At 43.1% G+C, this 144,179-nt stretch overlaps 2 protein-coding genes across 2 annotated transcripts; one reads left to right on the top strand and one right to left on the bottom strand.

The window, feature by feature from the left end:
* Positions 1 to 61,634: 61,634 nt before the first annotated feature.
* LOC147427703 (coatomer subunit zeta-2-like) lies at positions 61,635 to 101,849 on the top strand. The gene is made up of 6 exons (XM_086497162.1): positions 61,635 to 61,793; positions 61,868 to 62,027; positions 62,491 to 62,638; positions 62,759 to 62,836; positions 100,964 to 101,048; positions 101,394 to 101,849. Exons 1-6 carry the CDS (start codon positions 61,788 to 61,790, stop codon positions 101,451 to 101,453), a joined length of 537 nt encoding a protein of 178 aa, XP_086353288.1. The 5' UTR covers positions 61,635 to 61,787; the 3' UTR covers positions 101,454 to 101,849.
* Positions 101,850 to 109,885: 8,036 nt separating this feature from the next.
* RPL15 (ribosomal protein L15) lies at positions 109,886 to 143,607 on the bottom strand. The gene is made up of 5 exons (XM_086497273.1): positions 143,451 to 143,607; positions 143,198 to 143,336; positions 110,747 to 110,959; positions 110,444 to 110,595; positions 109,886 to 110,308 (listed from the first exon to the last, which is right to left on the bottom strand). Exons 1-5 carry the CDS (start codon positions 143,499 to 143,501, stop codon positions 110,096 to 110,098), a joined length of 768 nt encoding a protein of 255 aa, XP_086353399.1. The 5' UTR covers positions 143,502 to 143,607; the 3' UTR covers positions 109,886 to 110,095.
* Between the last annotated feature and the right edge of the window lie 572 nt (positions 143,608 to 144,179).

Genomic DNA, 144,179 nt, shown 5'->3' with positions numbered 1-144,179 from the left:
GGTCATCAATAATTTTACCATTACATCTATACTTTCATATAACATCCTCAAGTAGGAATTTATATATTGCACTTGTAGATGTGGTACTCAAAGCCCTTCCTTCAACCTGATTACTCAATTTTTCCCTTGCATGCACAACATACCACATATGCCATAGTCCTATAGGTATTGTAACCAAATTTACAACTCATTTAAAATGCATAGCCAAAAGATAGTAGGGTCCAAACCATCATAATGTCTTATACTCAAAAAAATTCTAACATGTAGCACAAGTTTCCATGAATTGAAGCACATCTTTATACCTACCCTTCCACCAATAATGATCCTTTATAGTTGCAAAAGTATCCCAAAATCCTCTATATCCAACCCACAAGGTTTCATAAAACTCTTGACTATATGTGGTTGAGTTGTCTTGTAATAGACTACTCACTAAGGAATCCCTCCATTCCATTTTGGAAGCTTTCATAAATTTCCATCCTTTAGAAAATAACCATAAGCCTTCTTTGTATCTTCCTAGTCGCTCCATCCTTCTTTGTATCTTCCTGGTCCTCCATCCTTCTTGCTTGGTTAATGCGTTCAAATATCAGTCAGTCAAAAGCAAATCTCCATCATTGTTAGCGGGTACATCGCGACGGACGATGGAGCACAGTGAGAACACAGACCAACAAACTGTCAATCCAAGGACGTAGCTGACCCGACTAGGGCATGGAGGCAATCTCTGGGTTGTCAACCCTGAGCTAGACACTAACAACACTCTACAGTCACTAATCCTACCACAACACTACCATAAAGCAAAGAAACAGACAACGCATCCTACGAAACACTACAAGCTCGAAACAGTCTCAAATCATATCAGAATGACTCGAAATCAGAGGGCAAGACTCACAAGGACATATCCTATATGGCCAAACACCTAAACCCTGGAAACCATAACTATAAGACCTCTAATCGCTATCGCGATAGACTCAAAACATTAATTTTCAAAGTGTCCGAAACTGATCTACAAAGACATCAACACGAAGAGCTTCTCTCCCTGATTCTAACGACTACTTGATCATTCAGAACGGATGTCGTTTGAGCTACTTACGACCAAATATAGCTCATAGCAGGCGGGCTCGCGATGTGGTCCTCGGCTTGCATTGCTTGCGTCGACGCGGAGAGCTCCTCGATGCTAACATGCTCCTACTCTCATATCTACAATGTGATTAGTGTGCGCGACGGTGTGTGTGCGTGAAGGTCACTACCTTGAGCTGCAGAACCCACGACTGTATATTATTTTAGATAACGTAATGTGTTCTTTACAAAGCCTTAGGTTTCAGCTTATATACCAAGCCTTCAAACCTAATGTCCGGCCAAATGATCTGAATTGTCCCTAGGCTTCTACATAGCTTAATTACAAGAAACTGAGTTGGCTTTACTCATTATACAAGCATCTGCGGCCAAAATACAAGTGCCGATTTAAAATATGAGGTTCCCGTAAACATTACAAAAGTGGCCGTAATGGCTCAAAATAATAATGACGGGATATTCGATGACGTCCATGAACTCGTATCTTCATGTTGTAGCATCCATCTTCATCTTCATTACTTCATCACCATCTTCATGTGGAATCTTTATAAAATCTTTGAGGAATCTTTAATGGAATCTTTATGGAAACGTTGTTGAAAGGGCCTCCTTTCAACACTCTCCCCCTCTGAATTCTTGTCGTCCCCGACAAGACCCTATGTCTTTGCTGGCCTTAAAGAGTTCTTGATGTCTTGGTGTTGGTTGAAGTTGTTGTGGCAGCCTCTTCTACAGTTGGTTGCTTTGCGTGATGTTAAAGCTGCCTTGAAGTTGTAGCTGTAGTATATCTGAAGCCTGGAACTCTCCCCCTCCTATTGGTTGTTGTTCTTGAATTGCATGAGGTTGTATCGACTTTCTGGTGCAGCAGGTCGTTGTCATTGTAGCTCTAGTATGCTTTTCCTGTGGTTGTTATCTGGAAGTCGTACCTGTAAGTTGACTTGAAGCTTTGTCAAGCTGTTTTTTGGCCTCTCCCTTTTGAATTGTCAGTAGATTTGCAATTAGTAGTGTGGGGATATCGTGGTTCTTCTTGTTTTTGTTGTTATAAAAAATAAAAGAGTAAAAGTAAAATATAGCGTATATACAAAATGAAGGTCTTGGATACCTGGATAAGACTAAAGGAAAAAACCCAGTGGGAAAAAATGTCTTTAGTCATAATTAAATGTGAGGCTATATATACTTAGGTTCTGATGTTATGGAGTTATGCTAAGTTAAAGTACATATGGCCTTATGGCTACTAGTATGGGCTTGATATACATGGATAAGTGTTAGTAGCTTGAAGTCAGAGTTGTTGTTGTTGAGCAAAGTCTCATAAAACCTGTTTCCGCTTGGTCATCGTCATTTGGTTGTGTAAATGCATGGGTGGAATAAAAAAGAGTGCCTAATGCATATGTCCAATGATGGGACATCTATATGCTTGCACAGAGTTATGCAAGTTAAACAAGATACGGTGCGAGAGAAGAGTATTGATGGGTTCTTCATGGAGTTAGTGTAGCGAGCAAAGCTTTCACTACTCACAAGAAGGGTTTTTGCTGTCGAGGTTTCTCCACTCTTCCTCACTGTGTCAAGTGCGTGAGTGTTTTTTTTTTTTTTTTTTTGGACTACTCCGCCTTCTCCACCTTATATATTATATGGACTTTGACTCTTATGCTCACCTCTTCCAGCATGAGCGACATGACTTTATGTATGCTCAACTCTCCAGCTTGAGCTTACACCTATTAGCTAGACTCATAGACCACAAAAAAATATTAACTTGAAGCTTGGGTCTGACACTTTGCTCATTTAGTGGCTTAGCTGCCCGACTCTAGACTCTTATGCCATGTAAGTTGAATGGCGACTTGGACTTACCTGATCGCGGCCTGAAATCCAATTCCATATGCTTTTGATGTTTAGGCCTTTCCCGTTAGTTTCTGTTTGAGATGCCATGTTGTCCAATACATTGGCATATATCTGCTCTTCATTCCTTGGTAGCAAATTGTGGTTGCTTGATGAGACAAGTATTGATGTTGAAGCAATGGTTGATGAAGTCTTCTTCTTCCAGATAGTGTTCTTCAAAACTGTAACCTCCGCATTTACCGTTGCTTTCTTTTTGTTGTTAAGAGGCTGTAAAGGAGTTGTGTATCTTTCTTGTTGTTGAGACTCAATCGCGGATTTTGGAACCCACATTGTTCTTGGGCCTGGTGTGATGTCCTTTGCCACTTGCCTTGTTTCTTCTTTGACTTGATGGTACCTTGTCTTTAATTTCCAAATATGGCTGTTACTTTTGTAAAGGCCTTGCCCTTGTAGTAATTCACGAGGGATCCATCTATAGGTTGTAGTATTCTTGGGTGTAGCGGGTGGCTGCTCTTCATTTTTTGATGTTTCTTGCTTTTCCTGGGTGATTCCTTGATAAGCTACTACCTTAGGTAACCATATTTAAAAGTTACCCTCATAGAATCCTTGTGCTTTGAGTAACTCGATTGGAATGAATTTTTGGACTTGCTTGGAGGTGATCTTCACTTGACTTTGTTGGGTAGTCTGGTAGAATTTTGATTTCATTACCCATACTTGTCGTATGGTTTGTCCAGTGGAAGACCTTCTCTTTTGCTTTTTGTACCTGTCCTTTCTCTTGGTTGAGTTATGTGATTGACGTTGACGGCTTTGTTGATTCCTGACTGAGTGGTTGTCATGGGATGGATATCGCCATGCTGTTATCTTGGGCTTGTTGACCCAAACATCTGAATTTCCTTTCTTGTAGCCTTGTGCAATAATGGACTCGCTTGATGTGATCCATCCTGTTACCTTTGCTTGTTGAGGTTGTTCCTGTGATTGTATCCAAATTGGATCATTAACTTTAATTTGTGCCTTGGATACTAGCACTTGGTTGACCTGTTTTTGACTTCCTTTGGAGACTTTCAGGCGATGGAAACTTCGGTTGATAGACTTTTTTCTTTGGTTTCCATTGTTTTGTTGATGGTTTGGCTTTTGATTAGAGGCTTTGTCTTGCACTTGCATTGGCTGGGCTAGAGACTGTGGGCTTACTTTAGCTTTGCCTTTTTCAATAGCCAGGAATCTTTGAACTGTTGTAGGCTTGACCTTTGTTGCCACTTGATAGCTTGTCGTGATGACCATTGTTGAAGATTCAAGCTCGTTTTCAAAGACTTGTGCCCATGGCTTGGACAAAATCAAGTGTGTTCCCATTTGTCGAGAATCTACCACCAAGAATTTTTCTTTGACATTCTGTGAGTGTAGTTGGAGAGTAGCTTCTGCAATCCCCATACTTATAACATCCACTTCAGGTGAGAAATTTACCTTTATCTAAATATCATAAAGCTTTGGCTTACCTAGAAGTAACCACATGCCATATGACATGACATTAGTCGTGGAATTTGTATCAGTTTCTTCCATAAAATTCATCTTAATTCCGTCTTGTGCACTTATCAAAAAGTTGATCTTCTTTGGTACTAGATTGCATGTGTTCTCTTGAGTGACTTGAGCAATCTTTGGCCTGGACTCCTTGTCGTCTTCTTCTTCATTGTTCACACTTGTGAGTTCATCTGTGTGTTCTAGCTCCTGGTTGACCACCATTTTCTTTGATGTGTCTTTTGGAGAGACAAAATCAGCATTTGGTTCTTGTAGAGTCATAGGCTCTTCTTCCTCGACTTCAGCTGTTGAAATGTCACCAATAGTGTCTTAACTTCCTGTCACTTGCTGCACCTCTTCTTTGATTGATTCCAAGTCTTCATATTGCTCGTTTGTAGGCGATGGACCTGAAGCATCTTCTTTGGATCTTAGCCCTTCTTCCTGCAACTTTGCTTCGTTGACTTGCGGCTCCTCCTTTGTACTATGCATTCGAGTTGGACAGTTTGTAATCAAGTGTGTTATCGCACACTGATCGTAAAGAGCACCTATTTCTATATGACCACTATTCGGGCTAGGTATCTGGTTTTGTGCTATACCCATAGCTAATAACCCTATTTCGAACTCATACTCAGATTCTTCATCTGTCTCACACATAACCCTTAGCATGTAGTAGGGGACTATGTCATACCCCTTCTCATCGCAAAATTTTGTTGGTGTGGTCTCATTAACACAGACATCCAAAGTAGCCAATATCTAAGTCCACTCTAGCGGTTCTAACGCCTCTTCCGGAAAAGGTTCTCTTATGTAAGCATCATCTTCTAAGACCCTCTCTAAGGAATTCTCATTTCTCCCAAAGTCACTCCGATGCTCCGCACATCTAGATTTCTTTCTTTTTGCCCATCCACGGATGGTCTGTTGATCTACTTTGTGTTGCAGAATCAAAATCTTCCACGGGCGTTCTAGTTACATCTTGGTAACTATGATTTCTCATATTTACACGTGTTGTGGTTTTAGCATGTCTCAAGTATAGATAATCATAACCCCAATCTTGTACCATCTTGAGTTGCCTCATGAATGGTCTTCCAAGGATGATTTCATAGTTATTTTTCTTGCCAAAGTCAACTATGGCAAAAGTATGCGCATACTCTATACCACAAGAAGACACCACTATCGCTTCTAGCAATCCCATGGGTCTTTCCATATGCCCATCAGCTAACTGTAATTTTATTCTGGTTGTTCTGAAGGTGGGCCTACCCCATTTCTCCCATATTTGTTTTGTTGCTATGGCAATTCCTACTCCGCTGTCAAGTATAGCTTTTGTTTCAATCCCATTGTACTCGACAGGCAAAGTGGCATTACCATCTTCTCCTTCACAGTACTCTCCTACTTTGTTCAGAGGTACCGGTCTTACATTTGATCTAGGCTTCTCGATCTCATCTAGCTCTTTTGCCAGGAACCTTAACGGGATTTTGATCCCAATTTTTTCCAAGCATTTACCTATATTCGTCCACATACTTGGCCTGATTTTCAAAAGTTATGCCAACGTAATTGTGCACTTCACTGGCGTGGATAGCAAGTCAGTCAAAATTTTTGTGTCCAATTCTTTTGTCCCCTCTAGCCTTCGTGATGGAACTCTCACAATCTCAGACTTTGCCTCAAAATCTCCCATGTACTGTGGCAAAGTTCTTAACGATGCAGGTCTACTGTCTTCGGAGGCTACCGATCCTACGTCACCATAATATGACCTCGTATCAACACTCATTTGTGGTCTATCTAATGTGATTTCAGGAAATGGTGCTGGTCCAGCATCCTCTTCTCTTTTTTGGGCATCTCGGACAACCTTCCATAACTCCTCTGGCCACTGCTCCTCAACTATAGGAACATAGGGTGGGAAATCCCTCATTGATTCATCTGTTGTATTTTGGACTACCCTCGAGTCTTGCGACCTTGGCAGTGGTTCTTCCCTATGATCCACCTCTTCTCTAGGCAATTCGTCTACTTTAATGCTCTCGTCTTTGTGCACTGGGGTGACTATCCTATCCTTCACTTCTGGTGGAGGTGGTTCTACTAATGCTTGAGCAGTTTCAATGAGCTGCTTACACATTTCTAGCCTCTGCTTCTCTAGTTCAGGATAAGGATGGGTCATCCATCTTTGTTCTAAGTTCTGTCTATTTGCCAATGTAGCCTCATAATCCTGTAAAATCGCGTCTAAAGGCTCATTCACTTTGTCCACTAGCACAGATCCTCCTGAACTAGCACTCTTGGGTGCTTCAGTTGGTTTAAGGGTTTCAACTTCCCTTTGCTGTGTCTGTTGCTCTTGAGTTGTTTCCAATTGAGCTGTAACAGCCTTTTCTTCTCCTTTCTCCCTTTCTAGTCTCGCTTTCATTCTAGTCCTTCTTGCTCGTCTAGAGTTTCTACGGCTTTTGGAACTCTTACTAGTCTCTCCATCTGTAGGCTTCTGCTCTTGCACTTTTGCTTGTGCTCTTGTGACAATGTTTATTGGAGCAACTTGCTTAATTTCATCTTCTTGTTGTTTAAGCACCTAATCTTTTGCAATTGTTTCTTGCTCTGTTGTTGTTGTCGTCTCTTCTTTTGTTGCGGCTCGTTCTTTCTCTGATTTGCTGGTAGAAGGAAAGGTAACATGTGGTTGCATTTTACCTTTCTTTCTTGGATTCTTAGGACAATCTAAAATCATATGTGTGATTGCACACTCATTACAATATACATTTATCATGATATCATGGTGTGGACAATCCTTAATCAAGTGATCACTACTACCACATCTGTCACATCGACGTATTGGTTGTTGTTGCAATACTTGATATTGACCTTGAAGTGGCCTCTAATCTACCACATTTCTTTCTATTTGAAGCTCATGACTCACATATGCATTTCTAGCAGCTATGGGTCTTTCACTTAAGAACACTTGTTCCGCTACAGGATGATATCTAGGCGGTTGAGACATAACATGCTCAAACCCTGGTGGAGTCTTAGGTCTATAGTTAGGACAATGTTGCGTCGGATGGTCCCCTCCACATGTCATGCACCTGTGTCGTTGAGGAATTGTATAGGCTGGTACTCTGTCAGAGTGGTTGATACGTTGCATCACATTCTCTATGATTTGCTCCTCAACATTTACTTGGTTTTGTCCTAGATTCCCTCTTTGATCCTCAAGATCAGCGGTTTTCTTTTTCTCACTCGCATCATTCATCTTCTTCTGACCATCTTCATACAATTTGCAGTTGTCAACTAGGTCAACCGCCACTTTGGTCACCTCTTCCAAGGTTTGGTATCTTTTCATGTATAGGTCCTTTTGAAGATTCTCATTCCTAAGCCCTCTGATGAAGCATAGGATCTGACGTTCTGGCGTGGGTAACTCTTGGGTAGGACATCTAGCAACATATTGCTTGAAACGCAGTATTGCATGTCGCAATGTTTCTGTTTCGCCTTGTTTAAATTCTTGAATCTTAGGAAGGGTGTTATGCTTTATGCCCCTCTTGGTGAATTCTTGAACAAATTCATCCAACATTTTCTCCATGGTTGTGAACTCTCTCCGGTTCAATAGTTCAAACCATGCTTGTGCATTGTCCTCCAATGTAAGTCCAAAACCCTCATACTGCGTGTGGAAGTCCTCTACTCGTTTTGCTCGTAGGACTTGCTTGAAAGCCGAGACATGGGCGTATGGGTCTCCTATGCCATTGTACTTTCTACTTACCCATTTTCTTAGCTGAGATGGTCTTATACTTTGGGGTGCAAAGTATGGAACCATACTCCTCTCTGGTATCGTTTCATCTCTCGTTATCGCTCTAGGAGGAAATCCAGGTGGTGGTCCCCTCTTTGGAATTCTCTTAGAGGTTCCGGTGTTTGGTGGATGTATCTGAGGTCCTTCATTGACCAAATATCCACTCATCTCTAATTTGGTTCGCGGATTTGTGCTTTCTACAGCTCTATATTCTCGTCCATACTTGTCAACAAATAAGGATGTCCATTGTCGGTCGACCTCGTATGTATAGACATATAAGAGCTTGTATTCTGTCAGCTCATCTGGGTAAGGCTCTAAGCAACTGTAAAGGTTGAATTGATTTCCATTAATATACCTATATATTCCTTCACTTTCATGGTTATACGTCCAAACTCTCTCCACAAAATTGGTCTTTATGTATTGTAGGTTTGGAAGATTTATTCTGGGTGGGTGCTCATCTATCCCTGCAATCCATGTGCTTGTATAAGCTGAGTCTAAGTCTGATGTAGACATGACTTCTAGGCTTAACAGCTCTAGCTTGCTGTAGTAATACCTCTCTCAGTGTGTTCAAGTGTTTTAGTCAAGGAAAATCCAAAACTATGTCCAAAACCGTGAGCGTTTTCTCACAATTCTCTCAAATTGTCGGTTTTAGACACCACTGACTTCCGGATGCATTTTGAGGTTTTTTTCAAAACTGACCAAAATGTATGCCTATGGAAACCATTTTGGTCAATTTACTCTAAGATCTGTAGTGCCGCTCTCAAGCTACGTTTTGATAAAAAAAACTTTTGGAATTTGAGTCTGTATGTGAAATTTATGACCAAAACGGTGAGATGTAATTTGGAAAGTTTCTCTATCTGATGTTTTTGCAAGTGGTCAGTTTGAGCCCAAAATTGGTGTGTGCACTCCTTAGGCAATGATAAACCCAGTGGTATACTTGGTTTCAAAATATTTTCTCAAAAAAATTTCCTGACTTGTCTATCGCGATAGGCTCACCAAGTACCCCTTGCAGATGTCCAAATGCACTCAAACTTTGTGTACAGGGTATAATGGGCCTTCTAAACCCAAATATGAAGTCAGATTTGATTTTTGATTTTTCTACAATGAATTTCTGAGTCTATCGTGATAGACTCACCAGAGTGTTACTGGGATACAGTTTTTCAACTGTTTTTACAGATTTGAGTTCCGCCTTCTCTTGAGATACTACTCACCAAGTTTCAACCAATTTGGAATACTTTTCCTTTGTAACTTGCATCAAACAACAGTCTCTTTTCTGATCTTATGAAGTAATCCTCTTAGATGCACTTACAATACTCCAAATTTACTCAAATTTTAACCATAGGCTCACAACAATATGTAGAACAAGACCCTAAGATCAGTTTTCAAAAATTTCAATTTCTGGAAAAAAAGCCTAAGTCTATCGCGATAGACTCAGCAGATTCTTCAGTTTTGAAAATTTTCCAGATTTCTCTTCACCACTGTGTTCCCTATGCTCTGTACACCTTGCTCACCAATTTTCACTTGTTTTGGACTTTTTCTTAGGTCTCTAACTCCAACTCTAGAATTCCGAGTCTATCTGATCACTAGAAAATAGACTTAGGATGACTTCCCAATTGTCCAAAATCCACCAAATTTTGTGTGTAACCTCCTGAGAGGCTAAACAAGCTATGCTCCAGAGGGTTTTGAAAATTTCAATTTCTTTGGCCCTGCTTTGAGTCTATCGCGATAGACTCAGCAAGTACCCCTTTTATAGGTCAACTTGAACTTTGACTATACCACTGTGTTCCAACACCTCTCCTTAGTCCTCCTACCAATTTTCAAGTGGTTTGGACTTTTACTTTGTCAGTTAAACCAGATCTGGTGTTTTCTACAAGCTGAATCCTCTCAAATGGTCTTAGACCCACTTTTTGATGTCCAAATGACTTCAAAATTTTTATGTGTCCTTGATAACACCTTTCCAATCTATGCCACACAGGTTTTTGAAAAATCCAGTTTCTATCACTGGATTCTTAGTCTATCGCGATAGACTCACCAAGTATGTCAAAATGACACTTTTTTTCAAATTTTCTCTTCACAGATGTGTTCCCTACCCTCTGTAGATCATGTATACCAAGTTTCACAAGGTTTGGAAATTTGGTCAAGTCCCTTTACCCAATTCGTCTCTGAACTTAGACTCTAAACACCAGACTTGAGGGTTAGTGGTCAAGCAGGTATCCAAGTACACTCAATTTTTGGGAGCAGCCTTGCATTGATGTGTTTTACCTGTGGTATGAGGGGTTTTGCCTGATTGTGAGTCTATCTCCAATTCACTAGTCTATCGCGATAGACTGAGCCTATCGCGATAGGCTGAGCAGAGTGCCACTGGGAAGTTTTTTTTTTTTTTTTTGGACAGTTTGGTTCCCAATGCCCTTAGAAGCCTATCCCCAAAGTCTCATTCAATTTGGACTTCTTTTCCTTTGGATTCAAGCATTTCACAATTCACTTCCTTACACTCAGAAAAAGAAAATTCCCACTTAGATGCACAAGCACTGATGCTTTGAAATTTCACAAGCTCTAGAGCATATGCAAAACAAGGTCTTGAGGTCAAACTTTTTTGAAAATTGCAGATTTGGTTTCAGATTTTTGTTTTTTGGGTTTCTTAGAGTTTTTTTTTTTTTTTTGGATTGGATCAAATCTGTGTTTTCCCCCTACCTTAAGGTCTCCAATGCAAAAACAAGCACTCAAATCGGCTTTCAAACGACCATTTTAGAGCACTTTTACCATAATCAGCACAATTCTGCCTTTTGTGTTTTCAAGCACATTTTCATGTCAAAATTGCTCTAGATCAACATCAGATGTCCTACACTACCTAAAGTCCTACTTTGGATGGTTGAATGGTTGTTTTTGCTTGCTTTCTGGCAAGCAAATAGCCTCCTGCTTACCTTTTGCGTTTTTTTTTTCTTTCGAGTTCTTCACAACCATAAGTCACAACCAAACACACAAACCATAAAACCTAATCTAAACACACAACAAAATAATATAACCATACCTCAACCTCATGGTGGACCACCTCGGCGAGACGCAGGCTCCCTGGCTATCCCTCAGTCAAGAGATCCGCTCTCTGACTTCCCACTAAGAAGGAAAATGGTGACAACACTCTAGAAAACTCTAGAGAAACGCTATACTATCAAACATGAGTGATGCGGTCTACGCTAGTTTAGGTGCTTTGTCCCCGGCAACGGCGTCAATGTTAGCGGGTACGCCGCGACGGACGATGGAGCACAGCGAGAACACAGACCAACTAACTGTCAATCTGAGGACGTAGCTGACCCGACTAGGGCATGGAGGTAATCTCTGGGTTGTCAACCCTGAGCTAGACACTAACAACACTCTACACTCACTAATCCTACCACAAAACTACCATAAAGCAAAGAAATAGACAACGCATCCTACGAAACACTACAAGCTCGAAACAGTCTCAAATCATATCGGAATGACTCGAAATCGGAGGGCAAGACTCACAAGGACATATCCTATATGGCCAAACACCTAAACCCTGAAAACCATAACTGTAAGACCACAAAGATATCAACACGAAGAGCTTCTCGCCCTGATTCTAACGACTACTTGATCATTCAGAACGGATGTCGTTTGAGGTACTTACGACCAAATATAGCTCATAGCAGGCGGGCTCGCGATGTGGTCCTCGGCTTACATTGCTTGCGTCGACGCGGAGAGCTCCTCGATGCTAACACGCTCCTACTCTCATATCTGCAATGTGATTAGTGTACGCGACGGTGTGTGTGCGTGAAGCTCACTACCTTGAGCTACAGAACCCACGACTGTATATTATTTGAGATAATGTAATGGGTTCTTTACAAAGCCTTAGGTTTCAGCTTATATACCAAGCCTTCAAACCTAATGTCCGGCCAAATGATCTGAATTGTCCCTAGGCTTCTACAGAGCTTAATTACAAGAAACTGAGTTGGCTTTACTCATTATACAAGCATCTGCGGCCAAAATACAAGTGCTGATTTAAAATATGAGGTTCCCATAAACATTACAAAAGTGGCCGTAATGGCTCAAAATAATAATAACGGGATATTCGATGACGTCCATGAACTCGTATCTTCATGTTGCAGCATCCATCTTCATCTTCATTACTTCATCACCATCTTCATGTGGAATCTTTACAGAACTTTGAGGAATCTTTAATGGAATATTTATGGAAACGTTGTTGAAAGGGCGTCCTTTCAACAATCATATACTTCTTCAAAGAAATTCAAAAGGGCATAAACCATTTTTTTCGTGCAATCTACATGCAATTGTGAGGAAGTGAAAAGCCTCAAACCTACATCTTTGTCCTCTATAATCATATCCTCTTCATTTTAAAACCTGGCCTTGGACCAAGCAACTAGATTATCCTTTCCTATAATGTGGTGAAAATTAGGATTAAGATACTTAATGCAAGAAATCCAATATAACTTTGAAAAATCTATTGTTGAACGACATGTTATCATTCCAATTAGAGGTAAACCATCCATCTCTACCACCACCATAAAACATATAAAAATACTATGTCACACCTAAAAGAAATTGCAACATCCTAAAGTTCTCTCTTTATCTGTGGATATGCTCTTTGTTGAGAACCTAACACTTTGGGAACAAATTTTATTGCATACCTTTTACCATTCTCCTTGTCCTATCAAATGTCCAGCCAATAGTGGTGGGACTAGTATCAGTAGTTACAATAATTGGCCTTCTACACTTGTAATCAATTTTCCTCAACAAAGGAGCACTTTGTAACATCTTCCTCAGATTCCTCAATATAGGAACACTTTGTAACATTTTTGTAACAATGTAGGAGCATGGAAAGGGTTGGGGAAAAAAAGACTTCCTACAATTGCATGAGAAGCAAGAAAAAAAGTTCAAAAGATGCATAAAAGCAAGATCTTGAGCACGGGATGGATGCAAGACATGAAGTGGTGGTTTTAGAGATGGGATGCATTACACTTGCTAAATGATGCCTCAATCAACTCCCAAGTGAAGGAAGCTTTTGTACAATGTCAATGTATTACAACTTGGGAGGAATCCGGTAGGTCACACTTCATATATTACACCATATTGCCCCCAACTACAAAACCATGTTCTTCTCCTTGGGCCTATCCCCTTGTCAGTGATACATACTATTGCTGCCATTCAACTTAGCTCCTACTTCCTTCAATGTGGGACAAGCCGTTGGGGCAATGGAGAAGAGTCAAATCAATTGTGCACATTAAACTTATTGCAAGTTCGAGAGTCTGAGTACCATATACTACTAGATTGCTCAGCTTTTGGTCACATCCAAACTTGCTTCCCTCACATTTCTAGGCATGACTTATACCTACACACTTTCCTTTCCTAGCCACAATGAGGCTCTCATCACCAAAATTTTGAAACATTGAGAATTACTCATCAGCCGCATACATACTACATCACATGTAACTTTGGTCCCATAGGTCATATTTGACCTCCAAGGAAGATAATAAAGTCTCTCTCTCTCTCTCTCTCTCTCTCTCTCTCTCTCTCTCTCTCTCTCTCTCTCTCTCTCTCTCTCTCTCTCTCTCTCTCTCTCTCTCTCTCTCTCTCTCTCTCTCTCTCTCTCAAACCAAAGGGCACTGCCCCTAGGAAAAGCTGGCTAAATATGCATGTTGAGAGGCTCCTAAAGATGGGCTATGGGCCTATAAGAGGAGATGGTTGGGTGGAAAAGAGCACGCCTCAATGCCCCATCATTTTAGTGGTATCAGAGAAACAAAAGGTTCTAGGAGGAGGTTCATGGACCTACACAATCTTGCATGTGCATGGGGATGCAAAGCTCCCATGAAAGGTTGAGGAAGCTAGGTGAGCCACATGGGAAAGACCACTTGCACACTGAACGAGGCCACCCTGGACCCACATGAAATGGGGAGCTCGTGATCCTAATGAGGTCTCCTTACAAAGGCCAACAAAGAACACTTTTATAGCATTGTTTGAGAAAGCATGTAAAGGGTGCTAGTATTTCTTCACTCTCTCACTCACTCAATTCCTCTAGATTGCCCGCTTGCATGGAAAACCTCTTATTTTCACACTTTATGTGACATGGGCGCCCTATTTTGGGCACCCTCCAAATCCCCTTGCTCCACAGCCCCTAGGCAAGGGACATGCAGTTGGCATGCATATATGAGCTTGTGGCAAAGTTCCATGGGAAGATTTCATCAAAGCTTTGCTTGCATATTTTTTAAATTGCAAACAAGTCTTGCGTGCAAGCTCATGCATGCCATCAAGGTGATTTGGCTTGCAAGGTTTTGATTTCAAGGAGCAAGGCTTTGGATGATGTTGATGATGAGATTGCAAAGATATCTTGATGGTTTCATTGTGATGGTAAAGCAAGAGGAAGTAAGCTTTGATGCAAAGGCATCCACCTGTTTGGGCATTCTTTGACGCTTTAGCTATGTCATTATGTCTTGATGTTTTTGATGATGGTAAAGCAAGAATAAGTAAGCTTTGATGCAAAGGCATCCACACGTGCAGGCATTCTTTGATGATTTAGTTACATCATTTATATACAAGATTTATTTACAAGATGGTCTAATTGATCGCATGTAGGTAACATGTTAGCCGAGATGTTTAGCGACATGTAATACTCGAGCTTCTTGTATACTTGAGCTTCTTGCACACAAGGTGTACTAAGTTTAAATTTTATGCCATAACATAAGATGTTATGGCAAGGAAATCTAGGCAATTTCTCAATGAGCAAGGCTCAATCTCTACAAGCTCAAGGAGTGTTGTATATACAAGTTCTTTAAGACGAGAAATCATATCCCCGTCTAAGCACAATCTAATGCATACATTCCAAACAATCCCTGTCAACTTTGAATGTCAATACCAAAACTCAATCCAAGTAACAAACATAGAGTCTTTTCCCCATTTCCACCTATGCCCTCAACATGGCACGAAATTCACCCCCTCTAAACATGAACATCTGTCAGCATGTGGTTAACACTCATCCAAATCAACAATACCATTGGATGCATCATCTTTGTCAACCACCTTTTTATCATCATACAATCCCAATCTTAATGTTTGTTTGAATTTTGCTTCTTAAACATTTTAACCCTCTTTCTTAAATAGGTATCTTCATTTCTATGTCATCCAGCTCACATAACAAATAAGTTGCATTTTTATAAGCATGTTTGACCACATAAGGACCAAACCACTGCTAACCGATTATTAATATTGTTGTTAACCCAAACCAAATTTCCTTCTTCAATTGTACTTGACCTCAATTTGTGTCGATTATCAAATGCACCTTTGTTCTTCACCTAAGCATCTTTTAGCTTTACATTTGTAGCTTATGTCTTCATCCCTTGTTTTCGGTTGTTGTATCCTAAAAGCAAGCATACCTTTTCTACTCAAACTTGTATCCCAAGGTAAATTGCTCCAAGCTAACACTACTTCTTTAGGAGGCATGATAGGATTTTTATCCATACATCAATTTTGCTAGCATATAACTTTTCACAATACTATGTGTAGTATGATCTACCCACAAAGCATAAGGTAACAACCTTGGCCATCCCAAATGCATCCTTTACATGCCTTTGCCAATGCTTTAATGATAGGAGAAATCTCTCTTTCACTTTACCATTTCCCTTAGGGTTATGAGAAACAGTAAGATGTCAACAATAATTTTACCATTACATCTATACCTTCATATAATATCCTCAAGTAGGAATTTATATATTGCACTTGTAGTTGTGGTACTCAAAGCCCTTCCTTCAACCTGATTAATCAAATTTTCCCTTGCATGCACAACATACCATGTATTCCATAGTCCTATAGGCATTGTAACCAAATCCACAACCCATTTAACTCTCCTCCATTTTGAACGCTTTCATAAATTCCCATTCTTTAGAAAATAACCATAAGCCTTCTTTTGGATCTATTCCTAGTCGCTCCATCCTTCTTGCTTGGTTAATGTGTTCAAATATGTGTCACTCAAAAGCAAATCTCCATCATATACTTCTTCAAAGAAATTCAAAAGGGCGTAAACCATTTACCTGCATTCTACATGCAATTGTAAGGAAGTGAAAAGCCCCAAACCGACATCTTTGCCCTCTATAATCATATCCTCTTCATTTAAAACCTGGCCTTGGACCAAGCAATTGGATTATCCTTTCCTATAATGTGGCAAAAAGTAGGATTAAGAGACTGAATGCAAGCAATCCATCATAACTTGGAAAAATTTGTTCTTGAACAACATGCTATCATTCCAATTAGAGGTAAGCAATCCATCTCTACCACCACCATAAAACATATAAAAATAATATTTGTCACACCTAAAAGGAATTGCAACATCCTAAAGTTCTCTCTTTATCCGTGGATATGCTCTTTATTGAGAATTTAACACTTTGGCACCAAATTGTATTGCATACCTTTTACCATTCTCCTAGTCCTATCAAATGTCCAGCCAGTACTGGTGGGACTAGTATCAGAAGTTACAATAATTGGCCTTCTACACTTGTAATCAGCTTTCCTCAATGTAGGAGCACTTTGTTACATCTTCCTCAAATTCCCCATAACTTTCACTTCTTTTCACATAAAGTTTTTTCCTTTACATACCAATCGATATAGTAGTTTTGCAACGTGCACAAAATGAGGTAACTAAATCAAGTAGAAAACACATATCTTCAAACTTCCACAATCAAAATAGCTTCAACTATGACTGGAGACTTGGTCTCCTTCTAGATGATCCACACAAGTAGCCCACAATAATATTTTCTTTAACTCCAAACATAGACCTACTGTGAAAGCATAAGATTTGACTTCTTCAACCAGTCAAATCTTGCCAAAGTCAACAATATGGTTAGATATAAATTTTCCTTTGCCAAACCCTTTTCACCCTCTTCAAACCCTTTGATTGGCATGCCATCAATAAAACAGATGGTGATTTGAGGAATGCAATTCCTTATCATCTTTTTCATTCCATTCATCATGTGTGAGACCGCGTTGGTTTCCCCTTTTTGGGAGTACACATTCTTACCAAACCCAAACAAGTAGACATAGCAATGAAATCCTTGCTTTCCATGGCAAAGTAGAACTAATCAGTGAATATAGATCTCCCATAGAGTACATGGACTTCCTTTCAAATGTCTCTACAAACTCATCAAAAATTGAACCTGTGCTCTCATTTTTTATTGTTACCTTATCGGTTGCATATCTTGGATAAACCTCAGTGCCATACTCTTTTTAGGAACTGTAAACCACTTGTTATAGCATGTGGAGCACAAGATGGTTCCAAAATCCCCTCCTTAATCTTTTCATTAAGAAAATCAATCAACTTAGGAATATGAGTCTTTGGAAGAACTGGTATAGACCACAACTTCCAAGGCAAATGCAGAACAATAAAAATAACCATTGAAGCCACAATATTTGGATCAAGACAACCAATCTCACCTAGTTGGAGAGCAAAAGCTTTCCATGTCTTTGCAACAACAAAAACACGTTACTCCTCTTGTGATAGAAAATTCTCATCTCCAATCTTCAATTCTTGAGGCATCTCTTTGGTAAATTTGTGCATTGTCTTCCTAGGATCTTTAAGCGTAGGCTATTGAGAAGCCTTCCCCACTTTCTCATCAATTACCATTGGTAGAGGTGTTACTACAACCTAACCTTTTTTACTATTTTGTATTTTATTTTGTATTAACGTGTACTTCATCTGCTTTAGAATCCTCTTCAAATTGCTTGAGAATTACACACATATTTACAAAATTAACCTTCACATGGTCAATATCAGCATGAGCACTTGATTGAGCAACATGTTCCAATTCTTCCATTGTATCCATAAAAGAGAATTCATAAAAATTCTTGAAATAACTTCATTTAGCTCACGCACTTCATTTCTGTGAAAATCTGTTGAACATTACACACATAGTATTTCTCCCATTTACATCAATCATCAAATTTTGTGTAAGATATCGAACCTTTAGAAGTTAACCTTAAAATTTGTGAAGAAAAATTCTCTTTACCATCAAAAATTGGTGAGAGCTTTTCCTTTTGAGTAACATTATAGTCCTGCTTTGTAATGGCACTCGAAAAACTCATGTATATCTTTGTGCTCTTTAGACTCCTCCCTCAACCTTGGTAAAGGATGCTCCCAAAGGATCTTCCTATTCCTTGCATGGTCTACTCATATAGCCAAAAAATGAATAGCTTTCTTACCATCACTACTTCAAATTTTAGCATAAGCAAATCCGTCATCCAAAACCTTTGTCTCCATGTGTACCGTTGTAGTTAAAGGTTGACAAAAATTGAGAGGATAATTAGAATGTTCTAGTACAAAGATGTTATGTTTGTCACTCGCACCTCCAATTGTAACTTTAACATTCAAGCATGCTCCATAAATATCCCTTGGTAGATCATTAACAGCTTATAAATGCTATCCATGATCCATATTTATTGTCCATTTATCTTTCACATTCAAACTCTTTGACATTAAGGTTGATTCTCAAACCATGATCAACTAAAGCAACAAAAGGCTCATCAAAATATCCCACCATGACCATAATCTCGATAGTAGCTCTAGCCCAATGAAATCTTGTAAAATGATGTTATAAAATGGTACCTCTTTTTCATGAAGTCGCACATGATTTACTTGCCTAAGGAAATTGGTTATTGTACACAATCCTTCTCAATTTCCTATCCCCATACTCCTCCTAATCAATACTATTTAAAATGGCTTTAATTTGTTGTTGGATGCTTTGTACTCTCTGAGTCATCATTGGTTCATTATCACGTCCATATGGTATCTGTCACTTCCTCTTTATAATGTGTATAACCTCATCATAAAATTCCCGCTTAACAATGCCTAGTATTTCACCTAATGTAAACTCCACTTTGTTGTTCAGTATCCTCTCATGTCTCTTTTTTGATATCAATAGCTAATTAACAATGCCTAGTATTTCACCTAATGTAAACTCCACCTTATTGTTAAAAATCCTCTCATATCTCTTTTAATATCTATAGTTAATTAATGTTAAGAACGGACATATAAAGAGGGATTGCTATGCAGCAAAGAGGGACAATAAAAAAAAAGCCCAACGATGACAAGAAATCTAACACTTCAGACCCTAAAGGCAAAGCTAAGATTGTGGAAATCAATGTGGCTAAGTCACACATGGTTGGTTTCATCCCGGTGCATGTTTTCATGTTACATCACATAGTTATTTATTCTCTACTTATGCAAAACACTATTAGGGTATTGTTGAGTTGAGCAGCTCTTATACACTTGATATAGTTGGCATTGATTACATTCAAATGGTTCTCTTGAATGGTATAAAATTTGTACTACGTACATGTTCTTGAGTTATCAAAGAGCTTAGTTTTGACGGCACAACTTGATGACTTGGGTTACACGACTATATTTGAGAATTAGTCCTGGACTATCAAGAAGGAAAATTTGGTTATTCTCAAGGGTCAGAAGTATGGTTCACTATATTCCATGCACATTTCATGTGTAAAAGAATATGTTATTAGCCAAGGTGTTGTCTACTGAGTTTTGGTTACTTTCATGTCTTGATTTTGGTGACTTTCCTATTTGTGAACATTGTGTCTATGACAAGCAAAGTAGGAGTGTTCATTTGTCCATGATTAGAAATCAATTAGTGCCTCTCAAACTTGTTCATAGTGATGTATGTGGCTCTATTTCAAGTAAATCCGGGGGAGGGGGGGGGGGGGGTGTTACCTTTGTAACATTCATGACTCAACAAGAAAGGTGTGGGTTTATCCTTTGAAAAGTAAGGATGGAGTTTTCTCTATTTTTAGAAGTTCCTTGGACTAGTTGAGAACCCGTAGGGGAAAAATCTTAAAATGGTCAAGGATTATTAATAATGGTGGAGAATATCTCCTCAAGAGAGATAGTTGACTTATGTGGCAGAGAGAAAAATTAAGCGACAATTTACTATGCCATACACACTAGCCTAAAATGGAGTTACAAAAAGGTTGAACCGTACTATATAAGAATGTATTCTTGCTATGTTTTCTATGGAAAACCTTACACAAGGCTTTGGGCTGAGTTGTTTTCATATTATCAATAGGTCACCTGGCATGCCATTGGATTACAATATTTTTTTAGGGTTTTTTTTATAGTAAGGATTTGGAGCAAGCTTTTTCCTTCTTTTTGCTTAGGTTTCATATTCAACAAAAAAAGCTTGATCCAAACCCTTTTGGAGCGAGCATCTAGAGCCGGCTTTTTTTCTCTCTTCCTCTCCCCTCTATCTATCTCTCCTTCTGTCTCCCTCTATCTCTCCTTAGAGAGAGAGAGAGAGAGAGAGAGAGAGAGAGAGAGAGAGAGAAATTGTTTTTGTTTTTGTTTTTTTATCTTTCTCTCCCTCTCTCTCTCTCTCTCTTTCTCTCTTTCTCTACATATATATATATATATATATATATATATATGTATATGTATATACATATATATATGTAGAGAAAGAGAGAAAGAGAGAGAGAGAGAGAGATAGATAGATATAGACACCCCAAGCAGATTTGGTGGATATCTCAAGATCGTCACACATTGTGGGGAGAGAGTAGTGCACAACCTTAGTTTTTGAGTAGTGAACAAAAGAAAATTTGAACACAAAGCTATTTTATAGTAGAGCTTAAATTAATATTTAATTGAATAGATGACTGATTTAACACCTCAATAGTCTCATTCCCTATGGCACTATGCAAAAGAATGATTACTAAACTATGCTCTATCATTAATGGGATTCCAATATGGCAAATGTGCTGAGGTGGGAAAAGATAGGCCATTGTAGGGAAAAGCGGATCAAAAACCAATTACATATCTATGGTAGGATAGGTGTGCTTTCTACCGAGTGCATTGAGGACTTGGACCTCACCAATAATTGGTTGGTGGATACATATTTTCATTTTGACTTAATCCCAACACGTGCAAAAATATAAAGTAAATGTGGTTACATGCAAGATACGAATGCTTGCATGCAAGACGGTCTTGAAAATCTGAACATGTACAAGTTGGATGTTTGCAAATTTGAACCTCGTACATATTCACATGATTTTCTTTTCCACGTGATTCTGCCTTGAAAACTTCATTCACTCCTTTGACCTGACAAATCTCCTCTATCATCCTTGCCTCAAAAGCTCAAGCCAAAGCAATTTTGTGAGTTGTCTCCAAGGAAATTGTTGTGCGGTACTTTATTCGTAACCCATTTTGAGTGTTGGAATGATCACTCCGCATGGGACTATGTGATGACCACGTCACATTCTCATTTGCAAATGGAGTTCCCAAAATATTTGGAGCAAACTCCTCTACAACTTATTACACTCAATACCCAACTTCATATCAGTTTTGCACTTGCTCTAGAGAAAGGTTTGTGCCAATTTGCACTGTCAAAATGGTCGTAGGTTGTGTGTCAATATTGCTATCCAAAATATGACAATGTAAAATGTGCTCGAGACATAACCAAAATAATTAGCAAACCAATTTCCTTGGAAGTTTGTGATATCCTTCAAAAGAGGGATCCAAAACTCCCACACTAGAGCCTAAAATGAACCTGCCACATCTTCTCCCCTTGTCGATATGTGTTCCACTACAAGTCACTTTGTTGCCTGTGTAGGTGTGCCAAATAGTCCACACTATTCATTGATCTTGATCTCCTATACCATAGACCCTCCCCCTTTATTCCTCCTAACAGGTGTGTTTCACCTATTAAATTTATCTTCCTTGGTTGTCCACCTGGCTGTCGACCCTTTAGGATAGAATTGTACATCGGTTGATGAGTTGACTCATCCTCAATATTGACCGCCTAAATACAATAAGAAAACAATGCATGATGTTAAAATTAAAGTGGTATCCAACAGTTGATTATGTTTTTCATGTGACACAATCGTGACACACTCAAGCGTTGACGTAATGGAAATTGGGGATGTTGGAGTGGTTTCCCTACATCTTGCAGTCCTTGCAGCTCTAGACCATGTACAGAGGGTGTTTCTAGACGCAAAAAGCAGCCTTGAGTGAGTTTATGATGCTTTAATATCTATTTTCTATACTAAATTCATTGGACACTCATTACATCTTGTTATGCATCATAGGACCCTCTGAGTGATTCGTCGTTCTGTAGGCTCCCTCTCTCACACCGATCAAACAGACCTTGATTGGAAACTCAGAGAGGTGCAACGGTGTGGACAAACTTATTGACACATTGCAAACTGAACGCTAGCATTTGCGGCGTTCCCATTGGAATATATTCTTTGTTGAGCTCATGGCTAGTGTATTCACCTTAGCTACAATTTTTTTGTTGTTGGACGGTGTAGTTGTGGGTGTGTGTCGAGTGCACCACTTGTCAATTGATAGGAGGCTTGCCAGTGCCATTTTTGCAATCTTCGTACCATTTTCCTTTGGATGTTCTAACACACATATGTTGTTATCAATGATTTCACAAATTCAATAAGCCCTAAACCATTCCTCTATGTGTCTGATGATAGTTATATTTTTGTTTCTATTGTAGCCCTAAACCATGTTGCAGGTTGAGACTTTGGTGATAGCCATGTTTATACATAGATTGAAAGGGCTCACAGTTGTTCAATTGTACGATCATCACGCTAGAGATGTTGCAGCCGATGGTGATGGTTTTGATGTTAATAGTGATATGATTGGAGAACCATTATGAGAGGCGCCATGGACTCTTGACCATAGCAGAGCACTCTTTTAGCGTGGTGTGAAGAAGAGCAAGTTCTTGGCTCGATAAATCGTGAATTGATTCAAGTTACAAACTATAGTTGTCAGTGTTCGATAATGTATGCGTGCATCTTTAGATGGCTTTTGGGTGCATTCATGAGGGTTGGCGATGCAGTTCTAGAGTGCCTTGCTAGATGCAATGGCTTTGCGAGATGCAGTGTGATCATCCACAACAACATTGCATCATTGAGCGAGATCACAGTGTGTTTATGGAATGTGTGTTGCCACAAAAGAGGCTTTTGAGTGGGCTAGGGTAAACTTTGCATTTTGGCAATGTTTCACGGTCCGTGGAGCCACATCCACCCACATCGCCCCATCGCATCCCCATGACCCCATGGTACCATGTAATCGACCCTCGGAAGGCTTCCATCCATAGCGCCTGGATAGTCATAACATGGCCCACTACTCCATAGGCCACTTTTTTCCCCGCTATCCATCGGGCCTCCACAAACATCGGTTCAAATAGCACAACCAGCAACTAAACCATGATACAAAATTTATATTATGTACTTCTTATAAAATCATTTTTTATGCCATGTGGAATTAAACTTTGTAATTGTTGTTGTCATTGTATTTAAATTTTGCAAAGAATTGTTGCCTAATTTATGATAAGTGAAATTAGTACATGTGTGTTGTGTAATTGTCCACAATTTATATTTAATTTAATGAATGGTGTTTAATCTTGAAAGTGACATCTTGTTTAATGTGATACTTTATTCAAAACCAATCAAAAGTGATGGTGTGAATGGCCTTCAAAAGAAAAGTGACTTTGGTTTTTTCTAAAAGGTAAAACTGATACACATTTCATTCGCTTGCAATTTCTCTTTGCACTTATTTACAAGCTCATCTTTCATTGTTTTTGCTTCTACACATTCACCATGTTGAGGGGGTACTATGGACAATGCGTTGAGTGTGGGTAGGCCGTTGAATGTGGGCATGCTTCTTGTCATGGTCCATCTATCCTTTGTGTTGGCCCTATCAACAATCTCCACACTAATTTTATTATGGATACCATGTAATAAGTAACAACACATAAGATTTTCATGTAACCAATGAAACCACAAGCTCCCTATTCAACACTATGTATGATCTAAATGTTGTTGCAGGCTAAACTAGAAAGGATGTCATGAGCAATGTGCCGCTATTGTCCACAATGTAGCTATGAGTTGGGGAGATCTTGGATATCATAGTGCAAGCAAGTGTGCAGCCTTTGAGAGGCATGTGGAGCCTTGGGTACAAGTGTGGAGGGCATACTTTGCTTCACAAGGACAGTTTGGTGGAGCCAACAATGGAAACGAGGAGACCAATGATAACGACAATGACACTATTAACAAAAACCACAACTAGGTTTTGCCACTATAAGCTAGTGTTAGATTAGTAAGCTCGTGAACTCTATAACCATGTGACATTATTGTATTGTTTTTGTTACACTCAATACTTATCCTTCTTCCATTGTTGTTTCTATAAAGATGTTTACTTTAAATCCTTTTGATATCACCACATATGCATTCTGCCATATATTCAAGGTTATGAAAGTTTTTTAACAATATGTGTCATAACTAAAAATTCCTATATGTGTTGCGAAGTGGTTAGTATCCCACTTGGATAAAAAGAATCTTTGGAATTTTCACACTAGATCTCAGAAAACTGCTCGCAAGAGAATACTCACCAAAAAATCACGTCCTTCTTGACAAGATGTGATTTGGCAAGTAGCTCACTTACGTTTCTTTAGTTGCAAGCCATATGCTCATGTGCCCAAAGCGCCTAGATGAAAGCTTGATCCAAAGTCACATAAATGCATCTTTGTTGGTTATGGCGCTAACGGTGAGATGGGTCGTCATCAATGGCACTCAGAATCTTGTGAGATTATGAGAAGTTTTGATGTGATCTTTAATGATCAAAGATGTATATACAACCTCTTAAGGAATTGAGTACAGAAGGGTCACATTTGAGAACGTCACCTCTGAAATAGTACGAACTCAGAAGTCTAGTGATGTGCTTTTCACTAGCAATGCTCATGAATGAATGGAAAGCAGTAGTCAAACATTGAAATGCTCTATGACAGCCTCACATCTACTTTAGTGATTTCAACCATGTTTTGCTACCAAGAAACCATGAAATTGGACGACAAGTTGAAGTAGGAGCAAGTTATGCAATTTGAGTATGACTCTATTGTGAACAATGAGACTTGGGATATGGTGAATTTTTTATTTACCTTGCAAATGGGTTTACAATATAAAGAGTACATTTGGAGATGCTATGCCTAAGTACAAGGCTAGATCCTGAAAAGATGTGGTTTGGCAAGAAGCTACATTAGGATCCCTTACGTTTCTTTGTTTGCAAGCCATATGCTCATGTGCCCAAAGTGCTTAGGTGAAAGCTATATCCAAAGTCACATAAATGCATCTTTGTTGCTTATGGTGCTAATGGTGAGATGGGTCATCATCTATGGCACTCAAACTATTGTAAGATTATCAAAAGTTTTAATGTGATCTTTAATGATTCAAAGATGTATAGACAACCTCTCAAGGAAATTGAGTACAAAAGGGTCACATTTGAGAACATTCCCTCTGAAATAGTACGAATTCAAAATTTTAGTGATGTGCTTTCCACTAGCAATGCTTATTAATATATATAATGCAATAGTCAGACATTGAAATGTTCTATGAGAGCCTCACATCCACTTCAACGATTTCAACAAGGTTTTGCTATCAAGAAACCATAAAAATGGATGACTAGTTGAAGTAGGAGCAAGTTATGCAATTTGAGTACGACTTTATTATGAACAATGAGACATGGAATTTGGTGAATTTTCCCGCGTGAAAGAAATATTTACATTGCAAATGGGTTTACAAGATAAAGAGTACACTTGGAAATGCTATGCCTAAGTAGAAGGCTAAATTAGTTTGCTAAGGATTTGCATAGCACAAAGGGCTAGGAAGTCCACTCACAAGTTTGCCAAAAGGGTAGATGTTGAGCCAAAATGTTGCTATGAAGGATTTGGGAGAAGCTAATTACTTTCTTTGTATGCACAATTAACGGGAGAAGCTAGAACTTTGCTATGAAGGATTTGGGAGAAGCCAATCACTTTCTTGGTAGGACTAAAAAGATTCTTACGTTCTCTACATTGAGAAGTTTTTACATCGGTTAAATATGCAAGGGAGGGAGGGAGGGAGGGAGGGGGGGCATTGAGCACCCCATTGCTAGCATATGTGAAACTTGGCAAAGAATATTCTCCTAAGTCGGATGCTAAGAAGCAACATATGGTGAAGGTGCCATCTTCCTCAGCGGTGCAGTGTGATTGTATGCGATGGTGGCAACAAGGCCGGATATTGCATTTGCAATGGGAATGGTGAGATGATATATTGCAAATCCTGGTAGGAAAATTGGAGTATATTCTTAGATACTTGAAAGGTCCAACAAGAAAGTGCTTATGCTTCAAGAACAATGATGCATCTATTGTATGCTTCACAATTGTGCTTTTCACACTTATGGCCACATTGGCCTTTAAGCGGGAGGTTACTGGGATAAAGGTCACTATGCCAAGTGGCCTGCCATCATTGGCCACCTATTCCCTTATAAACACCCATCACTAACTCATTAGAATATACTCTGCTCATTGAACTATTGCTATGGTACGCTCATAAGCCTTCATCAAGAAAGGGATTGTCTTCTCCTCCAATGATGTATCAATGGCTTCTAGAAAATGGATTCTTTTTAAGTAATTAACATTTAATGGATTAGAGGCCGTCTCTGGAAATTGGTCTAATAGTCCAACTCCATAGGAACAAAATCAAGAATAGTCCAATTAAGAACTACCTCAATTATATCCTTTACATTTTTTGAGTACTCTGTTTGCACCTTGTTGAAATCTAACAACACAAATCCCTTTTTGTAATTCTCATTAATGTATCTCAAAAAATATGGTTGCAATTTATATAAAATAGAATATCATAAGCAACAAAAGTATGTGCCCACTTCAAGTGTCTCTCCATTAAGGCTTTCTTGTTGAATGCAAAGAGAAAGATTTGAGCCCTTGATTCAAAGGCACCTGAGGCAAAGGTAAATGTAGGATTGTACCCAACCTACCATACATGATGTCGAAAAGTTCCCTTGTTGCATAGCAAAGAATCTTCTCTTTCAGCTAGTGCCATCTTGAGTATGAGTAGCAAACTCCAACAAAAAGGACACAAAGTATGCGTTTTCCATCCACCACAAAAAGGAAAATTTAAGATGATATCTAAGTGCAACAATAGATATGAACTCCTTTGTGAGAGAGTGAGAACCATAAAGAGGAGATAGAGCTTATGATGTATGTAGGTGCAAAGAGAGAAGCCACCTACCACCATGGGAAGATCGGGTAGGTGAGTTGATAAAGACAAACCTAGAGGTTGGATTCTTGAAGTTGTGCATTCATGGAGGGTCAATCGGCTCTTCATTTGTGGGGCATAAAGGTTAATTGAGGTGACCATTGATATAAACTAAGTGATGTGAAGGATGGAATGCAGAGTGTGCAAGAGATGGAAGTAGAGAAGTGAAGGGGATGGAGAGCAGACCATGTGTTTGGTGGAGCATAGTGAGAGAATTAGTCTACTCTTTTTATTTCCTTTATGAACAAAGAATGATTTAAGAGAACGAGCGCCCGACCACGGGCCACAAACCGAACAATCTCCCACTTGAAGGCCAATGTGGCCCAAGTTGCTAGAAAATGTAGGGGCTACTATATACAAATGTACAAAACGTGAAGCATGACCCTAGCTTCACCCTACACCCATCATCTCTATGCAATGTGAAAATCGCTCTGAGGCTAAGCTCTTTGTTAGAGCATCCGATGGGTTTTCATCCGTGTGAACTTTGACTAACTCAATGTGTTTGCTAGCCAAAATATCCCATACCACATGATACCTGACCTCTATGTGTTTCAACTTGGAGTGAAACACGGGGTTCTTTGCTAACGCAATCGCACTCTGACTGTCACAATGTAGCACTTGAGTATGGTGTATACCAAAGTCTCCCACTAAACGAGATAACCACACATCTTCCTTACTAGAACTAGAAACTGCAACATAATGTACCTCAGTGGTGGAAGATGAAGTGCAATTTTGGATACATGATCTCCAAGAAACTACCGCTCTAGCGAGCAAGAAAACGTAGCCAGATGTGGATCGCCTAGTGTCCACACAACCCGCATAATCTAAATCAGTGTATCCAACTATGGGTGCATCACTGTTCCCAAAGCGTAAGCACTTGCTAGCTGAGCCCTTGATGTATTTCAAGATGTGCTTCACTGCTTCCCAATGCTTTCTGCCTGGATTCTCCATAAACCTGCTAACCACTCCCACTGCATATGCAATGTATGGCCGTGTGCTAACCATGGCAAACATGAGACTGCCAACTACCAAAAACAATACACCTTTGCCATCTCTCCCTTTTCAGCATCCGATTTGGGACAATTATGCTTGCTAAGTTTTTTGTATGCTGCCATTGGGGTACTCAATGGTTTCCCCCCTTGCATATTTAAACATTGCAAGATCTTGTGAATATACTCTTTGTGAAAGTTCAAGTATACCACGTTTGTGATCTCTCTTGATATGCATACCAAGAAAGGGATGTGCATTGCCCAAATCTTTCATAGCAAACTGCTTGCTTAAGGCGTCCTTGAGAAGTGCAATCTCATCTTTTGACTTCCCGACTATGAGCATATCATCCACGTACAAAATCAGACTTGTTAACCCTCACGGACACCCTATCACCTTCGACGGATGCCTTATTGTTTATTTGATCGAGTCATGGACCGGGCCTATCGGTTTAGTAGGTGTGTAGGTGATCGCCGATGAGAGGCGCACCACTTATCTTATTTTTACCGTAGTTCTGCAATGATCAACCACTGTGGACGCCCATGTGTGAATGGGTCAAACTCTTATAAAAAGATCCATTTGACCTAAAAATCCTCATTCTTGGAGGTGCAAGCTAAGAAGTGCTCTTGCTCCTTCTCTATCTTCTTCTCCTTCGTTTACTCACGTGTGTATGTGTATGTGTGTATGATTGAGAGAGAGAGAGAGAGAGAGAGAGAGAGAGAGTGAGTGATCGAGCATTGCGGCAGCATCGACGGCGAGGCAGTTGAGCGCGGCGAGGCGGCGGCTCCTTCTTCTTTGCAGCATAGAATCCTTCACGACGGAATCATTGAGCGGTGAGTGACACACCATTATTTCTTTGAGCTTGCTAGGACTATCTAGTTGTGTGTGTAGCCTTTCGAGGCTCGCACATAGTGCACAGGCAAGTTCCCAGCCTCCGACACGTGCGGCAAAGCGCACATTTTTGGCGTCGCTGCCGGGGACTGCCTTGCACTAAGCTTGAGGAGCACTCAATGCTACCTCAAGAAGCCTTCAATTCTACCATTTCTAGCTTTTTGTTGAGTTGTGTGAGAATTGTTAAGTGGCTGTAATGTGCAGTTTTAGTAGGTTTTTGTAAGCTCTGTTAAGTGTTGCAATGTACTTGTTTTTGTTAGATTTGCTAGATCTATAATGTGCGGGTGTTAATGTAGACAACGTGCAGTGGACAGTGAGTAGATTGAGTACTCTGTGAGTGAGCAGTTTTGCTGTGTTAGGAAGTGTAGACAGTGTGCAGTAGTTAGTGTAGACAATGTGCAGTTCTGTGTTAGACAGTGTGTGAGTAGAGGTAATTAGTGTTAATTAGCTATGTTAGCTGTAAGGAGGTTAGACAGAGTTGTTAGGAGCTTATGTGTGTGCGTGTGAGCTCAGCGTCCACGCACAGCATTATCCACATTTTTTTAAAAAAAAATCCAAAAAAATATTTAAAATTTTAAAATAAAATAAAACGCTCGAAAATATTGAGACCAAAAAGAAAATTCGAAAACAAAAGAAGATTAAAAACTCTTATCTTAAAAGGAAGGATCGGGATCAGGGTCATTCCCCCAAGCCCCAAGCCTGAGCCCGACCAGGCCTTAGTCCTCAGTCGTATGATATAGTATACACACTACTTTATATATAAAGATTAGGACCTCAAGTGAAGGGAGGGCATGTGTGACAAGTTCATCAAGTCTTCCACCATTCCCTTCACACTCACCCTTTGGACTTAATAATTCTAGCTTTCTCCCCAACTAGGAAAAGACTATTTTTAGGATTCAGAGGGCTTTATGTAACCAAATCGGGGGCTGTAAAGCACGTCACATCCTCTAGCCAAGATGCTCGTTTTGAGCTATCACACACCATATTCCGTGGCTTGGTTAGAAAAGGGGACCAAAAATAACAAAAAAATTAGGTTGTAAACACCTAAAGAACTAGGTGAGCGACCTTCACGGGCACTCACCAACACTTCTAGAGTGTTGAGGTCACATGCACCTACGCTCTGGTTGTGTGCTAGAGGATGATCACATAGAGAGTGTCTCCGTTTATGTCATGGGCACTCATTATTCCTCCACCTTAGGCTCTAGGCCCTCAACGGGAACCCAAGGTAGTACCACTCAGGACCCACATATTGCGTCTAGTGACTCCTCCTCTGACTACGATGTCATGGAAGGTTACCTGATGCCTAATCCCAATAGTTCAAGCCAAGACATGCATGCCATGGGTCCATGGTCTAGGCTGAGTGTGCTTAGCCGCTTTAAGGAGACTTTTAGTAGAGCCACTAGCTTCAAACATGGAGCTAACGATGTGAATGAAGGGGGTGGGGAAGTAAATTCACCATTCATGACCAACGTAGATCCCATGCTCTTAGAGAGTGTGCATGTGAATACTCCATTCACTGCACCCCCTGACTCTTTAAAGCTATTCCCCTCTGAGGTTATATCACTTGATGGTAGAAGCCTTGCCGAAGCGCAAGAGGTTGAGCGATATATCATCACGGCTAGGGAAAAGGAAATTGAGAGCCTACGCAAGACAGAGCAATGGAGAGACCTAAAAGCGAAGGCCCCTATGTCAACATCCATGCTAGGCGAACAATCAAGTGCCCCTGAATTAGCAACCACTAAGGGTCAACCCATAGAGTGCCACATTGCATCTAGTTCAAAGAACACCCCTAGCACCTCAGTCCTAGATTGAGCGTTTCTAAATGAGAACTGGGAGTATGAACTCCAAACGGAGACTCTAACCGACCTATACACAGGTCACACCTATCACGTGGGTTGGTTAGATGTCCTACAATCCACAATGAGTGCTACTAGCATAGAGGATCAACAACAAAGAGTTTGTGATGTTATCCATAGGGTTATTGAGCTCGAGAGGCAGAACAAAGGGATCCACATGCCTTCAACGGGTCTCATGAGATTCTTGGATACAAGGAAGGCTAGGCAACCAGCTTTATCGCAAATGGAGACTCCCTTGGTAAGCCCGATGGATCCTCCATATGCTGTTTCACCAGGGGTCTCATTACAATTTGAGCCCACAAGTGATAGCTTTACCTTTCCAAGTTTAGCACATCTTTCTTTTGATAACACCACAGCTACCATGCCTACCCCAGTGATGGGCATGACAACAAACACGCCATGGACCTCATTTGTTAGTAAATCACCGCTACATGGTATCTCAATGCCCGCGACAGTACCTACAAGTGTGTATCAATCATATGCACCTATGGGTCCTCATGCTCATGTAGCTCCTACCCCTCCCATTGTTTCAACAACTTATGCTCCACGACCGCAACACCCAAGCTCTTATTTCAATGGGACCATACTTGCTAGCATTAGCATGTCACATCATCCGACGTCTACTATGACTAGGGCCACACATATGAACTTTGGTCCACCACATTGCACAACATCGTACCCAACTTGGAACCCAAGATCTACGTATACGCCAAACACAATGCCAACCCCAATTCCACATGCAGTCCCGAGAGCGCCTGTCCCCACTATACTTGCTCACTTAGATGACTTGGAACCATTTGCTCAAGCTATTGGTCGATCCATTGCAAAAAATATGTGTAACACACCTGATAGAGATCCTAGAAGTAAGGCAGTACAAATAGCCAAGCTCACACAAAAAATTAGTGGAGATGGGGATGTAAGGAAGCATATAGAAGTGTTTGAACAAATATGTGATTCCCTAGGAGAACACAATGACCTACATAAGAGTAATGCTTTAAGCCTGACCTTAAGTGGAAAGGTTGGGGATTGGTATAGAACCCTAAGGGTGTAAGAAAAAACGATTTACCCTACTCTTAGGAGACTGTTCTTGAAAGAGCACATACGAGAAGGAGTACTTTGGGGTGTAGCATCTCAGCTCCAAAAAGCCCAATGAGAGGAAGGAGAGTCCGTGAGAGACTTTATTAGTTGCTTGAAGCATTTGAATTCTCGTTGTAATCCAAATGAGCGCTTCAATAATAACCAATTTCTCAATAGATTCATTAGGAGACTACGACATGAGGATATCAACAATGGCCTAGTCATTAGAGGTATCACCACTCGGAAAGCAGTCACCACCAATGCAATCCAATTGGAGGATAATTTAATGAAGAGTGTATGTTGAGCCTAAATTGACTAGCTCGCAAGCATCGGGGCATGAGCCAATGACCCTAAAGCCTATTGCTAAAGAGCCAAAGATATTTGAGATGACTTTAGCAGATCTCACCAAGGCCATTCAAGAGAGTCTTAGAGACAATCGTGCTCCACAAAAAAATCATATGTATCCAAGAAGGGAGCAACAATGGTGCTCAGTTTGCTATGGTCCGCATAGTACCAGTGCCCTATGTTTAGAGAAAAATTTAATGGGAATTGCAATGCCTATGTACGTACGGTCATCAAGCCAAGGATTGCATAGTATTTAAATGCGCGATGGCCAATAGACCAACCTTCGCATGGACGGACACATGCAAAAGTTATGCAAAAAACACTGTTTTGGAGCCCGAAAAATGACCTACTGAAATGAAAATCTGCATTCTTCTTGCAAGTATGGCCGCAAAAAAACATACACACTTGCAATACACCCTTCTCTCAAGCTTAGGAATGTCCCTCAAGCTTCCGTGAGCACAGATTTGGTGGTTGCTCACCGATCTCAAGCTTCCACTGAAAGTGAGCTCACCATAGCCGAAAGCTCACTTCTCTGCAGCACTCCATCTGTCGCGAAGCCAAAGCTTTGATACCAGTTGAAGTGCACGAGCAAGAGTGTGTGTGAGTGTGTGCAACAATGGAGAAGAGAGGAGAAGAGGAGACCTTGTGTTTGCAGGGGCTAAAACTCACTCTCTACATGTGAGCCCCCTTATTCTATAATGTACATAATGAATAAGTATAGTGGGCGGGCACCTGGCCTAACCGGCCACATGGGGCTTTACCCCAACACAAAATGCATGGATTTTGATGAAATGTTTTCTTCAGTGGTCAAGATGACTACATTGCATCTTGTGCTTAGTCTAGTAGCCATTGAGGGCTTGGAATTGGTCCAAATGGATGTAACATAGCATTTCTTCATGGGGATCTTGAAGAGGATGTTTACATGAAACAGCCAGAGAGTTTTGCGATAAAGCATAAGAAGCCAACACGGGCAGAACTGGTGTGTAGACTCAAGAAAGTTTTGTATGGATTAAAGCAAGGCTCAAGGCAATGGTACATCAAGTTCGATAAGTACATTCAGTCTCAGGGTTACATACGGATCTAAGAGGATCACTGCTTGTACACAAAGAGGTTGAACGATGGTTCCCTCATCATTCTTGTGCGCTTTGCTGTACATGTCGGAGGCTGGGAACTTGCCTGTGCACTATGTGCGAGCCTCAAAAGGCTACAAGCACACAACTAGACAATCCTAGCAAGCTCAAAGAAACAATAGTGTGTCACTCACCGCTCAATGCTTCCGTCGTGAAGAATCCCGTGCTGCGAAAAAGAAGGAGCCACCGTCAATGTTGCGCTCAACCGCCTCGCCACCGTCGATGCCGCCGCAATGCTCGATTACACACACACACACACATACACACACACACACACTCTCTCTCTCTCTCTCTCTCTCAAGCACGCGCGCGCACACACACACACACGCGCGAGTACATGAAGGAGAAGAAGATAGAGAAGGAGCAAGAGCACTTCTTAGCTTGCACCTCCAATAATGAGAATGTTTAGGTCAAATGGACCTTTTATAAGAGTTTGAACCATTCACACATGGACGCCCACAGTGGCCGGTCGTTACAAAACTACTGTAAAAATAAGGTAAGTGGTGCACCTCTCATTGGCAATCACCTACACACGTATTGGACCGACAAGCACAGTCCATGACTCAATCCAATAAATAATAAGGCGTCCGTCGAAGGTGATAGGGTGTCCATGAGGGTTAACATGCCCCCCTTCCTGATGTAGATTCCGTCCTCGGAAACTATTAAGATGAAGACCGTTCCTCGAGGTGGAAGAGCATCCAAGATTGAATGTCCTTAGCCTTCTTCAGTCACTGCAAAATCAATCGAGATTGGCACCCAGTTTATGCAGAGAGACGAGGCATGTCTCCTTTGCGGATAGGTTGCATGCTGCTCCAGTTTGTGAGCATGCTGAGCCAATTGTGCAGACAGTTGTGTAGCAGGGCATGTCATTCATGGATATGATGACGGATATGGATGGCTTGAGTGTTGAGGATCAGCCATGATTCAGTCATTCATGGATATGCTTAAGCCAGAGGCTGATGTGTGTGAGTAAGAGCTAGGCATTGCTCTTGCCACACATGGTTCAAGACAGACAGATGCTCTTGGTGCGCATGTGACATGTGATAAACACGAGGATGGATTCTAGGGATTGGAGTTCGGGTGTCAAGGTGATTGCCATGAGTGGAGTTCTGAGCCAGATTTGACTGAGATGGTCAAATTGGCTGAGATTGTGAGGGTTGCATCAGCATTCATGAGTCTTATGTATGAGACACTCATCTCGAGACACGAGATTGCATTTGTGGTAGGTGCATTTGCAGTGGGAGCAGTTAGTCGTGCAGTGACTGACATTGGCCTTGAGCATAGGAGCACTTTGCAGTGTATGGTGAGATACCTGCAAGATGTGTGCGGCTTTGGTGAGGAGTATGGTGTCAATCGCTCTATACTTTCTCTACGATTAGAGATGGATGCACACAGATTCAGTGAGCCAGTGGGCGTTGGCTGAGGTCATACTTGTGATGGCCTTGTACAGGTTTTGTACGGTTTTCTTCTCTCTCTCTCACGGCCACATTGGCCTTTACGTGGGAGGTTGTTGGGGTAAACCCCCATGTGGCCGGTTAGGCCAAGTGCCCACCCACTATACTTATTCATTATGTACATAAAAGAATAAGGGGGCTCACATGTAGAGAGTGAGGTTTAGCCCTTGCAAACACAAGGTCTCCTCTTCTCCTCTCTTCTCCATTGCTGCACACATTCACACACGCTCTCGCTCGCGCACTTCATTTTTTTTGCTTGAACCCTTTAGCAACTAATCTAGCCTTATACTTAGGCTCGGGATCATCTGTGATATACTTCTTCTTGTACACCCATTTGCATGGCAATATCTATTTACCCGCTGCAAGTAACTCTGTCAAATCCAAATTTTCATTTGCTAAGATTGAGTTATACTCATATTGCATAGCCTCTTCCCACTTCACGCTATCATCCATGTGAATGGCCTCTTTGTAGCAAGTGGGTTCCACCAATCAGTGACTAGCAAGTAGTCCAAACCTGGCTCAAAATTCTCAGGTGCACGAGATGTACGAGTAGAGCTCCGAAGTCTCACTGCTGGATTCCGCTCTCTTTGGAGAAACATGTGTGTGTGTGTGTGTGTACTAGTGGAAGGTTCATCACTAGCACGCCCAACATTCTGTGTAACTGGCAATGAGGAAACATCCTTAAACCGTACTCTACGATACTCAATGTCTGTCTTTTTATGCATCTTAGACTCGTTGAATATCACATGTGAGCTACGTATGACCTTCTTAGATTTCGGGTGCCAGAGACGATATCCCATCTCTCCGTCTACACCATATCCAATGAAGATGCACTTGTGTGATTTGGGGTCCAGCTTTTGTCTAAGCGCTTTTGGCACATGTGAGAATGCCTCACACCCAAATACACGTAATCTGTCATAATTGGGCTCTTTGCCCTTCCACATCTCTTGCAAAACCTTGTACTTTAGTGGTATACTAGGTGACTGATTGATCAAGTAAGCAACCATCGTAATAGCTTCTCCCCAAAATTATTGAGGTAAGCTGGCCGTAGACAACATAGAAGTGACCCGTCCCTTAATGGTTCTATTCATCCTCTCAGACACACCATTTGGGTGGGTATGTAAGGCGTGGTAAATTGTCCTCTAATGCCTCTTTTACTACAAAAGTCCTTGAACTCGGAGGAGATGTACTCGCCTCCATTGTCACTGCAAAAAGCTTTAAGCTTTCTACCTGATTTATTCTTGATCAATGCTAAGAACTTTTGAAAGACACTAAAGACATCACTCTTCTGCTTCAAGACATAAACCCACACCTTTCTAGTAGATTCGTCTATGAATGTTAGGAAGTATAATGCTCCCCCTCGAGACTTGACTGGCATAGGTCCGCACAAGTCGCTATGAAACAAGATCTAGAGGACTCCCTAACTCCTTGTCCAAAGGTGTTGATGTCAACCTAATATGTTTGCCATAGATACAATGCTCACATAAAGAGAAGTTAGAGTAATCTAACACATGGATATAACCAGAACGATGAAAGACTTTCATTCCCTTTTGACTCATATGTCCTAGTCGGCTATGCCACAACTTTGTAGACGGTAGCTCGGCTACACAAATAGAATTCTCTTTCACAGAAGAGACATAAAGTGAGTACAATGAGCCAGATTTCTGGCCTTTAAGCATGACCAGGTTTCCCTTCTTGATAATCCAAGAACCATGAGCAAATATGGGAGTGTAACTCAAATCATCCAGCTGTCCAACTGACATCAAACTCTTTGTCAATTTGGGGACATGTCTGACATTGTGCAGCATAAACTCAGTGCCATTATCCATAGAAAACTTAATGCTGCCCACACCGCATATATCAAGCTCATAACTCCACCGTGCCATGCGTGGCAGTGTATGTAGAAAACCACTCCTTGTGAGGAGGCACATGAAAGCTAGCACATGAATCCACAATCCAATTCTGCACATAACACTCATGATGAGCTAACAATGCATCAAGACTCAAATCCGATGTGAAAATCAACACATCATTTGGCACATCAAAAATTGTCTCAATGGCTGGATACTCAACCACATTGAGCTCTTCAATTTTCACGTTGCTTTTAGGTTTGTCAGACTTCGCTTTCTCTTTGCCCTTATCACGCTACATTGTGCAAAAATCTTTCTTCAAGTGTCACGCTACATTATGGTAGTAGTAACACTCTATATTTTGCATGTCTTTGCCGCGACTCTTGCTACGCCTTTACCTGCAATCCTGTGAACGATCGCGGCTACGACCACGTTGCTTTTGCCTGTCATGATTGCCACTAGCCACATATGCATCACCATACCCACTCGCATCAAGAGATTGACGTCAAATCTCCTCAGTGAGCAACACACCAGTAACACTACTGAAATTTAGCTTGCCATTGGGTGCAGAATTGCTTATGGCTGTGTTGAAGGTATCCCATGATGATGGTAGCAAACATAGCAAGAAAATGCCCTTCATTTCATCATCGAAATTGAGACCTTTTGAAGTAAGCTGTGAAAACACGTTGTTGAACTCATTCAAGTGAGAACTAACATTATTCCTTCTTTCATGTTCATGCGCATCAATTTCTGCATCAAGAAAACCTTGTTCGAGGCGTTATTGCCATCCCAAGCCCGACATAGAGCATCCCACAAATATTTGGCATTTGCCTTATCCATTATGGTAAAGTAAATGGATTCACCAAGGTGCAAACGAATGGTTGCCATAGCACACTCATTCAAGTCATCCCACTCATCATTAATGTACGCGTTCTCTCTTCTTGCATGCAAGATTGCTATCAAGCCTTTGTTCATCAAAACATCTTGCATACGCTGCTGCCAAATGACAAAGTTTGAGCCATCAAACTTTTTGATGTAGTACTCTTCTTTGTCGGAAGCACTACTCGCAGCCATGATTAAGAGAATGTAGCCAAAAACTTTATGGCGAATTGCCTGGGACAATTCTGGCAGAGTTTTCCCTAGAACAGGAGCAAAAACTCAAACCAAAATGTAGTACAATCACTGTGTAAAAACAACTAGAAGTGCCAAGAACACATAAAACGGACTGGCGAGAAAAATCCGACAGAGTGTCCTTTGTATGAGGAGTCAAAACTCAACTCAAAAATGCATAAACTGCTCAAAAGAACTACTGGGCATATACTGCGCAAAACCACTTTTATGTGACCACCAACTCGACGTCAAAAGCACAAAAAACCGTCCAGATACATGTCATATGGCGAGGGTACCGTAAATGGAAACTCCAGCTACCTGTATCACCGAAGGTATCTCAACATTCGAGAATACCCCAGCTCAAAGAAAACCTCACGCTACCGACCTCCAAAAGCTAATGCAAACACAATAGGACTAGCCACAATCTTAGACAGGGCTCTTCCGATTCGAGTTTCAGAAACGGCCGAGAAAACTGTCAAAATAGCCAAAAATAAAAAGGCTCCACATGAGTGCAATGGGCAGTGTCCGCAACTCAACGTACATGAGTGACCATGCTCAAACATGCACCAAGAACTGTTGCATGCAGTGAAAGTGATCCTTGCGGGGATATCTGCTCTTAAAAGAACTTAGTAGCACTAGGTTTGCTCACACAAAAAATGCATCTGTCAATGCATCTGTCTACAGAGAAACTGCTATCGAAATGATTGTTAAAACGCATATGAAAGCGTAGACCATATAAGTGTCTGGAAACCTAGAACGTGTGAGTGGGCTCAAAAACCCCATGTAACATGTAACCTGCATGTCAGTGCATATATGTGCCGATTTTCACCGCCGGATGGAAATGCACTAGTCGAATAGCCACCAAAGGTGCTCGGAGTCGAAAGGATGCCATAGATCGCGATCAGTGCGCTTGGTGCCGATGCGGGTGTCACTCCTCTGTGGTAAAGGCACCTCACCCGTGCGTGTGGCAAGCATGACCGTCCACAAGAAAGCGCTCATCCGCGAGAACGCTCAGTGTCGGGTCGGATGTCAAAAATCCACTCGTATAAAGAGTGTCACCGAAATCAGTGTCGACCCGAGTCGAATCGGCGCAAAACTTTGAAGTCGGTATCAAAACGGCAAAAGCGGTGTCAATGTTGAGTCATAGAGGAAAGGGCTCATCGGAGCGGGAAGCCTAAAGCTAATCTCAAAGACCGCAAACTGGAGAGATGTCGAATCTCTCTCTCTCTCTCTCTCTCTCTCTCTCTCTCTCTCTCTCTCTCTCTCTCTCTCTCTCTCTCTCTCTCTCTCTCTCTCTCTAGCCAAGGCCGAGGATCACTAGATGCCGTCGATGAGATGTCGATCTCAAAGACGACGAACAGGAGAATCAACGCTGAGAAATTTGGTGTCGATGGTTGAAAACCTATTCGCTCTCTCTCTCGATCTTACAGCTTGCTGTCTCTCTCAGCTGTTGGCTCAAGCTCGGATGGATGTGAACGGGATCGAAGAGTCGGGGGGCGTCGGGGGTGTCAAGGGCTCCCGTGGGAGCGGGCACTTGCACACACCAAAGCATTGAGTTTTTAAGAAGGGAAAATTATCAAAATACCCCTCTAATTTGTGGAAATTCCCAAAATACCCCTCAAATTTCATAAATTCCCAAAGTACCCCCGTAATTTGTAATAAATTCCCAAAATGCCCTTCAAATTTTTCAAAATTCCCAAAATACCCCTGGTTGTGAGAGTAAATTTCTCCAAAAACAAAAAAAATTGTAGCTTTTCATAAGAAGAGTGATTGTCTACCATACATGATGCTAAAACTAAGATTTGAGTTGGTTATGTAGGCTTTGGAGATGAATTCCTTCATTATTTTTAGGCATTATTGCCTTTTTTTGGGAGGTAATTTGCAAAAAATTACATGCTTAGCACTTAAAAACCGATCTCAATTGTCAAACAAGAATAAAGATTAGAAAATCTTGAAGATCCAACGAAAATAGATATAGGGCTATTTTGGGAATTTTTGAAATTTGAGGGGTATATTGGGAATTTCCATAAATTAGAGGGGTATTTTGGTAATTTTCCCTTTTAAAAATTTTGATTCACTGCTTCACCAACGGACTCTTCAAGCTCTGACGAAGCGAGGCCGAAGGGGGAGACTGTGTGTGAGCACTCGCCTTGCTCTGCTGCTGCTCGACAAGTTGCCCGACGTGCTCACGACTGCTCAATGCCTTCAATTGAAGGTCGCGTGTGTGATGCCCAACACTGCTCCCGCTTGTTCTCAAGGCCTATTTTGGTTGGCCTGCATTTGAGCCTGGCTGCCCCCAAATGCCCGATTGCACCTGCTTACTGCTCGCCCTGCAAGCCTCAATCTCGATTCTGCTCACCTACTGCCGAGGTTGAAGCACAATTGACGCCCTGCTCGGCCCTGGCTGCCTTGGCCTTCCTTGCCTTGGATTTCCATTGCTTTCAAGATCCCAAAGCTCCGATGGCCTGGCTCACTGCCTGCACCTCGATTTCTGGCAGCACGACTACCGTCCGAGAGCATTTGCTGCTCTGCACTCGATTTCTGAAGATGCCTCCCAAGCTTGAATTCTTCAAGCCTTCGCTTGCAATTTCTCGACTTGCTGCCTGCTCCTTACTGTATCCGATTCGTATCCTTACTGTATCCGATTCGTTGCTGCCCATGAAAGCTTTACAACTCCAAACAGATCCACACGCGGGTTTGAGCCCCGGTGCCCTGTGCTCTGATACCACTTGAAGGATGGAATGCGGAGTGTGCAAGAGAGGGAAGTAGAGAAGGGAAGGGGATGGAGAGCAGACCCCATGTTTGGTGGAGCATAGTGAGAGAATTAGTCTCACTCTCCTTACTTCCTTTATGAACAAAGAATGATCTAAGAGGGCGGGCACCCGGCCATGGGCCTGCAACCCAACATGATGAGCAACTGCGAGAGGGGGGGAGGCTGGTTTGCTCGATGGCTGAGAGAGGGGAAGATAGAGCACCCAAAAGGGGAGGGATTGAATGCCACCTCCTGATTATTCTACTTTCAAATCCCTTCCTTCTTTACTATAGCATATTTGTAATGTTCACTTAGCAAGGGGTTTGCACAATTCTATGCAATCAACAACCAACTTGCACACGTTCATGCAAGGGGTGGCATAATTGAAAAGATTGACAATTTTGAATTTAAAAATGCTTCCTGAACCTTGCAGCTAAGAATCTTTTTGGCGTCATTTGGGGCTTCATCCCCTCATCCATCGCTCCTCATATGAGAGCTTGGGGACTAGCACATGCAAATAGCCACCGAACCATGCCCTATATAGGCCCTTGGCCCTACTATCTATAGGACCCCCGTTATCGCATGTTTATCTTGGCCCTTGGCCTCCCCGGTCTTACCTTAGGCCTGACATTACTCCCAATAAGTGTCATTACTATAAATTCCTATATGTGTTGCAAAGTGGATAGTATCCCACTTAAATAAAAACAATCTTTGAAATATCTCATTGGATTTCAAAAAAGTGCTCGCCATGAAATACTCCCCAAAAAATCACGTCCTTCCTTACAAGATGTGGTTTGGCAAGAAGTTGCATTAGGATCACTTACGTTTCTTTGTTTGCAAGTGATATGCTCATGCGCCCAAAGCGCTTAGGTAAAATCTTGATCCAAAGTCACATAAATGCGTCTTTGTTGGTTATGGTGCTAATGGTGAGATGGATTATCATCTATGGCACTCAAAATCTTGTGAGATTATGAGAATTTTTTATGTGATCTTTAATGATCAAAGATGTATAGACAACCTCTTAAGGAAATTGAGTACAAAAGGGTCACATTTGAGAACGTTACCTCTAAAATAGTATGGACTCAGAAGTCTAGTGATGTGCTTTTCACTAGCAATGCTCATGAATGAACAAAAAGCAGTAGTCAGACATTGAAATGTTCTATGAGAGCCTCACATCTACTTCAACGATTTCAACCAAGTTTTGCTACCAAGAAACCATGCAAATGGACAACAAGTTGAAGTAGGATCAAGTTATGCAATTTGAGTATGACTCTATTGTGAACAATGAGACTTGGGATTTGGTGAATTTTCCTCTTGAAAAAGAGTACATTTGGAGATGATATGCCTAATTACAAGGCTAGATTAGTTGCTAAAGGATTTGCATAGCACAAAGGGCTAAGAAGTCCACTCACAAGATTGCCAACTTGAACTAGATGTTGAGTCACAACTTTGCTGTGAAGGATTTAGGAGAAGCTAATCACTTTCTTGGTATGCACATTAAACGGGATAGGACTAAAAACATTCTTGAGTTGTCTACATTGATGAGAATTTTTGTGTTATTTAAATATGCAAGGGAGGGAGGGAGGGAGTGAGGGGGAGGCATTGAGTACCCCATTGATAGCATATGTGAAACTTGACACAAAGAAGATTCTCCTAAGTCAGATGTTGAGAAGGAAGAGATGGTAAAGGTGCCATATTCCTGACCGACTGGCAGTCTAATTGTATGCAATGGTGGCAACAAGGCCGGATATTGCATTTGCAATGGGAATGGTGAGATGCTATATTTCAAATCCTAGTAGGAAACATTGGAAAGCATTAAATCATATCCTTAGATACTTGAACGGTAGAACAAGCAAGTGCTTACGCTTCCAGAACAATGATGCATTTATTGTAAGCTTCACAATTGTGCAAGTTTTGTATATATTACTTGTTTTTTGGACACTTATAGCCACATTGGCCTTTAAATGGGAGGTGATTGGAATAAAGGCCTGGTGGCTGGCCATCATTGGCCACCCATCCCCTTACTAACACCCATTCAAACTCATTAAACTATACTCTACTCATTAAATTATTGTCATGGCACGCTCATAAAGCTTCATCAAGAAAGGGGTTGTCTTCTCCTCAAATGATTGATCAGTGGCTTCTAGAAAATGGATTCTCTTTTAAAAATTAACATTGAGTGGATTAGAGGCCTTTTCTGGCAATTGGTCCAATAGTCCAAATCCATAGGAACAAAGTCAAGAATAGTCCACTTAAGAGCTACCTCAATTATATCCTTTGCTTTTTTTGAGTACTCTGTTTGCACCTTGTTAAAATCCAACAACATAGATCCCTTTTTGTAATTTTTATTAATGTATCTTAGAAAATAGGGTTGCAAATTATGTAAAATATAATCCCATAAGAAAAAAAGCATGTGCCCACTTCAAGTGGTGCTCCATTAAGGCTTGCTTGTCAAATGCAAAGAGAAAGATTTGAGCGCTTGATTCGAAGGAACCTGAGGTAGAGGTAAATGTAGCTCCAATAGGGGAGACAAAGGATTGTTCCCCACCTACCATACATGATGTCGAGCAGTGCCCTTGTTTTATAGGAGAGGATCTTCTCTTTCAACTAGTGCCATCTTTCATACGAGTTGCAAATTCCAACAAAGAGGATGCACGAAGTATGCGATTGCATTCTACCACAGAAAAGGCAAATTTAAGATGATCTCTAAGTGCAATAATAGATCTGAACTCCTCTCTGAGAGATCGAAAGCCATAGAGAGGAGATAGAGCTTATGACGTATGTAGGGGCAAAGAAAGAGAAGCCACCTGACACCATAGGAAGATGGGCTAGGTGACTTGATAAAGACAAACCTAGAGGTTGGATTCTTGAAGTTGTGGATTCATGGAGGGTCAATTGGCTCTTCATTGGCACAACAGAAAGATTAAACGGGGTGACCATTAACATGAACTAAGTGGTGAGCAGCTGAGAGAGGGGGGGGAGTGGTTTGCTTGATTGTTGTCCTCGAAAACAAAAGTGGTGATGTAACATTTAATGGCCTAAAATCTTATTTGGAGCGGAAATTAGCATGAACATAGTGGGCATTTCATTAGAATAGATTCCTAATGAGAATTACAAGAGTGCTTGGGTGGAGAGAGCAACAAAAAGCATAACACCTAGTTAGATAGCATCGACAATACTTTCAAAAGAGAGAGAGCAATTAAGCTATTGACAACTGTTGAGGACCGGATTTGCATGGAGCCGGTCCCCCCTCCAAAAGGCTTTGTATTATGGTTTCTCCCATCAAGAGAGACATTGTACAATACAATTCTTTGTGTTCCTTCAAGACTAGCTAGTGCAATGAAGATGGAAGCTTCATACACCAAGCAAAAACACTTAATCAAACACAACTTGAATTATCCCCGTTCTCAGACCCAAGACCTCACACACCTTCGAAGATGGTGAGAGCTAGCAGGGTATGAGAGTAGATTGAGAGGAAAAAGAAGTATCTTACGAGAAAGAAGTACATCTCCTCACATAATCACTCATATTAGCATAGCTTAGCTTAGTAATTAGCTTGGTAGAGAAGATGAGCATGCATTGAAGCTTGGCTCTTGGTTGGATTTGCATCCACATGCCAAGAGGGTGTTGATGTAGGCTTCTATCTCACAAGCTTGGAGTAGGTGATGAGCTCTCCATTAAAGCTTGGGAGGAGATAGAGTGTTTTCCCTTCACACATGGTCAAGTGTGAGAGTGTGTGAGTGAATGCCAAGCAAAAATCAGCCCCCTCTCTCTCTTGGGCGAGCCCTAGCTGCTAAGTTAGGCTGGCTTTTTCCTCATTGGACCTCCCCAGGTCAAGCCAATAGGAATTAAGCAGCATAAGTGATAGCCTTCTGACATGTGTCCCCCTTTCCCCTTTTGTGAGAGCTTTAGATAATTAAATAATTAAACTAAACTCTCATTGGACCCCTTTGCCTCCTGGCCAATAGGAATCAGGCAAGCCATGGGGCTTCTGAATGCTCATTGGACCCCTTGGGAGACTGCCCAATAGTCTTCTAGGACACTTAATTCTTATTGGTTTCTTTTATTAAATGTTTTTAAATTAATTAAACTAGATTTACTCTAGCTTAATTCTCATTGGTCCACTTCAAGGGTCTTCCAATAGGAATTGGGCACACCTTGTGGGCATCTGGCCTAAGAAGCTGACATGTGTCCCTCATTCCCTTTGTGTAAAGGGAGCCTGTGTGTGTGTGTGTGTGGTTTTCTCTCTCATCCCCTAGCTTTGGGGCTCGCCCCCTCCCATGTAGGGATGCAGAAAGACTTTTTGGGTACACACTAAGCATCCAATTTTCCCTAAGGTTAACCTTTGGACACAACCTTTGAATTTTGGAACCTTAGCATTTTGGAAGTCTTAATGGGCTGAACCTTAGGGTCTTTTTAGCCCGTTGTTTCACATGGCTCTTTTGCAGATGGCCCCCCCTTTGGATCCCTATTTTCCCTCCTTTGGATCCCTACTGTGGCCGGTCTGCTAACTTAACCAATATTCTAGCTTTTTCTCCCTTGGCACTTCCCCACATTAAATGATCAGTTTAATATGAGAAAATCATTTAGGAGAATTAGATATTGATTATTATGACAGGTGATATCTTCATAAGAACACTAATATATTCCGTAGTGGCATCCTTCATGGATCCAACTATCCATTTGACGGAAACATGGTTCAATAGGAATTTCAATGAAATCAAGAAGAACATCATGATTTTCCACATTTTTGTCCCTTTGCAATTGTTTTGTGTAACCGGCATATATTCAACAGTGTGTAAACTCTATTTATAACTCACTACAGTATACCTCTTCTCACTTTCCATGAAAGTAACATGCTGATATAGCTCATCAACAAAGACTCAATGCTTGGCTTGTTATCATTCTTCATCAATAAACAACCCTGCCATAATTGGTGATCGAGGTTGAGAACCTGACCAAAACATGAAGGGACTAAACTTAGTTGCAACATTCTTTGTGTCATGGTAAACAAACTCCAACTAGAGAGATAACCTTTCCAATTGGATTGGTTGGTGCTAACATACGCGATTAGCATATCCTTTAGCACAAGATTAACAATTGTAATCTGCGTATCTTATCTGAATGACTGACAATACTGAGGTGTTTCCCCACTGTTTACAAAACAGTCCTCCAAAATTATCGATAAACATAGATCACAATTCCTTGAGTAATTTACAATGTTATGAACAACCAACTTGCTTGACTATAGAGATTGAATAGTTGACCGAATAAACTATACAAAGTTTAATCAATGTGTCTACAAGCACCCAAATCGATCCATGACCTCTATTGGTGATTGGTAGACCCATATTTGATCACGTAAAAATACTGCACATATAGTGTGAAATGCTTTTAAGCTATCAATTTCGTGAATTTGCATGCCGCTCCAAATCAGCCTTTGCTAAACACTAGGGCCCATAACACCTAGTGTGCATGCATTTAGCAAAAATAGATCCGAACATGCATACCCATGACCATACTTACCAATGCTTATGGCTAATGTTATGCTCACATCCCACATGGAAATAACCTAGAATCACGTAAAAGCCATGCTAACATATTTGGACCATCATAGAATGTGAAAATCAATCACATCTAGGCACCAAATGCAACATGTTCATTAACAGAAGATAGCTTGCTACTTGTGCAAACAAGTATCCATTAAAGTTCCTTAGCAATACTTATAACCTTAACAAGTCTTGCTAGGTATCCTACAATGCCTGGCCATTGAAATTGTTCTTGATACGATGTGCTCAGAATGGTCTAACAAACGAAGACAATGAGCACCTAGGGACTTTGTCGCGATACATAATTGAAATAACGGGTTCTAGTGTTAGTCCAAGAGTCTCATATTCTCCACATGTGGAATATGTCTCATATAAGAATGTCTGGAAAAATGACATCCTTCAAGTACGAGATTGTACTTGTGTGTAGAGAGGGACCATTGTACACTTTTCTCCACATTAGCTAAACCAAACTCCATGAGTTCCTAGACCATGTTGTATCCCTTGTGACAACAAGTGCCAAACAAATCCCTACCATATGGGTCCATAACCGTAAGATCCAAAAATGTATTTGGTACGCTATGGTCCCAAAATTCTTTGCTCCTACATGACCTTGTCACGTGTTTGAAGAGCAAAATGAATGAAAACGTTATAGCTTATACATCCTACTTGAAAAACTCGAGCAAAACATATGAAAAAAATGAAATAAAACAAAATCATAGGCTTAGCTGGAGGTGGAAAATAACATACACTTACCCGGAGTCAAGTGCACTATCCAAACCTGGAAGGTACATTACCAAAAATCCACCCTGAAAGACTTAGTATGTCTTTGACCTCTAAAACACTAAATGAAAGATTAGTGAAAATCATGCAATATTGAATTGGTAACCTTGGGTGTTGCCTTGGCAATCAAATTCCCTTGGTTAAAGTTTGCAATTATAAACCCCTTGGTTAGGTTAGACTACATGTTAACTGCTTAAGCTAGCAGTTGAACTTATCCACTACCCTTTGGTAGATTGAGGAATTCTTTCCTTGAAACTACAGCTGTGAAGAGGCCAATCAATGACCATCAGCACTCATGGAATAATTTTACATTAGGTGGGCCATACCCCTGGAAAATACCATTCTATAGCCACAAATAGTGCTATAACTTAAATAGTAGATCCTCTCAAGTTGGAATCTTATTCACAACTAGATCTTGAAATGATCATATCTCTCTATGAACAGAAGAGAAAGATTCCCAACATCCCAAAGAAGGTAGTCATACTAGATTTTCTTGGGTTTTCAAACAAGAGATTACATTCTTGGAGGCTCTCTTAGTCTATTCATGTCGTCCCATGGATTAGTTGCTTGATAGCTACGTCATGCCTACTTGCTACCCACAGAAAGCGTGTTATCTGTATTGACTGCACTTTGTCCAAAGATGTAAAAGTGTCCGTCGTTGTAGACATATACGTCACAAGCAAATATAACAGCCTTAATTCTTTCTAAATAGAGTAGCTGATGTGATATCGAAAGCGTAAACAATGATTCAATGGAATGAATCCCAACGTACTGGCATGCGGTAAGTTTGTCAAAGAACTTTGCTTTGCACAACAAAGAAATCTTTTTCAAATGAAAGGTTAAAGGCAAAAATACAAGTAGAACATGGAATTGGCTAACCTTGCCACCCCTCTAAGATCAATTGCTTTGGTTGAATCTGGCTCATAGCCATGTACGTCAGATGTACCATGCATGTCCTCGTGGCTTGGTTCATTCCGATCTCCAATGAAAAAGCATGCAAACATGTTGCAAAGTCCTCCCAAGTTTGTATGCTGATAGCATATTCCAAACGTTGGAAGCTTTTACGCAATACGCCCTAAGGTGAAGCCTTGCTTCACAGAAGTTCATCGATGCGACAAAACGAAGCCTGAGTGCTCATAGCTAACAGATGCTCTTGTTGACACACAAATATCAAAGCAAAAGAAAACCAACCTTGTCGAGCTTTCATAGAGAATCAACCTTGCCACAACGTACCTCTTATTGAGAATCCTCAATTTCTCAATCTTGAAATAAATTGCTCAAAAAGCTTAGCTATCAAATTTCATCTTAACTACCAAACTCTGCTTGACTGAAGCAACATTTGGTGGTCAAATTGGCATTGTAGAAAATTTTGCAAGAGTAATAAGTGCAAAATTTGGAACTAAAATTTAACATACTTACCAACTTTCTGGAATCTCCACCCTTGGCATCATAACTCATAGCACCATTTTGCTCATGCAGGGTGGATCCCATACTTAAAAGCTTTGGTTCCAAATGCAAAATCGTGTCTTCAGCCTGACCCTCTTGGAAATGGACAAACTCTGCCCTCCTTGAGAGCTATGTTGTCACAAATTTGGGCTTGACAAGCCCTTGCTTCTCCTTGTACTTCTAATCTTCTGAAACTGTAAGGGCTTCAAAACTCACGAAACAACTTTGGCTTGCGTAGGCACACAAGCAGTGCCACTTTCTGCCAAATTATTGATAGCAATAAAAAAACAAAAATCTGAATGAAATGTACATGATGGGATTCAGCTTGAATCCATTATAGGGACAAATCCAATAGCTCGACAATGTCCATGGTTCTCCATGACCACCACCATGCCTTACATGGATTCTTTACTTTCCCGCAACCTTGTTGATTGTTGTAAAAAGACGGCATAAAGATGCCTTGCTTGCCCTTTAACGGTGCAGGGTTGTTTGTAGCTTGAAGAAAGCGTCGCCTGCTAGAAAAAAAAAAAGAATTGACTGTAAATTACCGCAATAAGAAATAATTAGCCTTACTGATTTATTTTCACCACTCCGTAGAGAATCGTCAGTGTGGAACCGCGTTAAGCGTTGTCCCAACGTGAGCTTTACCTTGTCTAGTCCTGTTGTCAAAAAACTATCGGCTCGTAGCTAGTAACAAGAGATTTCTAGTCTCGACCCGTTATAGATGTTGCTGATGAACGTCGAAGAACACTGTAGCATTAGTATGGAAGACTACGCGCTTTTAAAATTTGATTAAATCTGTGATATTTTTGGAAGTTACAAGAATTCACAATTGTTTAGACTACCCCAACAACAATTAAATCTCACTGGTCTTGCCTTTGGAGCTCTGTCTTCACTGACTAGAAGGGAGGGGGGGGGGGGGGGGGGGGGGGGCGACCGTGGGCACCCTCCCAAAATCCTTTTAAAAATTGGATGTCATAATAGCTAATATCTAATTCTCCTAAATGATTTTCTCATGTCAAAATGATCATTTAATATGGGGAAGTACCAGGGGAGAAAAAGCTAGAATATTGGTTAGGTTGGCAGACCGGTCACAGTAGGAATCCAAAGGAGGAAAAATAGGGATCCAAAGGGGGGGCCATCTGCAAAAGAGCAATATGAATCAATGGGCTTCAAAGACCCTAAGGTTCAACCCATTAAGACTTCCAAAATGCTAAGGTTTCAAAATTCAAAGGTAATGTCTAATGGCCAAAGTGTGGGGGAATTAGATGGTCATGGGGAAGATTAAAAAGTCTTCCCACATCCCTATCAAGGAGGGGTTGAGCCATATTAGTAGGGGATGAGAGAGAACCACACACACATACACTCTTCCAAGCTCCCTTTACACAAAGGGCATAGTGGACACATGTCAGCTTCCTAGCCCAGTTGCCCCCAAGGTGCATTCAAATCCTATTGGATGGCCATAGAGGTGGACCAATGAGAATTAGGCTAGAGTAAATTTAGTTTAATTCATTTAAAAACACTTGATAAAAGAACCGATAGAAATTAAGCTCTCTAGAAGACTATTGGACAGTCTCCCAAGGGGTCCAATGAGCATTTAGCAGCCCAATGGCTTGCCTGATTCCTATAGGCCAGAAGACTAAGAGGTCCAATAAGAGTTTAATTGCTTTATTTAAATACCTAAAGCTCTCACAAAAGGGAAAAGGAGGACACATGTCACAAGGCTATCCCTTATGCTTCTTAATTTTCATTGGCTAAGCTTTGCAGGGGCCAATAGGATGCCAACATGAGCAAATAGCAAGAAGGGTCGACCGAGAGAGAGAGAGAGAGAGAGAGGGATGATTTTTGCAAGGCATTATCACACACACACTCACACAATATTAGGTGTGAAGTAAAGAAGACTATCTCCTTCTCAAGCTTTGATGGAAAGCTCATCATCTACTCCAGAAGAGGCCTACACCAACAACTCTTGGCTTTGTGATGCAAATCCAACCAAGAGCCAAGCTCCAATGCATGCTCATCTCCTCTACCATGCTAATTACTAAGCTATGCTAAGCTATTAAGAGTGATTATGTGAGGAGACATACTTCTTTCTCGTAAGAATACTCCTTCTTCCTCTCGATCTACTCTCATACCCCTCTAGCTCTCACCATCTTCGAAGGTGTGTGAGGTCTTGGGTCTGAGACCGTGAGGGAATTGATGTTGTGTTTTCAAGTGTAAGCTTGGTGCTTGAAGCTTCCATCTTCATTGCACCAGCAAGTTATTGAAGGAACACAAAGCATTGTATTGTAAAATGTCTCCCTTGATGGGGGAAACCTATAATACAAAGCCTTTTGGAGGGGGGACCGGCTCCATGTAAATCTGATCCTCAACTGTTGTCAATAGGTTAATTTCTCTCTCTTTTTGAAGTATTGTTCATGCCTATCTAGCTAGGTGTTATGCTTTTGCTGCTCTCTCCATCCAAGCACTCTTGCTATGCTCATTAGGAATCTAGTCTTAATGAAATGCTCACTATGTCTACGTTATTTTCCGCTACACACAAGTTACTAAACCATTAAATGTTACATTGGTATCAGAGCACAAGGTTTCTCTTTTCTTGCTCAAGAAGAGAGGTCCTCAAGCTGACTATAAATGTTTTGGTATTATTAATTGCAATTGAGTAAGTAGAATAAGGATTTTTCAGCCTTGCAATGCACCTGCTTCGTGCAGATAACTGGGCATCACCGTCGAGAGCTGGTCTTAATAGTGGAGTCCTACGGGGCTTGCCTACAGCTTAACCACTATTGAGTTTTTAGAAGCTTGACAAGAGCCGGTACTATTTTGGTGGTGAAAGACCCTCTCTTCTATTCCTTGCAATTAATGATATTTGAGCCACGGGTACAGGAGCTTGAGTGCTTTTCTCAAGGGGTTAAGAGGAGTACAAAGTACACTTAAAAATTTTACACCTCAAATTTGTTAGAATGACTGACAATAGTAAAGAGAGTGAAATTAATGTTGATAGCTTTGATTTTGCTAATGAACAGGCTACTAGTGATGCCCCTATGCTTGTTAATTACCTTTCCAAAGTTAGATAAAGGCGGTGCGCCTCACCGTGCTTTGCCCGTGTTCGCCGACCAGTGTCCGACCGCCCACATTTATCTCCTTATTCTTTATACATACAAAGAATAAGGAGCTCTCACTCAGCCTCTCACATGGTGCTCACACAGTGACATTTGGGAGCTCCACCCCACATCATGTGTCGTGCTCTCTCTCCCCTTTGCACTCTCTGCACGCGCATTGCATTCGCGCACTCACAACTGGTATCAGAGTGGTTTCATTCCTGAAATCGTTTCTGCATGCGCGTGCACTTTCCAGAGTGCAAACAAGGTTCTGACTTCGGCATCGGCAAATTCAGCTTTTCGAGAGCGTTTCTTCCAGGTGTCTTAGTGTTTTACCCTTCTTTACCTCCTTTAGGATTCATTCGTGCCATCAAAAACCTCATTCGAGCTACGGTTCAGGAGCTGCATTTTTCAGCCCTCTTTTGGTAGTTCATGTTGCGGTTTTGGACCGAAAACGGAGGTTTTTGGCATATCTCTCACACCCGGACTCGGATACATGTGATCCAGGAGTCTACTTTGGGGTTTTGGCACATTCCGGACACGTTGATCATATCAGAATTTTGAAATTATGAGTGCTGCATTTTGTGCAGCAGCTGTCTATTGTGTGTCGAGGATTCCACACATGGTTTGCTCTCGGATGTGAGAGTGGTATTGGCTACAAGTTTGTTCACAGGTGGGAGGATACGATGTATGCCTTTTGTGGTTTGATGCTCAGAGAGACTAACGTGATTGCATTTTGAGCTCGGCAATGTATGCCTCGAGCATGTTTTTTGGCAGTCTCACAGGTAGAACATGTATTTGTGTACTAGATTTGCAGGTGTTTGCAGTGATGTATGCAAAGTGTGGAGATTGGTGCATGCATTTGGAGTGCGGTTTGATGCGCTTTGGTTGCTCATGGTTTTGAGCGTGCGGTCACTTTGGTTACTGGTTTTGTAGCTGTTTTGCTGACGAAACTCTCGTGAAATTTTCTCAGCAGTTTTATGTGCATCGTTGGTGCGATCGAGATTGCGATTGCTTGTAGCACTTAGGATTTGCGTGCTGCGTTTTCCCTTTTGGGTGGTGCATCGCGAGCGTGTTTTGCTCTACATTTTTGGTATTGAGCTGTGAGTGCTCGGCCATTTGGAGCTTCCAATTTTGACTCCCAACTACAAGTTGGTCTAGTACTCCCCTAGGTGTTGCCATTTGCAGTTGAGGACATCTTCTGCAGTGTTTTGGCTTGCATACCGATTTTGACACAACAGGTGTTTTGAGCTTTTGCTTTGTGTATGCTTTTGTGGGATAGTGGCTAGAGTTTACGTGCCATAGTTTGTGATCGAGCTTGGCTCTCACATTGACATGTTTTGTTAGTTTGGACATAGTTTGTTGTTCTTGTACCGACTCTCGCAAGAGTGAGGATTTGCATATGCTTGTGTGGCTACAATACAGGCTAGTCACAAGTTTCACAGGTTTTTGCAAATTTTTGTAGGTAGTTTCTCTTGTGGGACGCGTTTTGAGCTAGTTTGCTCTCTACTTGCATATATGGTTATGCGCTTTACGCTCGGTTGAGCAATTTGTCCCAGTTTATGCTTGCAGAGTTTGCAGATTGTGGAGTTGTTTTATGCATATGTGAGCATCAATTTTGATGCGATTGATCATGCTTTTGAGCATTGTGTAGTGGTCGAGTTATCTCCCACTTTGTTGCCAGCTTTTGGCATGGTTTATGGTTGAGATTGTGCTTGAGGTTTTACTCAGTTTACAGGGGAGATTCTGTCAGATTTTTCCCATATTTCTTGCCATACTTTGGTTCTTAGCCATTCACTTATGGTTGCAGATATGTGTGACATTGAGAGACGACGGTCTCGCTCTTGCTGATACTTGCGTTGTTGGCATTGTGGTCACACAAGGCACATTAGACGTCATTGTTTCATACGAAAGAGACAACAGCGAAGATGTATGTGTGATGCAGATATGGCTTTGACACAGGTTAGAGAGGTAGTCCCAGTGGCAGTCTATGCCAGTGACGGTGATGTCACGCTTGCCCAATAAATTGTGCTTCCACGAGTCTAAGGCATGTAGAACTGCAAGGAGTTCCTTTTCATATATGCCTAGAGCTTGCTCAACAGGGTCGAGCCTTCGATTTTCATAGGCTATGGCGTGCCCTTCTTGGAGCAAAACAACTCCAAGGCAATCACCACAAGTGTCACATTGGACCTCAAATGGCTTTGAGAGATCCGGCATTGTAAGCACAGGTTGAGTGATAAGATTTTCTTTAAGCTTTTTGAAAGCATTGTTCTCCTTTGTAGACCATGTATACCTAACATTTTTCTTTGTTAGGTCATGTAATGGTCTCGTGATTTGTGATAACTTTTCTATGAAGTGTCTATAATATGCACACATACCTATAAAGCTTCTTAGTTCATGTAGATTCCTTGGATTAGGCCATCCTTTTATTACCTCTAGCTTTGATGGATCCATTTGGATGCCATCTTGAGAGATAATGTGACCTAAATACTGAATCTCTCGTAAGAAAAACTCACTTTTCTTTAAAGTTTATTCTCTCGTAAGACTTGAAATATTACCTGGAGATGTTGCTTGTGTTCGTCTAGTGAATTACAGTAGATGATTATATCATCAAAAAACACTCCAGCAAAGGTTCGGTGAGGCCTGAATAGCTTCTCCATCAAGCGGTTAAATGTGGCTGGTGCATTGGTCAAGCCAAAAGGCATGACAATGTATTTGTAAAGACCAAACGTAGTGCAAAATGGGGTCTTTACAATGTCTTGATCAACTATCCTTATTTGATGGTAGCCACTTTTTAGGTCAATCCTACTGAAGTAGGTCGACCCTTGCAGCTTATCAAATAGGTCTTCTACCCGTGGAACGGGAAACCTATTCTTGATAGTGATCCTATTTAGTGCTCTATAGTCGACACACATGCAATATCTGCCATCTTTCTTTTGCACTAATAACACAGGTGAACAAAATGGAGATGAGCTAGGCCTAACCATCCCCTTCTCAACTAACTCATGCACTTGCCACATAATCTCCTCTTGTTGAGCTTGAGAAACTCTATAAGGAGGTTTATTAGGCGGTGAACTTCCTGGAAGAAGTTCAATTGCTTGGTCATCATCGCCTCGTTTAGGAGGTAGTTCACAAGAGATGTCGTCAACAAAAACATCTTGAAATCCCTTGAGAAAATTGGATAACCCTAATTCCTTGTGATTGTTTATATTTTCTTTTGCTAAAGCATTGTCTACATATTTGTGGATAGATTGTAGGGAGAGAGCTTCAAGCTTCACCATGTGGAGGAGTACTTTGTCTTTGGCATCGGTAGCCAAAAACTGCTTCATGATGGAAGCTCTTAAAGCTTTCCATGTTCGTGGAGCTTCACCGTTTGCCCGTAGGCTAGACCACCATTGCCTGGTGGACTTTTGAAAATGCATAGCTACATGGCGTAGCTTAGAGGACCCCGTGAAGCCCTCATCTCCAAACGCCGCATAGAATTATTGGACGAAGGCCAAAACTTTGTCCGTAGCACCAAAGGTCCCATTGTAGGTAAGGAAAGAGATGTTCTTTCCTCCCTCTTCGAACTTTTTGAGCTTGGACGACCTCTTCCACGCGGCATAGGATTTCCTATGGCCTCTTCTTTTTGGTAGTTCGAAAGCTGCACCATCACTTTCTTCAGAACAGGAAGAATTTGAGGAGGATGGAGAAGAGGGTGACCTCTTTCTCGCCTTTCTCTTCCCTTGTTCCTCCTTGTCTACACCATCACTTTATTCATAAGAGGAAGAAGATGGAAAAGAGGGTGACCTCTTTCTCGCCTTTTTCTTCTCTTGTTTTTTGTCGTCCCTCTTTGAATTATGATGTAGAGATGTGTGTGATGGTCTTCTCCGTTTAGGGGGTGTTAAAGAGCGTTTTGCCCGCCGTCTTCGTGGAGCCATCTCCGCCGAGGAGGCAAGAGACTCACTTCTTTCTCGTTCTTTTGGTGGGGGCTCTACCATTGAAACTTGAGTTCTCCTTTGGGAAGGAGATGCGTCGTCAAGTAGTATATTTTTGAGCCCTTCGTACAGATCCTCTTCTTCTTCCCTTATCAAAGAGAGGCCTCTTTTGGAAGTCTCACAAGGAGGCTTCCTAGGTACTCTCTTTTCTTGGTGGGGAGTTTGGAGAATCCCATGAGCACGTAGCTACCATTGCACTTCACTTTGGAGGGATGGATTGCCCATGGCTTGTTAAAGCCTAGTAACTGTGAGTGCGTGAGTGCGGTAATGTACGATCGGGCAAGCCAAGGTCCAGGACATACATGTGATAAAGGGGTGCCTATAAATAGCAGGGCCTATATAGGGCATGGTTGGGTGGTTATTTACAGGTGCTAGTCCCCAGGCTCTCATATTGTATCAAAGCTCATATTATTTTAAGCCAAGCAAAGGTGTTGCCTTTTTTTGCAAAAAGCTTGCATGCATCGTGGGTATGGTGGCTTAGCAAAACGAGAAGATGTCGAAGCAACAAAACGGGTGACCTGACGAGGAGCACCAAACAAGGTGCTATCAAGCTCAATGGACTTGCGTTGCAGAGGGGAACGAAAGTCGACACAGCATCACGGAGATTTGTAGACTGTGGACTCTGCGAGCATATCTTCCTCATCCCTCATTGCCGACAGCACTGCAGAGCAAACAAACGCTTCTTTTGTCATCGGGCTGCCCAAGCCAAGGTCTAAGCAATGTAACATTTAATGGTCTAGTAACTTGTGTGTAGCGGCAAATAACATAGACATAGTGAGCATTTCATTAAGACTAGATTCCTTATGAGCATAGCAAGAGTGCTTGGACGGAGAGAGCAGCAAAAGCATAACACCTACTTAGATAAGCATAAACAATACTTCAAAAAGAGAGAGAAATTAAGCTATTGGCAACAGTTGAGGATCGGATTTACATGGAGCCGGGCGGTCCCCCCTCCAAAAGGCTTTGTTTTATAGGTTTCCCCCATCAAGGGAGACATTTTACAATACAATACTTTGGGTTCCTTCAATAACTTGTTGGTGCAATGAAGATGGAAGCTTCAAGCACCAAGCTTACACTTGAAAACACAACATCAATTCCCTCACGATCTCATACCCAAGACCTCACACACCTTCAAAGATGGTGAGAGCTAGCGGGGTATGAGAGTAGATCGAGAGGAAGAAGGAGTATTCCTACGAGAAAGAAGTATGTCTCCTCACATAATCACTCGTAATAGCTTAGCATAGCTTAGTAATTAGCATGGTAGAGGAGATGAGCATGCATTGGAGCTTGGCTCTTGGTTGGATTTGCATCACAAAGCCAAGAGTTGTTCGTGTAGGCCTCCCTTCTCACAAGCTTGGAGTAGATGATGAGCTTTCCATTAAAGCTTGAGAGGGAGATAGTCTTCTTTACTTCACACTTGAGATTGTGTGAGTGTGTGTGATATAATGCCTTGCAAAAATCATCCCCCCCTCTCTCTTCATCGACCCCTCTTGCTATTTGCTCATGCTTGCATCCTATTGGCCTCTGCAAAGCTTAGCCAATGACAATAAAGAAGCATAAGTAATAGCCTTGTGACATGTGTCCCCCTTTTCCCTTTTGTGAGAGATTTAGGTATTTAAATAATGCAATTAAACTCTCATTGGACCTCTTAGTCTTCTGGCCAATAGGAATCAGGCAAGCCATTGGGCTGCTAAATGCTCATTGGACCCCTTGGGAGACTGTCCAATAGTCTTCTAGAGAGCTTAATTTCTATTGGTTGTTTTATCAAGTATTTTTAAATGAATTAAACTAAATTTACTCTAGCCTAATTCTCATTGGTCCCACCTCTATGGCCATCCAATAGGATTTGAATGCACCTTGGGGGCAACTGGGCTAGGAAGCTGACATGTGTCCACTATGCCCTTTGTGTAAAGGGAGCTTGGAAGAGTGTGTGTGTGTTTCTCTCTCATCCCCTACTAATATGGCTCGCCCCCTCCTTGATAGGGATGTGGGAAGACTTGTTAATCTTCCCCATGACCATCCAATTCCCCCACACTTTGGCCATTGGACATTACCTTTGAATTTTGGAACCTTAGCATTTTGGAAGTCTTAATGGGGTGAACCTTAAGGTCTTTGAAGCCCATTGATGCACATTGCACTTTTGCAGATGCCCCCCCCCCCTTAGGATCCCTATTTTCCCTCTTTGGATCCCTACTATGACCGGTCTGCCAACCTAACCAATATTCTAGCTTTTTCTCCGATGGTACTTCCCCATATTAAATGATCAGTTTAACATGACAAAATTATTTAGGAGAATTAGATATTAGTTATTATGACATTACCTCTCTCTTGAAATCATAGTCGTCCTCGACTATGAGGTAGAGAAGATAAAGCCTAGTCATTAGTCCTTTTTCTAGCGGGTAGAGGATCCCTATTTGACCCTACGACATCGTTCCAAAATGGATGTCTAATCCATTTGGCGCTTGAGAGCCTAAGCTGCCGCAATCATGTCTGCGCATTAGTCCCATCAATCTTCCATAGTAGAGTGACAAGCTCTACTTGGTGTTTGGAAGACGTCGTCTCCGCAAACTTGATCCTAAGCATGCATACTTCTTAACATTTGTGCACAGTAAAGAAAAAGAGAGTCTTATAAGACAAAAAATTTGTTCATTTGAAACATTTCTACATTTGCTTACTCTAGAGAAGCATTGTAAGCATTGACAAGGTTTAGGTTATCCTTTAATTGTATGCCTTGCATCCATCTAGCATCTTCAAAAGGATAGTTCTTAAACTTAATAAGATACCATCGGATAATCTTACCGCCTCTCAATACCTTGTCTTCATGTCGGAGAATGGACTCGGGCTACAACACCGCTTCTTGGTCCTCGATCTCCGGTGGGTCTTCAATAGTTGGTTCTTGAGGTGGCTCTCCTTTGTAAGGCTTTAGTAGGCTCACATGGAAAACATTGTGTATGAGCCAATGACTGGGCAACTTGAGTTGATAGACAATCTCATTGATTGGTCTACAAATCTGGAAGGGACCATAGTACCTTTTTTCTAATTTAGCATAGTACTTTTAGTGTCCCGTAGGATTCTTGCCCGTTGTGTGCCTTAATCGAGCCTTGGGAAATTCAAGCAAGACCCAATCATTTTGTTTAAAGGCTTGAGCTCTTTTGTGCTTATAAGTAGCCTTTTGCCTTTGCTGTGAGATAGAGATAGCATCCTTAATCTTTTGGAAGGATTGTAACAAGACTTGATTTCGAGGTGTTTTAGTAATAAATTTTGTTTTCTAGGAAGTTTTTGTCATTTTAAAGTTAGTCCACTGTGTAGAAGGATATGTGGATTGTTTTCGTCCGATAAAATTTTTTGATCCGGAAGGCACTTTCTGGGGCATTTTTGAAGGCATTAACGTGGGATTTTGAAAAAGTGATGTATGAAGCGATTGAAGCCTGCATTATAAGGAACAACTTTGGTTCTTTGAGTCTTTAGAGATTTTGATGTTTTGATGCTCGTTGAAGGCCAAAGATTAAGAAAAAAGTTGGATTTGCTGTTTCTGCATCGTTTTTGTAGAAAATGCTGTTTTGCAGGTTGATTTTCAGCAAATCGGAGCAGGCTATGGAAATTTTCCATCACATAGCCGTCGAAGAGCGCAGCGAGGGCAACAAGATTGTATGAGACGGATTTGGGCTGTTTTGGCTCCGTTTGGGAGTTATGTTCTCGCAGGTATATAGGTGCGCAAGTCGAGTCGACCGAGCGCCAAAAATAGAAAAGCGGCTATTTTAAGAGGTCGCAGGCTTTTGGAGGAGAATAGAAGGACGGGTGGTGCGTTTTGGGGGGATTCACCATTCTCTCTTCTGCGAGTGCGAGTGCGAGTGCGAGTGAGACGCTGCATGCAAGCGAATTGAAGCTCGGGGGTGGTCGGGAGGTTCGAGCTCCGTACAACGGAGTGCGCCCATATATATATTCAATTGCTCCTCTGTTGTATCAAACACTATCAATACAAAGATTTCTTCCTCTGTTTTGCTGTCTATCTCTATTATTCGGTTCCCGTGACAATTCTTGTAGGTCTCGGCTATACTCATCTGCAGCGAAGATCCCGTGTACCTTAAGTAGCAGGGGACTTTTAAATCTTCCCTCAATTACCTCAAAGGGTGCTTTTCCAGTGGAGATATGTATAGTGTTATTGTAGGCATACTCCACTAAAGTTAAGTACTTCTCCCATTGGGACTTTTGATCTACTTCCGTTACATAGGCTTTTAGTAGATCAAGAATTGTTAGGTTAGCTATTTCACTTTGGCCATCCATTTGCGGGTGATAGGCCGAAGAGATGTTAGCCTTGCCCCTAGATTCTCAAAGAGACACTTCCAGAAATTACTGGTCATTCTAGCATCTGTATCTGACACTATGGACATTGGCAAGCCATGGTACTTGAAGATTTGTGATATGAAGAGGGTTGCCATTTGATGTGCTTTGATAGTCTTTTTGATAGGTATGAAATAAGCTTCTTTGCTGAACCTGTCTACTATCATCCATATTCCCGTATTCCCATGGATAGACTTAGGCAATCCAAAGATAAAATCCATGGATATGCTCTCCCATGGTGAATTAGGGATTGGCAAAGGTTGAAGCAATCCAGGTTGCTTCCCTATATCAAACTTCGTCTTTTGGCATACCACACATTTAGAAACATACTCTTGTATGTTTGCTTTCATGGTAGGCCAATAGAAATATGTTTCTATCCCTTTTAGGGTAGACTGAATCCCTCTATGCTCCGCATAAGGAGGAGCATGGGATTCATACATTACTTTCTCACGTAGTGAGTTAGTAACGCATAGTCTATTGCCATAGAAAAGATAACCATCTTGTAAGGTAAATGGTTCCTCTTTCTTCCCTAGTGCTCCACGTCACACCATGTTGTGAGTGGTTTAGCACATTTTCTAGTGGGAGACTTGGTTATGTGCACTTGGCCGATGGTTCGGCGTTTGACATAGAGGGTGAAGGAGATGTTTGTTTGTCTTTGCCTAGTGGTGCGTCATACACGCTACGACATGTGCGCTATGTTCCTCAGCTGAGATAGAGCTTGATCTCAATGAGACAATTGACAGCTTTTGGTTGTCAGATACTGCTTAGAGAGCAGTCTTTCCAGATGCATTGCGATTCATTAGTGATTGCCAGAGGAGCCCGCAACGGATTGGTATATCCTATGCATGTGTCTGAGGTTCGAGATGGCATAGTCTCGATTTTATTGCAGCCATGTTTGGAGCGAGAGACGAGGCGTGTCTCTTTTGCGGATGTGCTGCATGGAGAGCAGGTGTCGTGCGATGACTGACACTGGCATTGTGCATTGTGGAGCCATGCAAGTCGTCACTCGATACTTGCATGAGGAGTGTCATCGTGGCTCTAGCCCTTGTGGTATGCATGTTGCATCTACACTAGAGAGGTTACAGAGTGAGCCAGTGGGCATAGATTGAGGGCCGTCTTCTCTCACCTGTTGTATATACTAGTTGTAAGCTAGTCTTCTCGCCACTTATCAGCACACAGCCTTTAGTGGGAGAATGTTAGGTAAAGGCGGTGTGTCTCACCGTGCTTTGCTCGTGTCCGCCGATCAGTGTCCGACCACACACATTTATCTCCATATTCTTTATACATACAAAGAATAAGGAGCTCTCACTCAGACTCTCACATGGTGCTCACATAATGAGATTTGGAGCTCCACCCCACATCCCGTGTCGTGCGCTCTCTCTCTCTCTCCCGTTAGAGGAACCAAAAAAGTTTTGCAAGTGGATGGCAACCATTTGTGACCTAGCTAGCTGGGTCACGGTACAATAGTGACACAATCTATTTCCTAGCTTACTAGTATGTGGTACCCATTTCAAAAAGTAATCAATTAGTGGAAATCTTTGCCAAATTCTGTTTTTGATTGAAGAGCAAAAGGAAAGAGCTGTTAGTCGATATTGACAGATGTGGACAACCTCCAAACCTAGTGTGGAGAGTTGGAGACTTTGACCCGGCGTGTGTGAGTTTGAATCCGAGGTTGAACGTCGGTTTTGTTACTAGAGGCCACATCGAATCTTGGAAGATTCTTCGTGATAAAGTATGGATATTAAGCTGCTGGTATTAACCTATCCGACTGTAATCTTTTTCTTACACAAACACACACTCTCTCTCTCTCTCTCTCTCTCTCTCCACCACTGGAGTCTGGACGCAGCGCTGCATCGCGGCCACTTTCGAGGCAAACGCAGTGATGGAGGTGAACTATACGCAGATCTGAATTCGCTTTACCCGGGTTGATCCTGATGTGTAGGTGTGTATGCGTGCGCGCAGCTCTCGTGCCCATTGATAAAGAACATTCTGCTGCTGGATTCGGAAGGGAAGCGCGTCGCTGTTAAATATTTCTGCGATGAGTGGCCCAATCTCGCCTCAAAGCTTGCGTTTGAAAAATCCGTCTTCTCGAAGACGCAGCGCACCAATGCTCGAGCAGAAGGTGAGATCTTTACTAGCAATCTTCAACTCTTGGATTCCCTGCTTGCTGCAGACATTTGTTGCTCTATGCTACCTTGGAACAAGTATCTAGCTAGAACACATTTTTCTATTAGTTTTAATAAGGAATTAGTGGCATTCGTGTAGTGGGTTTTCATGTGTGTGGTTACTTCATAGCCCAGCTAAGTCTAGGAATTTGAAAGGATCTACTTGACAGGAGAGCTTGTTTTTGTTTCCTCGATGTGGTTTGTCCTACTTGATGCAAGAGGCAGCCACATGAAAGAGCACAAAATTATTTTTCAATCAATTCTGTACCATTTAACTGGTCCCATATACCGAAAAGCCTGCATCCGTTAGGCCGATTGTATCCTTGTGAAATTTGATCTGGTTTTCCCAAAGCTAGTTTAACTAGCCAGCGTTTCATAGACAGAATTATATTACAAATACTGGTATTTTTGTTATTGCAGCGGAAATAGGAATGTTTGATGGCTACATAGTTGTATACAAATTTGTATCTGATCTACACTTCTATGTGACTGGGGGTGATGATGAGAATGAACTCATTCTGGCAACAGTTTTACAAGGTTTCTTCGATGCGGTTTCTCTTCTGCTCAGGTCTCCTTTCTTCTCTACTCATCGGGCATGGTTTTATCATGGAATTTGTATTATGTGATTGCAAGGAACGAACAGCAGATGGATTTCGTACTCTTACTGTTATTTTGTGCTCATTGTCAGGAACAACGTTGACAAGAGAACAGTTCTTGAAAATTTGGACCTCATCTTTCTTTGTCTAGACGAGATTGTAGATGGCGGGTAGGACACATTTCGTCCATTTTTGTTAGATCAAGTGCAATGAGATCGAGAACTGTTTTTTTTAATAGCTTGTGTATTGTTTATATATTATCTAGTTTGTATGTTTTGGCTCATTGCATTGAAATAAACCATATTGAAAAAACTGTATGCAATTCTGTATGAAGCAAACTCAATGGCAATTTGATGCAAAGATTCTACCTCAATACAATGTTTGTGGTGTTTTTAATTAGACTCTTAGTCTTTAAAGACATGATCAGCTCAGCTCAAGCTTGGCCGGATCAAGTTTCATGATGAGATGACAATAATTCTTGGGTGGAAATTCTCCACATGTTTTGTCGTACACTATTAGAGTATGCAACGGCAGAGAAACACAACACGAGCGAGAGAACACAAGAGAGTGAGAGTGAAGTCGACAACTCAACAGCTTGAGAGGCACAAAAAATCCAGAAAACTGGGAATAAATAATAAAATGGACAAAATGTCTGGTGCAAACCCCATAGGTGCCTAGAATCCCCACCAGAAAGAGGAAAGGTTGGCCAACTCATGACCAAGGGTTTGAGTGCATGTGAGAAAAGCCATAGGCATGAGTGAAAGCATCTGGAAGGTGAATGTGAAGCTCTAACACCCCCCCGCCCCCCTTCCCTTCAACAACGGACGTTGGGAAGCTGAGGAGGAAAGTGCGTGTGCGCTTACAAATCTGGAGAACCAAGCCAAGAAACGACGAATTATCCATCGCCAAGTGAAGTCTCTGTCTACGATAACATCTAGGTGTAGTATGTCCATGTCTTCCACAATATGTCCATGTTGGGCTGTCCTTGTTGAGTAGTAGCTCCACCGCCATGAGCCGCTGAAGTTGTCACCCGCAACATGGTCAATGGAATCTCAATTGTGAAGATGCCAAGAAATGTCACGTACACATGGCTCTATGTGGCAAGTGGACACGCTTCATCAACTTCTAGAGCCAATTTTCCAGTTTTGGAACCTTCTTTCATAAATGGTTTTTACATGTGTTTTGACAGGTGTTGTTATACTACGGTGGGCATCTGGCATGATGTGCATGTAGTTCTAGGTTAGAAGAATCCAATGAGCTATTTGCCGCGTTGATTGAATTCCCGGGTGGTGGACAGATGTGCGATGGTCTCACCTACAAACTGAGCTTTCGTCAAACTTATTTATAAATCGTTTTAATGGTTTCATTTATGAGAATTTGATGGAGCTTTTGCCCTCCCTAAATGTAACGGAATTTGGCTAATAACATTGATTGTAGCAGAATTAAAGTAACAATATTGAGCATTTTCTTAAGAGGATATTTAATGAACATAAGGAGAGTACTTCATTGAAGGTAGCAAAGTAAACATTATACCTAGTAAGCTTGGCATAAACAATACTTCCAAAGGAGAGAGAATTAGAGAAACTGAGAACAATTGAGGACCGGATTTACTTGGAGCCGGTCCCCCCTCCAAAAGGCTTTTGTATTATAGGTTCTCCCATAAAGAGAGACTTGGTACAATAAATTCTTTGTGTTCCTTGGGACCTTGTTGATGCCATGAAGATGATAAGCTTCATGCACCAATGTTATTTCCCTAATTAACTTGCAAATAACATGAACTTGTCCCCGGCCTCAATCCCAAGACCTGAAACACCTTCAAAGGTGGAGAGAGCTAGCAGGGAGTGAAGGAAGGGAAGAGGAAGAAGATGTAGCATACGAGAAAGAAGTACTTTCCTCACCATAGATTACTCTTGGAGCTTAGCTTAGCATAGTAATATAGATGGTAAAGAAGATGAGCATGCCATTGAAGCTTGACTCTTGGTTGGATTTGCATTCCATACCGAAGAGGTGTTGGTGTAGGCTCTCTATTCTCAAGCTTGGAGAAGGAGATGTAGTTCTTGCTCAACACATGAGAGAATGTGTTTGTGTGAGAGAATGTGCAGAAATGAGAGCCCTAGCTTGCCTCGGTCGACCCCTCTCTCCCCTAGCACTAGCTTGCACCTTGGCCCATGCCAAGGCTTATAGCCAATCACAGGCTTTGGTCATATCAAGCAATAAGGGTAGCATTTGGACAAGTGTCCCTCTTTCCCCCTTTGAGAGAGAGAGAGCTTAATTAATCAATTAAATGCATCTAAATTCTCATTGGACCTCCCTAAAGGCCATCCAATAGGATTCAGGTACACTATGAGGGCAACAGGGCTAGGGGCTTGACATGTGTCCTTTGTACCTCTTGAGTCTTGGGCTTGCCTTGAGTGTGTGTGTTTTCTCTCTCATCCCCTACTCTTAGGGCTCGCCCCCTCCAATGTAGGAGTCGTGTTTGACTTGAACACCACAAGCACCTTGGTCATCAACAGTATTGCCAAGAAACGCGTTTCTTCACTCATGAAACGTACGAAACATTTCTGTATGAGTATGGACGTTTCAAAGGTAAAGTAAAGGCTCATGTTACATGTAAACCTTGAAGCCTCTTGTTCTTTGTTTCGGGCATGAAATCCTCAATGTCATGAATGTAGCTTCTGTCTTGCTTCTAATGATGAAAGTTAGTCCTATTCTCCCTCTTTTTCATGTCTAATTGTAAGGTAATGCTTAAAACATAGATCTCAGCTTATACCACTTAAACTTACGTACATTTCTTTAGTTTGCAACGAAAGTTCTGTTTTGGCGTTTCTTTCTCGAACGAAACTGTTTCGAAACTTCTGAAACTCGTTTCAAACGAAACGTTTCGAAACTCCGTGGCAACTATGTTCATCAAGCACCTTCATGAAGAACCTCAAGCACCTTGGTCAATAAGCACGACAAGCACCTTAAGCACCTCAAGCATCTTAGTGTAAGGTGTAGCGGAAGTGAATGTTGAACTTTGCTCAAGATGAGTGCTCCGAACTGTGCTCAAGGGTTACTTTTACTTACGGAAGGGAGAGCCTTTTGTTCCTTTAGTGAGAGAGTGCAATGGACACAAACAAGGTGATGAACACTGTGAATGAAGGTACCGAGATTGAGAGATAGAGAGAAGAATACGACACCAGAATGTTGTCAAAACCCTCCTGCGAAGGCCCCACTCTCTATGGCGAGAGCGATCTACTATTGATTGCACAAATCTCTACAATGCTTGGACTTGCCGACGATGTCGATGACGACGAGACGGGCTGAAATTTGAAAACGCTAATGGCTGAAATCTGCAAATCTTTATTTAGTTGAATTTTGACTCTATGTCGATGACGACGATGCAACGACGATGCGCTGAAAACGCAGATGCTGAAATCTGCATTTTCCGGGTTGAATTGGTAAACGCTCGTTGATCTTACCGTGCGGTGAGGATCTGCTGCGGGAAGGTGAGATCTGCGAGGTTCGGGACTTCTACTGCGGTGTCTTGATGCTGAAATGTAATAGACTTGGACACTCCAAGTCAAGAATCAACCGCGACAGCACCAAATAACCACTTCAAAACAATTCACAGATCACAATAGATTTGCACTGGCCCGGCGGAGTTCCGTGCCTAGAGATATTGGCCCCAAAGACTGGCGCCCCTTTCGGTATTTCTTTTTGTATTAATCAATCATCAAAGTACAAGAGAGCGGTTAGGGTTTCACTCTCAGACTCTGCGTCCAGATGCTCTGAGAAGTGAGGCCCTCACCACTAATTTAAAGGTTACAAGGGATGCCCAAAAGCAGAGCCCCAAAAGCTTTTAAAATCAAAAGCATCAGTTCTCTCTCTCTCTTAGAGAGTCTTTTCTCTTTTTTTATATAAAAAAAGCAAAAGCAAAATTCGCGTCGCTCATCATTTTCCAAATTTTTTTTTATTTTTTTAATAATAATCCGCCTCCGCGATTTCCGGAATTTAGGGTTTTTGGCAAAAATTAGGGTTTGCAGGAATTTTAGGGTTTCTGGCAGAAATTAGGGTTTTTGTTGTCCGCCACGTCATCACTTTGTGACATACCCCCCTCTTGAAAGCATTGTAATCGACCGCGATTACGCTTGCAAAACCGACAAAAGCCATAAACCGTCTTAGCAGACACTGACTGTTAGTACCTTCGTACTAGGAACACACATCTAGCACATGTACAAAATCGACAGTCACATCACACGACATCACAAGACATCACCAGACATCACAAGACATCACATGACATTCAACATTCATTCGGATCTTAGACCATGATTTGTCGGCAATGTAGCTAGCAATCACATCTAGGTCCAATCGGGACCTCATCGATGTCCGATTGACTAACCCCTATTGCAACCATGTCTATTCGAGATCAATCAGACCAAAATGCTGCAGTCATTTCGGCTATCAGTTCCTGCACTCACAAGAAGTCAAGAACAAATCAGTATCGTAATCAGGAATTCCATTTCATAAAGTCATCCAGCAGAATACTGTCAGCTCTCAGTATCCCTGAAGCTCAAAGAGACATCAGTGACTTTAGTATCAAAATCGAGGCATCTGTTGACAAAGGAGTGGAGTGACTCCCCTCTTGTGCATCCCACTGCACTAGATCTCCGGCCAAGCTGAATTCTGGGTTCCGTTTGGAGTAGACTATGCTAAACCAAAACATCGAGGTAAAGTTTCACAATCCGAGGAGTATCTTCTAGGTCCTCCTCCTCCATCCACTTCGCATCAAATGCAGGAAAGTTCTTGAACTTAACCAAGAATCGCCTTCGGACTTTACCTTTCTTCGTATCATTATGTGCCAAAATCTGTTCAGGAACAAGGATCTCCTCGTTTTCTTCCACTTTGGGTTGCTCACCAGGCTCCCCATCATCAGGCACATCACCCTTAACAGGTTTCAAGAGACTCACATGCAATGCATTATGAATCCTCCAAGTATCTGGCAGTTCCAATCGGAAGGAGACATCATTTATCTTGTCAGTGATCTGGAAAGGTCCGTAGTATCACATACTAAGCTTTGGAAAAAGCCTCTCCTTTCCCTTTTTCTTTCTTAGGCGTGCCTTCTCAAAAGTAAGAGCACCCAATCATCCTCCTTCAGTTTCCAGTCGCGACGATGGCGATCCGCTGCCTTTTTCTGTCGTTCTTGAGACTTCTGTAAAGTCTCGCGAACCTTGGCAAAAGCCGTATCCAAATCTCGCGAATATTCATCCGCTTCAAATTTCTAATCTTTCGTGCTCAGGAAGGATGGAACCTTCGCAGCAGTTTCAACAATCTCTCATGGCGTCTTCCCCGTCGAAGAGTGTATCGTGTTATTGTAGGCAAATTCCACCAAAGGTAAGTTCTTTTCCCATTGAGTCTTCTGATGCGAGATACAAGACTTCAATAAATCTAAAATCACTGAATTGGCAATCTCAGATTGCCCGTCAGTCTGCAAGTGGAACGATGACGAGAACTGCAACCGCGTGCCAATGTTCTCAAAAATTGCCTTCCAAAACAAACTCATAAATCTGGGGTCTCTGTCGGAGACAATCGTCTCAGGCGTGCCATGTAATCGGAAAATCATCGTGATCATTCTGTATTCTCGGGAGATAAAAAAAAATGAAATCCATTTCAATATTTTCCCAGGGGCGGGTGGGTATGGGTAAAGGCTGTAACAATCCCTGTGCCTTATGCTTGTCAAACTTGACCTTCTGGCATACCAAGCAACTGCACACAAACTCTTCCACATCCTTCTTCAGTCTCCGCCAAAAGAAATCTCTCTCTACCCCTTTCATGGTGGTAGCAATGCCGCGGTGACCCGTAAAAGGTGGACAGTGGCAATCAGTCATAACCTTTTCCCTCAACGGCTGTGTAACTCACAACATAGTCTTTTTCATCAAGTAGCCTTCCCGAAGGGTGTATCCAGCTACTGTCTCCCCATCCCGTATCCGTGTGAAAATATCTGCAAAACCTGTATCTGTGGCATACTGATCGACCATATCCTCGAAGCTCCTATGATGTATCGCGGAAATAGCCAGAACCAACGGTTTCCGAGACAAAGCATCTGCCACCACATTCTTCTGTCCCTGCACATGGACAATCTGGAAGTGGAACTGTGACAAGATGTTCACCCACCGCATCTGCTTTTCCGAAAGCTGCTTCTGTGACAAGAAGTAGCGCAAACTCTGATGGTCTGTAAAGACAGTAAAATCCGCTCCGAGTAGGTAATGCCGCCACTGAGTAAGAGTGTGGATAACCGCCAAAAGCTCTTTCCCATAGATCTGTGCTGTCATCTCCGGCCTAGAGAACAAACGGCTCTCGTAAGCTATGACATGGGCTTCTTGCATCAAGACCGCACCCAGAGTACGACCACACGCATCACAATATACTTCAAATGACTTCTGCAAGTCCGACAAAGTCAAAATAGGTCCCGTAGTCAATTTCTCTTTCAATGTCCGAAAGGCAGTCACCTCTGTGGGTCCCCACGAAAAAGGTACTCCTTTCTGTGTCAAGGTATGCAAAGGGGAAGCAACCTCTGCAAACTTTCGTATGAACCGCCTGTAGTACGAACACAGTCCCAAGAAGCTTCTAGCTTCATGGACATTCCTCAAATCGGGCCAATCACGGATAGTCTCTATCTTGGCCGGGTCCATTCGCACTCCTGCTGCTGACACAATGTGTCCCAAAAAGTGTATCTCTAGTAGGAAAAATTCACTTTTCTTTGCATTAATCACTAACGTGTGATCTCGTAATGCCTGAAAGACTTGAAGCAGATGATCTCTGTGTTCTGCCTCATTCTTGGAGAAAACAATGATGTTGTCAAAGAAAGTGCCAACAAATAGCCCGTACTCTCGAAAAATCCTATCCATCATCCGGTTAAATGTCGCAGGAGCATTGGTTAAGCCAAAAGGCATCACCAAAAACTCAAATAACCCAAAAGTCGTCCGAAAAGCTGTCTTGTAGACGTCTTCCGGCGCTATTTTGATCTGATGATATCCACTCTTCAAGTCAATCCTGCTAAAGCACGAGGATCCCTGTAACCTGTCGAGTATATCATCGATCCTAGGAATCGGAAATCTGTTCTTGATGGTGATTTCGTTGAGAGTGCTATAATCGATGCACATTCTCCAAGATCCGTCTTTCTTCAAAACCAACAACACTGGAGAGCAATACGGTGAAGTACTAGGCTGGACAAGACCCTTTTCCAAGAGGTCTTTCACTGAGTTCATAATCTTTTCATTCTGTACTCGGCTCACACGATAAGGTGGCCGATTCGGTGGCGTGCTTCCCGATATCAGATCAATGGTATGATCTTCAAGCCCTCTCAAAAGCAATCGGCATGAGCGTGGAGAAAAAAATCTTGGCGTTCTTTTCTTCAGGTCAAAACATATTCAACTTTTATCCATCGTTCAGTTCTCCCAAAAGAATGAGTAAGAAAACTGAAGTTCTTCAAGTACAATCTCTAAGCCCTTCATTTATCAAAGTCACTTTCTTGGCCTGGTAGTCAACCACGGCATAGTTCTTGTGGTACCAAGGGATCCCGAGTAGAACGTCACTCACGTGCCCTGAACACCCCTGTCATTGCAAACGAAGTTTGCCAATGCTCGGTGTAATGGCAACATCCCATCCGGGTGCCAGTCGAACTACCTCCGCCTGTGGCGTCAGTCTGTCGGGCGTAGTTCCAAATCGAGCCGCCAATTCCAAGTGAAAAGAAGTTGGCCTTGGCTCCTTCAAAAGAGCTTCCTGATCCTTCGCTTTGCCCCGAAAGCGGCAAAGTTTGTACTTTCATTCATTAGATTCGGTGCAGGTCCCACGCCATGTGGTACCAGTTCTGCTTTTCTATCTGCCTTTTCTGCCACATTCCTCAGCTGCTCTCGAACTCTCAGACCTGTCGTCGTTTTTATCATGCTGTTCTTTCTGTGCCGTATCAGGGCACTTCGCGGAAATATGTCCATGTTTCCCGCATCCAAAGCACTTCCCCTCTCTGATGAAGCGAGCTCTCTCCTCAGGAGTAAGCTTGGGTCGTGCATCCTTTTTTTTCTCTGGGTTGCTCTTTTTCATTCTACTTTCATTCCCAGAAGTCTGTTCAGCTCGTTGTGTCATGGCCTCATCTGTGGGGTAGGTCAGACTGCCAGAGTGAATGGCAAAGCCCCGCTTCGCATGACTCATCAACTCCTGAATAGAAGCTGACTTCTGTTCCAAGCAGTGATCTCGGATCTCTGTAGGTAGACCCAAGGTAAACCGCTCAATCTGTTCTCTGAACGAGATCTTCTTGAATGAAGAGCTCCAGAATCTTTCACAATAAGAATTCACTGTATCGCTCTTGGTCATCTGGAGATGGGTCCAAGCAGCTCGTATATCTCGCTCAAACTCTTGAGTCAACCAAGAAGAAATAAAAAGCCTCTTGAATTTCAGCCATGTAACTGGCACAGTCTTGCTTAATAGAAGCGTGGACCACCAAGTACGAGCATTCCCCTTAAAGTAAGAGGCAGCTCTCCGAATCTTGGAGTGCTCTGAATAGCGTCCTCCCGCGAAAGCGATGTCAAACTGCTGTATAAAAGACAAAGCCTTCGAAGCATCTGAGTATCCTGAAAAGTATCAAACTTGATCGAGTGGCCACCTTCCTTAAACTCTCGGACTTTCTTGCTTTTATCTTCGAGAAAGTCATACTGGTTGGCTTTGTAAAAATTCTTCTTGTTCGCATAAAACTTTCCGTCATCGGAACCTGAGCTGTCTGTAGATAAGTCCTCAGTAGAACTGTGAGTCTTTGGGCGAGATTTAGCCTTCTTTGCCTTTCTGTTGCCCTTTCCAAAGCGTTGCTTCTTGCTTCGCTTTTTGCTTTTTTCTGTCTTCTTCGCTCTAATCCGAGGAGCTAGAAGAACTGTCAGAAGAAGAAGAAGAAGAACTGGGTACTCCTTCAAATCGAACACGCTTCTTCCGTTTCTTTGCTTTGTCGAATGTCGACTGACGACCCAAATATCCCGGGAAGTCAGTACCTTTGTTCTGCTTTTTGCCGTGCTTTTTGCCTTTCTTTTGCATGTCGAAAAGCTGAGCAATCCGTGCATCAACCACGTTCTCCAGTTCCTTCTCCGTATATTTCTTGGAGGCAGAAGGTTTCTTGAGAGCGGGTTTCGGGAGTGGTGTTGTGGTTCTCTGCCACTCCATCTGTACCTCTTTCAAAGAGGTCTGGTTCATATATTTTGCCATCTTCGGGTCCTTGGCAAAATTGAGCATCATCTTTGTTGCATCACCAATCAATTGACGACGCTCCATCTCTCTTTGCTCCGCCTGAGTAGGCCGAGGCGGGCCATACTCTCTGTCTGAATCTTCGTTGTGATCCCAGCCCGCATCTCCAGATGCAGAGGGAGTCGACTGATCATTGCCTGAAGCCATAGGTGCCGCGGAAAAAAAATTTCGGGGATCGGAAAAGAGAAATCGGCCGTGCTCTGATACCACTGTAACAGACTTGGACACTCCAAGTCAAGAATCAACCGCGACAGCACCAAATAACCACTTCAAAACAATTCACAGATCACAATAGATTTGCACTGGCCCGGCGGGGTTCCGTGCCTAGAGATATTGGCCCCAAAGACTGGCGCCCCTTTCGGTATTTCTTTTTGTATTAATCAATCATCAAAGTACAAGAGAGCGGTTAGGGTTTCACTCTCAGACTCTGCGTCCAGATGCTCTGAGAAGTGAGGCCCTCACCACTAATTTAAAGGTTACAAGGGATGCCCAAAAGCAGAGCCCCAAAAGCTTTTAAAATCATTCTCTTTTTTTATTAAAAAAAAAAAAAGCAAAAGCAAAATTCGCGTCGCTCATCATTTTCCAAAAAAAATATATATATATATATATTTTAATAATCCGCCTTCGCGATTTCCGGAATTTAGGGTTTTTGGCAAAAATTAGGGTTTGCAGGAATTTTAGGGTTTCTGGCAGAAATTAGGGTTTTTGTTGTCCGCCACGTCATCACTTTGTGACATGAAAACTGAAAACGCTGATGCTTCTGGGGTTTCTGTTGCGATGAATCTGCAAAACGCTAGGAGTCCTGCTGATTTTGCTAACGCTAGGGCTGATCTGTGTATGATGCAAAAATGCTAGGCTTGTGCTTGATCCTGCTATCGCCAGGCTACTGCAATGCAAAAACGCTAGGCTGATCTTTGGCTGAAAACGTTGTGTTGACTGCCGGGGGGGTCTTGCTGAGAAGGTGCACTGTTGGATGTCAGGTCCTTGCTGCCTCTTCTGCGAGAAATGCTAGCGCTAGCTTTACTTATATCCTTGCTTGCTAAATTTACCCTACCTAGTTCCCAACAAAAGTCACTTAAAAATAATAAGTGAAAAATTGGCTAAAATGGGAAAATAGGTCTATGCACTGTGAAAATGCTCCTGATGGGTTCTCATGGAAATCTGATGATCATGCTGTGTGCAACCAGAGGATATGCATCTAATCTAAGTGTCTGGACACGCACGGATTCACAAAGGTGCCAGATGACTTCCTAAGCTAGGCTAACTGACTGAACTGAACCCTTGCCATGAAGTAGCTTGTCCACGTACTTATAGGGTTAGATGTGCACGTGACATCCGCTCCTTTTCAAAGTGAGGTACTGGTACTGAACTATATGGCGTCGAGGGAGATCGCCAACAATGTCTGGAATCCTGGAAAGGACTCTTTGCTGGCCCACTCCGATGCGTGGGTCATGCGATACTTGAACGTCATAAAGGTCTGCAATGCTTGCTTCTTTGGGCCGCGCTGAAAGCGACACAAAGTCATCTGTGGCTCCTTCAATGCTTCAACGTCGTCGATAGTCATGCGTCTACCTTCTTCAAGGATCTCCGAGGATGAAAATTCCTGAAACCACTTCCAACACAAAAACATGAACATACCCATTCCATGTGAAGTGATTGGAAAAAGACTATTCTTTCGAAAAAACTGTGCATGTAATGCAGATGAACAAAGTGATGGAGTGCCAAACTGTTCATCAAACACACGCAAACAATGGGATCGAATCTTGACTTTCTGATTTAAATCAATCAACTGTTGCAAAACACCATGGAAACGCCTATGCTTGATGCTCAATCCTTCTTGTGTTCTTTCGGATACTGTGTCATGCCAAGGAAGAGACATGGAATGTGAATTCCTTGGGTGCAAACATTTCATCTTTCCATGAGTAATCCGCATACATCCATGCTCATTTATGAGTGAATCGTGTTCATCGTACAATATATCATGCCTATGAGAAGGGATCACATAAAGACGGTGACTAAAATACAAGAAAGCATCACGAATGAAACACGCGAACAATACGTACTGACTAATCATGTGAACACAGAATACTTCCTGTGGGTGTTCTTTGGACCTCGACTCGAGAGCCAAGATCGGTTCTTCGTGATTGATCGAATCTTTCTGTGGGGGTTCTTTGGACCTCGACTCGAGAGCCAAGATTGGTTCTTCGTGATTGATCGAATCTGCAATGAGGTTAGCTTCACTAGAAAAAGCATCAACTAAACCATCATCCTTGTGAACAATCACATCTTTATCCTGCAAATCATCATGCTTGTGAATAATCACATCTTGATCATGCAAATCATCATGCTTATCATTATCATTTTCATGATCATGTGTGTCATGCTTTGGAAAAGAAGAGACTGAGAGAGTCTCCTTCTCTTGATTTTTTGCAGTTTGTGCCTGCACACTAGAAAAGAGTCGCAATAACTCTTGCATGTGTTGGGCTCTCTGTGTTTCACGCTCTAACCGTCTTTCTTTATGTTCACGATCTAATGCGGCTTTTCATATTTGGGCTTCCAAACGTGCTTTCTCGTGCTCACGCTTTATGGTTGCCATTCTTTCTTCGTATTTACGCTCTATGGCTGCCATTCTTTCCGTTGTTCTTTCTTCGCGTTCTAACTTTCGATCCATCATCATCTTGTCGAAAGCCTCCATAGGATCTGGTGCAATCCTTGGCGTAGATGGGGAAGGGGGAGGGAACCTCCTGGTGGGGAAAACTCTTCTTCGCCACTCCCATGCTCACCACCACCAATGCGAAGTATCCATTCCGCTTCGGGTGATGACGATCCACTGAAGTCTTGGGTTCTTAAGTTCACGAGCAACTTGGGCTCTTGTGGGTCTTGGGTTCTTGGGGTTGTGGAGTCTTGAGGTTCTTGAGGGTCTTGAGTCCTTGAGGTTCGTGAGGTTCTTGATGTTCTCGAGGTTCTTCTTTAGCTTGCAATCTGTGTTAGAGAAGGATCTAAGCTCTGATACCAATGTCAGGTGCAACGGAAGTGTGTTGAACTTTGCTCAAGATGAGTGCTCTGAACTGTGCTCAAGGGTTCCGTTTACTTACGGAAGGGAGAGCCTTCCGTTCCTTTAGTTAGAGAGTGCAATGGACACAAACAAGGTGATAAACATTGTGACTGAAGGTACTGAGACTGAGAGATAGAGAGAGAAGAATACGACACCAGAATGTTGTCAAAACCCTCCTCTGAAGGCCCCACTCTCTATGATGAGAGCGGTCTACTCAGAGTTACCGGGGAACGTGGCCTAGGGGCTCTGGAACGGCTATTTTTTGGCAGCCAACGGCCAGCATGAGCTTTTTACGCCTTATATATTCCCCCCTCTTCCCCCATTCTTCACAAATGCTTCAAGTCAAGGTTGTGTGCCCTCTCTCCCTTGCTCTCAACTCTCAAGCCATAGGGCCTCAAGGCTCAAGCTCTCAACCTCTCTCTTGGGCTAACCCTCAAGGCTCAAGCTCTCTCTCTCTCTCTCTCTCTCTCTCTCTCTCTCTCTCTCTCGGTCTCAACTTTCAAGAGGTGAAGCCTCTCTCTTAAGCTCTCTATCTCAAGCTCTCATGGAATCAAGCCTCTCTCTCTCAAGCCCTCTCTCAAGCTCTCTCTCTCTCTCAAACCCTCAAAGATCAAGCTCTCTCTCTTTCACGGATAATCCATGGCCTCTTCTTCTTGTACAAACCCCTCCGTTCATGCGGGCAACACTCAAAAGGCGAAGGAATGGTCGTGGTGGGATGAAGTGACTTCGGAGGGCACCTTGTCGGCGGCGGGAGGTTCTCGTGCATGGGCATGCAAGCTATGCTCTTACACGCGGAAAGGGGGGCATGACAAAGTGAGGGCACACTTTCTTCGAGTGCCGGGACATGAGGTGAGATTTTGCACCAACGTAACCATATAGAAGAGGAAGGAGCTCGAGGAAAAGGATCGGCAATTCAACTATAAAGCCAAGCCCGCACGCAAAGGTATCGATCCAAAGACCCTCATTTTCCCTTCTTCCTCTCTGCCCGGTTTAGGTGCCGGTGCATCTTCATCGGGTCCGATTTGTCGCCAAAGGACCCTTGCCACCTCTTGGGACCCAAAGAAGAAGGAAGAGGTGGATGCGGCCGTGCCCCATTTCTTCTATCACGACCATATCCCATTTGTTGCGGCAAGGTATGGTTTATGATTTATCAATCTTCTCTCTTATTTCCTCCGTTATCGTCGTTTTCGCCTTTTTGATACTAACCTCTTCTATGTTTGATCGAAATAGGTTGGAGTATTGGAAAGTCTTGGTGCAACGGATAGGAGAGTATGGCATTGGCTATGTGCCGCTATCTTTATAGGCTCTTTGCTCGATCTAGAGAAGGATATCGTGGAGCAAGCAACCCTCAATATTCAACGTCTTTGGGCAAAACATGGCGTTTCCCTCATTGCCGACGGGTGGAGCGATACAAGGAAGAGATCTATCCATGGTCTCGTCGCATACTCGAGGGGAGAGATGTACTTTGTGCATTCTCATGATGCCACCGAGAGTGGCAAGTCCGTCGATGTTCTCTCTGCAGAGTGGACAGCGGCCATAGAAACGATCGGTGAGCAACACGTGGTGGCCTTTGTCACAGATAGGGAGGCATCAAACAGGGCAGCAACAGCTATTATAGAGGGCCACTATCCGCATGTGACAGTGTGCTTTTGCATGGCACACTGCTTGAACAACCTTCTAAAAGACATCGGCAAGCTAGACTGGATCGCTCCAGTCATTGCTGATGCAATGAAGATTGTTACTTTCATCAACAATCACAACTTGGTTCGGAGTGAGTACCTCAAGAGGTCGGGCGGCAAAGTGCTTCTACACTATTTAGACACCCGCTTCGCATTCAACTTTCTTCTTGTGCGCAGGCTGTCTGAATGTCAAAATGGGGTTCGACAGGTCTTCATCAGTGATGAGTTAACCACCTCCCCCTATGCAAAGACAATTGCAGGGATTTTGTGCAAGGATAAGGCTGATGATCTTGAGTTCTGGAAGGAGCTCAAGAGTCTAGATGCACAAGTAAAACCGGTGGTTCATTTGCTTCAAGTTCTGGATGGCATGGATCCTTGCATTGGCAAAATTTATTAGGCAATGGACCGCATGATCGAGCAGATTGCACAGTTTGAGCCGAAAGTAGAGCGATATGAGGAGATCCATACGCTTTGCAGCTCAAGGTGGAATTCTTATGCCTCTCCTTTACACGAGGCAGCATACATGGTGGATCCAAAGTTCCAAGGTGCAGGGCAAGAGACACATGAGCGAATTTACAGAGATCTTAAACAAGATGGTTCTAGACAGAGATGGGCGACGCATTGTCAGAGATGAGTTGAGACAGTATAGAGAGATGCGGGGGTCATTTGGCAGTCCAGATGCTCAGATTGATCGCAGGAAGATAGGTTCAGTGCCTTGGTGGGAGAACTATGGCTATGATGGCCCTGAGCTTCAGAGATTGGCGATCCGTATTCTCAGCCAGTCAGTTAGTACCTCATGCTTGGAGCAATTGTGGAGTACCTTTAGCCACATTGCTTCCAAGAAGAGAAATTGGCTTGGAGTGGAGAAAGCTAATGATCTTGTCTTTGTCAGCACAAATTTGAAAATGCTTTGCAAGGGTACAGACAAACAGACAGATCCTTTTACACAGTGGGAGATGGAGCAAGAGGCTCCTCAGGCAGGTGGAGATGCACATCGACCAACACTAGGTGTACTTCATCTATGGCTGAGATCGAGCCGGGCCTAGAGCTCGATGATGAGGAATGGGAGGATGTGCACGATTTACAGCCGGCTACTACGAATTGGGAGGCCTCTCAGGCTAGTGGCTCTTGAGTCTTGAGGCTTGAGGCTCGAGCGTTGCGACTTTAGGACTTCCATTATCCTTACCTTTTTGTATGGCTGCTTGAGCCTTGTCCTCTTTGACATTTGTAGCTAGCATCTTTATGGTATTTGTCACCTTCAGTCTTTTGGTATTGTGGTCACTGGTTTGGCCCCCTTGTAGTTTCGACTCTCATTATGGTATGTCACCTTTGGTTTTTTTGTAGCGCCTTGGCGGGCCTTGTTAGCCATAATTAAGCGAAAAGTGTTATCTCTGACTTCTACTCTTGCAATTATCTGAGAGCCCTAATCTGTAGTTACATATGTTATTGACAATTGTGTATGGGCATTGTGTTTGTTCGATGTTGTGTATGTGCTATGTACTCTGGGTGCCGCACATCCCAATCAAGTCATAATAAGGTTGAATGGTCTTCAAATCGTGTTTTTTGTGGGTATTAGAGTCAAAGGACTCTAGTACTACTTGTATTCAAACACATAACGCTAAAAAAAACAATATTTGGATGTTTTTTTAGCCTCCCGTACTGCGCCGTTCCCGTTCTGGACCCATTCTCGTTCCCTCGTTCCGCAGGGAGGCCCGTCATTGTTCCTGTTCCGCGTTCCGGGTAACTCTGGGTCTACTGTTGATTGGACAAATCTCTACAATGCTTGGACTTGCCGACGATGTCGACGACGACACGGGCTGAAATCTGAAAACGCTAATGGTTGAAATCTGCAAATCTTTATGTGCTGAATTCTGACTCTATGTCGATGACGACGATGCAACGACGACGCGCTGAAAACGCAGATGCTGAAATCTGCGTTTTCCAGGCTGAATCTGTAAACGCTCGTTGATCTTACCGTGCGGCGAGGATCTGCTGTGGGAAGGTGAAATTTGCGAGGTTCGGGACTTCTACTGCGGTGTCTGTCACGAGGACGTGGCAGTTATTAACCATGTCACAGAGATGTGGCAACTGCTAACCTTGGTTGTTGGTTTCTTTCCAATGGGGTTTATTTTATTTGTTTAAGACCCTCTTTTTGAAGTAGCAAATGGTCGGACATTGTATGGCCAATGTGAACGGTAGTTTCACCCGCAGACGGGAAGTTGGTCGGCACTGGAATTCGTACAGTAAGAGGATGTCTAGGCTCAGAGCAAGATCATACAGGTCCCCCCCGTCGCACTTAGCAAGTTGGTGGATACTAGGAAGTGAACTCAATAAAGGCATAAAGTCAAGGTGGGATCACCAACAGAAAGTATCCGACAGTTGGGCCACATTGCACTTTTGGATGCGGTCCCAATGAGGATAGATGGTCAGAAGACCAGCGGGAGCTCGACGGAAGCATCTCCTAAAAATTAGGGAACTGCTATTTTGGGCCGTGAAATGTGTTCGCGTCATTACCTTCGGTATGACCAAGGGAACATTTTAGTACTCTGCTGCAAAGTCAACTGATGCACAAGTTGAGAGATTTTTAAGCAGGAAACCCAATGCGGGAAAATTGCATGTATGAGTGCCAAGTGGCACTTTGTGGTCAATTTACCAAGTCTGGGAGAACAGAACCCGTAACTGACTTTTGAGAGCAGTTTTGGAGGCTGTTAACTTGGATTTTCAGCCATTTCTCTCCATTTTTGAGCTTCCCATGACTTTGCCTAGGTCCAAGGAGCTCATTTTCAGCATTGGAAGGCATCAGATGCGTGTTTACAGGGCTGTTTTGCTGCGTTTTCAGCGATACGCAGGTTTTGGCAGCCATGGAAATCTTCTCCTTTTTGCATCTATTTGTTCACAGATGCATTACAGGTTAAGGGCAGAAGAGGGGGCGCTCGATTTATGCTGGGAGGATGCTTCATTGAGAACCTGTCACAGGTTAAGAGCTATGGAGTGCTTTCTTTCCCTCTCATGTACAGTGTGGTGCTAGGAGTGATGCCCTGCACACTACACACTGCTCTCTTTCTCCCCTACGTGCAGTTATGTGATGCCCCACAAGAGGGCTACTCATTTGACTGATGTACAGTTGTGTGGGTTCATGCTTTTGTGCTGAGGCAAGAGCCTCCTTGAGCAGGAACAGGGGTAGCTAACTGCTGCTCCAAAGCAGGCACTGGTGAGGGTCATAACCTCACCGTACAGGTGCAAAATCAGCGTTGTGTATGCGCTGTAATTTGACTGTTCTTCAGCCATACGGACGCCAGGATCATTGGGAATCGTGCCCCACTGGCAAAGGACAGTTAGGGGACTGTTTGGGGCTGAAAACAGGGCAAAAACCAGTAAATACAGCGTGCTGAATTTACTGTTTTTGGACAGGAATCAGAGGGTATACGTCAGTGCAAGCGAGTTCCAGCAGGGGAATGGGTTTCGCGCAAGTTTTGGGGCTGTTATGCTGCCGAAATTTGGCCAAATCAAATGGTATCTAGGTGGATACACGTGAAGGATTCCCAGGACCTTACCTTGTAATTTACCCTCCTAAAGAATAAAGAAATACCGAAAGGGGCGCCAATTTTGGGGCCTACAGGTTGTCGGCGTCTGCTCGGAGCATTCTAGCTTCCGAGCCGTGTGTGTATTCAAGTGTTAACTCCCGTCGCAGGTTCTCTTTGCAAAGTGCTCTGTGTGTGTGTTTAAAGTAAAGAATTTCGGGTGAAAACCAACGCCTACCGCCCTACGGGCCGGTTTCAGTGTCTTAATGCTGAAAACTGAAAACGTTGATGCTTTTGGGGTTTCTGTCGCGATGAATTTGCAAAACGCTAGGAGTCCTGCTGATCCAAAAACGCTAGGGTTGATTCTGCTAACGCTAGGGCTGATCTGTGATCTGATGAAAAAACGCTAGCCTTGTGCTTGATGTTGTTATCGCCAGGCTGCTGCAATGCAAAAACGCTAGTTGTCCTTGGCAAAAACGCTAGGTTGGTCTTTGGCCGAAAACGTTGTGTTGATTGCCGGGGGGGTCTTGCTGAGAAGGTGCGCTGTTGGATGTCAGGTCCCTGCTGCCTCTTCTGCCAGAAATGCTAGCGCTAGCTTTACTTGTATACTTGCTTGCTAAATTTTCCCTACGTAGTTCCCAACAAAAGTCACTTAAAAATAATAAGTGAAAAATTGGCTAAAATGGGAAAATAGGTCTATGCACTGTAAAAATGCTCTTGATGGGTTCTCATGGAAATCTGATGATCATTGTTGTGTGCAACCAGAGGATATGCATCTAATCTAAGTGTTTGGCCATGCACGGTCTGCGAACAGACTCACAAAGGTGCCAGATCACTTCCTAAGCTAGGCTAATTGATTGAACTGAACCCTTGCCATGAAGTAGCTTGTCCACGTACACATAGCGTTAGATGTGCACGTGACACTTAGTCAACTTAAGCAACTCAAGCATGAAACCGGCCCGTAGGGCGATAGGCGTTGGCTTTCACCCGAAATTCTTTACTTTAGACTTTACGACACAAAGGAACTTCACGAATAAGCCTGTGACTGAAATTCAACACTTCAAGACAAACCACGGCCTAGCAGCTAGAGCGCTACCAAGCAGACAACGACACGCTATTGGCCCCAAAGACTGGCGCCCCTTTCGGTATTTCTTTATTCTTATTATACTCGAGAAAAACCTGTAACTTCCACAAGTTGTCCCACTTTTATCGGGTTGAAATTCCTCTACTCCAACCCAATTTCGGCAACATAACCACAGTAGAAGTCTCCACGGACAAAATCCCAAGCAAACATTGACTTTCCACGCACTTTAGAGCGCTTTGCAAAACCTAGCGAGAAATTGCAGCTCGCTGAATTCTCTGTTTTGCGCTCCGATCCGCGTGCCGATCACTTTTCTGGGTAACCCTCGAGCTCTCGCACCTGCAGGGTCACTTGCCCCTTGAATTAGACGAGATTCCTCGTGGGAAATCTCTCCAAAATGGCCTGTACAAGCACCCAATGCTTTCCCGAGGCTCCCTTGACAAATAAACGATCCGAACCCTTGCACCTAGCCCTCGCCAAGCTGTCCAAACCTGTCCATGGCTGGAATTGCAGGTTTTTTGACCGAGTTTCACCAGCATAACGATGCAAATATCCCTGTAGGTCAAAAGTACTCGTCAAGGACCCTTTCGCTTGCGGTATGGAAGCTTTCCAGTGAGCTGTAGGTCAATTCAGCAGGCTGTAATTTTCTGTTTTGCCACTGTTTGGTGCCTACTGCCCTGTACACGCATCACAAAGCCTTTCCGAGGCTCCCTTGGCAATTCCCTGCAGTTTAGGTGCGAACCCCTAAACATGTAGAAAAACACCGCAGGCTGTAATTCTCTGTTTTGGACCATTTCGAGCGGAGCGAGCACGCCTACACGTGTCTCAGGTGCTCCCGCACGCAATGGGACAGTTCCCTTTCAAATCGGACGAGTTTTCACGCGAGAAAACTCTCCGTTTTCGCATTCCTTCGCGATGGAACTGTGCGTACCTGAAGGGGATTAGCAATTAGCTAATCGAGTTCCTGTACATAAGGCTCTTGCCTTGGCAAACGCGCATAAAACCCCCAGAACTGTACATGGACATATGAGAAGCCCAATTAGTGGGGTGAAACCGGCCTGTTTAATCCAAAAAGGGCGGTAGACTTTAGACTCAAACCTTATTTGCTTTCACCTATCTAATTTGTCGCCCACTTTACCTGTACTTTCAAGACACAACAAAGGGGAAAGGGATACAGGTTGCTAGATTGCACCTGTATGAGAAGACCGACCCTAAATTAGGCGCCCCTTTCGGTATTTCTTTATTCTTTAACCAAGGGAATAAAAGCTGTGGTTCCCTACAAGCTGCCCCGCACAATCTTGGCTGAATTTCAACTGTTCTAGCCCGATTTCGGCAGCATAACTGTACTAGGACCCTTCACAGTCAGTATTCCCACGCATTGGATGACTTTCCCGACGCATACGGACACTTTGCAAAACCTGGCGAGAATCTGCAGCACGCTGAATCCTCTGTTTTCTGCCCCGAAAATGTGCCCGATTACCTGTACAGTGGTCCCCTCGCGTCCCCGAACCTCCTGGGGGTATTAGGGTCGTTTAGGGCCAAAACCCTAAACCTACAAAAATACACAGCAGGCTGTAATTCACTGTTTCGGGCTCCGTTTTGCGTGCCGGTCACATCCGTAGCAAGTCCTCGAGCTCCCGCACTTGTAGGGCTACTTGCCCTTTGAATCGGACGAGATTTCGCACGTGAAACCTCTCCGAATCACCTGTATCTGTGGGGGATTAGCCGTTAGCTAATCCAATACCTGTGTAAGAGGCTCTTGCCTCGGCAATCGCGCATGAACCCTCACAACTGTACATTGGTCAATTGAAAAGCCCACTAGAGGGGCATAACATACTGCCATAGGGGAGGGGTGCGTAGCGTGCAAGGCATCACTCCTGGCACCGCACTGTATATAAGAGGGAAAGGAAGCACTCCATAGCTCTCAATCTGTGACAAAATGCAATTAAAGGCCTCTCCCAGCTTATAAATCAGCGCCCATTTTTCTGCATGAGGTAGGTTCATGAAAAACTGCCACTTGGCGCTTTAACAAGCATTTTTCCGTTTCGGGTTTGCCGCTTAAAAATATCTCAACCGACGCGTCAGTTGATTTCGCGGTAGAGTTGTAAAGTGTTCCCCTTGTCATTCCGGAGGTAATGACGCGAACACATTTTCAGGTCCCAAAGTAGCAGTTCCCTAAATTTTAGGAGATGATGCCATTGTATCTTTCTAGGTCATCTGACCCCCTTTGTACACTGCAGCCACACCCAGAACTGAAATGTAGCCTCTGTAGCAAAGGATTCCACTTTGGCTACTCAATGACCCCACTTTGGCTAACCATAGTCCTTGTCCAACCTTAGTGCTCTCTTGCCCTCAGGCCTGGACTCCCTCTGAATAGTTCCACACTAGCTATGCAATGCAGGGCAGTTAGATTTCCCGAGGGGTGTTTCCAAAAAGTGAAAATGAATAAATAATAAGAAAGAAATCAATAAAAAGGATAGATAGTAGTCACACACTGGTGATATACCCCCCTCTTGAAATCTCAAACGTCCTCGTTTGTATCTATGTCGTACATGCTCACAGTCAACACTTGTGTATTCAACATCTGTCGACACATGTACGACACATACATGCTCATTGTCAACCCTGGTGTATTCAACACGTCGTCGACACATGTATTGCTTGCGTGTGAACCCTGTCCCAATGACATAGCGGTAGCTTCGCACTCTGGCATTGCTTTGAGTCATTAACTTTGCAATGACAAAATGGTAGCTATGCATTTTGCCACTGTCTTTTTAGTACACGTTGGATCCAGTAACACTTTCGAGCATACCCAAACCGACAGTTTAAGAATGCAGTTACACATGTATTCTTTAATAGAAGCAATTACTGTATCCTTGACAAACTAACAAGAAATACTCACTTCTATAGCACTAACCAAACTTTTGGACATTCCATAAGAGCAATTGCCAAACTGACAATCTGTACAGCTCTAACATTCATGTAACATATGCTTAATTTGAGCTCACTTTAAATAACATGTACATCATTTCTTTCAGAAGCCATTGTCACACTGACAATCCATGTAGCTTTGAAACTCAAGGGGTCAAGGTAGGTTGCAAATCGAAGGCTTCAAGATAAAGTGATAACACAGTTGGTGACTCTGCAAGTTCACCTTCTTCCATCCACTTAGCATCCATTGGTGGATAGTTTCTGAACTTCACCAAGTAACGCCTAGCAACCTTGCCTTTCACTTTCTTTCTTTATGTGCCAAAATTTGTTCCGGGACCAAGATCTTGTCAAGTTCCTCAACTTTCGGCTAATCTTCAACTGGCATATCCTCTGGCACATCACCCACATAGGGTCTGAGAAGACTCACATGAAACGCATTGTGAATCTTCCAACTCTCAGGCAATTTCAGCCTATATGCAACATCACTAATTATGTCGCATACTTGAAAAGGCCCATAGTAACGCATGCTGAGCTTTGGAAACAGTCTTTCCTTGCCCTTCATCTTCTTTAACCTTGCCTTTTCAAAGTGTAGAAGCACCCAATCACCAAGTGAAAATACCACTTCACGACGGTGACGATCAACTGCTTTCTTTTGCTTTGCCTGAGTCTTTTCTAAGGCCACTTTGACCTTCTTGTACATTTCATCCATGTCTTGAACATACTTGTCTGCTTCAAATATCTTGTCCTTTGTATGCAGTATGGGAGGAACTTTCTTGCCACCTTCAACTATCTCAAAAGGTGCATTGCCAGTTGATGAATGCATTGTATTATTGTATGCATACTCCACCAATGGCAAATACTGCTCCCACTTTCCTTTATGCTCTGACACGTAGCATTTTAGCAGATCTAGGACATTAGAATTTGCCTCTTCTGACTGCCCATCTGTTTGAGGATGAAATGACGAAGAGAATTTGAGCGTTGTGCCCATATTCTCAAACAAGCCTCTCCAGAACAAACTTGTCATGCGTGGATCACGGTCGCTAACAATCGACTGTGGCATGCCATGATACTTGAAAATATTGCTCATAAACAAGCGTGCCATTTGATCGGTTTTATCTTCTTCCTGACAGGAATAAAATGAGCCTGCTTGCTGAATCTGCAAATGATGGTCCAAATACCATCGTTTCCTGTCTGCGTTCTCGGAAGATCAAAGATAAAATCCATAGCAATACTTTCCCATGGTTCATCTGGAATAGGTCGTGGCTCCAATAACCCTGGTGCCTTTTGCCTGTCAAACTTGACCTTCTAGCATATTAGGCATTCTCGCACAAAGGCATCCATATCTCTTCTCAATGTAGGCCAGTAGAAGAATGTCTCAACCGCTTTAACTGTAGCATCGATACCACGATGCCCTGCATACGGTGGGACATGACTCTCTTCCATAACTTTGCGTCGCAATGACTTTGTGACACAATCTGCCAGGCATCATCATGAACCCATCTTTGAGAAGATAGTCTTCATGACGTTGTCTATCCATTAGCTGCTCGAAGACCCTTGCAAAATCTTCATCATTTGCATACTGTTCCCTCATATCATCAAGTTCATGATGATAAGGAATTGACACAGCTGAAATTTGTGGCTTCCTTGACAAGGCATCAGCCACAATGTTCTTCTTGCCTTCCATATGCACAATCTGAAAATGGAACATGGACAAGATATTTGCCTATCGCATATGCTTCTCAGATAACTTTGCATGTGTCAAGAAGTATCGCAAGGTCTGATGGTCCGTTTGGACAACAAAATCTGCACCTAGCAGGTAGTGTTTCCAACTTAAGAGCACATGAATCACGGCCTGCGGTTCTTTTTCATAGACTTGCATAGTCTTATCTGGCCCTTGCAAGATTCTACTCTCATAGGCTACTACCCTGCCATCTTGCATTAGCATTGCACCAATGCTACTACCACAGGCGTCATAGTGGACCACAAATGACTTCCTAAGATCTGGCAACACAATGACTCGATCTGATGTCATCTTTCCTTTAAGAGATTAAAAGCTGAAATATCTTTCTGTGTCCATCTAAAGGTGACTGCCTTCTTTTGAAGAGCATGTAAAGGTGAAGCAATCTCAGCGAAATTTCGGATAAACCTTCTGTAATAGGAGCATAGTCCCAAGAAGCTTCGGACATCGTGCACCGTCTTCAAATCTGGCCATGACTTGATCACTTCAACTTTTGCAGGATCCATTCTGACACCATCCTTTGAGACAATGTGTCCCAGGAAGTGAATCTCTTCCAGAAAAAATTCACTTTTCTTTGCATTGATGAACAACCTATGGCTGTGTAGCTCTTTGAACACAATGGCCAAGTGATGCCTATGCTCCTCTTCATTCTTTGAGTAGACTATCATGTCGTCAAAGAATGTACCAACAAACTGCTGATGTGAACGGAAAATTCTGTCCATCATCCTATTGAACGTAGCAGGAGCATTTGTGAGACCAAAGGGCATCACTAAAAATTCGTAAAGGCCAAACGTTGTTCTAAAAGCAGTCTTGTGCACATCCTCTGATTTAATGCGGATCTGATGGTACCCACTCTTTAGATCTATCCTGCTAAACATAGCTGCTCTTTCTAATTTGTCCAGAATATCATCAATTCTAGGTATAGGGAACCTATTCTTGATGATATTCTTGTTCAGTGCACGGTAGTTGATGCACATACGCCATGAGCCATCCTTTTTCTGCACCAACAACACTGGAGAACAGAATGGAGATGAACTGGGCTAAAGGAACCCCTTTTCTAGCAGCTCCTGTACTTGGCTCATTATCTCTTTCTGCTGAGCCGCACTAACCCTGTACGGAGGCTTATTTGGTGGGCTACTGTCTGTCACCAAATCTATCACATGGTCCTCGGGTCTCTCTGGCGGTAATTGAGACGGTAATGAATCGGAAAAACAGTCACTATACTGTTGTAAAATTATTGACCATTCTTTATCTAACACAGATAAATTTGACTCATCACAATCTGACACTTCACGTGCAAAAACCAAGTACGCAGAAAGATGCTTTTTCATTACAGAAGTAATAGCAGAAGCTGATACAGTGGGAATAGACTCCCCTTTAAGCTTTACATCCAGAATGTAAGTCTTTCCCCTGCTCTGTACAGTGATCTTTTTGTTGTAGGCATCCATGATTCCCTGTACACGAAACAACCAAGGAATACCTAGCAACACTTCACATCCGTCCAGTGGCATGATGTAAAATTCTTCAGCATCTACATAGGACTGGATATTTAGGCGCAACTTTCCGATGATAGGTGTCACAGCCTCTGTATGGCCAGGACATGCCAAACCTGCCTCTGCTGTATACCCCATCTCTTCAGATCAGATTCCCAACTTTGAAGCCAATTCTCAGGAAATGAAGTTGGCTTTGGCACTTGGATCAAAGAAGATAAGCACTGTTTGATCCTTGACCTTTCCCCATGCTCTGCAAAGCTCACTTGCATATGAATTTGGCTTGTCGCCCACCATATCTGGCACTAGACCAGCCATGGGCCTCTTTCCTTTCCTGTCCTCCTTGTCTTCAGAATCAGCTGGCCTTTTCTTTTGAGGACAATTGTAAGCAATGTGGCCAGGCTGCTCACAGATAAAGCATTTGTTCTTTGACCTCAGGACCTTCTTTTGCTCTTCCGACTTGCGAGGAAAACGTCTTTTCTATTTCTTTGCTGGTCCCTTTTCTGATTCAGTCGTAGCTTTGCCTTTCCCTGCGTTGGCTGGCGCCTGAGTCGCTTTAGGAACCTCATTGGGAACGTGCTTCTTCGCTGAATTTTTCTTGGCTGATCCTTCCTTGACGCCAGTATTAAATTCACAATCTTCTCCCGTGAGCAAACCATTGCCAGTGTTTGCTACCTCGATGAGCTGCGTCAAAGTAGTGACTTTGGTCTTCGTGCAGTACTTTCTCAATCCTTTGGGTAGGCCACAACAGTATTTTTCAATCTGTTCTGTCAATGGCACAAACCTATAGGAAGTTAGTAGAAGTAGAGCTTTCCAAAACTTCCGATTGTAGTCATCCAGATTCTTGCAAGTGGCAGCATTAAGCTGGTGCCATTCTGTCATGACGTCTGCTTCAAAGTCATCAGATAACCATGCTGCTGCAAAAATCTGCTTGAAGTAAATCCATGTGGACGGAGCTTGCCCTTGAAGCAATAAAGTTGTCCACCATTGTCCCGCATTCCGTGTCAAGAAAGTGGCTGCCTTGCGGACCTTTGAAGCCTCTGTAAAGTTTCCCCCTGCATAGGCCTTGTCAAACTGCTGAAGGAATGAGAGAGCCTTCTTCTTGTCATCAAACCCTGTAAAGGTCGTGAATGTCACACCTTTGCCACCTTCTTTGTACGGAGTTGGCCTCTCTAGCGGCGTGAAGTTGTCATATGGAAGTGACTGAAACATGGGAACACTGTTAGGGTTCATCTGTGTTCCTTGATCGCTATTAAGTTGACGTGGAAATGCTATATTTGGTTGTTGATTTGTAATTCCAGCCATACTAAAATTTGCCTGTGGCATCCCAAATTGGCCCTGAATGCTTTGAAACCCTGGTAGCATGCCTGTGACACCATACATGGGGTTAGGCATCATTGTTTGAGCACCCCCGAACACTGTTCCTGGCGTGTAAACTGATTTCGAGGTGCATGACTAGCCATGCTCTGGAATACCGATCCACCTCCAAAATAGCGAGGGTGTACTGAAGGTGGTGGTAAGACTTGTTGCGTAGCCTGTAGGTTGCTTCCCTGCCCATTAGAACCAGCTATAGGCTGCTGAAAGGTGGCTGGCTGAATTGGTACAGCTTGAAAGACTGGCATTTCAGCCACCTGTTCTTGCACCTTAGGCACAGGTTGTGGAGATTGCATGTTCTCCGTCAAGTGTACAGGTGTTTCCATTGACTCTGCGGTATGAATCACCTGTGCTTGAGCCTTAACAGGCTTTTGAATATGATCTAGTGACCCAACTTGCTGAGACGGAAGAGGAGGTTGCTGAAAGGCTAAAAACCTCGGGTTTTGCATTACTTGTGTGAACATAGCCACAGCAGTAGCCAACTGGGTCCTGAATATATCATCATCCGTCTGTGGTGGTCTTGAAGACTCATCCACTTCATGTGTTTGTTGACCCTGCGAAGAGGAAACCTCTTCAGTCACATCATCTGGTCTGTCAGCTATAATTGCAATTCCCTGTGTCTGGTCTATGATCTCCTGTGTCTTCAAGCCCAAACTGACCAAGGCTCACTTCTATGGGAAAAAGTGATTTAATCCCATGGATGGAACCATGAAACCGGCCTGTTTAATCCTAAAAGGGCAGTAGACCTTAGACTCAAACCTTATTTGCTTTCACCCATCTAATTTGTCGCCCACTTTACCTGTACTTTCAAGACACAACAAAGGGTAAAGGGATACAGGTTGCTAGATTGCACCTGTATGAGAAGACCGACACCAGACTGGCCCCTAAATTAGGCGCCCCTTTCGGTATTTCTTTATTCTTTAACCGAGGGAATAAAAGCTGTGGTTCCCTACAAGCTGCCCCGCACAATCTTGGCTGAATTTCAACTGTTCTGGCCTGATTTCGGCAGCATAACTATATTAGGACCCTTCACAGTTAGTATTCCCACGCATTGGATGACTTTCCCGACGCATACGGACACTTTGCAAAACCTGGCGAGAATCTGCAGCACGCTGAATTCTCTGTTTTCGGCCCCGAAAATGCGCCCGATTACCTGTACAGCGGTCCCCTCGCGTCCCCGAACCTCTTGGGGGTATTAGGGTCCGTTTAGGGCCAAAACCCTAAACCTGCAAAAATACACAGCAGGCTGTAATTCACTGTTTCGGGCTCCGTTTTGCGTGCGGGCCGCATCCGTATCAAGTCCTCGAGCTCCCGCACTTGTAGGGCTACTTGCCCTTTGAATCAGACGAGATTTCGCACGTGAAACCTCTCCGAATCACGTGTACCTGCGGGGGATTAGCCGCTAGCTAATCCAGTACCTGTGCAAGAGGCTCTTGCCTCGGCAATCGTGCATGAACCCTCACAACTGTACATTGGTCAATTGAAAAGCCCACTAGAGGGGCATAACATACTGCCATAGGGGAGAGAGAGGGTAGTGCGTAGCGTGCAGGGCATCACTCCTGGCACCGCACTGTATATAAGAGGGAAAGGAAGCACTCCATAGCTCTCAACCTGTGACAAAATGCAACTGAAGGCCTCTCCCAACTTAAAAATCAGCGCCTATTTTTCTGCATGAGGCAGGTTTATGAAAAACTGCCACTTGGCGCTTTAACAAGCATTTTCCCGTTTCGGGTTCGCCGCTTAAAAATATCTCAACCGACGCGTCAGTTGACTTCCCGGCAGAGTTATAAAGTGTTCCCCTTGTCATTCCGGAGGTAATGACGCGAACACATTTTCAGGTCCCAAAGTAGCAGTTCCCTAAATTTTAGGAGATGATGCCATTGTATCTTTCTAGGTCATCTGACCCCCTTTGTACACTGCAGCCACACCCAGAACTGAAATGTAGCCTATGTAGCAAAGGATTCCACTTTGGCTACTCAATGACTCCACTTTGGCTAACCATAGTCTTTGTCCAACCTTAGTGCTCTCTTGCCCTCAGGCTTGGACTCCCTCTGAACAGTTCCACACTAGCTATGCAATGCAGGGCAGTTAGATTTCCCGAGGGGTGTTTCCAAAAAGCGAAAATGAATAAATAATAAGAAAGAAATCCACAAAAAGGATAGATAGTAGTCACACGCTGGTGACATGGGGCATTACCATATGTGCAAAGGGGGGAGAGAGATGCGCGAGAGCAAGTCATCGCGCTACATAGAGCAAGGGCGAAGGCAAGCTTTCCATTAAAGCTGTGAACACCTGCACCCACTACTCACACACTGTAGCACTTCATGGGCTGAAATCAGTCCCCTCTCTTGAAATGGGCGCCCCTTGTTGTTGCTGATGCTTCTGGCAATTGTATCAGGAGCCGCCAAGTGTCCAGTTTGCCTCTTTCGAGTTAATTCCCTAGTACCCACCAACTTATAAGTGTCGCGAGGGGCCTAAATGACTTTGAAATGAGCCTAGACACCCTTTTACTGCTCGGATTCTAGTGCCGATTAGCCCAACCAACTCGTGGTGACCTGCCCTTCTCGACTGCGGGTGAAACTCCCGGCCATCAGCCGTTTTACATTGGCCACGCAATGTCCGGTCATTTGCAACTTCGAAAAGAGGGTCCCAAAAATTAAACAAAAATCATCGGAAAGAAACCAACAACTCAAGTTAGCAATTGCCACGTCCTCGTGACACAAGCATCTCAAGCACCTTAGTCATCAAGCACGACAAGCACCTCAAGCACAAGCCTAGCTTGCCCAAGGTCTAAAGTACCTAAAGGTCTTAGGTCTAAGGACTTTTAGCACTAACCTTTGGAGGTCTTTATTGAAGCTAACCCTAAGGTCTTTTAAGCTCCATTAACTGCTCATTGCTCTTTGGTGGACCATCTCCTTTTTGGACCCTCAATGAGATGTAGCCTTCTCCCCCTTTGGTCTCGTGCTGAGATAGGTCTATAACCACATATCTATATTCTAACTCTTGTTCCCATTCATTTTTTCACCTTAAATGATCAGTTCAATATGAGAAAAAAAAATTTAATAGTAGATATTAGATTTTATGAAATTACCACTCTCTTGAAACCATAGTCGTCCTCGGCTATGAGGTAGAGAAGATAAAGCCTTAGTCATTAGTCTATGTTTCTTAGCGGGTAGAGAATCCCTTTTTACCGTACGACATCATTCTAGAATGGATGACTAATCCATTTGGTGATTGGGAGGCTTACCTGCCGCAAGCATGTCTGCTCTTTAGTCTATATTATACTCCCAGAGTAGAGTGATAAATTCTACTTGGTGCTTGGGAGACGACGTTATCACAAACATGATGCTAAGCATGCATACTACTTAAATTTGTGCACAATAAAAAAAGAACTAGTCTTATAAGACAAAAACATTGTTCATTTAAAAAGCATTTACATTTACTTACTCTCGTGTAGCATTGTAAGCATTGACACAGTTCATACTATCCTTAAGCTGTGTTCCTTGTATCTATCTAGCATCTTCAAAAGGATAATTTTTGAACTTAATAGATACCGTCAGATAGTCTTACAATGTCGTAGTACCTTATATTCATGTTGAAGGATGGATGCGGAGTCCGGACTGGAGCACCTCTTCTTGATCTTCGATCTCGGGCAGGTCCTCAATTATTGGTTCTCTTGGTGGCTCTTCTTTGTATGGCTTAAGTAAAGCTCGTATAGAAAGCATTGTGTATGAGCTAATGATTGGGCAACTTTAGTTGATAGGTCATCTCGTTGATTGGTTTTAAGATTTGAAAAGAACCATAGTATATTTTTGCTAGCTTAGCATAATACTTTCAGTGGCCCGTAGGATTTTTGCCCGTGGTTTGTCTCAATCGAGCCTTGGAAAACTTGAGTAGGATCCAATCATTTTCCTTGAAAGTTAAGGCCCTTCTGTGCTTGTTAGCAGCAGCTTTTTGCCTTTGTTGTGAGATGGATATAGCCTCCTTAATATTTTGAAAAGATTCTTGTAGGTCTCGGCTATACTTATCAGCAGCAAAGATCTTCCCATGTACCTTAAGTAGCAAGGGACTTTGAGGTCTTCCCTCAATGATCTCGAAAGGTGTCTTCCGTGTAGTAGTACGGACAGTGTTATTGTACACATACTCTACAAGGGGTAGGTACTTCTTCCATTGTGAGCGTTGATCTACTACGGTAACATAGGTCTTGAGTAGATCTAGAATCGTAAGGTTAGTTATTTCACTTTGGCCATTCGTTTGTGGGTGATAGGCCGAAGAGAATTTAACCTTGTTTCTAGATTTCAAAGAGATCTTTCCAAAAATTACTGGTCATTCTAAGATCTCTGTCTGACACTATGGATGTTGGCAAGCCATGGTGTTTGAAAATCTTTCTGCACGTGGCTTTGCTTTAGTCTTGATGGCCGACTTAAGAGGTAAGTGGACAACATCTTGTCATTGAGAGTGATCCTCATCAAGCGGGTGATTCTTGAGATACTTCACGTACTTCAAATCCTTGGAGTAGTTGATCATTCTCTTCGCGCTTAGAGTTGAAGCTTGTACTCCTCTTTGTCCAGTTCCCTTGCCGGAAACTTGCTGGTGTTCTCCCGAATTCTTGGAGAGAGGCATGCTCGCGTTAGAATCTGTCGGTTCTTTCGGTTCCTCCATTGGGGATGGAGTGCTCGTCATCCTCCCATCTGGACAATATGAAGAGGGTTGCCATTTGATGTGCCTTAATAGTCTTTTTGACAGATATAAAGTGTTCTTGTTTGCTAAACCTGTCGACTATTATTAACTATTGTCCATATTCCCGTATTCCCATGGATAGACTTGGGTAATCCAAAGATAAAATCCATGGATATGCTCTCCCATGGTGAATTAGGAATTGGCAATGACTAGAGTAATCCAGGTTGCTTCCCTCTATCTTACTTTGTCTTTTGGCATACCAAGCATTTTGAAACATACTCTTGTATGTTTACTTTCATGGTAGGCCATAGAAATACGTCTCTACTCCTCGAAGAGTAGGTTGAATCCCTCTATGCCCCGCATAGGGAGGAGCATGGGATTCATACATTACTTTCCTCACGAAGGGAGTTAGTAACACATAGCCTATTGCCATGGAGAAGGTGACCATCCTACAAGGTGAACGGTTCTTTCTTCCATAAGGCAAGGGCTGAAATTATTTTCTTGAAATCAGGATTAGTAGCACTCTCATCTATCATAGAAGATAGATCATTGTGAGTTTCTATAGACACTGCATTTACTCTTGGTCGTCGTGATAGTGTATCAGCCACTTGATTGTGCTTACCAGCAATATGAGCAATATGAAAATTAAATTGTGAAATAAAATTTTCCCACCTCATTTGTTTGCCGAAAAGCTTGGTTTGCGTTTTGAAGTATTTAAGACTTTGGTGATCCGTTCATAGGATGAATGGAGTTGCCAAAAGATAATGCTTTCATGTGTCAAGGGCATGTAGAACAGCTAGTAGCTCCTTTTCGTATATGCCCAATACTCGTTCATCGGAATTGAGTCTTCGACTCTCGTAGGCTATGGCATGCCCTTCTTGAAGCAAGACTGCTCCAAGGCAACTCCACAAGCATCACATTGGACCTCAAATGGTTTTGAGAGATCCGGTAGTGTAAGCACTGGTTGAGAGGTAAGCTTCTCTTTGAGCTTCTCAAAAGCATTTTGCTCTTTTGCAATCTATGTATAATACTTAACGTTCTTTTTTGTCAAGTCATGCAATGGTCCTGCTATTTGTGAAAATTTTTCTATGAAGCGTTTTTAGTATGCACACATATCAAAAAAGCTTCGTAGTTCATGTAGATTCCTTGGATTAGGCAATCCTTTTATTACCTTTAACTTTGTTGGATCCATATGGATACCATCTTGAGAGATAATGTGACCTAAGTATTGAATCTGTTGAAGAAAAAAATCACTCTTCTTTTGATTAATGAAAAGTTTATTCTCCCTCAAAGCTTGAAAGACTACCTGGAGATGTTGCTTATGCTACTCAAGAGATTTGGAGTAGATGATAATATCATCAAAGAACACTCCAGTAAACTTGCGGTGGTGTCTAAAAATTGTTTCCATTAAGCGGTTGAATGTGGCCGGAGCATTTGTCAAGCCAAAAGGAATGACCAGATATTCATAAAGACCAAAGGTTGTACGAAAAACTGTCTTTACAATATCTTCATTGACTATCCTTATTTAATGGTAGTCACTCTCAAGGTCAATCCTACTGAAGTAGGTAGAGCCTTGTAACTTATCAAACAAATCTTCTACTCGCGGCATGGGAAATCTGTTTTGAATAGCGATCCTATTTAGTGCTCTATAGTCAACACACATACGATATGTGCCGTCTTTTTTTTGCACTAAAAGGACTGGTGAACAAAAGGGAGAGGAGCTAGGCCTCACCATCCCCTTATCTACCAGTTCATGTACTTGCCTCATAATCTCCTCTTGTTGAGCTTGGGAAACTCGATAAGGAGGCTTATAGGCGGTGAGCTCCCAAGTAGAAGCTCTATTCTATGGTCATCATCCCTTCTTTTGGAGGTAACTCTCCAGGGATGTCATCGATAAAAACATCTTGGAATCTATTGGAGGAAATTAGACAACTCTAATTCCTCTTGATTCCTACCATTTCCATTGGATAAAACATTGAAATCATTTATGGACTCTTTAACAAAAATCATGTATGTGGAAACTGAGCTTTTCATCGACTTATCAAAAGCAGGTGTGTTTCCAAGAGGTATAGTACGACCCGACTCATTAACATCTATGCACATGTTCTTTTTCCTGTACTTGAAATACATTCTCCTTTCAGGGAACTTCACATTGACAGCCATGCAGTTGAACCATAGTGCCCCTAGGATAACATCCTCATGCTTGAGAGGGGAGATAAAAAAGTCTTCTTTGTCGACATAGTCCAGCGTTTTGTGTCGACTGTCTCTCTCTCTCCTCTCCTCTCTCACGCTTCTGTACACGCGCACTCTCACATGGTATCTGTCACAAACTGCTGACATGTCAAAGCCTAAAGAATGGAGCCAACTTGCAAATGCTGGCTGAGGGGTCCTACGTACAGGACCACAAAGGTTGCCAAAACACTTCCTAGGTTGTCCTAAACCCTAGAAATAGGATTACAGCTTGTCCACATGCACATAGGGTTAGATGTGCACATGACACAGAAGGTGGTACCGCTCATTGGTGCTCTTTTAGTGACTATCCAAGAATATCATGGAAAAGGTGATTTCCACATCATGAAATTGGGCAATTGCGACGTTCTCTTGGGCATGCCTTGGCATGACAAGAATGACGTGACACACCAGATTCGAATCGTACGATTACCTTGATGCAAAAGGACAAGCCAGTTGTCCTCAAAGTTCGGTCGTCCGAACAAAAAGCAGAATGAAATTTTTTCTTATTGCTTTGTATTTAATACCTTTTTGAACTTTGAGAAAGTATTGTTTGAAATTTGTTTGAAATAGATTGTATTTGCTTTAAACGTGTCTTGGTGCTGATTTGAATTGTTTGACTCTGGATTTAATACTAGTTTCAATGATTGGTGATTTACTCTCGGGAGAAGTATTGGCGAGAATTGATGTTTCAGAATGCTTGCCCATACTCATGGCCCGGACCCTTGTGGTTATTTGTGGGGGGAGTATTGAATGTGTGAAAATACTATTTTTACTCATAGCCTGAACCTGGATGGTTATTTACGGGGGGAGCATTAAGCAGTCTGAGCAGTGGTTCTCTCAACACCTCCAAGCGACGCAAGTTGCAGTCTGGGGAGCGTTTGGTTGTAAAAGGCCTCTATATCTCATGTCACGGACCTCTTTAGGTTATTTGCAGGGGAATGTACATCGGCGAATGTATGTTTCTATATCTTGTAACATGCATATGTACTAAATATTCCTAATTGGCTGAGAATGCTTGGGTATGTAATTTTAGTGCAGTTAGGGTGTGATGGCTAATTTTGCTACGCCGGAATATCAAGAGCTTTGATTTGGAATGAGAAAACTTGTCCCTCGAAATGACCCTCGGAAATCTTTGAGCTAACTTTTAACTTGAGTTGTTTGGAGATACACGGTAATCATGGACGAGGGATGTCACAAACTGTCGACGTGTCAAGCCATTGAGGACCCGAACTGACTTGCAAATTCCAGTCCAGGGGCCTAAAACCTAGAAGCAAGAGAAGAAGCAGAAGTTCCCACTAACTTGCAATTTCTCGCCAAGTGGGCCAAGCATTCAAAAAGACTTCCCAAATGACTAAAGAAGTTTTTATCAACTTATGGACCCCGTCTGATTGGTCCCAAGTGCCTAGGGCCTTAAAAATAATATAAAGCAGCTCACACACATACTCAAAAATATTTGGGTAGCGTAATTGCTCACATTGACAAACTGTACGGACATCCCGTGAATCATGGTGGAAAGCTGTACGAACGCCCTGTGTTTTGCGTTGACAGATGACGTGCAGGCAGTGCGACAATCCACGTTTGGCGCTGATGGTTATTGACGTAGCAGGTTGTACGGATTTCCAGCTTTTGGGACCAGATCCTTTTAGGAGGATGTTTTTCATGTATTGCTTTTCAGGCCAAGGGCCATGGCTCTCTATTTGGCATTCTTCCGAGTGAGGGTGCAGATATGTGGCGTAGCCGTTGCACTAAGTTCAAGCAATATAAAGAAATACCAACAGGGGCGCCCCAAGATTTTCTCTCTTGGGGTGGAACTCTGCCACTCCACGTCTCGTGTCATGCATCTCTTTCAATTCAGTTGTTATTTGAAGTGCTTGAAGTTGTTTAGTCTGTTCTTTTGTGTTGGCATGTGGTGCCCTTCCGTTTCAAAAACCCATGACCCCATAAATGGCTAATAAATACTAACAAATGTGAACTCATTGAAAGCTGGCTACTTGTGATCACAAGATCGTCTACATAGAGGATAACAAGAGTCATCACACCTCCCTCACTCTAAATATACAGAGGATAACAAGAGTCATCACACCTCCCTCACTGTAAATATACAAACCTGGGTCTGCAGAGGAACGTTGAAAGAGGTGTCCTAGGAAGAAAGAGGGCATCTTTTGGTACCATGCTTAAGGGGCTTGCTTCATGCGGCCATAGAGAGCCTTCCACAACCTACAAGCCATGTCATCGAAATTTGGATCCAAGAACCCAGGAAGTTGCTCCAGATACACCTGCTCCTCTAAGTCGTCGTTTGCACCAATAATGACCACAATGATTGCAATGCCGATCCTCCTTCAAGGCATCCTTTTGAGCATCACTCTTCTTTGAATTATTGTTTCTTTTCTTCTTACCTTTGTGATTCTTCTTCTTGTTGTTGAAAGAACTAGCCAAGGCTTTGGAGCCTGGCTTCTTCCCCCTATTGAACCGCTCCTCTTGGTCCAACACCATTGGAACAATCTCGTCCCAAATAGTATTCAGCTTGCCACTCGTAATGGACGAAGAATAGAAATTGGTAATACTCAGGAGGTGCTTGGGCCAAAAGTTGGATGGCCATGTCCTCTAGAATCTTCACATGGAAAAGCTTATCAATTTAAAGGACATGGCCATGAGGGATCATATCAACAAGATGCAGGAGCTCCAATAGGAGATACTCCTGTTGAAGCTCTTGCATCTTGTTGATGTGATTCCTATGGATGAGTGCTTCGCATCAAAGGTCTTGAACTGCACCTCTAAGGCTATCCGCTTCATTGGAGAGACTTGATCATATAGTGAAGACAGCCGATCCCAAATGAACTTTGCATCCTTCATCAATTAGATGTGACTGATAATAGATGGTGTACTATTGAGGATAATGAAAGATCGGATTTAAGCATTGACATGCTCCTATAACTTCACTCTCGGAGGATCCTTCGTCTTTTGAAAGTTGCTCGAAACAAAGCCCCCAAGCTCATAAGAGTCGAAGACCGCCACCATGGTCGCTTTCCAAATGGCATAGTTGTCGCCATTCAATTGTCGACCTTAGGGAAAGGTAGGGAAGGTAGGTTAATCTTGATTGGTTGATCATCTATGCCGGAGTAGAACTGGACCAATCTCCCCACTCCTAGTTGACGGGTGGTTCTCCACCGTTGGGTGCTACCTCAGGTCGTACTTCTTCATCATGAACTGAGTAGCCATCAGAATTATCACTCCTCTTCATCGTGTGAGAGAATTTTGGCATGCGACAAGGGTAGGTCATAGTGACATAAAAACGCGTTCCGGCCCTCTGAAACGGCGAAATGACCGAAATGTTTCAGCGGAAGGACTTGATTTCTTTTTTTGCGCTCCCTTTTGACTTGTTGACCCATAAACCACCCGTTTGGGGATTTTTTAAGTCATGCACAAAGGCAGCCTCAAAAAATTGATACCTTGTTACTCGTGACTCAAGTCTCACATCTAGATTTTGGTATTTCACATGTCTTGACAGGTAAATTTGTATGAAAATTCAATGTATAATTATAGGTGCATACATGTAAAACGAAATGTGTGTTTCGCTTTCTTTGAGCTCCAAAACGAAACGTTTTAGAAACCTCGAAACCCCGAAATGCACGAAACCTCGAAACATTTCATGTCACACTTGTCTAGGTCAAGGTAGAGGAAGGGGAACCTTTAAATTGCATCTACCTCAGATACGGCCGGGCAAAGCCACAAGACATCCCTCACTCCCTAATCTGCTCCTGGGAGATACTAGAGCCACCATTGGAGAACTCTGTGTGTGTGTGTGTGTGTGTGTGTGTGTGAGAGAGAGAGAGAGAGAGAGAGAGAGAGAGAGAGAGAGAGAGAGAGAGAGAGAGAGAGAGAGAGAGAGGGCTTCGGTTTTTGCTAAGACAATAGCAAATTACGAAAGCAAGCAGGCAATACATAAGCCTGTAGGCATTGCAACCGCCATAATTGGTAGTGGAAAAAACCCTAGGATACAACAATACCAAACCATAGGGAAAAAACCACCAATGATGTAGAGTCACAAAAGAAAGGTGATACATAAAAAATTAGAGACAAAGAAGTAGGCGGTCTCTGACATAGGGTGCATCACCACCTCATAACCACTCTGCATCGAAGAAGACTCAGGGAGGGAGAGAGCCTTAAGCCACCCTTTACAACAATCAACAGGCTATGGCACTCTTCAACCTACAAAACCATGAGCATGGAGTAGGCAAAGCCGAAGGTGAGGGAAAAAATCTACCCACCAACCCTCTAGCACCACACCCATCAAACCCCGCCCCCCAGCTCCTTACAAACACCCACCAGTCATGACAAAAACTGAGAACGCTGAACTTAGTATTGATGTTTCCTCGTGTGGGTGTGGTGTGTATGTTGTGTTTGGGAGCATATGTTAGTACCTAGTTCTACATCCACTATTGGGCACTAACGACATTAGCGGGGATGTCGTGGTATTTGGTCAATACTATGCATGATGGATATATTGTCTTGTGGGTTACTACCATGGGTCTATACCTTACACTTTCTTTTAGGGGCGAATCTGATTCATGATTCTTCTAGGTATACATGATGATATATATAAATAACTCAATAAATAAATATATATATATATATATATATATATATGTGTGTGTGTGTGTGTGTGTATGTATACATACATACAGAGAGAGAGAGAGAGAGAGAGAGAGAGAGAGAGAGAGAGAGAGAGAGAGAGAGAGAGAGAGAGAGCATATTGCGTAGGGTGTTTGGGGAGAAAAAACAAGGATTGATTTTGTGTGTGACAAAATTAAAGTCTATTCTTTGGTTTGTTGGGCCGTGCCCAAATTGTGACCATCACAAAGGAAGCTGTTGCCAAAATCAAGATTTTAAGGTTTTGGTTGTTTGTTTTGGGGTTTTGGAGTGGTGACGAAAACGTGTCTTACGCAAAAAAGAAAAACTGGCACTGTCACGCTGACACACAACTTAGAAGCAAGCAAACAAACAAAAACAATGAAACAAACCTGTCTAGCAAAATCAGAAGGAAAGCAACAAAACCGTTGCAGGCATCCAAAAGGAGAAGAGAGGGGGGGGGGGGGAGGGGGTGGGAGGGAATGCTGTCTGTGAGAGCATCCAGATTATCGATGGTGAGGGGCAGGTATTCGAATGGAGGCGAGCAGCAGCTTATCTTTAAGAAAGAAGCATAATTGTCTTTCTTGTTTCTCTGGTTGACTCGTTTCTTTGGAGTGTAGGATTATTTTGGAAACGGAAGCAAATGTTATAGCTGCCAAGGTGGCAATGCGGGGTGCAGATGCAGACGTTCCTCTCTCTGAACAGGTATGCATTTTTTTACCCCCTTACATTGCAAGCAATTACAACCATTAGACAAACTTAGTCGACATGAATGGTCAATGTGCTGCTAATGTTGCAACCTCTCGAACTTCAATAAACTCACGCCATCCATTTCAAAGGAGATCTAGGAAGTTTAATAATGAAATCAAGTACAACCACGTCTTAGTTTATGTGCATGTCTAGGTGCATCTGTGAATTCTCAACCTTGAGGAGCAAGTTAACCCTCTTCACATTCTTGTTCTGTATTGCAAACATATCTGCAACTTTTAATGCTTATTTTGCCTCTTTTCTGGTGGAATGTAGATTTAGGAATTTCTTTGTTGTTTGCAGACTCTCACACAAGCTCTTGCCACAGCTAGGGAGCATCTTGCAAGATCTCTTCTGAAGTAAATTGAGTTTTACTTAACAATGAAGGCAATTGCAGGATCAGTGTCTCTTTTTTTTATAAGATCTTTTCTTGATACATACCTCAATGAGGCAAAACACTACTCCAATCGGCCCTTTTTTTTCTTATTTGAGGACCAAAATGGGGAGCTCTCTCTCTCTCTCTCTCTCTCTCTCTCTGGCGTGCATGCCTCACTCTGCACTGTGTCGTTTTTTTTGGGATGGCGCTCTTTTCTACTGGCTTTGTCAGTAAATGATTATAGGAAAAGGCACCTCCAAATAGACTAGCGAAAAGAGGAACTAGATTGCCATTGCATGGTATTGTACTAGCAGGTTTTTGCTTGGTAAATTTGCCCCTCGCTGTTGTGACAGTAAATAACGAGTTCTAACAGCATTGGGCTATCTGTTTTCTTGTACAACAGCTGTTGTTGTGATGGACAAATTGGTGCATCGCAAATCGTGCATTATCCACCTAACAAAATGATAATATCAGCACCTTTTCATTCATGATACTTCAAATGTTTGTAGGTATCAATTGCCATTCTGCACATGCTTCATTAGATAGATGAAACCAATTGCATTTCGATCATGTGTTATGTCAGCTCCTTAGAAATGTGTGCGTGTGTGTGTGTGTGTGTGTGTGTGTGTGTGTGTGAGAGAGAGAGAGAGAGAGAGAGAGAGAGAGAGAGAGAGAGAGATTTTATTATTGTCTGTGAAGGTCAAATATGACCTATGGAACCACAAATACGTGTGACGAACTATGTGTGGGGCCCTTGATGCTCGAAGGTCGTGGTGATGAGAATCACAATGGAGAGTAAAGTATGAAGGTCTAGATCCTGGCTGAAAATGTGAGGGAAGTAATCTAGAAGTGAGCAAAAGCTCAGCACTCTAGAAGTGTGCGGTTCTCAAACTCAAAACCTACAGTGAACATAATGTGTAGAGTGGATTGGATTCTTCTCCATTGCCCCAGTGCCCTATCTTGCATTGAAGGGAGTGGGAGCTAAGTTGAATGGTTTTGATAGTGCATATCAATGGCAAGTGGATAGGTCCAGGCATTTAAGGGCAAGTACAGTTGCTTCTTCAGTGGAGAGAGAGAGAGAGCCATTCAACAGCCAAGGAATAGGTCTATTTTAATGTTTTATTAGGATTCGGATTGCATCTGTTGAAGCCTTCAAAAGGATTAGGGGGTGCACTTTAAACGCAATGGGCAGGCCATAGTAAAAATCTTGCCTTTTTTGCAAGAAATTGCATGTGATAACCAAGTTGAATTTGACCATGTCAATTAAAAAAAAAGCTGGGGCATTTCAAGTTAGCAAAAAAGGTTGAACCTTTTGTTTGTACAATATGGTTGTCAAATGTTTTTGGCTTGTAGAGCTGCCAACCTTAGCTTGATAATAATTATTATGATGATGTGCTTTCCTCTCCTAGAGAGAGGATGGGTCACAATGTTTGTTTCAAGTAAAGATGCAATACCAAAAGTTCAGTGAGTTTTGAGTTAACCTGAATTACTTTAGAGAATCAGGGTAGCCTTCTCTCTTTCAAAACTCTACCCTTGTTTGTTGCTAGAGTTAAGTTGCTAAAGTGTCGGTCTTGGTATCTAATGCCTTGACAAAGGGTCCAGCCTACCTCAATGATGGTTTCATTTCTTGTTACCTTGATTGGATATTGACAGACAAGGTCTTCACCCGAGGATCTTTTAGGTCCAGCATAGACACATGGCTACATTTGGTATGGGCAGTTCCAAGTGTTCTTTTTAGGCATCATAGTCACTGTTTCTTCGAAATATCCATCTCAACAGCCAGTGTGGCTACTTGCTCGAATCAGAATAAAATATTCATCACTTGGGCTCATGATCCGAAGCGGCTCATTGACACTAAGATTGCTGTCTTTACTAGTGCCCTCTAGATTAGATCTAGAGGATTGATTTCTGTATGTTGTCGTACTTTGTGGTTGTCCTTCGAATTTCATTGTCTTTGCACGTAGCTTGTGTGTGTGTTTTGGGGGGGGGGGGGGGGGGGGGGGGGGTGTGACATCTTCACTAAACAATAGGGAATTGATTGATCATGCATTCTTTTCTTGCAGATGGAAGTGCGGCACTAGGCTTGATCGTTCTTTATTGGACACGGACAAAAACGGTGTTAAGAGTTTAGGCATCTCTCTCGATTTGTCTAGTCTGTCCCACTTTCTCCCAGGGACAGTTGTTAGGGAGTCGAGGTGGTTGTGTGTTTAGTGTGAGGTTTTCTCATGTTCGGTTATGGGGTTAAACTAGGAGTATTTTTTCCACGCTTCTCTGTTTTTTTTCAGAGCCCTTTTGGGCATTTTGTGCCCATTCCTACCATTTTCCAGCTTTGAGGTCGTGGGGGCTGGTGGACAACTAGTCGACCCAAACTTATGGAGGTATATAGGTAGGGTAGGGGAGATGGAGTGTGCACAGGCCTAGGTTCACGGGCGTCCCTTGGGCTAGCAAATGTGATGCACAGCAGGGGATCACCTACCGTTGCGTTTTAGTCTCTCAGGGCATATTCTAGGAGGCGCCACGATCTTGCAAATGCAGAGCACCTCCATCTTGGTGTAGGCATACAAGAGGAGCTCCATGTTCTCTACGCGACAACCACACCATGGGGCAGTCTTGATCCTCTTTCTTCTTCCTCCCGATCTTGCTAGAGCCTCACTTTCTTAGGAGGCTAGGGTAACCCATGTGGAGATTGCATCATTGGTCTTGTATGCAGGAGTAGTTGGTAGTGTCAGTAGCAGTCACAATTGTGTGTACCTCGGGTCTATCCATTGGGCATGTCAATTCTATGTTAGACCACCCTTGGTCACTTGTATGAGCAGCTTGTTATCAGCATGAAGAGCCTTTCCAATCTCTCTCTCTCTCTCTCTCTCTCTCTCTCTCTCTCTCTCTCTCTCTCTCTCTCTCGCGAATTTCCTGTCTCTTTCTACCTTAGTGGTCTCTCTTCTCCACCTCTCTCTCTCAAATTCCCTGTCTCTTTCTACCTTAGTGATCTCTCTTCTCCACAAATGCCTTGTTCATGTATGTGGCATTGCAGGTGTTCTAGATTGAAGTCGAGCTGTCCAGCTCGTCCTTGGTTTCCTTGACCATTTCTTGCGGATTTGGGTGGTGTGCTTTTAGCCCATAGTGCAGTTAGTATCGTTCCTCTTTAGCCATTTCAGTGGTTGCTTCGTCTTTTGGATTTGTGATGTGACAGTTGCTCTTCCAAGTGCATCTGAGCAGTAGTTCTTATGTTTTGTCTTCTAGATTGATCCCTAGAGACTCTACCGTTCAGGACATATCTACTTTCCTTATCCTTAGGTTGGTATCTTATTTTGTACAGGTGGATAGTGGTCCTTCTCGGAGTAGGAACTAGTTCAAGTTAGCCATGGCATTCTTTGTAGTTGAGGAGATGTTCTTCTCGATTCTTCCACTTATAGTTCCAGGTTCCATAGTTATATCTCCTTTCGAATTCACCTACCGAAGTAATCCAATTACACAAGTAGAGATTGCTGGAGAGTTTTGATAATTATCCATGGTTCGAGTGTTCTCCCTTCAAAGGCGGATGCGGTGCTAGCTTGGGAGTCGGTTTCTGGGACTACTTCCTTACAGTTTGTGGTTCCATGTGCAATGAACATGATTGACAATCTGTTTGGTGTCTTTTTATAGCACCTTGTTCTTCTCTTGCAAAGCTTCAGCGCAAGGTCTCTTGACCATGCCGTATTAGTTGCACTTTTAGTATTGATGCGTGTTCCTTTCTGTTGAATGTTTGTTCCCAATTTGCTCTGAGAGGGGTGATATTCTCTTGGGATGTGTTTTGGATAGATGAAGATCAATTGCAATTCTCACTCTCGATTCAGAATAAGTTTCTTCCGACACAATTTACAATTCATCATTGTATATGGTGGTTGGTGCAGTTCTTTGGTTCTTCAACATCGGATCGTTGATTTCTCAGTAGCTTTGGTTGTCTCATTCTTTGGACTTCTTGTAGTAGCTTGGAGATTTTGGTATATATATGACCTTAGATGCAAGTTTCCAACTCTTTCCTCAAGGTGGAGCACTTTAGAGTTGGAAAATAATCCGGATACCAATAGTTTATGCCTTTACCCTCACTCTTGGTGCCTTCTCTTGGAGCTATCAATAGTAGTACCTTCTGCAAATGCTAGTTGTGCTACTCATGAGTCGGTTGAGATGAGGAGATTCTTTTTAGAGCTAATTTACCTTCACCGGAGAATTGTACTTCACGAACATCTTTTGAGGGTACTGGTTTTATGATGCTATGACCGTGTATTGTTTGACCTCCAAGTTCTGTAGCAGATATCCTCGTCCAAGAAACCCTCTTTTTACAATTGCAGATTGCTCACTCCAGCATCCTGGTCCGACTTCATTTCTAGAAGCTAACAGGGAGTATTAGGCATCTCTATTAATTCGTCCAATCGTTCCCAGTTTCTCCAAGGGACAACTGTTAGGGAGAGAGGGTGGTTGTTTTGTGGATGTGCCCAGCCAGTGTGAGGTTGTTTTCTCATGTCGGGTTGGGTGTAGCCATGTTTAGCCTTGGGTTTTCGCTTGGTTCCATGGCCATTAAGCTCCTAGAGGCTGGGAGTAATTTTTCCAACCTTGTTTGTTTTTTTCCAAATTCCTTTTGGAAATTTTGTATCTATTCCTACTATTTTCCCAATTTTGAAGTCGTGAGGGCTGGCGAACTGCTGGCCGACCTAGGTTTATGGAGGTATATAGAGAGTGCACATGCCTGAGGTGCAAGGGGGGCCTTGGGGGTCCTAAGGTGATCATATGGGCACTTGGAAGCTAGTTTTCCTAGCATTTTTTAGCAACCCCTCCTAGCGCTTTTGCATCCCATCAGTTGCAGTCACCAACATGAGGGGTACCATACCAGCAGATGTGATGGGCAGTAGGGGATCACCCTTGCATTTTACTCTCAGGGCATATTCTAGGAGGCACCGTGGTCTTGAAGACGCAGAGCACTTCCATCTTGGTGCAAGCATACAAAAGGAGGAGATCCCACGTTCTCCAAGGGGCAACCACACCATAGGGCAACCTTGATCCTATTTCTTCTTCCTCCAGATCAGTCTTCTTGTTTGGAGATTTCGCATTAGAGCCTCGCTTTCTTAAGAGGCTAGGGTAGCCCATGTGGAGAGCGTGTCAATGGTCTGGTGGCAATGTTAGTAGCAATCACAATTGAGTGTACCTCGGGTTTATGCATTGGATTATTCAGTTCTATGTTGGACCACCACCCTTGGTCACTTGTATGAGCAACTTGTTATCAACATGCAGAGTCTTCCCCAGATCTCTCTCTTTCTCTCTTATTCTCAGATGTTGTCTCTTTCTACCTTAGTGATCTCTCTTCTCCACATGCGCCTTGTTCATGTATGTGGCGTTGCAAGTGTTCCATATCAAAGTCGAGGTGTCCACCAAATCACCTTGTCTTCATTGCATCTTCCGTGCCACCTTTGATAAAAGGGTCTTATTTTGCCATCCTCTAAGAGGATAGAGGGAGCATGGTGGATTATTTTTTGCTAATTACAAAGATTGGAGATCTGTAGATCTTATCTAGACCAATTGGAGTATGTAGAAGATCATTGGTATAGTGTGATTGACTATATGCTTCTTTCTGCAAAACAACATGCATAGCATACACAATGAAGCCTCAAATCCAACCATCATACAGAATGTACTAAACTTTCTTGTGGGGAGGGAACTACACATGTAGTTGCAACCATCTATTTGCATTGATTTTATACAAGAACTAATATATGCTTCCATGGTTGAACAAATGGTTTGAAAGACAAATCTTCACCATGATGAACCTTAAAGATCGGAAGCTTTCAAAAATGTCGATGGGTGTTGTGCAAAAGAATGCTTTACCATAAATCACATGCTTCATACTGAAGGTGTCTACAAACATTGTTCAAGGAAGACATGGTTTAATACAAAATGTCAAATGCTTGAAAGCATGTAATGGGCTTGCATTCCAACAATTTATCAAAGGCATGTAAATGCATACAATGCACTTCTCCAAAATTATCAAAGAACATGCATGAGAAGTTAATTGTACAATTTTCTCAAGTTTACACTACGTGGAATGCCTCATGGTTGGAGCACCAATGGATTAATCATGTATGTACAGGAGGAGATACAAACAATGTAACCAACAAACTCTCGGTTTATAATGGTTGAATCTCTTATGGCACAATTATTTGAACTATAATGCAAGAAAAATTAAGTTCGTGTGCTAAAGAAAATGAAAAACATACTCATGAACAAGTAGTCATCCATCATAGTACCATTGATCATCTTGTTACCCTTTTAATTCCCACAAAGGAAAGTTGATTGAAAGTAAAAGGCTTCTATTTTGCTTTGGGGACTTAAAAAAGGCTTTTGATATGGTCACTCAAGAGAAGCTTTGGGGGCTTCAAAAAGGCTTTTAATATGCTCACTCAAGAAAGGCTTTGGAGATGCATGAACTTAAGTACAAAGAGAACACATACATGCAATTTCAAGTATATATAAGAAAGTGGTATGTTGAGTAGGCTTGACAGGACATTTTCAAAATTTCCTCAAGCAATAATGTTATTTAAGGGTACCCACTTTTGCCAACACTCTTTGGGCTATGCTTGGATAAATTGCAGCACATGGTTCTTGGAAAAGCTAAAGAAGTTCTGTTTGTAATGTGTGCTCATGTTGTAAATATATGCAAAATGATATAAGACTCATACTCAAGAAGATGCACCCAAAGCTTCCTTGCAAACACATAGTGATTGATGATGAATGCGTAAAAGAAACAAGTTATGCTTCCAAAAACTCTCAAGGAGAAACCATGCATTGTGTAGAATCAAGAACCACTTGAAGTAGTAGACAGTTTGAAGTGCCTTGGCTTTGAAATTCCAGTAAACCACAAATGGCACAAATTCTCTATGTATTATCTTGAAGCCGAGTAGAAAGCCTTGAAAACATGTGAACAAGAAAATCTTAAATGTTGGATTCTCAAGAATGAGTCTTTTGACATTTTGGTGCCTGTACTTCTGTATAAGGTTGAGGTATGGGTTGACAGTGTCTCCACTTGAAAACAGTAGCTTTTGTTACAAAATTTAACCCATATCAAATTCAAACACCTTACATGCTTCTTGAGTTAGGGTCACTCCCTATCGAGACTGTAGCAAGGAGAGTCATGGAGTACATGACAAGATGCACCGAAGCTTGCCATATTGGCTTCAAGGGTAATTCTAACATTGGGAAGGACACATTTCAAAAAAAATTAGTGATGGCTTTTTGGTCGACATGTATTTCTATCTACAACTTTCATGGTTGACTATATAGGGGTATAGTGTGTTGATCATGCCACATTGGTTGGGTGATTTCTTGCACACAATCCCACAATTATGTAGAATATATATCTCCATTGAAAGAGGACCTACAACCCATGGTGTCTAGGTAGTATGCCATAAGGAGACATTGTATTTATCAGGCTCAATAGCATGGCACCTTCTTTAGCATGAGATCTTATGGTGGGCTCTTATTCTAACTATCCAACTTCCCCACTTGGTAACAAGAAAGTAGGGTATGGGTGAGGCATCAAGAAAAGTTCACACAGAGTGAGGAACCGGATTCTTGACCAAAATATATGGCAGTTTTACAACACATGGATCACATACAAACCACCTCTTCCATCAAAGATATTGTATTATAAGATCACATCAAGACTATTCTAGAGAAGAGAATCATCCGACATCCATAATATATTGTCCATATATGCCACTTAGTGCTATAGCGACAATTGGACAACTCGAGGACTCCCACCAACTAGAGATTGGGGTTGGGGTGGCAGCAAAGAATGGCAGAGACCCAATCCCATCCACCGACATTCAAAGAGAAGTCACACTACAATAGGCAAAGGTTGCTCGAGCCCGTAGACACCCCATAGCACCAGAATATTAAGCCTAGAGAGTACATCACAAGCAAACCATACAGAGGCAGATGAAGCCACCCTTCTCGAACCTTGCTCTATGCTATGTAGACTTTTCACTCCCTTCCAACCTATGCATGACATGCTACAACAGCACCAGTCTGGTACAATATGAAGCTGGCTAGTCTTTTCACTATCATGGTTGTGCTCTCCTATGCATATAGTTGCACATCAATTGGAGGTGGGGACCATTGAGTTCCATCCCCCTCATCCCCCATACCAATGTAAATCTATTTTGTTTAAATTTGTAGAGGTTTTATTTCAGCACTTAGGTTTTTTTTTAATATCCAAAAAGTGCAAAAGCAGACTTCAGCCTCTAGAAAATGTTAATAGTACTCTCTCTCTCTCTCTCTCTCTCTCTCTCTCACGCAGGTGTGCAAAACACTTGCCATTTTACATAGTCCAATGCTTTACAAGATACAGCTTTGACTGACTTAGATTTCTTACACATCTAAAAGCTAGTGATTCTGCTAAACAATGTAAGAAGTGCTTTTCTCTTTCTCAGCCCGTCACTTCTTCAAATAGTGAATGGTTGGAAGAAATACTAATCACACATAGCTGGAGGTCAAAAGGAGCTGGATACTAGATGCAAAAGTAGCCTACAAAATTCCTCTTTGTGAGGAAAGGAAGGTGAGCATTTCCACATATTCTTTACAAAAGCAAAAGGGAACTTGGTCACGATGTAGATGATGTGGATGACCCAAACTTCTTTGCAAAGTACTCGACTGCTCGGGCTTGATGTTTAGCCACTGATGGTTTCACCCACTTCTTTGGCCCAGGAACTGGAATCATAGTGCAACCAGCTGCTTCTAGCTTCTCCTTTGCCACCCCAGAGAAAGCTCCAGCTTTTACAGAAAGTTTGGCATGTAGCTCACCATCACCAAGTATCTGCAAATAAACCAAAAACAATTGAGTAAGGACTTCTTGTGGAATTCTTAAGCCACAGAAAGCCTGGTGAATCGTGAAGTTCTTAACAAAATCTCAGACCGGTGCACATAAAAGTACATGACGGTGCCACCACACCTTCAGGCGAAGTCGTCGATCTCGACCTGTGGGCTTCAATATACCTTTACTCTTGAGCGTTTCCAAGGAGACTTCCTCACCCTCTTTGTAATCTGCCACAGCTATGTCTGAAAGGTTGACAGTGACAAATTTTGGAAGCCCTTTTTTCATTCCTGCCAAAAAAAAAAACATCCCCACAATTACTGCAGTCACCGGTTTAGGGTATTCAAAATGCGCGACCATGAGTGAGAGTCCATGTGTCTGTGAGTGCATAAATGGTGTGCATAGTATGTATGTAGCTATGCACTTTCAGAAAAAACTTACCTCCAGCAATACCCCGAAGTTTGGGAAGCCGGCGATACAAAGGGGTTTGACCTCCTTCAAATCCAGGTCGCACTCCAGGTCCTGATCTTGATTTTTGACCCCTCATTCCAAACCCACAGCTGCCACCCTGGCCAGCACCATGACCCCGACCCTTTCTCATTGCCTTCTTGCGAGACCCCGGCTGGGGCCCTATGTTAGTAAGGGTAAATCTTTCTGCACAGATCACAACATAAACACAGACTGGTTGAGACAAAGTACATGCTCATTTCAAATCCACAGCCACCCCGACCCTGGCTACAGCCCTAGATTAGTAAGGACAAATCTTTTTGCACAGGAACACCACATAAAACAGAGTGCTTGAGACAAAGGACATCTCACAATAACAACTTCAAATAAATGGCCTGTCCTCTACCCTGGCTTTCTTCCACCTCCCTTAGTAAAAAGTTTGCACCGCCAAAGGGAAATTTTGCAGTATCCCCCCTCTGTTCTTGTGAAGCCCTCTCCCCTCCCTGAAACACATAGACTGTTAAGAGTTACACTGCCGTTGCTTCACCATTTTGTACAGCTAGTGATTGTCCCAGGTTGGGTTGGCCACCCATCGCACACCACGTAGATTGCATGGGCGGACACTTTTAGCACCTGTCCGGCCGTTCATTTTCTGAGCCTGGCTAGGTGCACACATTTTCTAGCCATTTTTGGGCTTATATGTTTTTTGCACTAGTTACACATTTTGCCCTACCTCAACCTAACATTCCATAAATAGAATGGTTAGGGTCTTGTAGTCATTCATTGTGTATTGAAAGCATCATTTGCAGAGCACTTGTGTTTATAGTGTTCTCTCTCTCTCTCTCTCTCTCTCTCTCTCTCTCTCTCTCTCTCTCTCTCTCTCTCTCTCCACGTTTCCGGAGCACGTGGCTCTCACCCTCTCCGCTACTCACACTCACATGGCCATACTGTGGAGAATCTTCATCGATCTCATCTCTTGAGGCTAGCGCTAGCATTTCTGGCCCTTTCCATCACAGACAACAGCAGCCTAGTGTTTTTGCATAGCGAGCCTTGATCTACACTCCCAAGTGTTGGCGCTACCCCCCTAGCAAGAAATCACAACAGATCTTGCTTGCGTTTTTGGAGTCGTTTGCGTTTTTTGAAGACTGTCTGCGTTTTCTACACAAAGCTGCCCATACACACACCAGGAAGCGGTTTTTACCTGCCTCGAGTGTCTTCAACTGCCAGAAACTTGCAGATCTACACCTATCGTCAGGTATCCCCCAAAATCGGCGCTACTTTGGCATTGATAACTTGCTGTCTTTTCTATGTGTTCAGCCTCAACAGCTGAGAAGTGTGAGAACCCCCTCCTCTGACACTTTGCGACGCTCCCGTACTGATAAGTGGCGTACAAGATTGCTGAAATCTCTGTTACAGCAGCGTTTTCAGCACCCTTTGCAACGTTTATTGGGCGGGACTACTCTTTGAGCACGCAACATGTCAACTCAGACAGAAGGGACAACAAGAACAATCCCAGAAGGGGCCACGACGTCTTCTACGACTATGGACACTTCCACTTCTGCGACTACGTCGGCATCTGCAAACGCAACATCCAACAATTATGCCCTCACCCAATTTGCTGAGGAGAAGAAATTGGATTTACACAACTATTCTGTGTGGAAGACATGAGTCCGCACAATCATTGCCTACCATCGACTCTGGGAATGGTTGAATGATTTCACCCATTCGGCTACGAAGCCTACCCTTCCCACCACCACTCTGGACCAGATCGACAAGTGGGTGGATCAGGCCATAGAAGTCTTTACTTTTCTTATGATGAACCTCTCGGACCGCATCACGAAGGAAGTTTCCAAAGAGCAGCATGCACATCCATTGTGGAGACGGATCCTTGACCAGCTTGAGGAGACCTCGTTTTCCAGACAAATCACACTTGAGCGGGAGTTTGTACAACGTCCAGTTCAAGCATTTCAACTCACTCGATGGGTTGACCCGCCGCATGCGGCAACTTCGGGACGACCTTCTCTCTATTGGAGACGACACCACCTCGGCACGCATAGCTAGCCTCTTACTATTCAAGCTTCCCCACGCTTTGATCCCTACTTTCAGAGTTTGCTCACATCTGGACGTACCTCTTTTCCCACCTGGGACAAGATTCTCCATTCCCACAGACAGATCGAGGGGCACTCCGCATTCATAGCCAGAGGTGTTGTTGATGTAGAAGGAGCTTTGATAGCTCAAGGAGGCAACAAGAAAGGTAAAGGTAAGAAGAAGAAGAAGAAGAACAAGGACATTGAATGTTACCACTGCCACAAGAAAGGGCACAAAGAATCAGAATGCAAGAAGAAGCAAGAAGAGGCCAACAAGGAGAAACAGACAGCTTGGACTGCAGTTGTAGCCTCTCACAAGATGGTGGGGACCGCCCTTGTCGCGACGACGGACCCCGCTCTTGCTACATCGCAATCAGATACTTGGGTTGTTGACAGTGGAGCTACCACTCACATGATTCCCCAACAGTCTTGGTTTAGCTCTCTCAGAGAGACTCATGGGCAAACTGTCGCTTTGGGTGACAACCATGAGATTCCAGTGTCTGGCACAAGCCAGATTACCCTCTTCCATTCTATCTTAGACCGGAAGTTCAGTTCGTGGAGGCACTTTAAATTCCGGACATGGCCTTCAACCTCCTCTCTTTGTCGAGTTTGGACTCTCACGGAGTCGACATACACTTAGGGAGTGGCACAGTGACCATTTCTAATTCTACGACATGTATTGTTCTTGAACGCGGTGAGCGCGACGGATCTCTATACTGCCTCACTGCTCTTCTATCTCGAACCTGGAAGTCTTCTTCTCTATGGCATGCACAATTTGGACATCTATGCTACCAGCAACTTCAGCAAGCTGCTAGGACCCCACTGATACGCTCCTCATCAAGCGTATGCAAGGCTTGCCAGATGGGCAAGCAACACAGGGTTGCCTTTCCGAAACAGGCATCCACCAGAGCTTCGGCACCACTCGCACTTGTTCACATTGATCTATGTGGCCCGATAAGCACTCCTTCATTTTTTGGCTCACAGTTTTTTATTGTGCTTGTGGATGATTTCAGCAGGTACACCTGGGTTTCGTTCTTGAAGCTCAAGTCGGAAGCTTTCAATTTCATTCGAAATTGGAATATGATGGTCGAAAAGGAGGAGGACTTGCATGTCAACTGTATTTGCTTAGACAGAGGGGCTGAGTTCACCTCAAAGGACTTTGTACACTGGTGCAAGTCAGAGGACATCCAGCTGACTACTCCCTACACTCCTTTTCAGAACGGAGTTGTTGAGCAGAAGAATCGGACTATCATGGAGATGGCTCGTGCGATGCTAGCACATGCTTCTTTACCTCGAATTTACTGGTGTAACACGATGGTTTACATCCAGAACCGTTCTTCTACCCATGCTTTGAAAGACATGATTCCCTATTAGGCTTACTCCCGGCCCAAGCCCTCGGTCTCACACTTTCGAGTTTTTGGGTGTCCGGCCTTTGTCCATGTGCCAAAGGAGAAGCGACAGAAATTAGACTTCAAGTCGAAGAAGCTCACCTTCCTGGGCTATTCACGAGAATCTGATGGATACAGGCTCTATGATCCTGACGCCAAGACCACCACAGTTAGCCGTGATGTGACTTTCATGGAGCTTTTCAGCACACCTGCAGAGGGGACAGCATCCAAGCCTATACCTTTCCTACCTCCTCATCCATCTCCTACGCCTGATCCTAACCCTATCCCTGTCCCTGTACCCTCTACACCGCAGCCAGTTACTTCACCCGCTCATGCCATGTCAGATTCCGATTCTGATGTGGATGATAGTACTCCTGGAGTGGATGCGGTCCAAAGCTCAAAAAAAAAAAATCGAAAAACTTGGCAAACCTACATATGTGAAACAACAGAGGTAAATTGACAAAATTTGAAGGTTTTTACACCAAATTATAGTAATTTTTTCAAAATTTTGTAGCTTTTTTCACCTTCAAATATAAAATTTTGAGGTAATTTTCAAATTTTGTAGGTGGGATTACACTGAACCTAGGTTTTTTATGCAAGGAGAAGTTAGTACCTGGTTGGCTCTACTCTATGGTTTCTTCCTCGGAGTCACGAAGTTACCAGACTCCCCAAAACCTAGACAAACTCGACGTTTTGCACGCCTCAAGGAGAGGCAAGTTTATGACGAAACAGAGTTCGTGAACTTTGCACTCATGTCTCAGATTCACGCTTCACTAGTTGAGCATTCCTCGGTGGAGGAAGCACTCCAACATGATTGTTGGAAGCGTACCATGCAGACAGAGCTTGATGCTATCGAGCGGAATAAAACTTGGACTTTGGTTCCCAGGCCTAACAAGCGGACCTATCTGCCAGATGGATGTCAAAAGTGCTTTTCTGAATGGTAATTTGGATAAAGAAGTTTATGTGAAACAACCTCCTGGGTTTCGTATATCAGGCAAGGAGGATTGGGTCTATCAGTTGTGGAAAGAATAGGAAATCCAAATACTCGACGCTCTACTACACGAGTAGTTTTCACACTCGGCTTGAGACCCATTTTATGGAGCACTAAGTGACAACCCACCGTTGCGCTATCTTCCACACAGGCGGAGTACAGAGCAACTTGCTATGTTGCTATAAGGCCGTATGGCTACGGAGTGTAACAATGTTAGACTTTGTAAATAATTAATTTATTTACAAAGACTATCCAGACATCTTGCACAATTATGTTAACGCTCTACAGTTGAGGTCAACTGTTTAGAACCAAGAGGGATGTAACAATGTTAATTTATTTACGAGAAAATAATTATCTAATTAGTTGTGTGCACATGAGAATAGAACTAGCAACTCTAGGGCCTCGGGTGCGTCCAAACTTGGGCCAGTGCACCTCAGGGAGACACTAGCAGAAAACACCTTGAAGCCCTAGTGATTGGGAAATCGGGTCTTCAATAAGGGATAGATAGTAACCTCAGATTTCGGGCTCACAAAATTACGCGCGTCAGTGCGAGCACAGGAATGAGATGGGGTCCTTAGAACAGTAATCCTAAGGCCTGGATTATTTTTAAGGCCTTAGGATAAGTCAATTAAACTAATTTTTATTGTTTGTGCCGGACCAAATGCCAGGACAAGTGCGAACAGGTAATGCCGGAGCAATGCCGAGAGCACTAACGTTTTCATAAGTAGCATCCAAGTGTGCAGTTGTGAGTTAATTTGCACGTTTCATTAATAGCGTAGGAACTTTTAAATGTGAAAGTTGAATGGTTTTAAGTTATTAAGTAAGTGTGCCTCTTGGCACACTTACCAATGCAAAGTGACTCTCTCACTCTCTCTTACCCTCCTCCATCCTCTAGCACCCCCTCTTCTGGCTGGCTATATAGGAGCACCCCCTCCCTCTCTTCACAGGTTGGCAGTGCACCTACCCCCCCTATAGTAAGCGTGCTCTACGCACCAGAGCTCTCCAGTGAAGCTAGAGAATCAGTCCTTGTGATGTATGTGGAGTCCTGGAGCTCCCATCAACTAGAACAAGGTTTCTCTTGATCATAGATTGCTGTGGGGGAAAATTCATCGCAAAAAGTAGCAGGAAACTCTCTTTCTTTCACGCCTAGTTGCTGCCAATTCTCTGTTTTCAGTCCCTAATCACCTCTATTAGGGTAAATTACAGCAAAGTACTTATAGAATCTAGTTCTTCTCTACCTACACTACGCGTACACAAAGTTTGGTGCGATTCCATCGCGAGAAAGGACTCTATTGAAACGTGCTCCGATAACATTTCCAGATTATGTGCAGAAAATTACAGCAAGCATGTGTACGTACATTTTGCGTGTTTCTCCCTTGTTTTTATTGGAGAAATGATTATGCATAAAGGGACACAGTTAACAGGAGGTAGACTTTCATTTATGAGAGCTTCCGTGGAGTTTTTGGAAGATAGACTCTCGCTTACGAGAGCTTTCAAAAATCTCACGAGAGGGAAAATCCTCTCAATAGTCAGAGAGTAGTTTTCTCACTCTCTCAATTAGAAGCAGGAAAGAAAGAATAGAAGATGGGCTTTTGCCCCATTCCTGTGCTTGTAAAGATTCTACCTTAATAATTAAGATATTCTCTTTATGGGGGGGACCAACCCATCTTCTGGTCCCCAATGAAGTAAGCTCTCTCTCTCTCTCTCTCTCTCTCTCTCTCTCTCTCTCTCTCTCTCTCACACACACACACACAAATTCTCTCGAGTATTTGAAGTGCAATGAAAAAGTCAGTTTACGCTTCCGTATTTTTGTGACAGTGGTCTCAGAGCAAGGTCATCTCTCTCTTTCCTAAGGGATTGACGACTCTTGGCAGACTGCAGAAATGGAAGGACGTGAGAGAGAGTTCACTATCCTTCAACAACAGGTGACAGAGTTGCAAAAAACTCTCCCCCATCCAGAAGTCTAGAAGATTTTCCATACCCTTGAGAAAGGGAAGAAGAAAGTGCCGATGGGGTCGAGAGAATCCCGCAAAACCCAAAGACGCAAGACCAAAGGAAAATCCTTTAATTGGAACCTCCCGCATGCACGAGAGACAGAAGAAACCTTCAGAACGTCATGTGCGGTTTAATCCAAAGGTTCAAGAGCAGGATCCTCCTGATTCTCCTCGGTTTTCTTTAATGGCGCTCTAGAGGACATGTTCCACAAGGAGTCTAAGCATAGAAAGAAGGAGCATCATAAGAAGAAGCACCACCAGTAGAAAACATTCAAGTCAGGTGACAAAGATGTAAAATTTGACACCTACAATGGACGACGGGATAATGACAAAGCTTTGGCTTTCATCCACCAATTTGAAGTTGCATTTGCAGAAGGGAACTTTAAGGAAAGGTCCAAGCTTCGCCATGTAGTATGTACCTAAAAGGCACAACTAGCAGTTAGTGGCTGACCCTGATCCTAGAAAAAACGCAAACCCCAAGATTGGACTGCTTTCTAGGAGTTCTATGCACAATTCCTTCCTCCATACTATAAGGAAGAAGTAAAGAAAGAATGGGATCGACTCTCACAGTCAGAGAACGAAACTGTTCCATGCTATGTGGATAGGTTTTGGGATGTTCTCCTGAAAGTCACCCCATTCAAGAAGATTGAAGATTCAAAGAAGATGCACAAGTTTGAAGCAGGATTGCATCAAGCCTTGCAGAAGGCTATGAAGCTTTACCCTCAAGGTAACTTGCAGATAGATCGCATAGCTGATGGTATACATGACAAGGGTACTCCTAGGAAGATGGAGCAAAGCACCTATCATGCCAAGCAGAAGGGTCTCCATGAACAACTTACTTCTACTTCTTCTTCTCAAAAAAAGAAAAGAACCGCCTCCAATGTAGAAGCAAAGACAAATCAACCCAAGAAAGGGAAATACCTCTCCCCTACTCAATTGAGAACCTACATCACCGAAGGGAGATGCTTCAAGTGTCGCCAAATTGGACATATGAAGGGTGATTGCCCTACCAAGAACCTACATCAGCGAAGGAAGATGCTTCAAGTGTGGACAAATTGGACATATGAAGGGTGATTACCCCCAACCACCTTCCTCCAATGCAGTCCCAGATGTACAAGGAAATACAACCAAGGATGGCAGAGCAAGATCTCTTCTCAAAGCATGGGGTAGCATCAACAATCAGCCGGCCCTTATCCTGTTTGACCCAGGCAGTACGGATAACTTCACCTCTACGAAGTTAGCCAAAGATCTCAATTTACAACCCAACCATTTTGAAAGTTTTATTCAAGCAACATCTACTTTCAAAGAGCAAAATTCCACTTCTACTCCAATCATAGGGAGGCTGAATTTAAAGGTCGATAACTACAAAGATCAAGAGTCTTTCTTACTACCTTCACTTGAAGGGTGTGATGTCATCTTGGGAATGCCTTGGCACTACAAGATGCATCCTATTCCTGACTATGTTCAAAAAACTTTATCCTTTGATCATAAAAGAAAGCAATATATTGTACTTGCGGATACAAGTGATTGGCGTATTCCCATCGCCAATCACATTGCAATCAAGAAAGCAATGAAAAAGTGTGTTTCAGCGTACTTAATTTTTGCAAGAGAGAGAGATGTGTCTGCTTCACAACTTTCTTCCTCTTTAGAGAAAAATAGAATTAAGTTACTAGAAAGTTTTGAAGATTGTTTTGCAGATGAACTTCCAAATGAACTCCCACCTTCTCGACCTGAGGATCATACAATCGATTTGATCCCAGGGAGTTCTCCTCCAAATCAGCCCCCTTATCGAATTAGTCTAATGCAGCAAGAGGAAATCCTCAGCACGTCAATGACCTTTTGGAGAAGGGTCTAATAAGGCTTAGCACTTCTCCATATTGTTCACATGTCTTGTTAGTACAGAAAAAGGATGGCACATTCCGTATGAGCATAGATTATAAATCTTTGAACAAGATCACAATCAAGAATCGATTCCCAATCCCTCGGATTGATGACATTCTTGATAAGCTACAAGAAGCAAGTGTCTTTAGTCGAATAGACTTGAAGAGCAGAACGACCTTCGGGTTGTATGAATTCTTAGTGATGCCTTTTGGACTCACTAATGCACCGGCCACATTCAACAGAATGATGGATAGAATCTTCCATTCATATAGAAGATTTATAGGAGTTTTCTTCGATGACATCCTAATTTTCTTAGAGACGGAAGAAAAACACTACAAGCATCTCGCATTAGTGTTTGAACAATTACGAAACCACAAATTATTTGTCAATGTTAAGACGAGTGAGTTCCTTCTAAAAGAAATTCACAACTAGGGCCATATCGTATCCCACAACCAGGTGAGAATGGACCCTGATAAGATTCAAGCAATTGTAGAATGGCTTGCACCAACTGTAGTACATGACGTCGAAGTTTTCTCGGCCTTTGTTCCTATTATCGGCAATTCATTCGAGCCTTTGCCACCACAATTGGTCCTCTCCATGATTTGACTAAGAAGCGAATTCCATTCCATTGGCTTAAGTATCTACTCAGTCACGAACCTGTTCTAAACATCCCTGATCTTCGCAAACCTCTCGAGGTGTACTGCGATGCATCTGGAGATTGTGTAGCAGCAGTTTTGAAACAAGAGGGTCACGCCATCGCCTACGAAAGTCGGCACCTTAGAGATGCAGAGTTGCATGCTTCCATTTATGAGAAAGAGCTAATGACAGTAATTCATGCTCTTTCCATTTGGGAACATTATCTCTTAGGAGCTGATTCTTTAATCAAGACAGATCATCGGACTCTTTGCTACTTTTTCACACAGAAAGTTATCAGAAAAGCAGATGAGATGGGCAAACTTTCTTTCAATGTTCCATCTTCAGATTTTACACACTTCTAGAATAAAGAATGCGGCTGTAGATGCTCTCTCCAGGCGTCCAAAGATCAATGCAATGACAACCAAGGTTACATCCGTACGTACGTACGGATCATATCCGTACCGTACAACCGTACCGTACCGTATCCTACGTACGGATAGGTACTGTATCCGTGTTTTTTTTTTTTACATTAAGCCCTATTTCAGGTGCTGGGGTCTTTTATTGCAAAACGCCTTCTGCTGCTGATTATTGAGCGCTTCTGGTTAGAACCTACAGATATTGTGCAAGGTGCAATTGACCAATGAGTGCTCCTCTCTTGCAGGTGATCAGTAAGATGCCTCGCAAACCCAACTCAATGTGGGACATGCACACCCACGTGGTCAGAATAGTTACTACACCGGGTCAGCAAGGGTCCGGTACTCGTCAGTGGCAGTGCAAATACTGTGGGGAAAGCAAGACGAGTACTATTACTCGTGTTCTCAAGCATCTTACAGGGATAGGTACTACAAATCACTGCGATCAATGTGAGAAGATTCCACCTCTAATCAAGGAAAACCTAATTCCAGAGCATTTCTCCTCAGAATCAAGTGCACCTTCGAGGGGGTCTTCGATTTCACAGGATGCCTTGCAGGATGCATTACTTGGGGACCTTGGTGACAATCCAAGAGATGGAGAAATGGGTTCTCGCTCTCAAACTAGTGTGCCCTCCAGTGTCGGCACTAGTAGGAAAAGAGCTCGTGTAGCAAGGCATGATGAGGAGGACATTGGGGATGAATGGTCTACAGCTCCCACCAATGCACCAAGGCAGACCACGTTGCCTTCACGAGTAAACTCTCACTCTTGGGTGAAAGAGAGAGAAAAGATAACAGAGATGGAGATTGCTCGCACTCTTGTAGAGTGCAATATTGCATTCAATAATTTCAATGTGCTTCGAACAGATCAATGGAAGAGGATGGTCAGAGCCATTTCTCAGGCTGGCCCCACAGAGTCGTGGACTGGCTTGGATTACAACAAGATGCGTACGAGTATGCTAGATGAGCAGAAAGCGGTCATTGACAGAGCAGTCACTCTAGTAAAAGCTGGGAGACTTTTGGGTGTTCTATCATTTTTGATGGATGGAGTGATTTACGTAGACGCCACATCATCAACCTTCTAGTCTCATCTTGCCTTGGTACGTACTTTCTGAGAGCCGTGGATGCCGGACAGGCAGGTGAGAAGATCACTACAGAGTTCATCTACAAACATATTCGTCAAGCCATTCTTGAGGTGGGAAAGGAGAATGTGGTGCAGGTAAATTCAATCTCCCCATCTTGCTACTAGCATCTCTTCTCCTTGTGTTTTTTGTTCTATCTCTGCTATTTCAATGTATATTGTTTGGCTACTTGCAGGTTGTTACCGATAACGCTAGCAATTGCAAGGCCATGGGTGATATGGTAGAGAGGGATTTCCCTCGCATTGTGTGGACTCCATGTGCCGCCCATTGCCTAGACTTACTCATGGAGGACATAGGAAAATTGCCGTGGGTTCAGCCTATTGTGTCTAAGGCAACGAGGATTACCACTTTTTCCGCGAGAAGCACCAAGCTCTAGCGATCTTCAGGAGCCACGGCACATTGGATATGGTGCGGCCCTCGAAGACCAGGTTTGCATACATGTACCTTGTTCTTTAGATATTGTACAGGTTGAGGGACCCACTTTTGCAGAATGTTGTGGATCCAAAGTGGCGCATTAGGACAGGAGCCTACCAAGGCCATTCAAAGGAAGATTCTAGATGAAGCCTTCTGGACAAAGGTGCATAGCTTTGTCGTGGCTCTTCAACCACTCTTTGTTCTCTTGAGCGTGACAGATAAGGAGGGATCTACCCTTAATCTAGTATTTCACCTTTCCATGCAGATGAGAGGACACGTTGAGACGTGCAGGACACTACCTCTAGAGTGGTAAGAATCATTAGGTTGCTTACCTTGCTTTTTTTTAAATAGAATGATAGGAAATCTGCCAATCTCAGATTCAATGACTGTTCTCTTTTTGAACTTGCAGACGGAACGACATTCTGGCTATTGTAGATAGTCGATGGCAGTATATGAGTCATCCCATTCATGGGATGGCGGCTATACTCCATCCCTTCTACAAGAAGCCTGAGCTTTTTGGAACCATGGCCTTGTTGACCCTTCGTTCGGAGTACCTCAATCTCATGTTCAGCGAGGATGAGCAGCTGATCATAGATGGTGAGATGTCAAGCTTCATGAAAAACTTGGATCCTACTTTCATGAGGAGTGTTGCGGTGAGACCGGAGGTTACCAAGCTTCCCCTCAATTGGTGGCAGAACTATGGAAGTTCAGGTCTTCCACAAATTTGCAAGCTAGCTCTACGTATTCTCTCTCAGGTACTCAAGTTGTAACATGTTTGTGAGTTGTGCCTAAAATGTTGCCCTTGTGCACTTTTGTCCTCTAAAAATTTGCACCTCGTGTACATTGCCATCAGGATTGTTCAGCTGGCGCTTGTGAGCGCAATTGGAGTGCATATTCCTTGGTGCACACGAAGATCAGGAACAAATTGAGCAAGACCCAGCTAGAGAACTGTCGAGCGAACATGAGGCTAGTGCGCTCTTTCCATGCTTTGGGAAATCCCAAGCAGGTTTGAACTTTGTTTTATGCTTCAGTCCACTAAAGGCTCGTAGATAGACTAGGTTGAATTACTTGAAGTATCTTTAAATCTTTATGGATTTTTATCAATGTTGGTGCAAGTGGATCCTACGGAGGTGAAGATGGTTCCAGACCCTACAGCAGAGGAGATAGATACTCGTATCAGAGACGAGCATGAGAGATACTACGAGAACTTCACAGAGAGTTGGAGAGTGTGGATAGGCGAGTCACCAGGTCATGCGCTCGGGCCTTGAGCATCCCTCTCCAACAGGAGGATACAAATCCTGACATCGCACAACGAGAGAGCATTCGGATTGGGAAGCTTCCAGTACGCAGACCTCACGTTCGAGCAAACCCGGCTATTCGTCTCCTCCAGACTTCAGAGCACGATGATCCACATGAGGATGATGCAGACACACCAAGGAACCCAGGGTTTACAGGGCCAGAGTATGATGATGAGGGCGATATCCTCACAGAGGCAGAGATGTCCTCATCATCATCTTCATCGTCCTCTGATGATGATGATGGCTTTTGAGTGCAGTGCTGAGTGTGCGGTTTTTAGTGCTTACTAGTTATTGGAGTCAGGACTTCAGACTTCAGTCTTTGATTTATCATTTTCATAATTCACTATGTATTTATTTTGATACTCTTAGTTTTATGTGACCATAGCAGCAAACATCTTATGCTATTTGTTTGTAGACATTGATCAATGGTTAGCTAATCTCAGCTTTGCGTATTCATTGTTCGGTTAGAGTCGTGGCGTCCAATTTTTGGCATTTGTAACGGTGTACTGTTGATTTGCTAGTCTTTATTTGTAGTCTTGGTGAATGCATACGTAAATGTATGAAGTTCCCCCTATTTTAGGCTTTGTGAAAAAAAGGACGAATTTTTACGTACCTAAAAACTCAATCCATTCTGTACTACGTACCTTACGTATCGAATTTGTACCGAACACTACGTACCTAACTACCTTGATGACAACTATTTATCATGAGGAATTAGAATCTCTCAGTGGGGATGATACACTATATGATCAACAAGCGATATGCATACCTCAGCCCTTAAGACAGTAGGTGATGGATGAAGCACATAATTCTCCCACCACTAGTGCTCTCGAAAGATATTTCTTTTGGCCAACACTGAGGGCGGACATTGAAAAATATGTACGCGAGTGTTTAGTATGCCAAAAAGTGAAATATGATCGACGTAAAGTTTACGGCAAGCTTTAGCCACTGCGTGTGCCCGACAGCCCATGGGAAAGTATTGCCATATGGATTTTATTACAGATCTTCCTAGATCCAAGAATGAAAATGATGCAATCTGGAATATAGTCGATAGATTCAGTAAGCAAGCACATTTCCTTCCACTTAAGAAGACGATCAAAGCTGATCACATGGCTAGAATATTTCTAGCTCATATTTTTAAACATCATGGATTGCCAAAGACTATTGTCAACGATAGAGAAACCTCGCACATCTATTTTGGCAAGCATTGTTCAAGAATTTGGAAACTAAGCTTGATTTTTCATCAACTTATCATCCTCAAACAGATGGTCAAAGCGAAATTGCTAATGCCACTATTTTAGACCTTCTCAAGTGCTATGTTTCGGAAAGACAAACCATGGGAACGGTACTTACCCTTAGTTGAGTTTGCGTATAATAATACCATACATTCCTCAACTAGTAAAGCTCCCTTCGAAACTATTTATGGAAAGCTGTTATGAGCGCGTATAGAGCTAATAGAGAGCAAGAGGAGGCGCTCACAATGTACAAGAACTTGGACTTGATGATAAGCTTAATAATGATTATAAGACTTAATACTTTATGAAGAGAGCTAGATACAAGACTTGGATTACATGACTCGAGTACAAGACAAGGCTTGATTGCAAGGACAAGACTTGAACATAAGAACTAGAAGAGGGATTTCCTCATTAGAGCCTCACAACTGGTGTTGGCGAGACTGAGGGGCTTGTGGCCCAAGACCCCTATTTATACTAGTGCTTGAGGAGGTTACTTGAGGAGGTTAGAACTTTCTAGGTTCTTCTTGAGGAGGTTAGAATCTTCTAGAACCTTCTTGATTCTTCTTCAACTTTCTAGAGCTTTCCAGAAACTTCTAGATTCTTCCGGAATCTTCTCTCAACTTCTAGAAACTTCTTGATCCTTCTAGTTCTTCTAGAACCTTCTAAATCCTTCTGCAACTTTCTAGAGCTTTCCAGAAACTTCTAGGTTCTTCCATAATCTTCTCCAAGCTTCTAGAAACTTCTAGAATCTCCTTTATACTTTTGGAACCTTCTAGAATCTTCTAGATCCTTCTAGAGTCTTCTAGTAATGATGTAGGCGATGATGCAGGCAGTGACTGACTCTCAAGCATCCATGACATTACCCCCTCCTCTAGCGACGAGTTCCACGAGGAGCTGTGGTGTTCCTTGACTGGGGCTTCCATGGATGCTGTTGATCGACCTCTTGGACTTTGAGAGATGCATGCTAAAGATTGTGTGCTGGTTCCAGGTTCGTTCACTGACATCATAGCCTTTCCAATGCACCAAGTTCTGTAACTTGCCACGCGAAACTCGAAAATCTAGGACTTTCTCGACCTCATATTCGTCATGTCCTTGAATCTCAACCGAAGGAGGTGGTTGTAGGGCTCTTCCAGGGATCTTAGTTGTGTGACAAGGTTCTAGGACTGAGACATGAAAGAGCGGATGGATTTTCATGGATGAGGGCAATCGGAGTCGATAAGTGACCGGATTGACTTGACGGATAATTTTAAACGGGCCAAGCCTTCGGTAATCAAGCTTTTGACAAGGACGAGATGAACGCAAATCATGTCGGAGGAGCCACACTTTATCCCCTCCTTTGTATTTTGGATGTTGCATGTGATGGAGATCTGCACTTTCCTTATACTTGGATTGAGCTTCTTTGATATGAATTGTAAGTTCTTTGTGAATTGCAGATAATTGTTGTGTAAGATGAATAGCAGCTGGATTCTTGACTTGATAGTGTCTGTGGATATCTTGTTTGGGATGTTGACCATAATTAGCAAAGAATGGAGTGTGACGGGTGGAGGCATGAAAACTATTATTATAGGAGAATTCTGCTAGCGGTAGAAGCTCGACCCAATTATCCTGGTGATAATTGATAGTACAGCGGAGATACTGTTCCAAAGCTTGGTTTACTCTCTCTGTTTGTCCATCACTTTGTGGGTGATTTGCTGAGGAGAGGTTGATTTGTACTCCGAGTAGCTTGAATAAGCTTTTCCAAAAGCTAGAGATTAATTGTGGGCCTCGATCAGAAACTATGTCATCCGGTAATCCGTGATAACGATAGATATGCTGTAGAAAGAGTTTGGCCATACCTTCGCTGGTGATGGTTTTAGTGGTTCGAATGAAGTGTGCCATTTTTGTAAACCGATCCACGACCACTAAAATGGAGTCAAATCCTTGTGACAAGGTAGCTCTACAATGAAATCCATGGAGATGGATGACCACGGTTTGGTTGGAATGGGAAAGGGATGGAGTAACCCATGAGGACGATGATGAGGGGCCTTTGATCTATTGCAAGTGTCACAAGTGCCTACATACTCCTTGACAAGCTTCCACATTTGAGGCCACCAAAAGTCACGGGAGAGAAGCTCAATTGTCTTATTAACCCCAAAATGCCCTGCTCATGGAAGATCATGCCGTTGCTGAAGTACCTCCAAGCGTGTTGGTCCTGGCGGAATATAGAGAAGACCCTTATAGTAAATTAGTCCATCAATTTCTTGAAAGTCCTCATTAACCTCTTGTCCTTGTAGTTGTTGTCTAATATTCTGAGCAAGTGGGTCTTTGGCAATTTGCGTCTTCACCTTAGAAAGAAAAGTAGAATCTTCAGGAGCTTGGCTCATGGTGGCGTTTAGCTTAAGCTGCTCAGGTTACAAAATCACTGACTCTTGTTGATCAAATGCTGCGTCGCCTTCTCTAGATGCAAGGTAGGATCTTCTTGATAAGGCATCTGGCTTAGCTTGTTGACGGCCAGGTCTATAAGAGATAAGAAAATCAAACCTTGATAGGATACCACTCCACCTAGCTTGGCGAAGATTCAAGACGCGGGATGTCAAACCTTGTGATCTGTATAGACAGTGATCTTATGAGGAGCTCCTTCAAGTAGGTGACGCCGAGTGTCGAAGGAGTCAATGATTGCTAAGAGCTCTTTGTCATGGATTTCATAATTGATTTCTGCAGCTGAGAACTTGCGGGAATGAAAAGCCACTGGATGTACTCGACCATCCTCTCCTACTTGGAATAAAATAGCGCAAAGGGAAAAATCGGAAGCGTCTATTTCTAGGATGAAAGGCTTTGTAGGATCTGCGTGAATTAGAATGGGTGCGGTCGTGACGGCTTGCTTGAGAGTTTGAAACGCTTTCGCGGCCTCTGAGTCCCAGACAAACTTATTATGGCATGTCAACCTTGTGAGTGTTGTAACCACCTTGGAGTATCCCTGTATAAAGATACGATATCCGAAGAAACATTGAACATCTCTTATCGAGGTGGGTGTCTCCCAATCAAGGATGGTTTGAACCTTCTTTGGATCCATGGAGATTCCCTTTTCAGAAATTACATAACCAAGAAATTCCACCTTAGATTGATGAAAAGAGCACTTCTCCAACTTTGCATATAACCCTGATGCACGAAGCTTTTCAAGTACTAATCGTACATGGTGCTCATGTTCTTCTTGATCCTTGGAAAATATCAAAATATCATCCAAATATGTTACCACAAAATAATCCAAATACTCCCGAAAGATATCGTTCATTAAATGTTGAAAAACAGCTGGGGCATTTGTGAGACCAAATGGCATGACGGTGTATTCAAAGTGGCCATACCTTGTCCGAAAGGATGTCTTCTACTCATCACCTTCTTTGATTCTGACTAGGTTATAAGCACCACGAAGATCTATTTTTGTAAATATTCTTGCCTTGCCAAGGCGCTCAAGATGCTCTGGGATCAAGGGAAGGGGATAGCGATTCTTGACGGTGATCTTGTTTAGGCCCATTAATGCGTCGCCTTTGCTTCTCGTGGGCTGAGAGAGGTTGAAACCGTGCTAAATCAATTTGCATGGGCTCAATGCTTGATTCATGGCCCTGTTGAGGTGTGTACCCATTATGTGTCACTTCTATTTGGGGTCGCAATGGTGCCCCAAGACGCCTCTCTTGTCTCCTCAAATAGTCGATTATCACATTCTATTGCTTGAGCGATGAACTCGCTTAGTGTGTGAACCTTTGGCATAGTCAATAAAAGATCTTTTACGTCATCCTTTAATCCCCATCGAAATTGGCTAATGAAATATTCCTCATGCCAAGTCAGATCACAAGTGAGCTGTTGAAACTCGGATGCATAGACGGATGCAGGTCTTGATCCTTGGCGGAGATTTCTAAGTTTGGTTTCAACAACCCTTGCTCTATCAGTATCCCCAAAAGTTGCAGAGAACTCCCGCACAAAAGCTTCAAAGTCATGAAGAAGAGGAGATTCTTTTTCAAGTAAGGGAGCAAACCAGGAGAGAGCCGTGCCCGAGAGGAGGGTCCCAATAAGACCTACTTGAGAGGCATCATCTGGATAGCACTCTCGTTGCATTCAAATGAAGAGATGCACTTGTTGGAGAAAACCTCTAAACTTTGATCTAGTCCCATCAAACTTTTCAGGCATGCTGACCTTCGGCTCCTTCTTATGTTGTTGAGAATAGCTAGATCTTGCAGCTTGTGCTTGTCTCTTGAAACTCTTGCATTTGACACTGAAGATTTTGCAACGCCGGTCCCAAGATTATGGGTTGCCCTGCTTGAAGTTGAGCGTTACTCTTGCGAAGTTCTTGTAACTGAGCTTGGATGCTTTGTAATGCGTTGATGACACCTTCCATCGTCGGCTCCATGATGGCTTGAGAAGATTAAGAGATGGTAGTCTTGTCAAACTGTTATGAGCGCATATAGAGCTAAAAGAGAGCAAGAGGAGGCGCTCACAATGTACAAGAACTTTGACTTGATGATAAGCTTAATATTGATTATAAGACTCAATACTTTATGAAGAGAGCTAGATACAAGACTTGGATTACATGACTTGAGTACAAGACAAGGCTTGATTGCAAGGACGAGACTTGAACATAAGAACTAGGAGAGGGATTTCCTCATAGGAGCCTCACAACTGGTGTTGGCAAGACTAAGGGGCTTGTGGCCCAAGACCCCTATTTATACTAGTGCTTGAGGAGGTTAGAACTTTCTAGGTTCTTCTTGAGGAGGTTAGAATCCTCTAGAACCTTCTTGATTCTTCTTCAACTCTCTAGAGCTTTCCAGAAACTTCTAGGTTCTTCCATAATCTTCTCGAAGCTTCTAGAAACTTCTTGAATCTCCTTTATACTTTTAGAACCTTCTAGAATCTTCTAGATCCTTCTAGAGCCTTCTATTAATGATGTAGGCGATGATGCAGGCAGCGACCGACTCTCAAGCATCCATGACAGACGCCACTCTTACTTCCTATTATGGTTACCAAAGAAAATATCTTTGCCGTAGACGAATTTGTAGGCGGTATCAAGCAAGTAAAGCAAGCAATTCTTCGTACTCGAGAGCAACAGAAGAGAAAAGCAGACAAGCAAATCCGAAATCTCAATCTTGAAAAAGGAGTCAGGACAATACGTTCTACTTAAGTTTGAGAAAGCTAGATTGAAAAAGTGGGTCGGAAAAGGGAAGGTTGTTAAACTTTCCCATAGATTTTACGGCCTTTCAAGATTACAGATAAAGTCAATGAAGTAACTTTTGATTTGGATTTCCCTTCTCATTGGCGCATCCATAATGCTTTTCATGTGAGTCTCCTTCAACCATATGTTGGTCCTCCTCCAGTGGCTCGAGTATAAGAAAATCCTCCAAAAGTCGAAAAGACTGAGGAAATCCTTCTACCAGAACAAATAATACACCACTACGAGAGATAACTGAAGTCCGGAGACTACATCGAAAGTATTTAGTAATTACATCCCTTTAGATGCAAAGTGGATGATTTGAGTCCGATCTCAAGGACTACCCAGACATCTTGCACAATTATGTTGACGCTCTACAGTTGAGGTCAACTGTTTAGAACCAAGAGGGACGTAACAATGTCAAACTTTGTAAATAATTAATTTATTTACAAAGACTACCCAGACATCTTGCACAATTATGTTAACGCTCTACAGTTGAGGTCAACTGTTTAGAACCAAGCGGGATGTAAGAATGTCAGACTTCGTAAATACTTAATTTATTTACGAGAACATAATTATCTAATTAGTTATCTGCACATCAGAATAGAACTAGCAGCTCTAGCAGCTCTAGCAGCTCTAGCGCCTCAGGTGCGCCCAAACTTGGGCAAGAGCACCGCAAGGAGACCCTAGCAAAAAATACCCTGAAGCCCTAGTGATTGGGAAATCGGGTCTTCAATAAGGGGTAGATAGTAGCCTCAGATTTCAACATCAAAAAATTATGCGCGTCAGTGCGAGCACAGGAATGAGATAGGGTCTTTAGAACAGTAATCCTAAGGCCTATATTATTTTTAAGGCCTTAGGATAAGTCAGTTAAACTAATTTTAATTGTTTGTGCAGGACCAAATGGCCAGACAAGTGCGACCAAGTAATGTCGGAGCAATGCCGGTAAGCCATTGTGCCGAGGAGCACTAACGTTTTCATAAGTAGCATCCATGTGTGCAGTTGTGAGATAATTTGCACATTTTATTAACAGCATAGGAACATTTAAATGTGAACGTTGAATGGTTTTTAAGTTATTAAGTGTGCCACTTGGCACACTTACCAATGCAAAGTGACTCTCTCACTCTCACTCTCACCCTCCCTCATCCTCTAACGCCCCCTCTTCTGGCTGGCTATATAGGAGCACCTCCTCCCCCTCTTCACAGGTTGGCAATGCACCTACCCCCCTAAAGTGAGCATGCTCTACGCACCAGAGCTCTCCATTGAAGCTAGAGAATCAGCCCTTGTGGTGTATGCGGAGTCCTGGAGCTCCCATCACGTAGAACAAGGTTTCTCTTTATCATAGGCTCTGATGGGGAAGATTCATCGCGAAAAGTAGAAGGAAAATCTCTTTCTTTCACGCCTAGCTGCTGCAAATTCTCTGTTTTCAGCCCCTAATCACGTCTATTAGGGGGAATTTCAGCAAAGTACTCATAGAATCTAGTTCTCTACCTACACTACACATACACAAAGTTTGGTGTGATTCCATTGCGAAAAAGGTCTCTATTTCGGCATTGGAACCCGGTGACATTTTCAGGTTATGTGCAAAAAATTACAGCAAGCATGTGTGCATGCACTACACCTTTACACGGGAGACGGACTCTGTCTACATAGATGGGATCTACAGACACTTGTGCACTAAGGAGCCATGGCGACCTCTGGAGGAGCTTACTACTGTACTTACACAGACTTTGCATAATGCAGCAGCAAAGGCATACCCACACCCCCAGCCTGAGCAAAGGTGACGTTCTGGGAGGATGCCCCCAGAACAGCTGGTATGATGAGGATTGCAGAACAGCTGGTTATGATGAGGATTGCTGCAAATGAGAGCCAGACTTCAGAGGGAGGTGATTTTGGGGAATATCACTCACAGACAGTCACGAATTGCCTTCCGACGCCTAGTGCGCCAGAAGAAGAGGTCTTTTCTGGCTCAACTAGAGCAAGATCTATATCAGCTATTCTTGAGTCAAGACATAGGTGAGGCATGGCGACACTTTCATGAGCAGTCCCCCCCTCTTGCCATTACTTCTACAGAGGCCTAGGCCTAGTATGCGTTGTAAAGTGAAGTTGCCAGACCAAGATGTCTGCGTCGTCTTGCGTGTATCTCTTGCCTCCAAATCCTTCGGTCTCAACCAAAACAAAATCCACGCCAACAACCCCACCAAACCGCAAGTCAGTGTGGCTCTCAAATGTAAATGAGCTGGGAATGGTCTTCTGCCCAAGTCGGGGGAGGGTCTGTTGTAAGGTTACCGAGGGTGAGTATAAGCAACTTTGAAGGTAGCACTCCAAATGATCAGGAGTGTAGCAGAGCAACTACACTACCATCCAAGCCAAGCTCCGAGTGACTCCGGATGTAGTCGCGGGATGCCTGATCTCCCAAATCTCGTGGGTAAACTCTCCAAGGGAGTCCAAAGCACTGAAGTCCCACTCCAGTCTGTAGATCCAAGCAATGGACCTGTCCAAAATCCTCTCCCTAAGTCCATGTAGATGCTCCTGTGTAAGCAAGTGATCTGACATGTTGAAGTCAAGGGGTAAGTGTCTGTCCACCCAAGATCGTGGTGTCTTCTCTGGGAATGTCGGAATCCCATATGCCATGAGCATGGCCATATCTCGTGTAAACTCCTTTGATGAGTGCATAGGTGTGTCCATAGCAAACCACAAGTCACCACCCCCTCTAGAGTGAGCAACTGTTGAATGATGGCTGGAAGGAATGGATCTCCCAAGGATCATACGCCCGTATCTGATCAAGCTGATGTCAAAGATACCGTGTACTGCAGCAGTCACTGAGAGACTGCATGGACCACCATCAGATGGTGTCCTAGAGGGAGGTAACTTCATCGTCTGTAAAAAACGCAAGCCAAGTGTCTGCTGTCCAACCAAAAACACAACTGCAAGGTGATGAAAATGCTGCTGTCCAGCGATTTTCAGCATGCTCGTACGCCCTCGGCTGGGTCCGGAGCGGTGCAGAGGGTCTAGGGAGGGTGGGGAATCAAAGTAACAACCTCTGATAGGCTGGAAACAGAGAAAACAGCAGGTATAAATGGCTGAAATCTGTAGCAGATGAAGAGGATTCTCGACAGCAACACACCAGATGCGATGCAGTGTGGGAAAGCAAGATCCAATGGGCAAGGCCTAACGCTGCCCCCTCTTGCAAAAACATTGAACTGTTGTCGTGAAAACGCTGGCATTTCAGCCCCAAAACGCAAGTAGAGGGAGGGGTGTTCCGGCGACAAAAGTGCCCAACAAAGGTAGCGGTGGCAGCTAGAAGCAAAAACGCTGGCCTGATCTGCAAAAACGCAGGTGGTGGGGAGTCCTCGGCGATGAAAAACTCATCGCTTGCCTGGTTTTTTACAAAAACGCTGGCAGATTTTCAGAAAATGCTGATTGTGAAGATCCCTTGGGAGGAAACTTGATGTGGAGATACCACGTGATGTTTGAGCTCTCATACCATGTGAGTGCGCGTGCGGAAGCATGAGAGAGAGAGAGAGAGAGAGAGAGTAGACAAATGCTAGATGTGAGAGGAGAGGGCTAATCAACCCCCCATGACCACCATCAACCACAAAACTTGCAATACAATGTATGTCAGAGTATGACTGTGAGTACCCCCCATGGCCCCATATATAGGTGCCCAAGGGGGATGTCGAGCAAGCCAGAAGGATGCTTCACGACCCACCATAAAAAGAGTATAGGGAAATATATGAGGGCGCCCGAACAAAGGTGGGCGGCCAGACCTGGTACAACCTAGACTATGGGTGGCCAACCCGGAGACATACTAGCCGTACATGTATGACCTAGACCTGTGAAGCAGCAAAGTGGTGTAAGTCTTAACACCGCTTTATTTTTTACGATTTGAGGTTGTTGTTTCGAACGGCAATTTGTCAAAAGTGTTGAAGGTGATGTATGAGATCAAGGGGGCTGCGAGTGCTTGGTGGTATACGAAAGCTCTGCAAGGAATTCAAAACAAGACTTGAATTCAATTCAAGCCTTAATTTTCCGAGAACTTTTTTTTCCTCTACACTTTGAGGAAGGCATCAAAGAAGATTGGGACAGGTTTGCCCAATGGGAGCACGAGCGAGTCTCGGATTACGTGAACAAGTATTGGTTCACTCTTTCAAAGGTGGCTCCACTCTTGAACCCTCTTTGAAGAAGAAAAGATGAAGAAATTCAATGAAGGACTTTTGCTCGAATTTCGTAGACGCATCTGCAAGATACTCTGCAGCGGATGGTGGAGTCAACAATACAAGCTGAAAGTGTACACATTGTACATAGAATCTAATCCCCACAGTGGGACGCAAACCATTAAACACAGAAACAACGAATTTTTGTTACCTCTCTTCAAAGGATACCTTGCTATTCGGAGAAAATTTTGGAGTATAGGAATTCAAACAAACTCTTGAGATTTTGGACAGAAGACCTTCAAACTTTAAGTGAGAGGGCACATCTTTGATCAAAGTTACTTCTTTGAGGAAATTACAAAGTGCGTTTTCTTTTTCGCATTAAAAATGCATATGTCTAACCAGGACTGATCACTCTCGAGTGTGAGAGTAGGGTTGAGTCGAAACATTGTTTTATGCGATGAACTGCTTTATTTAACCATTCGAAAGGTCCATGATTGATCTGGTATCAGGTAATTCTCGAACAGATTACCTGCTACTGCGAGTAGGGAATTATGAAGGAACCAACATAGCACGAGTATTATGTACACTCTGGGTACATGGATACCGAAGATGCAGGCCTTGTTGTCAAGATTGATTTCTAGGAAGATTATTCTTCTCGAGCTGGAGAAAACGGAATTCACTTAACAGATTCTCGGATAAGGGACCTTCCGATCTCTTGGGAAGACGTGAATGACGAGTCCTTACGTGCCTCGTACGTTTGATGATTGATGAAGGATATCCTCGAGGTACTGGAGGAAGGACATGAACTAGTAAGGTAAGTTTTTGAATTATTGAGTTTTTGTTAATTTTAAAGTTCTCTTTTGAGAAAGGACTAGCTCAACTCACCATTGAGCAAGGTCTCCAATTTTTCCGGTTTCTCCACGGGCAGCTCAGTCGGACCTCTACAGTTGAGGACAATTGTTTGTAAGAGTGAGGGATGTTGCTAAATTGGCTTTAGCTAACAGAAAAATCATTCTAAATAAATGATTCGATTTATAAGTGAGAGGGTTTTCTTGCTTGGAACACCAAGAAAAATAATTCTAAATGAACTATTGGAATTTTAAGTGAGAGGGTTTTTCTCACTAAAGACATCCGAGTACAGATATTTCTAGTATGTCATTCAAAGTAATGATAAGAGCACCGTGAATGGGAATATCTATAAGGCCACCGGAAATGGATACTTCTCATGTGTCACATCGGATGGGTGACAGAGAGCATTGGGAAGAAGTATTTGACCATCCGGGAACGGACATCTCTGATGCGTCATTGGATGGGTGATATTGAGCATCGCGAAGGAGATTGTACCGTAAGTTCAGTAGGAAAGGACTAGGTGAGGGTAATCCTGATACGTCACAAGGTGGGTGACCGGGGCACCACCTGCCAATAGAAAAGAGCAAGCTGAAGAGACTTTTAGCACTTCAATAACAACTGAATTGAAAGAGAGAGACGACACGCGACAAGGAGTGGTGGAAATCCACCCCAAAGAGTATTGGCCCCAAACCTTGGCGCCCCTTTCGGTATGTCTTTGCATTGCATCAACACAATACAAGCCGGTACTCCACGCTCTGCACCTTTTCCAAGAAAAGTTCTAGAGAATGAGCCCTAGCCTCATATTAGTAGGCCCTTGGCCATTAAAAGCAGTTTACATAAAAAGCTTTAAACTCAAAAGAAACTAGAACAAAAAGCTGATGTAAAAAGCTGTCAATGCAATTTACGAAAATCCGTACAATGCTAGGTCAGCACTTGTCAACGCACAACGCGGAAATCCGTACATTGCCATGTCAGCACTTGCAAGCGCGAAATCCGAACGTCCGTACAATTGCCACGTCAGCATGTTAGCGTAAAATGCAGGATTCCATACGCCTCTGCCACGTCAGTAGGCCAGCGTAAAATCCTTCTATTGCTTCTGATTCTTCTGTTGCTTCTGCTTCTTCTAGGGTTTAGGCCCCTTGGCCGGGATCTGCAAGTTGGCTCCATTCTTCAAGGCTTGACACGTCAATAGTTTGAGACAGCATTGAAAAGGGAATATTCCATAGTCGGGAGGAAATTCCTATGGGTTCAGAGAAAACTGAGGAAAAACGGATGCTTTCTGAGAAAGCGAGTTGCTTTTCGAGAAAGCAGATGCTTTCCCGCGAGGAAGTCAATGTCTGCATTGCAATTGTGCATGTGATTGCATCCAGGGACACCTGGGAAGTGTTGTGTAAGCATTGTTTCAACTCATAAGGTTTTATTAAGTTTTTGGGCAGGTTCAGACCATCTCTAAAAAGTGACCAGCCGCCCACTTATTTAAGTGGGCGGCCTCTGACTAATAAAGCAGTAAATCAGCCAGCGCTCTCTCTCCCCCTCTCTTTCTCGTAATGAAAGAGCACTCTCTCCCTCTCCCTGATTGAGGCGCCCCACCTACCCTATTCCGGTTGAGAAAAGCAAGAGGAACTCCCTATTCCTGTCAGCTGCCAGGAGCTTTAAAGCGCATTTCTCTCCATCCCTAGAGAAACAGCCAGTGCTAGAGAAGAAACGGGCCAGCGCTAGAGAAGAGAAACAGCCAGCACTAGAGAAGAAAAAGGCAAGCGCTAGCTTCAAGGAGATGCTGCTGCAGATTTTCAGCCCCAAAGACGATGCCGTCGGTGTTGTCCATGGCTGCCCGAGTGTACCCGTTGTTGCCAAGACCGAGTGCGTGAGTTCCCTCGCGAAGAAGTGCAAGAGTTTCTATCGCGACAAGTTGCTGTTTTTCTCTGTTTTCAGCCCATAAATGACGTGGACCGGCCTGATTTACGAGAAGGAACCCGACAACACACCTCTTTTGTGTGTAGAATTGAAAGATATGTTTCTCTATGCAAAGATCTCTTCCAGGGAATTGCTCTTCGAGAACCGAGTTGCGTTTTCGAGCGTGGAGACTTTGAAGGTAACGTTTTTCATGTTATGATCTCTGAGTGTTTGTTTGCAGGTGTACTTCCTCTTCGCGAGGGAGTAGGAGCAAAGGAAGGCATGAGCCTCTGAAGGAGTGCAGCGCTCTGAGGAACTAGAGCCAAATCAGCCCAAGGGTTTCGTACCCGAGATTGGGAAGTAAATTTACAAATCTGGGAGTGATAGACTCTCAAGTTGGGATCAGAAACTTGAGATTCCCAGGGAAGGACTTCGTGTCAGAGAAAGCAGAATTATTCTGCAGGAAGAGGACTCTGGGATTAGAGTCGGAAAAGGGTTGCAGGGATGCCATGCCCCGAGTCTGGAAGGTGAGATCTAGAGGCGCGAACTTAGATTCTCAAGGATTCTGAACAAGGAGCGGAATTTCCTAAGAATGGGGCTTTGCCTTGAGGATGGAAGTTGAGGCTTCCGGGAAGCATCAAGTCTTATTCTAGAACAAATGTGGTAATACGTTTGATTCAAGAGCTTGTATAGACTTCTCCTCAGTAATAAAGATACTATTAGGAGGGGGGACCAACCCATCTTTTGGTCCCCAGTACCGTGTCGATCTTCTCACTCTGTGTCAACAATGGCTAATACGTGTATGCACCGTAAGAAGTGTCCGCCAAGTCTATGGGAGTTGTGTCAACAGTACAGGCTAGAGCTCCATCCTTGTACACCATGTTGCATGGGCATGTCATCAATAGCTTTAGGTTATAGAGAGTGTGTAGGAGGCCAATTGAGCCTCCACTAGCATAGGATTGGCCAAAACATACTCCATAGACATGCTTACAATGCCGCAAAACCAACAAAACATAAACGTCCCATGATGCATGCTCACGAAGATAAACAACCATCCCCTGGTCTGTTTGTGAGAGTTCGCGTGTGCGGAAGCGTGAGAGAGGAAAGGAGAGAGACAGTAGACCACAAACGCAAGATATGGTGAAGAGGGGCGATCAGTCCCCCCATGACTACCATGAGCAGAAGACCCAATACACTATCACCAAATGATGGAAGTGGGTACCCCCCTGGCCCCATAAATAGGTGCCCAATGGGAGGTAGGGCAAGGCCTAATAAAAATCCCCATGACCCAACAGAAAAATGATATATGGAAATATATGTGGGCGCCTGGACATAAGTGGGCGGTCGGCCCCAAACTCTTTTGGCCGGTCCAGCAGCAACCTAGACTAGGGGTGGCCAGCCCGGAGACATACTAGCCGTACAAGTATGCCCTAGACCTCTGAAGCAGCAAAGTGGTGTAAGTCTAACAACCCCTCTCAGCACCTAATGTTGAACAAACCGCGTGAAGCCGAAGATGTGAGGCAAATGATGAAGATGTCTGCTGCAATGTCCACTGAAGGACAATACTCCGGGAAACTCAGCAAGTGTAGCAGCAATTTGGGGTGTCCAGACCACCAAGAAATCTCCGTGGAAAGATGCCGTCACGAGCAGTGTAGCAAATTGTTGTACTCCGCTAGTACAGGGTGAAGATACTATGTGAAGGTCCTAAACTAAGTGGGAAAACAACTTCTTGTTGTGAAAGAAGTGCCAATAGACTTGCAAGTGTCCTGCCCAATAGGATCTATGGTGCTTGTAGTCAAACCGTCTGGAGAAAATGGAGAAGCCCAGAAACCGTCATGAGAATGACCGGAAACCTGTCAATGCATGAACCTGCAACCCAAGGTGGCCAAGTGGCTAAGCTGTGTAAAACTCCAGAAAGGCCAGATGTAGCAATTTGCGTCATAAACTCCTCTGAATCAAGGAAAGCCAGACTACACAGTCTGCACTGTAGAAGCTACCGTAAGCTGTAGCAGTCATCGATAGACCGCACGAACCACCACCGGATGGTGTCCTGTCAGTAGGTAGGGTAATCCAAGATGAGGGGAAAGCCAGACTCAACAGTTTGCGCTATGAAGGGCCTCTAAAAAGAGGAAAGGCCAGACCAATCTGTCTGCACCGTAATCATCATGTAAAAGTAGGGAAGCCAGACTGAGACGTCTGAGCTAAGGAAAACCTGGGAATCAGTGGCCAGAACAAGATGTGCCAGTAACTCCTGCCTCCAATCCTGCTGTGTAAACCAAAGCATAATCCCACCAACAATACCACTAGACCTTGCCGCGGGTCGGTGTGGCTCTCAAGATGAATGAGTTGGGAGTGGCCTATTGCCTAGGTCGGGGAATAAGTCTGTTGTAAGGTTAACGAGGGTGAGTGTAAGCAACTCTGAAGGTAGCAATCCAAATGATCAAGAGTATTGAAGAGCAACTGCACTACCATCCAAGCCAAGCTCCGGGTGACTCCAGATTTAGGTGCGTAATGCCTAATCTCCCGCATCTCGCGCGTAAACTCTCCAAGAGAGTCCAAAGCACTGAAGTCTCACTCCAGTCTGTAGATCCAAGCAATGAACCTGTCCAAGAAGAGATCCTAAGTCCATGTAGATGCTCCTGTGTAAGCAAGTGATCTAACATGTCGAGGTCAAGTGATAAGTGTCTGTCCACCCAAGATGGTGGTGTCTTCTCTGGGATTGTCGGAATCCCATATGCCATGAGCATGGCCATATCTCCTGTGAACTCCTCTGATGAGTGCATAGGTGTGTCCATTGCAAACCACAAATCACCACCCCCTCCGGAGTGTGCAACCGCCGAATGATGGCTCAAATGAATAGATCTCCCAAGGATCGTACGCCCATAGATGATCGAGCCAATGTCGAAGATATTGTGTATTGCAACAGTCACAGAGAGACCGCACGGACAACCACCAGATGGTGTCCTGGCAGGAGGTAACTTCATCCTCTGTAAAAAACGCATGTGAAGTGTGTTGTCCACCCAAAAACACAACTGCGAGGCGATGAAAACGCTGCTGTCCAGCGATTTTCAGCACGCTCATATGCTCCCGGCAGGGTCCGGAGTAATGCAGAGGGTGTAGGGAAGGTTTATCTCTATGTGCACAGCCGTCGGAGGGCTGAAAACAGAGAAAAAAAACAGCAGGCTGAAATCTAATGAAGACGGAGAGGATACTCGCCGACAATGCACCAGATGCAAGGTCGGGTAGGTGGTGGCGAGATCCGGGGTTCAGAAGCTGAGCACTTCTCTTCTGCTGCAAAAATGCAGTCCACTTTTGCTGCACTTTTTAACACCAAAAACCTTATGTTTGCTGAAAAAACAAAAGCTTGATGGGTACCCTAGGTGCCCAGCAACTTGTGGAAGGTGTCAACGACACAAAGTGACCAATAAAACCGCATGAAAATGGGCTGAAAACCCAAAAACGCAGATGACGGTCAAATACGCAAATGGATTTGGAGGGGTTTTCTGCGACAAAGATGTCCAGAAATGGTAGCGTTGGCAGCAAGCAGGTGGTTGCCATTGGAGGAAGCAAAACGCAGGTGAAAATTGGGGATTCCCGTGACAGAAACTGCTCCAGATGCCGTCGCTTGCCCGGCTTTTGCTGATCTCTGGCTGATGTGATCCCGCCCTTGAGAGGAGAACCTGATGCGGACATGCACCCTCAATGCTGGCGACTGATACCATGTGAACTGGCAATTGATACCATGTGATGCTTGAGCTCTGATACCAAGTGAGTGCGCGTGTGCGGAAGCGTGAGAGAGGAGAGGAGAGAGAGAGAGAGAGACAGTAGACCACAAACGCAAGATATGGTGAAGAGGGGGCGATCAGCCCCCCATGACTACCATGAGCAGAAGACCCAATACACTATCACCAAATGATGGAAGTGGGTACCCCCCTGGCCCCATAAATAGGTGCCCAATGAGAGGTAGGGCAAGGCCTGATAAAAATCCGCATGACCCAACAGAAAAAATGATATATGGAAATATATGTGGGCGGTCGGCCCCAAACTCAGGCGATCGGACCAGAAGCAATCTAGAGTATGGATGGCCAACCCCGAAGACATACTAGCCGTACAAGTATGCCCTAGACCTGTGAAGCAACAGAGTGGTGTAAGTCTTAACACTGTTGCTGCAACATCTTAATAGGACCTCTAGACTCTACCAAGGAAGTTGGAATGACTCCCTAATTCCTTGAGCTTGCTACAAAGAGAAGACAATAGGGCTATTCACATCCAAGTCTCTGAGTGCAACCTTGGAATCTCCTCTAGAACTCAAATTCCATATGGGAAAATTACATGTGGATAGAAGTACCAGATAGTAGGCCGCATGGCCTCAAAACCACCCACATCAAGCCAATCGAGTAATGCTCCTGATGAGAACATTTTGTACCACGTGTAAAACAATTGTAGTCTTTCCATTTCATTAAATCCAAAGTAATCAACAATCCTTAGTGAGTAGAGGACCCGCTCATCTATCCGAACGTGTTTTCTGTGGTACCAACCCCCTCTAGCTATAAAGCACAAATCATGAGATAGCTGCAATACCTCCCCGCCAATATCATCAATCCAATTGTTCCATTGAAGCATAGGTAATAAGATGATCCTCCCTTCTAAACAAGAATCCGGCACCACCATCGAGGCAACATGTAGAATAGATGACCAACTCATGTTGAATCCACAACACATCACCACCTCTCGCCAAGAGATGCACCCCCATGCGCGATACAAGCACCATACTCTGTCATCTACTAGCAAAGCGCTATCAACCCTCCTAATAAAAACCTGCAATGTAGTGAAGAATCTATAATGGAAACCAAGCCACAAGTCACTCTCTGCCTGGCTGAAAATCTACAGCCCAAGGTTTCAAACAGCCTTTCACGCACTCTTGATCACAAGACCAGCCTCGTCAAGCCATGGCTCTAATAGCATGTCAAAGTGCAACAGTAGTTGAGGTGACATGAGAGCGGGGGGGGGGGGGGGGGGGGGGAGAGAGAGAGACGCAAGATGAAGAGAGCAAGAGTGGGATAAACCATGCAGGGAAATATCGACAATGCGAGAGAGAGCTCAATGCTACCACACTTTTCTAGGAATCAGGTGCCCCTGCCCCCTATATGGTGGAGCTCAAGAGCTGCCCTACCCAGCCAAAATACCCCACAACCCTATAAACATGAGGAATGGGACGATAAAGTCATAAACCTAAATTAAAACGCCCTCGTGTCAGTGGCACACAAGCGGCAGAGCCAGACACAGACTCGACCTCCTTCTAGACACTAGAAGAGCCTCACAAGGCCAAGCACAGCCACAACAAAGCCCTCTCTCACTAAATGTAGACAGAGAAACCAGGGGATGACCTCCAAAACTCTTAATACAAGAGCATCCATCCAACCAATGAGACCTTGCTGAGGAAGAATATGAATCCAGTCCAAGGTGGATAGGTACAATAAATACAGTTCGGAAAAAACCATAAAAAACATTGTTTGGTATGCGTAGTCACTACCAGTGCCAAAAATGTGTCAAGTATTAATTACAAATAGACGAACATGTCTACTTAGGCGTGGTTGCATACATGTAAATATGCATGCGTACACATTGACATACATGCACACGTATACATGCATGTATATGTATTGTACGTGCATAAAGTAAGATCAGTACCTTAAGTACTAATACCAGAAAGCATGTTTATCGTACAGTACGGGAAGAAAGATAATTAAGAGATTGGAATACAACCTTGATCCGGTCCCCTATCTTGCTCTAAAATCTCTCTAAGAAATTGACAAGACCCGCCATATAGATTGTACGAAACTCCCTCACACCTTGGACCTTATCCTCGACCCTAAAATACCCTTTTTTCCAAACCAGTCTTACTCCCTGTGAATGAGCTGGAAAGGGTGAATGACACTGCAAACATGTGGGTGTGTGGGTGTGTGAGTGTGTGTGTGTGTGAGCACGCATGAGTATGTGGTTGGATGGATTTGGTTATATATCGGCTAGCTTGCCTGCGTGGCATGGCAAGCGGAGCCGGTTGCCGGTGAATTCAAACCAGTTGAGAGTAGTTGACCAAAGGGTCAACACGTTTGGGGTGCGGACGTCTTGAACCCTGGTCGTCCCCGCCACGGTCCATTGCTATACCTCTACGCTACCCATGCATGGTTGAAGGAGTAGTGCAGCCTGCCTCTCATAACTCAAAAAAAAAAATCTACCCCCCAAAAGCGCCGTGACCGGCTCTACTGGTGTGCTCCACCTACACGTAACGTAGCTAGCCGATATTTAACATGAGCCGTGGTTGGATGAAAGGCTACGAGAGGTAGAAGCGGGTGAGGCTAAAAGGGAGCACCAGTCTTAAGTAATCTCTGGTGCTTTAACTTTACAATCTTCTGTTTTCGCAGACCAGCCAATGCTCTGTTTGAGCTTTCCTTACATGTGCACTCGTTGAGCAGATTTCAATTGTCAACATTGTCTGAAAATAAGAAGCCCTTGACACATGTTTCCCACCCAATAAGGATTACCTTAAATGCTCTCCCCACCCCAACTTCTACTCTCATTCCAATTCAAAAACGATGAGATTTGGCAAAATAAATTTCAAAGAGAGCGAGAAACTAATGATGACGATGATGTCAAAAGATGATCAAAAGTTTGCAACAGACAACACTTAGAACAATTTCATGATATTTGCATAATGCATCTCATCGAATTCTTCACAAATATTTTGCATCCTCCAAAGCACAATCATACTGTGGAAAATCCTTGCTCAGTTGTCAGTCCTCGAGCCTTTAGGACTGAAGTTTACAGCATGGTGCAGATCAACATGCTAACAAATTACCTCCATGCTAAAAGAAATAGAGAGTAGCAAAGTACCTAAAGTAGTGGCAGTCGCTTGAACAGAAAGTATGGAAGAACGTTGCTGATTGGGAGAAGAAACGGAGACAAGTGTGGTCAAGGGTTGGCCTCGTGCAAAGCTGCATTTTGAGAAGGACGGCACCTGTGTTATGTGCTCCTAAAGCAAAAACCATTGCGATACATAAGCACTAATAAGCATTCGCAGATACACTCCGGACAAACATGGACACGCCGGCATGTATACATTCCTCTCCTAAGAACGCTTCCTTACCTTGAGAAGCGTTCGCGAGGGCACGATTGCTGCTGCTGCCGCCCTCGCCATTCCTTCGAGCTCAACTAGGATAAGCCTTGTGCAAAATGCATATCAAAAGTAGAGAGGCCTAGGCGACGTTTGTGTTGGTGTGGGTTCTCACATCATCAAAAACTAAACTAAGTAGCCCAAGGAGAAGTAAGCAAAGGCACGGCTAGTGCCAACCAAAGTATACAATAAAGAGGACAACACTAGCACTAGTGCTAGCTCAAGTGGTGGCATAGCTAGAGAGTTAGTGAAGGACCCACAAGCTACACTTTTCATATGCTCAAAATGCTTTGGTCCACAACAATGGCTAAAAGATTTCCCATCAGACTCTGACGAGGAGTAAGAGAGGAATAAGGCCAGTTGGCTCGACAATCTAGACAATATGCACGTTGTGGCATAGATCATTTAGCTAGAAACTGCCAAAAAGCACCTAAAGACATGTCAAAGGATGTGTCCAAAATGAGAAGTAAAATTCCATTGTACTATCTTGAAGTAATTTCCTCTTTTAACTCATCTGAAACTGAGTGTGAACTAATCTCGCTCAGAGTGGTGACAAAATCCCAAGCTAAAACGATGGCTAACCAGCCTACAGTACCCTCAAATGAGGATCCAATGCTATAAGAGCTCTATCCATAGCCACAAAGCAAACACAGACATGGACATTGCACATGAGATGCCATAGCCTAAAAGAAAAGTCAAGAT

Source organism: Adiantum capillus-veneris, chromosome 23 (genome assembly GCF_014529385.1).
Source record: "Adiantum capillus-veneris isolate H3 chromosome 23, ASM1452938v2, whole genome shotgun sequence".
NCBI classification, from domain to species: domain Eukaryota; kingdom Viridiplantae; phylum Streptophyta; class Polypodiopsida; order Polypodiales; family Pteridaceae; genus Adiantum; species Adiantum capillus-veneris.
Note: the sequence above shows the minus strand (reverse complement) of the source record. Positions and strands in the feature narration are given on the sequence as shown.

Excerpts from the sequence above, each read along its gene's own strand:
- RPL15 (XM_086497273.1), bottom strand. The coding sequence starts at position 143,501 with ATGGCGAGGGCGGCAGCAGCAGCAATCGTGCCCTCGCGAACGCTTCTC. Across the intron at positions 143,337-143,450 it reads CCTCGCGAACGCTTCTCAAG|GAGCACATAACACAGGTGCC; the intron begins GTAAGGAAGCGT and ends TTTTTGCTTTAG. Across the intron at positions 110,960-143,197 it reads AGCGACTGCCACTACTTTAG|AAAGATTTACCCTTACTAAC; the intron begins GTACTTTGCTAC and ends TGATCTGTGCAG.
- LOC147427703 (XM_086497162.1), top strand. Across the intron at positions 62,639-62,758 it reads GCGGTTTCTCTTCTGCTCAG|GAACAACGTTGACAAGAGAA; the intron begins GTCTCCTTTCTT and ends GCTCATTGTCAG. Across the intron at positions 101,049-101,393 it reads ACGTTCCTCTCTCTGAACAG|ACTCTCACACAAGCTCTTGC; the intron begins GTATGCATTTTT and ends TGTTGTTTGCAG.